This window comes from Rhodamnia argentea, chromosome 10 (genome assembly GCF_020921035.1).
Source record: "Rhodamnia argentea isolate NSW1041297 chromosome 10, ASM2092103v1, whole genome shotgun sequence".
Taxonomy (NCBI): domain Eukaryota; kingdom Viridiplantae; phylum Streptophyta; class Magnoliopsida; order Myrtales; family Myrtaceae; genus Rhodamnia; species Rhodamnia argentea.
The window spans coordinates 17,089,664-17,228,589 of NC_063159.1; the positions used below are offsets into that span (position 1 = coordinate 17,089,664).

At 41.0% G+C, this 138,926-nt stretch overlaps 15 protein-coding genes, 1 long non-coding RNA gene and 3 pseudogenes across 23 annotated transcripts; 11 read left to right on the forward strand and 8 right to left on the reverse strand.

Annotated features, from left to right (window-relative positions):
* The first annotated feature begins 3,392 nt into the window (after nt 1–3,392).
* On the forward strand, nt 3,393–4,697 carry LOC115732283 (annotated as a pseudogene).
* A 3,714-nt stretch (nt 4,698–8,411) lies between these two features.
* LOC115733434 (E3 ubiquitin-protein ligase RING1-like) lies at nt 8,412–9,916 on the forward strand. The gene is made up of 3 exons (XM_030664091.2): nt 8,412–8,676; nt 8,841–8,911; nt 9,110–9,916. Exons 1-3 carry the CDS (start codon nt 8,545–8,547, stop codon nt 9,633–9,635), a joined length of 729 nt encoding a protein of 242 aa, XP_030519951.2. The 5' UTR covers nt 8,412–8,544; the 3' UTR covers nt 9,636–9,916.
* Nucleotides 9,917–11,706: 1,790 nt separating this feature from the next.
* LOC115733427 (ATP-dependent zinc metalloprotease FTSH 2, chloroplastic) lies at nt 11,707–15,857 on the forward strand. Of its 2 annotated transcripts, XM_030664085.2 has the most exons (5): nt 11,707–11,871; nt 12,829–14,021; nt 14,089–14,402; nt 14,596–14,836; nt 15,197–15,857. In XM_030664085.2, exons 2-5 carry the CDS (start codon nt 12,840–12,842, stop codon nt 15,533–15,535), a joined length of 2,076 nt encoding a protein of 691 aa, XP_030519945.1. In that variant the 5' UTR covers nt 11,707–11,871; nt 12,829–12,839; the 3' UTR covers nt 15,536–15,857. The 2 variants fall into 2 exon arrangements, with proteins under 2 accessions (XP_030519945.1, XP_048127017.1); XM_048271060.1 differs by lacking the exon at nt 11,707–11,871 and having other exon boundaries at nt 12,806–14,021.
* A 308-nt stretch (nt 15,858–16,165) lies between these two features.
* On the forward strand, nt 16,166–19,129 carry LOC115729651 (pentatricopeptide repeat-containing protein At2g41080). Of its 2 annotated transcripts, XM_048271059.1 has the most exons (2): nt 16,166–18,383; nt 19,031–19,129. In XM_048271059.1, the coding sequence occupies exons 1-2, from the start codon at nt 16,246–16,248 to the stop codon at nt 19,086–19,088; spliced, it is 2,196 nt and encodes a 731-aa protein (XP_048127016.1). In that variant the 5' UTR covers nt 16,166–16,245; the 3' UTR covers nt 19,089–19,129. The 2 variants fall into 2 exon arrangements, with proteins under 2 accessions (XP_048127016.1, XP_030516136.2); XM_030660276.2 differs by lacking the exon at nt 19,031–19,129 and having other exon boundaries at nt 16,166–18,504.
* LOC115733417 (probable alpha,alpha-trehalose-phosphate synthase [UDP-forming] 7) lies at nt 18,936–23,998 on the reverse strand. Of its 2 annotated transcripts, none has more exons than XM_048271058.1 (4): nt 23,728–23,998; nt 20,962–22,966; nt 20,051–20,324; nt 18,936–19,933 (listed from the first exon to the last, which is right to left on the reverse strand). In XM_048271058.1, exons 2-4 carry the CDS (start codon nt 22,941–22,943, stop codon nt 19,610–19,612), a joined length of 2,580 nt encoding a protein of 859 aa, XP_048127015.1. In that variant the 5' UTR covers nt 22,944–22,966; nt 23,728–23,998; the 3' UTR covers nt 18,936–19,609. The 2 variants fall into 2 exon arrangements, with proteins under 2 accessions (XP_048127015.1, XP_048127014.1); XM_048271057.1 differs by having other exon boundaries at nt 23,731–23,997.
* A 1,559-nt stretch (nt 23,999–25,557) lies between these two features.
* LOC125312434 (60S ribosomal protein L11-1-like) lies at nt 25,558–27,994 on the reverse strand. The gene is given in 6 exon segments (XM_030664101.2): nt 25,558–25,928; nt 26,354–26,532; nt 26,534–26,550; nt 27,454–27,496; nt 27,617–27,724; nt 27,838–27,994. Coding segments are annotated over 6 exon segments (549 nt in total). The 5' UTR covers nt 27,841–27,994; the 3' UTR covers nt 25,558–25,729.
* On the reverse strand, nt 25,558–31,361 carry LOC115733445 (60S ribosomal protein L11-1). The gene is made up of 6 exons (XM_030664108.2): nt 31,221–31,361; nt 30,998–31,105; nt 30,833–30,875; nt 29,749–29,944; nt 29,111–29,309; nt 25,558–25,729 (listed from the first exon to the last, which is right to left on the reverse strand). Exons 1-5 carry the CDS (start codon nt 31,221–31,223, stop codon nt 29,111–29,113), a joined length of 549 nt encoding a protein of 182 aa, XP_030519968.1. The 5' UTR covers nt 31,224–31,361; the 3' UTR covers nt 25,558–25,729.
* On the forward strand, nt 26,557–30,314 carry LOC125312604. Its single transcript, XR_007196650.1, has 2 exons — nt 26,557–26,806; nt 30,276–30,314. It is a non-coding gene; the product is annotated as an uncharacterized LOC125312604 (long non-coding RNA).
* Nucleotides 31,362–32,327: 966 nt separating the features above from the next.
* Nucleotides 32,328–36,979, forward strand: LOC115733009 (aspartate aminotransferase, mitochondrial). The gene is given in 11 exon segments (XM_030663692.2): nt 32,328–32,655; nt 33,117–33,202; nt 34,359–34,519; nt 34,522–34,564; nt 34,677–34,782; nt 34,944–35,048; nt 35,123–35,295; nt 35,807–35,966; nt 36,277–36,372; nt 36,460–36,554; nt 36,639–36,979. Coding segments are annotated over 11 exon segments (1,272 nt in total). The 5' UTR covers nt 32,328–32,481; the 3' UTR covers nt 36,712–36,979.
* Nucleotides 36,980–40,632: 3,653 nt separating this feature from the next.
* Nucleotides 40,633–46,780, reverse strand: LOC115731335 (shaggy-related protein kinase eta). The gene is made up of 12 exons (XM_030661993.2): nt 46,580–46,780; nt 45,033–45,125; nt 44,688–44,747; nt 44,340–44,612; nt 44,140–44,214; nt 44,003–44,059; nt 43,499–43,639; nt 43,252–43,302; nt 43,081–43,176; nt 42,545–42,628; nt 42,202–42,303; nt 40,633–41,113 (listed from the first exon to the last, which is right to left on the reverse strand). The coding sequence occupies exons 1-12, from the start codon at nt 46,700–46,702 to the stop codon at nt 41,012–41,014; spliced, it is 1,257 nt and encodes a 418-aa protein (XP_030517853.1). The 5' UTR covers nt 46,703–46,780; the 3' UTR covers nt 40,633–41,011.
* Nucleotides 46,781–51,313: 4,533 nt separating this feature from the next.
* On the reverse strand, nt 51,314–54,463 carry LOC115732327 (UV-stimulated scaffold protein A homolog). Its single transcript, XM_030662965.2, has 2 exons — nt 54,044–54,463; nt 51,314–53,470 (listed from the first exon to the last, which is right to left on the reverse strand). The coding sequence occupies exons 1-2, from the start codon at nt 54,218–54,220 to the stop codon at nt 51,710–51,712; spliced, it is 1,938 nt and encodes a 645-aa protein (XP_030518825.1). The 5' UTR covers nt 54,221–54,463; the 3' UTR covers nt 51,314–51,709.
* Nucleotides 54,464–63,401: 8,938 nt separating this feature from the next.
* LOC115732720 (phospholipase A1-IIdelta) lies at nt 63,402–65,366 on the forward strand. Its single transcript, XM_030663403.2, has 2 exons — nt 63,402–63,787; nt 64,013–65,366. Exons 1-2 carry the CDS (start codon nt 63,464–63,466, stop codon nt 65,051–65,053), a joined length of 1,365 nt encoding a protein of 454 aa, XP_030519263.1. The 5' UTR covers nt 63,402–63,463; the 3' UTR covers nt 65,054–65,366.
* Nucleotides 65,367–79,597: 14,231 nt separating this feature from the next.
* On the forward strand, nt 79,598–85,553 carry LOC115729248. Its single transcript, XM_030659753.2, has 8 exons — nt 79,598–79,702; nt 79,910–79,973; nt 81,522–82,019; nt 82,978–83,054; nt 83,198–83,234; nt 84,111–84,264; nt 84,404–84,821; nt 85,128–85,553. Exons 3-8 carry the CDS (start codon nt 81,626–81,628, stop codon nt 85,347–85,349), a joined length of 1,302 nt encoding a protein of 433 aa, XP_030515613.1. The 5' UTR covers nt 79,598–79,702; nt 79,910–79,973; nt 81,522–81,625; the 3' UTR covers nt 85,350–85,553.
* Nucleotides 85,554–86,493: 940 nt separating this feature from the next.
* Nucleotides 86,494–90,238, reverse strand: LOC115729239. Of its 3 annotated transcripts, XM_048271062.1 has the most exons (4): nt 90,081–90,238; nt 88,133–89,184; nt 87,028–88,032; nt 86,494–86,530 (listed from the first exon to the last, which is right to left on the reverse strand). In XM_048271062.1, the coding sequence occupies exons 2-3, from the start codon at nt 89,156–89,158 to the stop codon at nt 87,046–87,048; spliced, it is 2,013 nt and encodes a 670-aa protein (XP_048127019.1). In that variant the 5' UTR covers nt 89,159–89,184; nt 90,081–90,238; the 3' UTR covers nt 86,494–86,530; nt 87,028–87,045. The 3 variants fall into 3 exon arrangements, with proteins under 3 accessions (XP_048127019.1, XP_048127020.1, XP_048127018.1); XM_048271063.1 differs by lacking the exon at nt 86,494–86,530 and having other exon boundaries at nt 86,700–88,032; nt 88,133–89,167; XM_048271061.1 differs by lacking the exon at nt 86,494–86,530 and having other exon boundaries at nt 86,700–88,032.
* Nucleotides 90,239–91,158: 920 nt separating this feature from the next.
* LOC115729643 lies at nt 91,159–93,035 on the reverse strand (annotated as a pseudogene).
* Nucleotides 93,036–96,050: 3,015 nt separating this feature from the next.
* Nucleotides 96,051–100,583, forward strand: LOC115729214 (annotated as a pseudogene).
* Nucleotides 100,584–105,398: 4,815 nt separating this feature from the next.
* Nucleotides 105,399–120,462, forward strand: LOC115729223 (probable serine/threonine-protein kinase SIS8). Of its 3 annotated transcripts, none has more exons than XM_030659706.2 (17): nt 105,399–105,641; nt 107,772–108,167; nt 109,513–109,716; nt 110,213–110,401; nt 110,504–110,763; nt 110,898–110,996; nt 112,075–112,164; nt 113,838–113,933; nt 115,113–115,199; nt 116,146–116,263; nt 117,216–117,516; nt 117,779–117,902; nt 117,996–118,015; nt 118,275–118,431; nt 119,086–119,374; nt 119,868–119,940; nt 120,051–120,462. In XM_030659706.2, the coding sequence occupies exons 2-17, from the start codon at nt 107,919–107,921 to the stop codon at nt 120,119–120,121; spliced, it is 2,427 nt and encodes an 808-aa protein (XP_030515566.1). In that variant the 5' UTR covers nt 105,399–105,641; nt 107,772–107,918; the 3' UTR covers nt 120,122–120,462. The 3 variants fall into 3 exon arrangements, with proteins under 3 accessions (XP_030515566.1, XP_030515575.1, XP_030515583.1); XM_030659715.2 differs by having other exon boundaries at nt 117,222–117,516; XM_030659723.2 differs by lacking the exon at nt 112,075–112,164.
* Nucleotides 120,463–121,482: 1,020 nt separating this feature from the next.
* LOC115731688 (trihelix transcription factor ASIL2-like) lies at nt 121,483–124,449 on the forward strand. The gene is made up of 2 exons (XM_030662371.2): nt 121,483–122,633; nt 124,062–124,449. The coding sequence occupies exons 1-2, from the start codon at nt 121,730–121,732 to the stop codon at nt 124,073–124,075; spliced, it is 918 nt and encodes a 305-aa protein (XP_030518231.2). The 5' UTR covers nt 121,483–121,729; the 3' UTR covers nt 124,076–124,449.
* Nucleotides 124,450–130,864: 6,415 nt separating this feature from the next.
* On the reverse strand, nt 130,865–134,883 carry LOC115731699 (protein LIGHT-DEPENDENT SHORT HYPOCOTYLS 10). Its single transcript, XM_030662378.2, has 2 exons — nt 134,226–134,883; nt 130,865–131,162 (listed from the first exon to the last, which is right to left on the reverse strand). Exon 1 carries the CDS (start codon nt 134,757–134,759, stop codon nt 134,229–134,231), a length of 531 nt encoding a protein of 176 aa, XP_030518238.1. The 5' UTR covers nt 134,760–134,883; the 3' UTR covers nt 130,865–131,162; nt 134,226–134,228.
* Nucleotides 134,884–138,926: the final 4,043 nt, after the last annotated feature.

Here is a 138,926-nt window from a genome sequence, read left to right on the forward strand (position 1 = left end):
CAATATTAAATAAGGAACAAAAAAAAATGGACAAATTTACGTGATTCGAGAGCCAACAATAAATAATGGGATCCTATGGATGGAAACATGATTTCTCTTTCCTCCTTGAGGATTAGAGTTACGATAGTTTATGCGTTTGAGTGTTTTCTATACCTAAATTAAGCCCAAATTCACTGTTTTTAGGCTTCGTTTGTTTCGCAAAAAACGTAACATTTTTGGGAATTGTTCTCTAGCAAGTCATTTTTCAAGAAAATAACAATATTTTCAGACGTTTGACTAATATCTAAAAATGAACTAGAAAATATTTTTTGTCATTTGGTATGAAAAATGATTTTCTTCCGTACACTCATTTTAATAATTTTTTTTACTTTATCTTTTCATTTTTTAAAACCTAATTTTTAATTTTTTTTCTTTATTTTCCTACTCCAGTTTTTTGTCGATCGCCGGCGAGGCTTGGCCTCACTCAAGGCCAACGACCGGCCGAAGAAGAAGTGAGTAGAAAAATATTAAAAAAAAAAAAGAGAAAAATTACAAATTTGTAAGGTTAAATAAAAATGAAAAGAAAGTAGAAAAATAAGTAAAAAGAAAGAAAATGTGAAAGAGAGGAGGAATGAAAAATAAGGAAAAGATTTTCCTCTTTTCAAAAAGAGAAAATCATTTTTCTCGATTTTTGAAGGAAGTTTTTTCATGGGTGAAAAATTTTTTTTTCTTGACTAGCTTATTTTTTGCAAATCAAAAATTGAAAAATTAGAAAAACGTTTTCTTGAAAGTTAATTTTAGTGAAATAAAGGGAGCCTAAATAATAAAATCAAGTGTCTCTCGCCACGAAATTTACCTTGTGTCTGATGCTCCTTCTTCGGAGCGTCCTCTCATTGCGGCGTGAAATTGGCGCATATATTCTCGAGTTTGAGTTCGATTTCCTAACAAAATTAACTAGAATGACAACATGGATAAATCATTAAAAGTTTCATGATTAAATTGACATAATTAAAAAATTTAACACTAAATAAGCCGCATTCCAATACGTTGAGGGATTTGTTTTACAATTTGTCCTTGAGATTAGGGTAACATATTTTTAATTAGATGTCATGCTTCGTCGACCAATTCATAAAAAGATGGAAACCATATGAATCAACCAATGACACGGTGACGTTGTACCACGCGACGTGGAGCATCAGGAGAAAAGACCCGAGAGCGTTGTGGCCTTTCCGTGGTGCTTTGCCATAGAAAGGGCAATCCAAAGGCTCGAAGTATTAACATATGTTCTCATTACTTTTAAGAAGGTCGACTTCATCAATGATATCGCTGGGATTCTCACGGATTTAAAAGTAAAAGTTCATACCATTTTCTATTTCTATTTATTTATATTTTTTTTCAAATAATTTTTCTCTTGTGAGCAAAGAAATTTTTCTTTGTATCATTTCCTCGACGCAATTGGACCATCCTGGACTTAAACCAAAAACCTCGCCCCTAAAGTTAATTATCGCACCTATGGTCTCGTAATTGTAAGAAAGTAGGTTTTTAAGCTGTGGGCCTAGCAAAATTAAGCTTACAAAGTTCATCATAATCAAGTGTGTTCTCGCAATAGTGCCACGCATTGTCTTTTTTTGACATGTACGGGATGCGCCTTCATTTTTTGTTAGAACTGATTATACCCTTCGTTTTTATCCGGAATAAGTTCGTACTAAATACGCATAAAGGATTTGATAACACGGCCGTGACCTAATTACGTAAATGGAGAAGTTTCATCACTCAAACCATCTCTAATCTCTTGATGCCCCTATGATTAATATAAGTGCGTGTTCGATTTTAGTGGACTTATGCCAAACTCGCAAAGTCTTTCAACAGGAAAGAGACCTCTTAAATTTATGAAACGCATCATCTTTTCGCAGATCTGTAGTAAAACGCCTGACTCTGACCACCTATATCGATATGGGTTATGGCATTGTCAATATCAAGGTCATGCTTTACAGGCTAAGCTCAGGATCAAGTTTGTTTTTTGGGTTCCTGTGCAACGAGCATTGTCAATATCAAGGTCGTGCTTTACAGGCTAAGCTCAGGATCAAGTTTCTTTTTTGGGCTTCCTGTGCAACGATGGCGGAGGCTGCTATTTTGGCCTGCATATTTTCCAGCAGACACGAGACATGAGTAAGATCGATCCTAATCCAGTTTGGTGGGTTCCCAAGGCACCCACGAAGGACACTGCCCAAATCCGGCTCACCCAGCAGGGCGATTTGGTTTTACTGGGAGACCATGGAGAAAAGTTGTGGTCCACAAATACCGCCGGCAAGTCAGTCGTAGGCTTAAACTTGACTGAAGTCCGAAATGTCATGCTCTAGAACAGAAATTACGCCATCGTTTGGCAGTCTTTTGATCATCCTACAGACAGTATTGTTCCTGGACAGGAGCTACGTCCCGGCATGAAGCTAACGGCCACGGATGGGAAAGGGCGGGTCTACACGTACGCCGCCGATGATCGGAGAGGTTTTGTTGCATCTGTAAGGGCAGCCTATTCTCCCCAAATTTACTACACAATGGGCGATGTAAGCAAAATGAAGAGCGACAGTGGAAAGGTTGCAGCACTTTAAAAGAATGGAACCTTCGGCAAGTTTGATTTTCAACCAACATCATCGGCTCAGTTCATCCAGCTGTGGGGTAATGGGCCTCTGAATCGCTACTATTATGATAAACAATCCTCTTCTTGGAAGACGACGGACCTTCTGGAGGATCGAATTGAAGCTTGCAACTATCCACTTGTGTGTGGTGATTATGGCATTTGTTCACGTGGCCCTCAATGTCTGTGTCCAACCGAGATGAGGCAAATTGACGAGGGGGATCAGTTTTCCGGCTGCCATCCCAGCTCGCCGATCTCTTGTGATTCACGCAATGACACTTTCGTTGCGGTTGAGAACATCACCTACTATGCTTTGTCGAGCAATTATGTTAGTGCTGGCATATCAAACACCACTGCAGACAGTTGCAAGGAAGAGTGTTTGAGGAAAGGGGTGCTCATGCACAATGGCACTATTTCGTAATGAAACGGATTTCTCTGGTGGAGACTGCTATTTATTATCAGAGCCATTTTCCCCTGAGGACGACCCTTCCGGGTACTGTTCCACCGTAGCATTTATCAAGGTCAACAACAGTTCAAACACACTGATGCCATCATCACTCGTCCAAAGAAAGAGAAGGGGACGAACTGTGTGTTAATCCGGGGGACTACTATTGGAGCAGTTTTGATATTCTTGGTAAGCGTGTTTGGGGTTTATATTTATAGAAACGTGAGAAGAAGCGAAGTCGAAGATGATGATCCAGACTTACCTAGGTTTCAGATAGCCAGATTTTCTTATGAGGACTTGAAGGCCATGATGGGAGATTTCAACATCAAGCTTGGGGAAGGAGGATTTGGCTCGGTGTATCTCAGAACTCTACCCAGCAGCACTAGGATTGCAGTCAAGCGCCTTGATGGTTTGGTTTTGGTCAAGTAAAGAAGTCATTCTCGGCCGAGGCCGGAACCATTGGCACTATCCATCATGTTAATCAGGTAAGACTAGTTGGATTTTATGCTGAAAAATCATTTCGGCTTTTGGTATATGAGGACATGGGCAATGGTTCTCTTGATAAGTGGATCTTCCATAATAATCAAGAGTCTCGACGCCTGTTGGCAAGTGAGGAGAAAGATTATCCTCGACATTGCCAAAGGACTAGCCTATCTCCATGAGGAATGCCACCAAAAAATAATTCACTTAGACATACAAACCCCAAAATATACTCTTAGATGAACATTTCAACGCGAAGCTTGCTGATTTTGGGTTGTCGAAGCTAATTGATAAGGACCAAAGCCATGTCATGACGACCATGCAAGGAACACTAGGTTACCTTGCTCCAGAGTGGTTAAGCTCTGTTATCTCAGAAAAGGTAGACGTGTATAGTTTTGCCATTGTCATGTTAGAAGTCCTAGGTGGGAGGAAAAATGTGGATCGCTCTTTGCCGAGTGATGAAGTGCGTATGTTGACCCTTTTCAAGTGCAAAGCAGAACAAGAACGACTACTGGACATTGTTGATAAGTCCAGCGGTGACATGCAACTGCACGGCCAAGAAGCTATCAAGATGATGAAAATCGCAGCATGGTGTTTGCAAGATGATAGTAGCAAGAGGCCCCCCATGTCACAAGTGGTTAAATGCTTAGAGGGCTCAGCTGATATAGAAGATGGCTTGAGATACAGCTTCTCAGTTCCTTCTGGTCACGGCAATGATAGTGTTGATGATGCTACTCGGCCATTGTCCTCACAATTATCCGGTCCTCAGTGAATAAAACTAGCTTCAGACATAAACTCCGATGCTCAGATGGGGTGACTTCTTTTGGCGTTTCTGCCATATCAAGTTTTTGTCTCGTAGTCATATTATTATCAAATAATTTTGATGAAATTCTAAGTCACAAATCAAATTGCAGTAGGCAATGCTCAATTCCATCACTCTTCCTCTTTGCGATCCAAACACAGCATGGACATCAAGGTAACCTTTCTTGTAAGATACCTTTTGTCAATCACCATACTGGTTTTTTCTGTTCATGACTACGTACGATATATGATTTTTCTTATTTCCAAACAAAGAAGCAGGTTGACACACAGCACTGTGTCCTGTTTGAAGTGTTTCTAGGCCTCATTCATATCAAAGACAGCATCTTATTACTCAGAGATGTAGGCTGCGTTTGGAAAGACTTTTGGGGAAAGTCTTTGGGAAAATGCAAATATCTTTGGGTTAAAGGAATTTGGTGAAATGCAAATACTGTTTGGTAAACTTAAATTGAAAAGTGCATTAAGATGTAACTTTGGGAAAAATGTTGTTTGGTACACTTACATTTAGAAAGTCCTTTGATGTGCCAATTTAATTTTTTCTAACTTTAATTCATTTAAAATTAGGAAAAAAGATAATGACAACAATTTTTATATTTTCACATTGAAAGTAACTTAAAAGGCACATATTAACAAATTTATAAGTTACAAAGTCAAAATATGACTACTTGCGTGCAATGATATCAAAGATCATTATAATGAATATGATCACATGAATCATGAGGATAAAAATAAGTTTATTATTACAAACTTCCTTAACTATTAATTCAACCCATAAAACACGGTCAACTGAATATTCAGAATTTTGACCAAAAAAAAAATATACCCACGGTAGAGTGTAATTTTTGTCATGTTTGCCTCCTCGTTCAACTCCTTTCCATGCAAGAAGTTTAGGAATATAATCAAGAACTTGATAAAAAAAAAAAAAAGCACGGCTCCATCAAATTACATTCATTGATAGATGAAATTGACTCCCAACATATTAACAAATGAACTTTCCCTAGACACCGAGGACACCACCATGTCTATAGAAAGAAGATCAAAACTTTCACATCTTCAAAGAAAACATCCTCCATTTGTCTCTATCGCAAGAACCAACCATCCCCACGACTGAAGACAAAGGCGGCGATTCGTGGAAGCTATCAATACGAGAACCACATCTTGCGGTCCAACGCCTTTTCCTTTGATGAACTTGACATCTTCTAGTAAAATATCAAAAGATAAAGCTGGTGGTGACAAATAAGATAAGAAACAATATCGATTCAAAATCGTACCATCCCGGAGCGGCAAGAGGGCCTAGTAAGAGACGACAAGACATTCACAAGTCATTTGACAATAAAAAAAAAAAGCAAGACATTCCAAGATAGTTTAATCTTTCCTACTTAAAACAGTGGCATGCTCAATAAGACGCAAGCTCTTGAAACAAGAACACAAGCTATCTTGACTCTCCTGTGATTAAGTGGGGCACATTGTTCGATTTTCACCCAAATAATCAACAAGACAAGCTATTTTGACCATAGGAATTATTAACTTGTCGAACACGACCACAAGCCTACATTAACTTGGCAAACTAATCAAGTGAGCATGACCATTCTTTTCACGTTGGACCGACCATACCACTTATTTTCCCAAGGTTGTCTAGAAAATCATTCACCCAACAAATGACCACCAAATTGACAAGTGACCAGCAACTGACCAACACCAATTGTCCAAAAACCTCGTGACGAAAACAAGCCGTTGGTGTTTGGGAACTCTTATATTGGAGCCCGATGTGCCTACTAAATTGATTAAGAAACTCACATACTCTGAGTACTGGGAATTGTTCGCATAATGTGCTGGATATTTGTGATGAAGAATCTTTTTGCTTTTGCCTCGTACTGGACTCGTGACCGGTTTCTCGTTTAGCATACAAGCCAACGGGTAGCTACATGATGCCAAACAGAACAATAAGATTAAATACAAAGGTTGCGCAAGCCCGGTCTGTAAGGACAGAATCGAAAATTTGGCTTTAATCTGGATGAATTTTCGGAACCGCCAATTAGTCATGAACTCAAGACTATGGGCATGAATCAACAGCACACACTAGAAACGCAAGGGTGCAAGAAAGAGGGAGACACACCGAAGTAGCGGACCATTGGCGCCTGGCCTTTCGGCATCTTGTCGAGATCTTCTGGGCTTGCGTCCCATTTCCTGCTGTTCCGACACCGCCCTGCCCATCCCGATCCATGCTCCCACGTATCTGGCTTCGATCAACACGCACCAATACCACACACACAAAAGCTTCACTCGACGCTCACGGGCGAAATGAGGAACGGTAGGGGATTATGATTGATCCGAAATCTTGCAAATTAGGGTTCAGGGGGGGGGGCTTGGGTTCGCGTTGACCTAATCCTAAGGGGCCCGAACCCGCGTCCGATGCTTGGCGATTTTGAAACCTTCGTCCCGCTGCCGTCCTGCCGCCTTGGCCCAATCGCGATCCTCTCTTCCCGCCGTCTTTGCCCCGCGAGGACGACCGAGAGGGCGCACAGGGATGCGTGCGGGCGGGCGTGGCGAGGACGGAGGCGGGCGGGGTGGCGTTTTTGGGCTTTAAGACTGCGGGGTAAAATGGGTTGCTTGTAACGGGTTGTTTGTTTTTTTAAACCACTCTGCATCCAGAATGCTGAAGCCGCACCTTGTGCCTTGGGCTTTCGCCTTTGGCTGACTTTGGCTAGGATGTTTGGAACCTTCCCCCTACTTTGCCGATGGGCTTTGGCTGTCAGCCCCTTGCTGTTACCCGTAAACTGCAAGTTTTCCTATGCCAACCCTAGTAAGCTAACACATTCTCGATTAAGCAAAATGTTCCTCTAAAAGAGAGAAAGATCCTCTCTCTAAATCAAGATGTGTGACCCATCAGATGTACCCATTAGCATTTTGAACACCATAATTTGAGTAAGAAGAAGTCTGACAGGGACGGATGTGAAACTGTTTACAAATTGGGTTGCCAGTAAAAATTGCTACAACAACCAACTTCGGAGATGAACCACATTAATAACTTCAATTCCAGAAGACAAATAGGTAAATTTGGCTAGAACAGTGTATGTAAGTTTTGCCGAAGGAAGGAATTTTACAGAGGGAAGATGATTTTGCTATCAGTTGGAGAGAGGAATGAAGAGTATCCTGAGCTTACAGAGGATGAATTACAACAACAGGATCTACATTACTAGACCGTTAGAAAAACATACAAGGCGTAGATTAAGGCACGGTATGGAGCACATTGTTACTCAGGTGATCCCATCAGACATGGTAGAAAAACTGAGCAATCTTTAACTAAGGGGAGTTGTTATATGAGCTTCTGCCTTCAGATCATACTTATGCAGACGATGACAGGAGTAACCAAGTGGAGATAAGGAAACTCATTACCTTGAGGAGAAATGAGTATATTTTGGGCAAAGCACTAGCCGAAAAGTTGCGAACTTTTCAGTGATTGAAGCTCAGAACATAATAAGGGATCCATCCGGTGAAGAACAGAATCAGTCCTAGTTTGGAATTTACGGTTTAGCAATCAGGGATACACACAGTCGAACCTGGAGATGCTACTGTCGCTCTAGTCATAGCACGTGTGACAAAGGAGACATTTTCATCATCTTCTCTAGCAAAGTGAAGACATCACAGAGATGGGAAGTCCTTTTGAGTTGAGAAAAATGCCTTACTTTCATCCATCTACAGCCAAGCCAAGGAGGGGTTTCCTGAAGAAGCCGCGGCGTCGGCGAAGTTGCTGACGCCACTAGCTTATGCCGCAAGCTCGCGAGAGTTGACGTGCGACATGGCTGGCCAGAGATTGAATCCGATTCTTCCTCCTGCTCTTTAACCTTTTCCCCCAGAAAAGACCAGGACAGATTCTTTCCTTCATATTGGCTGCATCTTCTTTATCTTCAGAGCACTAGCTACACCAGAGGAAGAAAAAAAAAAAAGCAGAGCATCAAAATGGCGGAGGCAAACAGAATCACTTCGCTCTTTTGAACCAGACCCAGACATAAAGTTGACAATGGCAAAAGCAAATACTACGTACTTATTCCCTCGAGCTTATATCCTTCGCATTCAGATACGGCTTCGAACGCAAAAAAAGCTATAAAATTTCACGCAACGCAAATGTGAAGTGAGCGACCAAAGGATCATCGGAGTCAGCCGTTCACGACGGTTGGCAGACACCATGAGTGGCAGAGCAAGTAATTTCCCTCCAGCGCCGGACCAAGAGTGGTCTCCATGGGACTACTTCTTCGACGATGCTCTTCCGAGTCCGGCTGTGCTCCCACGGGCCGTTTCGTATCGAACGACTCCACCAGTAAGTAAAATAAACTGAGGGATATACTGGCTTCACGGGCGTAGAATGTGGTGTTTCAAAGCCACACAACAAATGTTTGAGTAAATGCCCGAGAGAGGCTTGACGATGAGTGAAACAAGTTCAGGTTCGTGCTTCTCATAGTCTGTGTGTGCTGAAATATGCAGGGGCTAACACGGACTCCGTCGTTTGACCCAGAAAGAGTGATGCCACGGCCAAATCCTTCTAGTTTAGCTGGGTAAGCACACCAGGAGAATCCATGGATCATCATCTTAGCTTGGGTATCTTGGAAGTGATTATCATGATTATGATGACAACTTACATTTCCCAATACAATTTGATCATATTTTCTTTGCCGTCGTCTGTTGAGCATCAGGGACATGTGATCCTTCAGCTGTGATTTGCTCACAATTTCGAAATGTTGCTTCATACGCAGCTTCACGACACCCAGCTTGCCCTTAATGCTCCTCGAGAATGCCTACGCGAGGCCTAGAAGTATCGTCGAGCCTCCACCGAGATCTATTGGGCAACCAAACGCCCAGGTCTTGTCCGAGCAAGACTCCATGTTGACGGGCGATGAGCAGAAGAAGGTCTTAAGCAAGCTCAAGAAGGAGATTTACAACCCCCTGCCAAAGAGCTACATTAGGAGAGTGAGCTTATACTATAGGGAAAATGCTAGGAACGGTCTTGGGGATCAGAACAGGTACCCTGACGACGACGATGGCAAGCGATGCGCGATATGCTTAGACGACTTTGAGCCTAAGCAAGAGGTGATGGTCACTCCTTGCAACCATATGTTCCATGAGGACTGCATCGTGCCGTGGTTGCAGGGTCACCGCCAGTGCCCAGTCTGCCGATTTTCACTCTTGGAACAGAAGAGGCAAACTCAACCGCCAATTGCACCGGTAGCAATCCAATCCTGGGAGACAGTGTTTTATGTGCCCGAAACGTTGTTCCGGTAATAAAGATAGAGGAGAAAGCTTAGCACACTAATTTGATGTATATGAACTTATGCAGACATAAGACATAGCCCTTATGCATATTTCTTATGTATACATACGTGAGGCCCCGCCACCGTATCACGAATGGCGCCTTTATTTCCTCGCTTGGATTTATTGGTTATGGAGTTAATGAATTGCGATGGAAATGATTTCGAGCTAACGATTGATTCGAGGAGCTTGATGCTTGTAGTAGTAGGCCAAGTATTTGTCTGTCCATAAGATTTTGATTCATGCTTTCATCATCATCTTGTTTATGAATGTTGCGTTTTTTCTTCTTAAAAGGAATCACCAAAAAGTTGTAACTTGAAATTCGAGATAGTTCTGCCTTTATTTTCTGAGTGTTATTAAACGGTTGAGCAAATTTCTTCGACGAACAATTGCTTTGACAACCGGTCCTGATGTAGCTTTCCAAGATCGATTAAACTGTTGTGCTCGTCTGTTATTTTATTTTTAACCAGAACTTATGCTGCAGCAATTGATCATTTATGTAGCTTTCAACTTGTAAATTGAACATCGACGGCTCATGGTGCGAAGGCAGATCCGAAGCAGTCGGTGGCAAGGGTTTGTAGGGACGAGCACCGCATCCTCGTGGGCGGTTTCGTTGTGAAAATTCAGGCAGAGACACCCCTCATAGCCGAAACCCTAGCCATGAGAGAGGGCCTTCGATTCTTGAAGGGGTTTGAGCGAGAAAGTAGATCTGACAGAAGAAGTGCTTCTTGGAAGTGATCTGCACGAAATGAAAGTTGAGTTAATCTTTGATATAGAGGATGCCAAATGGACCCGTGGCCCAAACCCCCCCAAAACCCCCCTTGTCGAGCCCACGTATTCCGAGAACCGCCCTCAAGGGCCTCCGTTTGTAATTGTTGGAACCGCCCGAAACCGCCGGTTTTTATAATAAAAAAAAGGAAGTAGGTTTGATAAAAAAAAATTGTGTTTGGAACGAATGAACCGCAATTGCGTCTAACGTTCTACTTTGATAACTTATCAGTGGTTAATAGTTTATTGGTTTCCTTATTGGATCCGGCCCAAACTCCAAGGCTCATCCGCAATATCTTGGTGGATTGCAAAGAATTATTAGCCCAACATCTCCAGTGGGTTTCTATAGCCTATAATCCACGTGAAATTAATTCATGCATAGATTAGGTTGGGAAAGCACATCGTTTAGATTATCTTCCTCTTAATTGGCTGACTAAGTCTCCCCAATCTCTTTGGGATTTGCTTTGCTTTGATGTCATTGTTGTTAGACGTTCTGTCAGCCCTCCCATCTAATGAAACCTTTTGAATTGACAAAAAAAAAAAAAACTTGTAAATTGCACTCTGATCAAAAAATAAAAAAAAAAATAAAAATTGTACATTGCACTCTGACCCCAAAAAAAAAAAAAAAAAAGAAGAACGAAAAACTTGTACTTGCCACCACCATGAACACCTCCGAGGAAAATGTCGGTCTCCACCAATTGTGCAGCTAAAGACAAATCGAGCGTTGAACATGATACGGTGTCCATATAGGCTCCACGAGTCGTGCATGGTAAGCCGTGCACTTTCGATTGCCATCCAAGCAACAAGGTTCCAACTTCGAACCATGAGGCCCAAGTGCAGTTTCAATTTTCCTCACAAAGTCAAAGGACGAAGAGAAAAATAAAATAAAATCTTACTTTCCCATTCCTCAATCAAGAGAAAGCATAATAAATAAATAAATAAGTAAGCAATTTTATTAGGTCTATCGAATTCAATTTACGTAGCTGCTTACCACAAATTTGATCAATCCGAGTAATTGAAATTGGATGCAACAACTGAGATAACGATCTAGATGAAAATAAAAAATTGTCGTGTTTTAACGTAGAGATGGAATACGTCCATAGGTGTAACACATATATTACTGGAAATTGCACCAAAAATATTCTGATTTATTAATAAATTGGTAAAATGAAGAACCAAAAAAAAAGAAAGAGAGAGAGAGAGAGAACATCTTAGAACAAGCGAATCATCGACAAAATGAAACAAAAATCTGGGAACAAGCGGACGAGGAAGAGGAAGAAGCCACTGCGGAAGAGCCACGTATCCCGTTCTCGAACCACATCCGCTCCCTCTGAAAACCGCCCTTCCCTCCTTTTCTTTTCTTCTCTTCTCTTCTCTTCTCGGCACCGGCAGAGATCGTCTCTGATTCCTCCACTCGACCACAGAATCCTCTCTGCTCGAGGTAAGCTCTTTACTCGCTGTGCTGCTTCGATTCGTATCCTGAATTGCAACGATAGCTCGCGATACTTCGACTTCCGTGTATGATTGCCGAGTGCCGGAAGGAGCTGAGCTGAGCTGAGCTCGCGGTTCGTTTCGGTTTCACTTTGGTTCGGGACGAGCGTGATGAATTTCTATGGTTGCATATACTTAAGCAATTAGCCGTTTGCTATTTACTATCATCAAGCTATTGATCGAATTTTGAGCGTTCCGAGTTCTCAGTTGGGTTTGGATTACGCAGAAACGATTTTCAAGTACTTAATAGAGCTTTTCCTCTTCAATCATAAGCTACACCTGAATTAGGCTCAAAATTCTCTCTTCCTCGGTTCTTTTCGATTAAGAAACGTGATTCTTCTTCAGTTTTGAATTTCGTCTCTTGTTTATTTTCGTGAGATTTTGTTCAGTTTGCAAGTTGTTCTGCAAGCTTGATGCCGGAATTGAATTAAAGAATTTTTCGTTAAGCTGCTAATTTCCAGCTAAGTTAGGACTTAAATCAGTCCTGTGGATTCACTGGTAATCTGAAAGATGACTCATTTGACAAGATTCACTCTTTTTACCTTGTGCATGAGTCTTGATTTTTTTATGGAAAACCCGTCCAGTACCACAATTCTAGCTGATTTAATATTGGTGAGCAACTGGGAGTGATCTTAGATAAGTTGATTTTCTTTGTAAGTTTTATGGTTCGTATCGGTAGATTATGTTTCCCTAGGGATTGTACCACTGAATGCATATGTTGAGCTCCTCATTGCAAATCGCACTTCGAATAGTGAGATGCTTACATCACGTTAAATCTTATTTAGGATACTTGTGAGATAGGTTCTTCCTGGATGTGGTGTACTCACCAACTTAAGTATTCTACCTTTTGTTCAATTTTCACCACATTATGGTTGGTCTATTCACATTTTTCATTTCATGCAAACAGAATATAGTCCCATGGCTTCATCAATCTCGTGCCTTGTGGCTAACAGTCCAACCACCAGCGGTACTAAATCAAATTTGACCAAGGACTTCTATGGTCAGTGCATTCTCCCTTCATCTTCCCTTCCATTATGGAGAAAGGAGGCCAAAGCTGTTTTGGTGAAAGCATCTCTGGACCAGCAACATGGAGGCAGGAGGAAGTTTCTGAAGTTGCTAGGAAATATGGGACTAGCAGCACCTGCACTTTTGAGTGGCAGGGAAGCTTTGGCTGATGAGCAAGGTGTTTCTTCTTCAAGAATGTCTTACTCCAGGTTTTTGGAATATCTGGATAAGGACAGGGTGAAAAAGGTAGATTTATTTGAAAATGGGACCATAGCCATTGTTGAGGCGGTTTCTCCTGAGTTGGGTAACAGGATCCAACGAGTCCGTGTGCAGCTCCCCGGACTGAGCCAAGAGCTCCTTCAGAAGTTCAGAGAGAAGAACATTGATTTTGCAGCCCATAATGCTCAAGAGGACTCAGGCTCTTTACTATTTAACTTGATAGGAAATCTGGCCTTCCCATTGATCCTGATTGGTGGTTTATTTCTTCTATCAAGACGCTCTTCTGGAGGAATGGGCGGGCCTGGTGGGCCTGGCTTTCCTCTCGCGTTTGGTCAATCCAAAGCCAAGTTCCAGATGGAACCTAACACTGGCGTGACATTTGATGATGTTGCTGGTGTTGATGAGGCCAAGCAGGACTTCATGGAAGTGGTGGAGTTTCTAAAGAAACCTGAGAGGTTTACTGCAGTCGGGGCACGTATCCCTAAGGGTGTCCTTCTAGTTGGTCCTCCAGGAACTGGAAAAACGCTGCTTGCCAAGGCAATTGCTGGTGAAGCAGGTGTTCCATTTTTCTCCATTTCAGGTTCTGAGTTCGTTGAGATGTTTGTTGGTGTTGGGGCTTCCAGAGTTCGTGATCTTTTCAAGAAGGCCAAAGAGAATGCTCCCTGCATTGTGTTTGTTGATGAAATTGATGCTGTGGGGCGGCAGAGAGGAACTGGAATTGGAGGAGGAAATGACGAAAGGGAGCAGACCCTTAATCAGCTGTTGACAGAAATGGATGGTTTTGAAGGAAATACGGGTATCATTGTAATTGCAGCAACTAACCGTGCTGACATTCTGGACTCTGCGTTGCTTAGGCCTGGAAGATTTGACAGACAGGTTTGTATGTTTTACTCTCAGCCATTTTGTTTTGTGGTCCATATGCTTACTTATAGTATTGATGTAGGTAACTGTTGATGTTCCTGATATCCGGGGTAGAACAGAAATTTTGAAGGTGCATGGCAGCAATAAGAAGTTTGATGCAGACGTATCCCTAGATGTTATAGCTATGAGAACTCCTGGATTTAGCGGAGCGGATCTTGCCAACCTCTTGAATGAGGCTGCCATATTGGCTGGCCGTCGTGGGAAGACAGCAATCTCTCCGAAGGAGATTGATGATTCAATTGACAGGATTGTTGCTGGAATGGAAGGAACCGTGATGACAGATGGAAAGAGTAAGAGTTTGGTGGCATACCATGAAGTTGGTCATGCCATTTGCGGGTGAGTGAGAATGACAGCAACTAATCCTTTTTCTGATTCTTCCCATCTTTTGTTGGGCAAATTTTTTGCATGAGTATCTCCTGTTCGTGATATTGAATATTTCAGTGCGCATCTGATTTTCGTTTGTGTAGATTGCTGAAATATTGTTTTTCAGCCCGTTTGGCTAACATCTTTGCTCTCTCTTTCTTTTCAGTACTTTGACCCCAGGGCATGATGCAGTTCAAAAGGTCACCCTCGTACCACGGGGTCAGGCCCGAGGTCTTACCTGGTTCATTCCTTCTGACGACCCTACCTTGATCTCTAAGCAGCAACTCTTTGCAAGAATTGTTGGTGGATTGGGTGGCAGAGCAGCTGAGGAAGTGATATTTGGGGAGCCTGAGGTTACTACAGGTGCAGCGGGAGATTTGCAGCAAATCACTGGCTTGGCAAAACAGGTGATTTGAGCAACTCGCCATTTCATTTGCACTTCTCTTTGTAATGCCAATAAATATCCAAGTTATTCCTTTGAAGTTTTAATAAAATAACAATTTCTGAAGGGTCAAGGGGACTGGCCTTCTAATTTAGTCCGTAAAATTATAAGTTGCTCGAAATTCCCTTACGCATTAAAGCAGAAGACTATGCCCACTTACTTGTGAGGACCTTCCATTTAGGTTATTTTCACAAAGTTTTCATGCTCTGATTACTGTCAAACTACAACTTCAAGATACCTTTATCGGTAGTTCTTCCCTCCCTTAAAAGTTAAAATGCTCAGTTAGTTGAAAGTGACATTGAACTGGTATTTAATTCATATGCAGATGGTGACCACATTCGGCATGTCTGAAATTGGCCCATGGTCACTCATGGACTCATCACAGAGTGGTGATGTCATCATGAGGATGATGGCCAGGAATTCAATGTCAGAAAAGCTTGCAGAAGACATTGATGCTGCCGTGAAGAGACTTTCAGATGGTGCATATGAAATTGCTCTGAGTCACATAAGGAATAACCGGGAGGCCATAGACAAGATTGTGGAAGTCCTCCTCGAGAAAGAAACAATGTCCGGGGATGAGTTCCGTGCTATCCTCTCAGAGTTTGTCGAAATTCCTGTTGAGAACCGGGTTCCTCCTTCAGTTCCATCTCCTGTCTCTGTGTAAAGTAGCATAAGTCAGTCTCCAGCCTGTGCATCCCTCAACTACACTTGGTCATACATCTTCAACTAATTAGTGCATGGAGCGCGACCTTGGCGCTTAAGCCAGAATTGCACTATTCTGCTGTCCCGGACAACAGAAGATTCATACGCTGAGCTGTTGTTATCTGTTAAGAACACCTGTATACTTTAGCTTCAGATATGAACAGCTTACATGTGATATAGGAATAGGATTCCATGAACCACTGTATACGGCATGTATTTTTCTCATCTGGTTAGGTGGAGCTGTTTCGAAAAAATGCAGTGAACTGTCTGAATGATGCTGCGCATCTCTTGTGAAAGTTGATTTGAGTCTCTCTTGGCAATGCCTCAGTAACGAGGCAGGAACAGTTACTTACACTGAGGTTCTTTACTTGATTTGCTCGTGGACTCTTAGCAAGATCCCAGAAGCTTGTCATGTTGACATAATCTTTACAATGAGGATGGCACAACCTTGTTCCAAGGGGTCCTTCGGCTTCAGACTTAGCGTTTTCTTTCACAATATATATGTTCAATGGATTGATTTTACCGAGATATGGTTAAGAAGTGTTTCCATACTAGTACATAACGAGGTCCCTATGACTCTACGAGGGTCGTGCCGTTCCATGTCTCAACACCTGTGACCGCGGACAATTTTAAGTACTCCGACCGAAACGCCGTCGAGTTGAACACATTTAGATGTCAGGAGCCCATAAGAAAAGCGCGCTGAAAGCGGAGCACTCGACCAACCGAACGATTCTTGTACTTCCTGCGACCGGACGTACATTGGACAGAAACTTAGGTGGCTCCTCGATGCCACCAAAATGTATGGGAAAATTCTTTAGCTCGTTTCCCTTCTCACTAGACGTCACGAGAGTCCCAAGCTCGCGCTTTTTGTCGTCGAACGCTTTCGAGCTCACAAACTGCGCTCCATCAGCTGCGGAGTTCGTGGCTCTTTGCTCGAGCGGACGCGTTAAAGAAGCCTTCCAGAACTTCAAATCGGAAATATGGTCCGACCCCCGTTTGTTTTCCCACCTCCTCCAGGCTTGTATACCCAGAAAATCGCTTCCTTTAGGACGACAGCTTCATTCTTTGGTGATCACTTCTGGGTGCTCGGACAGGTTCGTGTCCAATCATTTGCTGAATATGTACTCCAAGTGCGGAGAGTTGCAAACTGCTCTGATGTTGTTCGATCACATTCCTTGGGCGAATATCATGTCGCGTAACATTCTAATTAACGGGTACTTGAATATTGGTGATTTGGAGGGTGCCCGGAAAGTGTTCGAGCAAATGCCTCAGCGAAATGTGGCCACTTGGAATGCCATGGTGACTGGTCTTATAAAATTTGAGTATAATGAGGACGGGTTGGGTTTTTTCAAAGAGATGTATGAGGAGGCTTTTTTGCCTGATGAGTACGCTTTGGGGAGTGTTCTCAGGGGCTGTGCTAGTTTGAGAGCTCTGCATGCCGGGCAGCAGATCCATGCTTGCGCAGTGAAAAGTGGGTTTGAACTCAATTTGGTAGTTGGGAGCTCATTGGCTCATATGTACATGAAGTGCGGAAGCTTGGAAGAAGGCGAAGGGGTAATCAGCTCGATGCCAATTTGCAATGTGGTTGCTTGGAATACTCTTATTGCAGGGAAAGCCCAACATGGGTCACCTGAGGGAGTTTTAGATCAGTACAACATGATGAGAATCGCAGCTGTGAAACCCGATAGGATCACTTATGTGAGTGTGATTACCGCATGTTCAGATATGGCAACGCTAGGCCAGGGTCAACAAATTCACGCAGAAGTGATCAAAGCTGGGGCTATTTCAGTAGTTAGCATTGTAAGTTCTTTGATTAGCATGTATTCAAAGTGTGGATGCTTAGAGGATTCTTTTAAGGCTTTCACAGAGCGCGTGGATGCGGAGGCAGATGGCATACTTTGGAGCTCGATGATTGCAGCATATGGGTTTCACGGGCGAGGCGAGAGAGCGATTGGGTTGTTTAAACAAATGGAGATTGAAGGAGTAGAGGTAACTGATGTAACATATCTGAGTTTGCTGTATGCTTGCAGTCATCGTGGCTTGAAGGATGAGGGGCTTAAGTTTTTCGACTCTATGGTGGAGAAGCATGGGGTGAATCCCCGGTTGGAACATTATACATGCATGGTTGATCTCCTGGGACGTTCAGGTTGTCTGAAGGAAGCGGAGGTGATGATTAGATCCATGCCGTTGAAAGCAGATGCCATAATATGGAAAACTTTGTTATCTGCATGCAAAATCCACAAGAATGCAGACATGGCGAGAAGAGCTGCAGAGGAAGTTCTTAAGATTGATCCGCAGGATTCAGCTTCTTACGTGCTCCTTTCGAACTTACATGCCTATGCTAAGAGATGGCAAGATGTTTCTGAGGTCAGAAAATCCATGAGAGAGAAGCAAGTGAAGAAGGAACCGGGGGTGAGTTGGGTGGAGCTCCAGAATCAAGTTCATCAGTTCGTGATGGGTGACAAATCCCATCAATACTCGAAGGAGATAAATGCTTATCTGAAAGAGCTCACCGTGGAGATGAAGTTGCGCGGTTATGTACCCGATATGGGCGCAGTCTTGCAAGATATGGATGATGAGGATAAAGAGTATAGCTTGGCACACCATAGTGAGAAGTTGGCTATTGCCTTCGCACTGATGAATACTGCTACAGATGCACCAATCAGAGTGATGAAAAACTTGCGGGTCTGCAGTGACTGTCACGTCGCAATAAAGTACATATCGGAGATTAAAAACCGAGAAATTATCGTCCGGGATGTGAGTAGATTTCATCACTTTAAGAATGGCCAATGCTCATGTGGAGATTACTGGTAGAACATCATTTTTGTTTATTCTTTCATTTCTCGGAGAGATTCTTAATTTGCGGATAGGTTACTCATTATTCAGTCGTCCGTCACAATTTCAACTCGTGATTGTATCAGTTATTCAAGGGAAGTCCGCCCTCTCGTGATCAAATGCATTTCTCAAACAGAAAACTTTGTCTGGGATATATGGAATATGATCTACAAAAATCAGTTCAAATTTCTGAAACCAAACAAGTCTGCCATGCCTCGGATTCAGAAGAATCTTAGATTGTCAGATAGAATAAGTCGGTAAATGATCCTAATTCATGATAATTTACTGTAATAGACTGTTATACGAAACTTCCATTTGCAAGGCATGTAATTGGAATGATCTTATTTGACACAGTTTGTGCAGCCTCATATGCATATGTTTAAGCCTATATAGCTTATATGAGTCAACAGAAAACTAAACGGGTATATAAAGAGCCGAATGGTTCTTTACAATATAATGGGAACAGATATGTCTTATAAGATACAATGAGAATAAGATTATACAAAAATACGTAAGATTCTCTTTTATGAAGGTTATTGTGGCATAAGAAGTACTCAAATTTTAGAATTGAGATTGTGAACAGAAGGCGCGACCCATGTGAGGTCTATGGTTATTCACCTAGGACTCAAGATAGGTACCTGAGGCGCCACTCAGAGAGCACACTGCCTGCCCTGTCGTGACCACCACTCTCGCCAAGGTGCTCAAACTGGAGGAGATGGCCACCACTCTCGCAGAGAGCTCCTCAAGGCACCAGCTGAACCTCGGTGATTCATCGGTCTATCTCGACTGCATTGAGGATCGGTTTCTAGAGGAATTGTGATGATCAGAGTGATGGAAAAGCTAAGCAGCAAGGGGCCGAGCATGGAGTAGCTATCAGCCTATCATTACCTGCGGTAGTTCCCCCATTGCAGGTCACAAGGAAGTAAAAGAGTTTGGTGGATCTGAGAACATGATGATATAGTCCTTGTCTCAGATCTACCCAAGTTCATGGACGCGCAGTTCTCTTGTAATTTGCCTTTGATTCGAGTAACCGAGTCCAATCTCTCGCAAATTTTTCATCTTTCGCTGTATTCCTCTTACAAAGGACAAGAAGAAAATTTATTTGTCCTGGTTTTCATCTTGCAGGGGGAAAGAATCAGATCAGCTACAAATGGGGAAAGGCAAAAAAACTATGGCAAAAACAATGGAAGATCCCACGAGTTCAATGAGGACTATCCAATTCCTCCTCTTCTTCTTCTTCTTGGGTAGGCAAAGAATCAGAAGCTTCGGCAAGAGACTCTAGCATGTTCCTCACTTCAGACGTGTCATCTAAGTAATACCTGGCTTTGCTAGGCTTTTGACCCACCGTGCAAGCAAACACCGCGGTGTTGGAGGAAAGAATATCTCTTGACACCACATTGCCGATCATTTCAAACATATCCTCGTCTGATCGATCATCTCCGATGCACAAGACAAAGTCGGCCTGTTTTCCATTCTCGGCCATAGCTGTGAATACCTTTTCAGCTACAGCACCCTTAGTAGCTCCCTGAAAATCAAAGGAGGAGAAAGACATAAGATAAATCATCACTCGTGCTCATCAGTTGACGGTCTGTTGGCAGCAAGGACAATTGGAACAGAAACACGACTATGAAATCTAGTCGACCTGTGGCTTGACTTCCACTATGAAATGTCCACTTTTCACGGACACCGGCTCGTTTGCTAGAACACTCTCGAGATGGTCTAACATTTCCTTGCCTTGAGAGGATCCAAATCCCAGGTCCGCATCTCGGTATTGCCATACCAAAGCGCTTTCTTTGGCTTCAATTGAAGAACCATCAGTGGCTTCTGTATATTGCTGCATCACAGGTTCAGTTATGTGCATCCACCCAAAATCTGAGTTTTGACCACAGACTTCCCACTCTTCTTTTTGTGACCACCTAGGATGCAACAGATCAACAATTTGAGAAAAAAAGAACTAATGGTTTAACACATTGAAAGGAAAACGAAAGAAAGTGATAGGAGGCAAGGGGAATAGGAACTTAAGGAAGAGCCCAGTTCCCATATGCTTTCAGTGGCAAAAAGAAGTGTTCATCCTGCATTTCAACATTCAAACTTGAAACAAAGAACTACTTAAGAAGTTTCCGAGCAGATCAACAGCGCTAGGAGTTTCATGTATGCATTCGTACCTTCCTTTTATAGGTCACTAATACTCCTAACGGTTCAACCCTCCTCATTCATCACGCAATGAAGGATCATGATAAGGAGGCATAGGTAATTCAACGACAAAGCGCAGTTGCCAATGGGTAAATATGGCATGTTAAGTGACCAAAAACAGCATTTCTGGTTTATACTTCACATCCATCAAGTTCTTTTGCACTTCCTTAGTGTGAAGTTGCGTCCTGGACTCGTGCATTGGAAGCAAAAGATAAAACTATATACAAGTGTTTATGCAGGTCGATGCACTGGCATAAGCATGTACAGAAGACAAGAATGAGGACATAAGTTTCTTCATGTAAATCGGTAAAAATTTGAGAGGAGAAAGGACACAGCAGGAGGAAGGTCATAGGAACATACCTCAAGAAATACCCATGTTCTGCTGCAATACCGAGCTTTTCGCAAGGCGAGAACCAATTGCTCAAGATTTCCTTGGTTCTTCCACTCACAATGAAGACTGTATTCTTAGGGTCAGCACACAGTGTATTCAAAGTTGATACAACTTCTTCAGTCGGAGAGTTCATAATAGAGCTCTGTGCCTTAACTGTGCCATCATAATCTAACAATATGGCCCTTGCTTTTGACCGGTTGTAAGCTGACAGTATCGTAGCTATCGAGAGCTTTCTGAAATTAGGATCAAGTGCCACAACTCTGAACCCGAAGCCAAAGCCAATTCCCCAGCATCTTTTCCTGAAATGTTCAGCACATATCCGCCCCATGTCTTGCAAAAAGCTATGGGACCAGTAAGCCACATCATGCTTACTAACATACCGATAATGCTTCTCATGTCGCAACTGCTTTTCAGAGTCATTTGCTGCAATGGCCTCATTCATAGCCTCCGCAGTGGCTTCGACATTCCATGGATTGACACGAATTGCCCCACTGAGCGACGGAGAGCAACCGATAAATTCAGATATTACCAGCATACTCTTTTTAGGCCCTTCTAAACTTAAAAACGACTCTGCATCAGACAATCCTTGTCTACAAGCGACATACTCATAAGGAGTGAGGTTCATTCCATCCCTTAAAGCTGTGACAACGACACACTCAGCAATGCTATAGTAAGCAACCTTTTCACTCGCTAGAACAGGCCTATCGATGAAGATGATCGGCTGATAACCTGGTTGGCCATACTCCTCGTTTATCCTCTTGCAATTTTTTTGTATTTCAGCCATTACTTGATCTATGTTTATTCCTCTCCCTCTTGCAGGATTAACAATCTGGATCAAAACAGCCTTTCCCTTCCACTTTGGATGTTGCTTGAGCATCTGCTCCATCGCTAAGATTTTCAAGTCAACGCCTTTAAAAATGTCCAGGTCATCAACGCCAAGCAAAACCGTTTTCCCATTGAACTTCTGTCTCAGCTCCTCTACCCTATACTCCTCTTCTGCTTGCTTCATCAATGATTCGATACGACGCATATGAACGCCAACTGGCATAATCTTGATCCCAATAGTCCTCCCATAATACTCCAGTCCTATGTAACCTCTCTTTGATTGGTACTCTAAACCTAACATCCTACTGCAACAAGAAAGAAAATGTCGAGCATAATCGAAGGTGTGAAACCCAATCACATCGGAGTTGAGTAAAGCCTTCAGTATCTCATCCCTCACGGGGAGTGTCCGATAGATCTCGGACGAGGGGAACGGGCTGTGAAGGAAAAACCCCATCCTTACGCGGTTGAATCGCCTTCTCAAGAATGTTGGCAGCACCATCAAATGGTAGTCATGTATCCAGATGTAATCATCATCAGGATTTAACACCTCAACCACTTTTTGGGCGAACAACTTATTCGCAGAAATGTAAGCTTCCCATGAAGACCGATCAAAATGGCCGCCATGTTCTGCTGTGAAGGGCAACATGTAGTGAAAGAGTGGCCACAACTGCCTCTTGCAGAAGCCATCATAGAATTTTGAGTGCATATCAGATGGAAGAAACGCGGGGACACATTTGAATTTTTCCAACAGTGTCTGAGAAACATCGTCCTGCTCACTTGGATCGACACCGACTTTCAACAAACCGACATAGAAAACCTCCATATCATCTGCAAAACCATGCTTAAGCTGCAGGAGCAAAGAATCCTCATTCCAACTAAAGCTCCATCCGGTGTTATCTGGCCTTCGCGTCGCTTTCAGCGGAAGTTGGTTACCTACTATAATCATCCGATCAGAAGAAACAGAAGAGGGGTTTTCAGACGTCACGCTATATGCTTGATCGTCATCAAGCTCCGCAATATTCCCAGGAACTGTCATTATCCGTGGAAACCGCTTCTTTTCACTCCCCATCACGGGGAAATTCCCCGTAGCTAAATCCACAAGGTTGGTATAAGACCGCGACATCATCTTGTCACCCTTTTATGAAGCAGCTGATGATAAGAAAGAAAATGTCCGATCAGAAGTTGGGTGAATGCAAAACAAAATGATCGAAAGCCAAATCTTTTTCACCTGATTTGCGAGACAGATGGACACTGAAACACTCACAATAGACAAAATGTGCCAAACATCATTTAAGTGCATAGCTAAATTTGGCAACCAAAACAGTAACTCTTAAATCATCTCACAGAAGTGCTTACTGAACATCTGCCAGAGTGACAAAAGCTTCGACAAACCAAGATGCCAAGAAGCTACCAACAAGAACCAAAAATGGGCGATTGAAGAACTTCTCGCTTACATCAATACAAACAAGAAATCGCGGCATTGCTCAAAACCAATCCACTAAATTGATAAACAGCAATGCGGGCTCGACGTTATCCATTCTAAAAACCCCGGGTCGGCCTACAGGAAGATCAAGAACAAGCCAGCGAATGACCCCTGTTCATCAAGTTCAGATCCATGGGGATGCAAAACCACGATTTGGAGATCAAAAATCTCTCCGTATAAAATCTATAACAACGTCTATACCACAATAGAAACAAGCGCGATGGTGTAAGCGACACAATCATCCACCTCACACATTGCATCTTACAGTGACAAAAACGCATAAAGAAGAACGGCCCACTTGCCCAGAAATAGAATTTCTCGCTGATCCATTGATCATCATGCAAAACATAACCACCCGCAAAAGGAAAATTTCTGAGCGAAAAAAAAAAAACAAGGAAGGAGTAAATGGAAATTCACACACACACCACACCTCTGTTCCCGAAGCCCAGGCGAGGACCGGATCTTTTTCTCACAATGTAAGGGTCCTCGGAAATCAAGAATGTCGAATGTAATATGATCCGAGCTCGCGAAACGAGGAAAATCTAGGGCTTTATCTCCCGAAGTGTACGTGGTGTTTTTCTGTTCTCCTGTGAAAAGAACGCCGAAGAAGAAGAAGAAGAAGGAGAACGAGAAGGAGATGAATCTTTCACTGATTCTCAGATGCTAAAGTTTTGGAGATAATGAGGCGGGTCAAAATTTTATACAACGGTAAATGATATCTCGAAAGAAAACAAGAACTGGGAACGTGGCAGAGCGCGTGTTAAAGTCACATGACACGCACGCGCTCCCGTCAACTCCCCCTGACGACTGGGATCCTTTTTCCAGCACGTGATGGAATTGATCTTTGGAGAACAGCATCGCTCACGCGCCCGTGCGGGCGACTCACGGTGGGGATTGATTGTTTATTGATGACCGGCCCGTCGCTTTATAATTGTTTCCTCTGCTCCTCACCGAGAAATGGATAAGGCTTTCCTGGAGAGAGCCGACTTTTCGGGGAATGCCAGGTTGGGGGGCACGTGCGGCGAAACAGCACGTGCCGCACGCGAGAGCGACACGTGGAGGGGCGCGTGGGAACTGCACTGGGCGGGGCCAATGGGGTGCGCGCTGAGTGGGACTGGCGGTTGTGGGGAGCCAACCAGGCCGTCGTTGACCCGGGGACCGAAAATCGGCGGGACTTTGTTGCGCCATTATGTAAAGAAAAGCAGCTTTTGCCAAGAACCGAGTAGTCTCCGTCACAAATTTCATCAAATTTTTCACCAAATAATCATCAGCAATGTACACGTTCCTGAATTAAATAGGGAAGTAATTTATTTCGCGATAATCAACAAATCAATATTGAACTCTCAGTCAGCCCGATAAAATTCTTGCTAGAATTTATTTCCGAATTTTAGCGTGAAGTTAACAATCTGCCCATGAATGACGAAAAAATTAAACTTTTCATCATGGATGTATGTATAATTGTAGAGAAAATTCCAAATAAATATATGAAATGCTCTCATTTTCTCAAATAAGAGTTTAAAGTGAATCTTATTAAAAGAAGGATATGAAATGCTTTCATTATTTCAAAGAAATGTTTGATCAAAGGCATTTTTCTCGTTTACCTTTTTTAACTTTTTTTCCTCTTTTTTTCTTTTTTTCCTATTTATTTTTTTACTTTTTTCCTTTTTTTCACCCCTTCTCATCGCCGGCCACCGAGAAGGAGGGGAAAACAAAAAAAGCAAAAAGAAAGAAAAAAAGGACAAAAACAATAAAAAGGAAAAATGCCCTTGATCAAGCTCTTCTTTGAAACAAGGCAATTTGAGCTCTTATTTTCTTAGACCCTTATTTGAAACAAAATCTACTCCATATCCTTATTAAAAAAAAAAATGAAAGTACTTCGAATTTTCATTTGAAATTTTCCGTGTAGACTGGTCTAACTATTATAAGAGCTGGACCCCTAATCTTCTTATGGCCATATATTGTATCCACTCCATAGTTAGCGCCAGCTACATTAATAAGTTGGGATTCGTTCACTTCATCGAAAGGGATTGCTCACATTGATCGAGTAAATTATTGTTAACATAAAACTTGCTTGGCGTGCTAGGAAATAACTTGATTTATCAAGTAAATGAGCGTCAATACAAAACTAGTAGAGTGCGGTTTGGTTAGTTAATCGTAGAATAGAAATCAGTCGACTTAGGGTCCCAACGCACAGATAGTTCGTTCAGCCTTTCTTATCCAAAGCCAAAGGTTGCAGCTTTTCGCAAAGAGACCCACTGACCATCGAAACCGAGCATGAAACAATGAAAGAGGTGGCACAAAAACATGTTCTTCATAAGCAAAACTGATGCATAGAAACATCTATTCCTGAGAAAAAAGGGAGACAAGATACTAATTCGGGACTTGAACAAATGAAGGGAGAGCAAGCAGACTTCTTAGAATCTAAGAGCCTAGCCGGTGATATTCTGGGATTTGTTAAGGATAACACCTTCATATTTAACCTGGAACCACTTCATGGAATCCTCCTTGGTGACCCTGTGCTGGATCCCGACACGAGACTTGCACCTCCGACGACGGCCGACTCTGTAACCAGGTCGTTCCAGCACAACATAGAAATCCATTCCATAAATACCAGTCGAAGGGTCATACCTAGGAAAGAAGGAAACAGGGTTGTTCAGCAAGCAAGGCATAGATTATTATGGAAAGTTAAAGAACTGAAAGCAAGAGTTCGAACCAGAAATCCTGATATAAAAGAAACTATTGATGCCTTCCTTGGCATTTTATTTAGAAAATTAGAGAGGTAAATTTATGATCGACGAAGTGAAGCATGCTGAGAGTGCTCAACAGACTGAATGAACTGACCAGCTGCCTGCAGACTCAAATCAACTGTTGAGTCGAGGCTAGTACAAGGACAACTCAGGAGATAGAAGCCTCATGCAAACTCTAGCTTACTTTCTCATAAAATGTGTTTTACACGTCCTTGTATGAGTGCATAATGGGTGTTTGTGCAGCACTTCAAAGGATGTTGAGGATGAAGATTCCCAATCAATATTAGGGGGGTTTGACTGACTTACTTAATACCAAGATCAATGTGCTCCTGGATACCAAAACCAAAGCAACCAGTGTCACTAAAGTTCCTTCGCAGGAGCTCATATTCCTTCACCTTCAAACCACTCTCCAGAAGCTGCATTGCTTTTTCACCCCTCACAGTGACATAACATGCGATCTTCTCATTACGCCTGATTCCAAAAGAAGCGAACAGTGTACCTAGCTACAAAATAAACATTGGATAACAGAAAATGTACATTAGATGACACCAAGGAAAAGTCCAGATAATCGACAAAACATTTCATAAGGTCCTAACAAAGGACCAGCAGCTTACTACATGCAATGCGTACTAATTTCATATATGGCATGCATTCATCAAAATGGGCATTTGGGGAAAAAACAGAGCATTGCAAATTTAGGTAATACTGTGCTAGCACTCTCAAAAACAGTGGTCGGAAAGTAATAACACCAATAACAGTGTAATGGAGTAATCTGCACGAGTTTAGGACCGGCATTGCAGTTCAAGTAATCTCCATTCCATCATATGCATCAGCACTTTCCTAAACTCTCAGGTGAAGACTTTCTGAGTAAATTAACATGTATTATCACGCCGAATATTTATAACCATGCCACATCTGCATTACATCACCTATCAGGGACAAAATCCACTGCACCAGTGCGTGGGAACCAATTCCTAATTCTCTACTTCAGAACCTTAGCTATTAACTAATCTCAAAAGAAGCAAAATGTGAACTTTCTCTCTTTCCACAGATTCTCAAATAAAAATAATAAGGGACACGCTTTAGATACAAGGACTTTAACAAATGCTCTCCTCGCCCAACTTCAAGTGAGTCAAAGTAAAACCGACCCGACTTTTCCTAATTGGTCAAGGGCATTTTCAGCTAGCGTCCACCCACCAAATATCTATACTTAGAAAAGCTCTTGATACATCCTCCCAAAGTCAATATTTAGCTCAAAATAAGTAAAGCGGAAAAATTCAATACATTTACCCTTAACCAAGGACACAGAAAATAAAGCTCCATTGGACCCGGATTTTCCTAATTCCTACAACCGCAATAAGATACACAAAAACAGATTCGAATGCGAACTGGGATATAGGAACAACCTTTGGAGAAAACAGGGGTCTGACCGCTGAGCTGCTCCAACACCTAATCGCATCAAGTGACGAAACCCCAATCAGCAACGGATGAATTCAGGATACAATGCAACCAAACAGCAACAGACAGACAGATCAAGTTCGCTCGGGTGTGCGCGAATGAGACAAGTACCTTGGCGGCTCTGGTGAGGCGATCTCCGCTCTCGCCGACGGAGATGTTGAGGACGAGCTTCTGGACCTTGATTTCCCTCATGGGGTTGGAGAGCTTCTTCTCCGACGCCTGCTCCGGATTCGCATTTTCGAGGAACGCGGTGACAGCCAAAAACTCGTTGACATCAACCAGACATCTAGAAACGAACGTTTAAACTTGGATTGAGAAGGACAGAGACTCACCATTGGAACGTCACCCCGCGGCGGCAAACGAAAGGGAAAGGGGGAGGAGGAGAGTGTGTGTCCGAGAATGGCCAAGAACCCTAATTAGGCTCTTCTAGGGTTTTTAATAAAAGGACTGTCTTGCAGAGTTCGATGTCTAAGTGGGCTTCTAGTATTCTATGACCATTTTTTGGCCCATACTTGTTTTTCCATTGGCCCATGAAAACTGTCCGAAGATCTTCCACGATAAAAATGCAAACGACGAGTGCTGGACGTGTTAGCAATTCTACTTGACCTGATCCGAACCATTAACGTCCTTATTTTCACCTTAATGTCGAGTTTCAATTATGCATCAATCAGTGGATTAAGTTTGCACTTGAAAGCAAGTTAAAGTGCTCGAACTAAATTTGATTCCCAAACGTCCTCCGGATCTTTCTCTTCATACCCTACTCAAACCACCTTATATATTTGGGGTGCTAGATACTCAAAGAGATGCTGGTACAAAGGGTTCACCGGAGGATTCGTGTCTCAGCAATCTTAATTTAAGCCCTGTCGGCTTTAGGTATTTTGAAGACATCGGCGTGAAAGGCTTAATTTAAGTGTACTTGGTTGCCAATTATCCTGTTCTGGAGTGACCGGCCTCGATACTATTGTAGACTCCCTTAGAAAAGCTCACAAGGCTCGTACACCTTTTTGGCCATGTTGTATCCACTCCACAGTATGCGCCAGCTACTTTAATGGGGAGGAAGTTGGGATCCATTCACTCCACCAGAAGAAATTGCTCGCAATTATCAAGTAAATGTTCGCTAACACGAAACTTGCTTCGCTTGTAAGGAAAAAGCTTAACTTACCAAGTGAGTGAGTGTCTAATATGAAACTTGTTGGCGGGGTTCGGTTGTAAGATTGTCCAATAAAGATTGGTCGGATTAGGGTACGGCACATTGGCAGAGAACGGAACTTTTTTTCTTGTTTTTGGTCCAAGCTGATAACGGAACTTTCTTTCTTTCCTTTTTTTTGTCAAAGAGAGCGGAACCTTTCTTTTTTTTTTTTTTTTTTGGGGGGAAAGAGAACAGAACTTTGGACACCCGAAATACTAGCAGTTCATGACGCAAATGTAGTTCGGTCTTTTTTCCAAAGCTACAGGTTCTAGTTTTGCCAAAAGAGATCCGAAGAGGACTACAACCGAAATGTGCAAGAAACAATAAAAGAGGTAGCACAAAAACACGTCTTTCCAAGCAAAATCGATACATAAAAACATCTGTTCCCGAGCAAAAATTGGAGACGATCCAAGAGCCTAGCCAGTAATATTCTGGGACTTGTTAAGGATGACACCTTCGTATTTAACCTGGAACCACTTCATGGAATCCTCCTTGGTGACCCTGTGCTGGATCCCGACACGAGACTTGCACCTCCGACGACGGCCGACTCTGTAACCAGGTCGTTCCAACACAACATAGAAATCCATTCCATAAATACCAGTCGAAGGGTCATACCTAGGAAAGAAGGAAACACGGTTGTTCAGCAAGCAAGGCATGAAATAAATTATGATGGGAAGTTGGAGACTTGGAAAGCAAGTGCTGGACCAGTAATCCCGATATAAAAGCAGCTATTGATGCTTTCCTTGGCATTTTATTTAGAGAAAGTACAGGGATAAATTAATGCCCGACCAAGTGAAGAATGCAGAGAGTAGTCAACAGACTAAATGAACTGAGCGGCCACCGGCAAACTCAAATTTGACTATTCTATAGTACAACTCAGGAGATGGAAGCCTCATCCAAACTCTAATTTACTCTTATGTAATGTGTTTTAACTCCTAGAGTAAGTGCATATTGAGATGGTGATCGAGCACTATGCAGTGCTTCAGAGTATGACGAAAGACGAAACTTTTCCCAAGAATTCCTAATCGAAATTAGGTGGGTTGGATTGACTTACTTAATACCAAGATCAATGTGCTCCTGGATACCAAAACCGAAGCAGCCGGTGTCACTGAAGTTCCTTCGCAGCAACTCATATTCCTTCACCTTCAAACCACTCTCCAGAAGCTGCATTGCTTTTTCACCCCTGACCGTTACATAACACGCGATCTTCTCGTTACGCCTGATTCCAAAAGAACGAACGGTGTACCTAGCTATAGCATAAAACATCAGATAACAGGAGATGTACATTAGGTGGCAGATGAATACTCCACATAATAAACAACGCACTTGATAAGGTCCCAATAAAGGACAAGTCGAATGCATACTAATTTCTTGAATGGCATGCATGCATTAACATGTGCATATGAGGGAAAAACAGAGCATCAAAAGTTCAGTTAATAATGTCCTTGCACTTCAAAAAACACAGTTGTCAGATGACCGGCTCTGAATCCCAAGTAAGAGAGACGACACCAATAACATGTGTAACAGAGCACTCTGAAGGTGTCAGGACCGCCATTGCAGTTCAAGTGGTCTCCATTTCAGCACATGCATCAGCTTTTTTCTAACCTCTCAAGCACCATCGAAGACTTTCTGAGTAAATTAACATCTATTATCAAGCCCAATACCTATAACTATCCCCTGCATTACCACTGCTTGGGAAGCAGTTCCAAATTCTCTACACTTCAGACCCTAATAGCTACTAACTGATGTCAAAGTCACGAGCAAAATCGAGATTTTCTCTCTCTTTCCAGCAAGTTTCAAAACCAAGAAAAACTAGGGTACACCTTCTAGATAAAAGGACTTTAACAAATGTTCTCCTCCCCCAACTTTGAGTGAGTCAAAGTGAAAAGGACCCGACTTTCCTAATTAATCGAGAGCATTTTCAGCTCGCATCCACCCACCCAATTTCTATAGTTAGAAAAACTCTTGCTACATGCGTCCCAAAGTCAGTATTCTTCTCAAAATAAATCAAGTGGACAAACTCAATCCATTAACGGAGGACGCAGAAAATAAACTCCTAATGGACTCGGATTTTCCTAATACCTACAATCGAGAGTGGACACAAGCAAACAACTGACGGACCGGGATAAAGGACCAACCTTTGGAGAAGACTGGGGTCTGACCGCTGAGCTGCTCCAACACCTGCGCGCATCGAGCGGCGAAACCCGAATCAGCAACGTACCAAATCAGGATAACGATCTAACGAAACAGCAACAGACGTACAGAGCATATCGCTTCAATGAGCGCGAACGCAAACAATTTACCTTGGCGGCTCTGGTGAGGCGATCTCCGCTCTCGCCGACGGAGATGTTGAGGACGAGCTTCTGGACTTTGATTTCCCTCATGGGGTTCGACAGCTTCTTCTCCGACGCCTGCTCCGATTCGGCATTTTCGCGGAACGCAAGGAAAGACAAAAAAAGATTTTCAAATCAACAAGACATCTAAAGATGAGTGTGAAAACAAGGATTGAGAAGGAGAGAGACTCACCATTGGAACGTCACACGACGGCGGCAGGGCAGCGGCGGAGGAGAGGAGGCGGTGGGAGGTGAGCGTTTGAGAAGAGGGCAAGAACCCTAGTTCGGCTCTCGTGGGGATTTTAAGCGAGGGCTTCTGTGGACTTCAATGCTACAAAGTGGGCTACGATGACCATTTACAGGCCCATATCTTCCTTTCACTTTGGCCCAAAAAATTAAGGATTCCGTTATTTTCGTAAAAAAATGAACGATTTAGAAAGGATCTTCTTAAATATCGCTTGTATCGTTAATAAAAATTAATAAATAAAAATATTAGATATTTATATTATAGAGAATAAAAATATTTTTAATTTATTAATTATTTCAAGTGATGTGGACGAATTTCTTTAAAAAATTATTTTTCAATTTATCTATTTTTTGCGAAATAAAAGGAGCCTTAGTGAATTTTCTATGATCGGATCTTAAGAAAATAATGAGGTGATTTTCATTTTCACTAAACGTTTCCTTTTATTTCATGTTTCATTCACAATTATGTTCTTCTCTCTCTATTTTTATATGTCTCTACCTCTCGCAATTTCTTTTTTTTTTTTTTTGGTACTTTTTATTTGCAATACATCCTTAAAATGATCATTTTATTTTGGGATAAACGCATTGAAAATCCTAAAAATTATCATAAAAGAACAATCAATACCTAAAACTTTCAAAATGTACATTTAAAATCTGAAATTCATTACGAAATCCTAAGACTTTCAAAAAATACAACCAATAAAAAAACTTGATTTCATTAATTTCATGAAAGTTTTAGGACTTAATTACATTTTTTAATAAATTTTAGGATTTAATTATATTTTTTTTTATCAATTTTATGACTTAACTATGCTTTTGTAATAAATTTGAGAACTTTTAGCGCGCTTGTCCTTTTTTTTTTTTTAACATGTGTGGCCCACCAACGGTGCAGTTTTTTGTTTTTTTGGTCGGAATGCGACCAAAGAGTTGGGTGTGTAATAAAGGAGGAGGACTCTCCAAATCACAAAAGAATTAATAGATTAATAAAAACAACGAAAGAAATCCAAAATCCGGTTTTGATGAATAAAGAAAAGCGTCTGAACAGATATAAGAGACGCCGTGAGGCAACGTCAAGTGGCAACTGCAAGATCAAAGTCACACACTTCGAGGCTCGCTCGGAATTAACGTCGCGCGGTCGGATTCGCTGCATCCCGAGCTCTTCCTTTCCTTCCGTTTTCCTCTGTCGCTTCTTGCTCGATCACTCCCCCATGGCGGTTCGGGCCGGTGTGTCCAGTCGGATCCTGAGCCGGAGCTCCGTGCTCGGGGCGCGATCCATGTCGTCGTGGTGGCGGAGCGTGGAGCCGGCGCCGAAGGACCCGATCCTCGGGGTCACCGAGGCTTTCCTCGCCGACCCCAGCCCCGACAAAGTCAACGTCGGCGTTGTAAGCAAAGCTCTCCAATGCTCCCTCGTTTTCTTGTTCTTGGTTTTCCTTTATACCTCGTCTCGTTTGATTTCTGTTCCTGTGCAAGGTCTGTACTCCGGTACCTTCTTTTGGCTTGTATTTGTGGATGATGGGATTAACTTGCATGTGTAAGAGAACTGAGAAAATAAAATAAAATATTCTTGAAAGTCTGATAATTTCTTGCTCAGCAACAAGGAAAAAAAAAGTTCTTGTTAAAATCTTTTTTTTTTTAACTTTGGCGCTGCCTTAGTAGTTTAGTTAGTTGCTGGCGCAGCCAAAATAGGCTTTCTGGTGCTTGATTCGGCTTTATTTTTATTCGAACTTGCTGAGCTTAGGTGTTCCGGCTTCTTAGGAGCTGAAATTGCGTGCCTCAATTTTTTTTTCCCTTATGATTTGGTGCTACGCCCGCTTCACCTGTGTTGGATGGTATGATTGTGAAGGGTGCTTATCGCGATGATAATGGGAAGCCAGTTGTTCTTGAGTGCGTTAGAGAAGCGGAGAGGAGAATTGCTGGGAACCTGAACATGTGAGTTCGTTTATTCCAGCCCTTGTATTATAGGACGGCTTAATTCAGGTTGACTTATGTTATTGGACCATAGTAAAATTTTCGCTCAACGTTGTCAGTATGTGCGCTTGTTTCTATGGTGCAAATGTGGAAGGGACATTTTCAGCATGTTGCAGCATTATTATGGTGGTCCATCAAGCTCACCTTTACTTTATTCTGCCACTGACCACCTTGATTGCTTTCCTGTGGTCTTAATCCTTATTGTGGGGAACCATTTTGGTGTTGGTATTTGAAGATAGCCTTACTTTTCAACTTTTGCCACTTGGTCCGGATTCCTGCTCTAAACTATGTACTTTACTGGATCGTGTATTTAATGATAAAGTAATTATCACTGTGTTGATGCTGATTAAAGGACACTGGTGCAAGTGATCGAAGCAAACAACAATAGAAAGTTGACATAACTAGGTCGCTTTTTCTCGCAAAAGTTGTGGCCACTGCCATTCCAGTGGGTGACTGATGCTGATGAAATATTTTTGTAGTAAGATACTTTTTAGCTTTACCTTGTTACCATTTTGAAAGATATCTTTCTTTTCGGCTGGACCCTTGTGAAACAGATTGCTTTCCATATTTAAAATTCAACTGCTCATAGTTCCACAAGCTACATGAAGAGTTCATTCATCGAAGTGTCAGGATATAGTTTCTGTTCGTAATATCTTACCATATAATTCTAATTTGACAAAAATTATTCTCTGTGAGTGCTAGTAATAAGTTTCAGAGAAAGATGAAAAGAAGATTCAAGTTTAAATAAATAGTGGTGCTTGCCTCTCATTGATCGAGTTGAACTAGTCACATTGCGAAGAACGGCAGCTTGTTGTGTTAGTTTTGATGGATTTGATGTATATGTGATATCATGGAGACAAATTTTTTTTAAGGTGGTTGTTTGCTGGGAGTTAGTCTTTTAGACCATTTTCTCTCTCTTTTTGAATTAGAAGCAAGATTTGAAGGAATTTAAGTCAGAACTCCTAAGTCTGCTTAAATATTAATTTCCCTCAATGAATTGTCTTTGTTTTTCATACAATTGAGTAATCGCAGTAGACTGCACAAACTTACTTGTGGGATTTTTCATTTATTAGATAAGATGAACTCAAGGAGTGGCTGGTCTAATTTTTCTGGACAGGGAATACCTTCCGATGGGTGGCAGTGTGAAGATGGTGGAGGAAACATTGAAGTTGGCATATGGTGAGGACTCCGAGCTCATCAAAGACAAAAGAATAGCAGCAGTGCAAGCTCTTTCTGGGACGGGTGCATGCCGCCTTTTTGCAGACTTCCAGAAGCGTTTTGTCCTGATTCCCAGATTTATATACCTGTGCCTACCTGGGCTAAGTGAGCTGCCTCCCTCCCTTCCTTGCATGCACATGCACGCACATCTATTTTTACGTTTCAAGTTGTGAATTACGCTATGACTAATGTAAGCCTTGGTTGTTATTGTAATCAGCCACCATAACATCTGGAGAGATGCCCATGTCCCCCAGAGGACTTATCATTACTATCACCCTGAATCTAAGGGTTTAGATTTTGCGGCACTAATGGATGACATCAAGGTGGGTTTTGGCACATTTTGACTCTCAAACTGTATTCTTCCAATGATGATAGCTCCTTTGTCTCTTGTTGATGTTTTTTCATGGGTATGCTCTTTTTGTCTAATATTCTTGTTGCTGACACTGGGTACCTGTTCTCTGGGGTTGCAATGGGCAATCACTAGAATGCACCGAATGGTTCCTTCTTTCTACTTCATGCATGTGCTCATAACCCTACTGGGGTGGATCCTTCAGAGGACCAGTGGAGAGAGATTTCTTATCAATTTAAGGTATAATTTCAGGAAATGCTGACTAAAAACATTCAGCAGTTAGTTCTGTGACTGAAATATGACATAATTTTCAGGTGAAAGGTCATTTTCCTTTCTTTGACATGGCATATCAAGGATTTGCTAGTGGTGACCCAGAAAGGGATGCAAAGGCCATCAGGATCTTTCTTGAGGATGGTCTTGCAATTGGAATTGCTCAATCTTATGCAAAGAACATGGGACTGTATGGTCAGAGAGTGGGTTGCCTCAGGTAATTATTTTGTTTAATACTGAGTTTGAGGAAGAATTATTCTTAGCTGTTGTACTATTTGCTTGGGATATTTTGACAATACTTGGGTATTGGGGATGGAAGTTTTGTGCTTGCCATGAAGTTTTAGGGCCAATTATTAAAAGGAACTCTTCTTTTCGACCAAAAAAAACTGAATCATATTTTCACTGGGACCTTTGCAGATCCCTCTGAGGCAGAGGGAGGAAATGTTTTTAAGATATGAGATAATGCTTTGTGCTAGATGAAAAGATGGACATGCATTCTCTTTCCTATCATATCTTCCTCAAATTTATCATGGGCACAAAGCTAATGGAGTTCTCTTCAGTCTCCTTTTCAAAATTTTGATAAAAATGTGAATATAGTCGAAAAGATCTTCCCACAAAAATTGTAAGAGCAAGCATCCTAAAGACAAGTGATAAGTCGAAACTGAATTGCCACTCATTCTGGAGTGAATAGAAACTCATGCTTTATCTGCTTATTTGCGGTTATTCAGTGTCCTTTGTGAAGATCAAAAACAAGCGATAGCTGTGAAAAGTCAGTTGCAGCAGCTTGCCAGACCCATGTACAGTAATCCACCTGTGTATGGTGCCCTAATAGTATCAACTATTCTTGGCGATCCAGGTTTGAAGAGTTTATGGCTTAAGGAAGTTAAGGTAGTCTTTTTTCTAACCCATTTGGGATAAATTATTACCAATTTTGGCTTAGCTCCTTCCTTGAGAATCCAACAAAGCAGCAGTCATTTTTATTGTATTTAGTAGCATTGGATTGGAGCTTTACTGATTGGAAGAACAAAGAATTATGGTGCAAAGCTTGTTCTGTTGGCTTTCCTAGTTGGTTGGAGATTTCCTTTTGTTTTAGCTGCTCCTCTCATGTCCTGAGAATCTGTTGGATATAGAAGTGCCATGAGAAATTAGTATGAACATTAATCAGAAGTAAATTGACATTGATCTTGTAACTGTTCAGGTAATGGCTGACCGAATCATCGGGATGCGCACTGCCTTGCGAGAAAACCTTGAAAAGCTTGGGTCGCCATTATCATGGAAGCACATCACCGAACAGGTATAGTCCAATTTCGTTCCATTGGCAAGCTTTTTAGCATCAGTTACGCACAATTTCCTGTTCTTGACGGTATGTTCTCCCAAACAGATCGGTATGTTCTGCTACAGTGGGATGAGTCCAGAGCAGGTAGATCGGTTGACGAAAGAATTTCACATTTACATGACTCGGAATGGCCGTATAAGGTAAACAACTCGACCACAAACATTTTCGGCGGAATTGCCTTTTTTGGTAGATCGTCTCCCCTCACACATGAATCTTTTTTACAGTATGGCAGGTGTAACCACTGCCAACGTTGGATATTTGGCAAATGCCATCAATGAGGTCACAATATCTTCTTAGTACCTAATCGAGGGTGTGTCAGTCCTTGAATAATGCGACTCTCCATATACATTTTCCCTTACCTAGTTTACTGTCATCGTGAGTGTTGTGAGATTTTCTTTTGGTTCCATCTTGTTGTAGTTAGGAAGATGGGCAATAACAGGCGCAGGATTTAGAGCGCCCCTGTTGTTTTTGACTAATGCCATTTTTTCCCCGTGAGAATTGGGGGATGCAACTTTGACAGTTACACAGCAGAACTATTAAATAAAACTCTTTATTTATACTGATATTTCCAACTATTTCTGGGAATGCTGCTTCCAAGGTTTTGTTACATCCGGCTTCAGAGGTCCAAGCTGTATGCTTAAAGCATGTTTTTTCCTGGTGTGAAAGCGTAAGTGGTACAGTCTTGGCAAATGATTCTATCTACTTCATGCTGTAACTTTGTGTTGGGCAGAATTATTTCTGGGTTTGGTGGATTTTGAGCCTGTGATTAGGGAAGTCGATGTCAGCTGATGTCATGTGTTCAATCTTCCTGGGACAAGTTCTTTCATCCCCCCCACTAGTCATCAAGACATTACATCGCATTACCTTATTCGTCGATCGATGCTTTGTATGCAGCTTTCGGTCCTCTCTCTCTTCATGCTGGTCTCCTAAATTTCTTAATTCTCAATGTTTTTCTTTTGTTTAAAGTTTTGAAGAAAGTGACCACATTAATCTCTCTTGGGTCCGAATCTGTTTCCTACTCCTTTGTAGAACATCTCCCCATGGAGAATCCTACTCTGATCTTGTCAATGTTCGTTTAAGTGACTTTGTTGTTTGTCGGAAGATCCACCTATGTTGTTCCCTAATCCAATGAAACCTGCAAGAACTGTTTGGTGGTCAGCCTCACATCTGAGGAAGCGGTTCATCCACTGAGTAACTAGCCCATCTTCTCCAATGATAATTAGATCTGAATTGCAATGCACATATATAGCGAATCACAACCTGGTTCTTAATATTATCATTAGAAACCTCAATCCACATGCTCCAATGTCATTTCTCATCTTCGGCTAACGTCATCAAACAACTTTTAATTAATATCATTGAGAGATAATTTCCTCCGGTTTGATGTGCGATTTAGTTTATTGGAACGACTTGTTATGATCCCCACCGGTCTCCACCCGATTCATTTCCATATCACATGCCTAACTGAAAGGATCCTATCCTCGGTAATTATCAATTCGGCAAACATAATTAGTTGTAGAATCGAATCCAATCACACACTACAAGCTAAATGCGAACAACGATAAAAGCATAAGTGGATTCTACCCAACCACACACTACCAGCTAAATGCGAGCACAATAAAAGCATAAAATGAATGACTATGCTAACTAAACCAACCATGATGAGAAGGATTAACCACTTGCATTGTAATCACGCGTTTGATCCATTGAACTCTAAAATTTCAGATCTCTCATTGTCTTCTTATTTATCTCTCTCTTAAATGAAAGGAAGAATTAGTAAAGAAGACCGATGGAACTTAATAAACTTAATTTCGGAGGCACTCAAAGTGCATATTTTTTTTTTTTTTCAGAAATGTGGCATTCGAGTGATAAAAGAAAATATTATGGCACTTACTTATGGTACTCAAGTGATACATGAGCGCCGTACAAAAGCGATAGCATTTGTGATATCCTTTTGTCTACATTCTAAAGATGAAAATGAAGAGAGCCAGAGCAAATAGGGAGAGGTTTCGGTCACGCGGGCACAGATAAAAATGGTTTTCGAGTATTGCTTTTTGCCTACCGAGATGAACATGGTAAACAGAGGGCAGGAGTGACCTGAGTCACGGCAAAAAAAAAAAAAAAAACGTTGGGAGGCTCCGTTAGAGATATGTCACGCATGTTTGTATAAAGCGATGATATCAACGACAGAAATGATTAAGGAATAAAGCGACAAGGCGACGTGGTCGCTCAAAGGGGAGATTAATTCTCCATTTTGATTACAAACAGAAGGCCTCGGCCTCCATTCTAACGAGATATCACCATCACCACAAAAGGGAAAAGCACATGACACGTTCCCGACAGAACAAGCGAAGAGCATTGTTGTTTTTTCACGGGAGGAACTAATAAAACTTTTCTTGGAAATGCTTTGCTCCAGCTTTTGTTGCATTATTAGGCTGCAGAGGTCCATGCTGTATGCTAAAGCATTTTTTTTTTTTATTTTTTGCGGGTGTGAAAGCTTACGTTGTGAAGTCTTGGCAAATGATTCTGTCTCCTTCATGTCCTAAGCCTGTTAACTTTGTGTTGGGCAGTTGTTCCCTGGTTTGGTGGATTTGAGACCCTGACATGGCAATGTCGGCCGACGTCGTCTGCCTTAATTTTCTTGAGACGAAGTTCTTTCATCCTCCACTAATTATCAAGAAGCTACTTCTGCAAAGCCTGTTGTGGATCCTGCTTAGTAGTTTGTTCAGTAAGGGGACGCCGTGGTAACACTTCTAAAAATAAATTTCTGCTCTAAAAATGCTTTTGAAGTAAAAATTCATTTAGTATAAATTTTTACTTCTAAAAGAACTTTATTTATAAAAAAATTTTTCCTCAATTTGAGAAGTTCACAAAAATTATTTCTCAACTCGAGAAGCATTTCGCCTCATCCTCTTTTCATTAAGCCCTTATCCTTTTTTCAATCATGCCTGCAGCCGACCTTCATCCCCGCCCACCGCCGTCCCTTGCCGCCAACCGCCCATAGCCACCCACCGCCCCCGGTTGCCAAGCGCCAACCACCGCCAACCATGGATCTCTCCTAGCCATTGCCCATCGCAAGCCGCGACCACCACCGACCATCACCCATCACGGACCTCTGTCAACCGCCACCACTTGCCGATCAACCCTTACCGCTAACCACCACGGACCCCCGCCAGCCGCGACCCGGCGCCAAGCGCCACCCACCACCAATAGCCAACCACCGCCGCCGCCGACCTCCGTCAGCCGTCGCCCATGACCGCCACCAATCGCCAACCACCGACCGTCGCCCCACCCACCACCATTGTCCACCACCGCCAGCCGTTAACTACCGCAAAGTTGTTATCTCCAACCGCCGGAGTAAAAACAAATATTAATTTTTTTTATTTTAACAAGTAAATAATATTTTTTAATAATAAAAACTATTTTTTAAAGAAATTTAAAAGTTTAAAATGAAATAGAAATTTTTCAACTGCCAACAATAATTTTTCATAAAATATTTTGTGTTAATAATATTTCGAAAGTAAAATTTTTCAATCGTTACCAAACGAATTTATCTAATCATGAATCAAATTCTAGAATAGAAGTAGAAAAACCAACTTCTGACCAAAAATTAATTTCTGAAACAGAAGTGTAACCATGCACCCTTACATGCTGAACTTTCTATCCTTTTGGGGGAAAATCTAAATTAAAATGCTGAGAGTGTGGTTTATACCCTCGAAACATATGACCGCAACTCCATTGACCTTAATCTACGCTTCAATCAAATCAAGTCCGACTAAAACTCTGATGTTTTAATTTTAAACAATCAAATGGCTAACTCGAGCAATATATGTTGGCAATGGCCATCTGAGATTGAGACCAACAATATTCAGCTTGCATCCTCGAGCAACACCGTTTCCAAGATCGATACTGAATCGAGGTCGACAATCAGTCAAGAATCACCAAAGCTTGTGCAACATCGCCAGTGGTTATATTCAACTCATCTCCAGCTTCACTCTGTGATTAATCTCCTCCCTGTAAATATAATTTTACAGAAGGGATAGCAATGGTGCATCTATCAGCTAACAATCCGCTCTTGATGGGGTGGATAGATCAGCGATCTATCCTCTATGTACAGAGAGAAGAGACATCGAAATCCAAGAAAGAAGACAATGAAACAAACTTGGACCGAGATCTCGATGCCCCTCGGTAGTTAATGACAGTACCCTGTCACAAGCAGGAAACAAACGCCATATTCTTCTTCGTCATATTAAAAAAAGAAGCCATACTAACTGAAATGAGCTACTTAAAACTCCTTCTTGGGTCTGGAAAGCCCCTACATAACTAGACATAAATAGCGTCACATTTTTATACTCCTAAGGTTTCTAGAGTTTAGGATCAAAACGATGTACATCCAAAGAAATACTATCTTTCTTTGCTAGATTGACATGAGAAGACGGTCAACCACTTTCCATGTTAAAAGCTGAGATATCACCAGTTCCACGTCTTGCAGGGCGAGAAAAGCTGATTGCAGGGCTGATACAGCAGAACACATAGATGGTCCTCGATTATGTTCACTTCCATCAAGTACTAGATGATCGACTCCTTGTTTCACATTCTACGCTTGTGAGTTAGCTGGATGAGGGAAATTGAGAATATTCTGCTTCCTCACATGCTCTGGTATCAGCCTGTTAATCAATTCGGGTGAAGCCCCAGCCAACTGTAGACACATTCAGATCAATCTTAGTTTCCACAAAAGAAAAAAAATAAGTTTGTCAACTAGCCGACAGGAGGTAACAGTGTTGAAAGATGATTTGAATATGGTAATATAAAAAGTCTTAAATCGCAAAATATGAACCACAAACAAGACAAACGCAATGCAGCTAACACAACAGTTCATTCTAATTTTATGGACCAGGCAAGACATTTTTTTTTTTTTATGGTCAAAAGCCAAGACAGTTAATAGGCCATTTAAATCAAATTGGCCTTTGACTTAAGGGAACTAGCTGGCAAACCATGCATGTCATGTAGTCATGAGTTGTGTATGAGCAACGTGGACCTATTAATAGGGCCAACCAATACCAGTCGCATATACATGGATGTTTTCACAACATGATATTCAGTGCACAGCCATGATATGAAAATCAGCCCATTAGAGAAAATGCACTAACAGCTCAAATTTTAGCAAACCTGATATTCGTTACCAGTCAAGACTATATAAAGACCAGGATGAGAGGCCAAAAACAGTAACTGAGCTGGTATAAATCCACCAAGGCCAAGCAGATAGTGCCCGCAAAAAAATGATGACATGACTTATCATGGAAGAGGCATAGAGACTATTGATATTGGATGCCCAGAGAAAATCTAAGATATACATTCTGCCTCATGATTCTGGGACATTGCATCGTGGATGTCCCAATTCATACACGGATATAGGTCTCCCAAACAGTGACTCTTGGAGGTACATAGAATTCTATTAACCCCAATTCACATTTAATTTGTCATTAGTAGTTCACAAATGAATGCAACCATTTGCCTCTTTGTCCCTTCTGGTGAAGCAGCAGCTGACAGAACATATGGTTCATGATGCTTCAGTGATTGATGATTGTTTAGAAAGTAAGAAGATGAGGAGGGAGAGGAGCTCTATTTCCATCCAATTTGAGAGACCAAAACAATGATTGGCCCCGCACAGAAAAAGTGCAATGAAATGCAGCTTTACTCTCATAAACAGGAATTGTGAAAAGCCAAGATTTTGTGTATCCATGTATCTCATGTAGACTAAGAAAATAGAAAAGGCCGATTGCATACTTCTTGTTTAAAGTTGAATAGAGGCGGCAAAGGGCGACCATTAGGAAGCCGCGTATTTGGCTCACGCAACTCATCAAAGAAAGGATGGGCACATGCTTCCAGCTGCAGAGCAATCAAGGAGAAATCAGTGATAACATGGTGACAGAAGAGATAAAGACTTCAATTAATACATTTAAGACCATAAATTGACAGTTCATCTGACAGAAAGAAGAATACACCACTACAAACAACATAATATAGATTTGCAGTTAATATGTCGGACATTTACATTCTGTTAATGCAGAGAGTCCTCAGACCATGGTCGCAATATATCCAATACAAAGATCAGAATAAGTTCACTTACGGCAGTACAGCGAAGACTTGGTGAATACTGAAGCAGTCGTGATGCAAGGTCAATCGCTTCAGGAGGCATCCTCTTGTTAAATACCTAAAAGGAAACATCACGAATATTTATTAAACAAAATCCACAACGCCGATACTATCAAAAAATTTAAATCTATGCTAGCCAGGCAGAGAGGGCACCCCATCTCAGACATCAGAAAATACCCCACATGCAAAATATCACCAGTCATCTTAAGGATGAACATTAAGTATCTGATCTTCAAATGGGGGGAACTGTGTTTCCTTCAGTAGAGGATTATGATGTCCCATTTCAACAGCATTACTACCATCAGATGCCATCTAAGGCATCTTTCGCCCTTTATTAGCTCCAAATAGACTAAAGCAAAACAGAATGCATACGTGACTATAGATGCAACTCAGTCACCACCAAAATTAGCAAGACATTCTAGACAACACTGTTTGAACCAAAATTATGTCACAAAATCAGAGGCTGACAGAATAACATTTTTACGGTACTTATATGGAATGAAAAATAACCTTGTGCCAAGGATGAGCCTTGATTTGGGGAAATCTGAAGTCTGTGTAGTTTGGATTCATGCATCGAATTTCTTCTCGAGTGGGTGTACCGAGGACCTGAAACATTACATCAAATATATGGTCAAATAGCACCAGAGAGACTATCTAATCAGTATTAATGGAGAGACTCACCTTGATAATCTCTACAAGTTGGTCCACCGCATTTTCTCCAGGAAATAATGGCTACAAAACAAAAGATGTTTTAGAAAGAAATAAATAGCAGTTAAGTTACAATACATATATATATCCCCAAAAATGACAAGTAGGCCAAAACCCCACCCCCAAAAAAATTAAATAAATAAAAATCAAGCAGTGACTTTCAGCAGCAAATATGAAGCTGACATAGATTACTTATAACTTTGCACCAAACATGACTAACCTGACCAAGGAGAAGCTCGGCAAGAACACAACCCGCTGACCAAATGTCAATTGATGTGGTGTATTCTGTTGCACCAAATATAAGCTCCGGAGCCCGATAGTAACGAGAGCATATGTATGCTATATTAGCTTCGCCCTTAACCTGATGGAATCTTAAAACTCTTAAAATGATGCATAAACCGCAAGATTCAATGTAACTATTGCAATCAATGTTTGCCTATTGAAGTTAATAAACTGACCAGTAAATAGGCAATTTTAGAATAACATGCCATTCTTGTAAGGGGTGACCCGAGACAAGAAAAATGCATCCCAAAGCGATGGATAATATGCATTTTCAATGGAAAGCCAAATGCACGTCTTGTCATGTAAGACTGAAGAACTATTGCTAACTATATGATATGCAATAGAGATCAAGAAGACCAGTGGGTGAAAAAAGTATAGAAAAGCTCATGCAAGAAAGCTGAATAAGTCGAGAATAGAGAAAATAGAAAGGAAAAGTAATTACAAGAACTTTTGCACTCCCAAAATCACAAAGCTTGACTTGGTGGGTCACAGTATCAACCTGCAAGGTATCAATAACAATGATGTCCCGACAAATACTATAGTTTTTCGAAAGATGAGAAAGCTTATGCTGCAGCATACCAGAAGGTTTTGTGGCTTCACATCCCTGTGACAAACTCCTGGAACATTATGAATGTACGCTAGCCCTCGAAATATCTGTCAAGAAGTTTCTGTTAAATATCACTGAAAAAGGAAAGATTTCAAATTTATGCCAAACAAGGAAAAACAGTCCCTAATTTCCAAATTTACCCAAAAAAAAAAAAAGAGACAACAGTCCATACTTGATATGTATAGAGTTTCACATAAAGAAGCGGCATCCTCTGGTTCATACTGCTGTAATGCTTCAGAACCCGATACATATTATCGGGCACGTACTCCATGACCAAATTCAGAAACAACTCATCCCTACTAGTAGTAGAAAAGAAGCAATGTTTCAATGAAACGACATTTGGGTGATCCATTAAACGCATTAACTGCAGCTCTCGATTTTTATAGCGTCTATCCTGCAAAACCTTCTTTATGGCAACCATTTCTCCATTTTCCAAGCACTTTGCCTGAGAAGAGTGATAGCATATCAGTAAGGTTGAAACAACAAGTTGGTATTTGATTTAAGGAACCCAACAATGTACCTGGAAAACTACTCCGAAAGATCCAGTGCCAACAACACGTTCTGCCTTATAGCTGATGGTCTACAAGAAGCATTGAAGGATGACACATCAGTTTTGGAGGACAACATGATACTTGACGACTAATTGAAACAAATCCCAACTCTGATGTGAATCTTCTTGAGTAAGTAGGTACGACCTCTCAGAGGCAAACCATGAAATATTAGTTGGACTGCATTTTACTCAGCTTTAATAGGACATGAAACTCAATGCCTCTTTAAGATAGCTGTAGCTTACTTCAATGGCAAGAAGAATGCAAAGACTACATCTAGATACATCCAGTGTTATGGAAAATACAGCTATTGTTACCTGCTTGGGTTCACCATTTTTCCCACCGATTGTGGTTGAAATAATCTGACCAGTGACGGCATCGTTATTCTCAATAATAGCGGGTGACGCTTCCTGTAGTGAGAAATGGCATGCAGGGTTAAAAAAGAAATTTGAAGACTCCCAATAAATTCGAGTAACGGACTAAAATTACGCTGGTGAAGCAGTTATTATGAACAAAGTCAGTCTCACTGAATTTTGACTTTAGTACAGCGTCAATCTTCAGCAGTCATAACACTAGCATTATAGATTCTAACAGATCCATCAATGTACAAAAGAACAAGTGCACGGAGGACATGAATACATGTAAGCAACACGTGTTCTGCAGAAAGCATGAAAAGATATTATATCATCATCTGAGTCAACGAGTTTCCATAATCTCGCCCGATTTTGAGTTGACATTCAATGAAGGATCACTTACATTCAAACAAAAAACGACAAGCTCATTCAAAGACCAAAACCAATTTGCATGAGACTCTTTTCTCTTTATCGGTAGCAACAACAAATCTACCGCCATGGGGTAAGAAAAACTGGAATGACAAGGAGTTGCAGGGGTGAGGCTGAGTAAAATGAGTTAGAAGATTTCAAATTTAAGAGTTCAAGAAGCAATTTTGTATAGTAATATCTCCTGACACCTCAAACTACACACAAAAAGACTGAATCAAGCTAATCTTTAAGCCAAAGCAATGAAAAGAAAGCACCCTGAGAACAAAACAGAAAACAAAAGCCGGTCACATGATAACCTTTAATAAGTTAATTGAGATCAAAAGTGGGAATTCTCTGACGTTCCTCAAGACAAATGGCAGAAAAATAAATTGAGTCAACGTTAGGGAATCTTAAGCAGATTTAAGTATGTACAGAATTTTGAAAAAGAGGTTACAAGAATAAATCACTTCTGCCAAACCCTAATTCTGGACACCAAAAATGCTAGTGAAGTGAAAACATTCACATCTGCAAAAATTGAGATTGCCAAGTCCATAGCACCTAGCAAGTGAGAAAATGAGAACTCAGCTGAACAGAGCTTCCACCAACTAATTTTGCTCATGGTCATCCTTTTTATTCCTTTTCTTCATCTCTCAATCACAACCAAACACGACCTAGGAAAGAACTCTAAATCATTTTAACTTCCCCTTACGTTTTCCCAAGAGCTAAAGAAAACTGAATGCGCCCAAAAAAGCAGGCTGGACCGGCAGATCGGATCTTCATCATGAAGACCAAGGTCCACGAATGAACACATTAAGAAGACGAGACGTCGAGAGACCTAGAACGCACACAGACTGAACCACCGCCCACAGTGAAGTTTCAGAAAGTCCCAGACAAGCGAGCTCAGATCTCCGGCGAAGAGGACCAAAACCCTATAAACGCGAAGATCACTCAAAATTTGAGCAGCAAGCCAAGGCTCTGAGCTGATTCGTCCAAGATCATGACCTCAGAAACCGCCGCACACAACCAGTCACTATAAGCTGAACCGCGTGCCCAACGAGAGAGCGCGAGAGAGAGAGAGAGAGAGATGAGATGAGAAGAGAGACCTTATCGGTGTCCATTGGATCATGTTGCCGTGAGGCGAGCTTCAGAGGGTCGTTCTCCGCCTGAGGTGGCGGTGGTTGATGTTGGTGGTGGAGGTGGTGCGGCCCCAAGGGCAGGGAAGCCATGTGAGAACAACGCACAGACACCCACTCTCTCTCTCTCTCTCTCTCTAATCAGATTTTCTCTCTCTTCTGTCTCGATGAGGAATACGGGTGAGTGAGTGAGTGAGAGAGAGAAAGAGAGGGTTAGAAACTTAGACCCACGCCAAAGTTTTAAGAGAGTGACGACAACGCTCCAATCATTTTGATTAATTTTAATTAATCAAAATTATTATTATTATTATTATTTCCATTTTTTTTTTTTTGGGGGTCGGAGGTTGTAATCTTTCTTATCTACCTGTCGGGAAATGTAAACTCATCGTCCACATGGAACCTCATGCCACTCAAAATGAGCGCATAAAAAATGTAAATGGGCCCGAAAACAATAACATGTCCTTAAAAAAAAAAAAATTAAACATTTTTTTTTTATTTTATAATTTTTGTAAAGCAGAATAAATAATAATATATAAGAGTCTTGTTAGCGAATTTTCGCAGGGCTCTGGAAAAAAAAAATGACAAAGCATATCGACGAATTTTGAAAATTGAGCGATAACTATGGAGTATTCCCCTATAGTGATTATGATAAACTTTCCCTATATGTTTACGTAAAAGTGCCGATTTCCTTCCTCTCTACATGGAACCGACGTGTCTCGAGCATGCGATAGTAACCGAACTAATACAAAGAAATTTGAACATGTTGAGTGACTTGCTCGTTATTGAAAAAGCTTCCGATGCGCATTGTTTCTCTGTCGCCCGATGGTTATATAACCGGTTGATAGATATCCTTTTCTTTTTCTCTTGTGTTAATTGCGGACACATCAATAGTAAGTTACGTAACTAAAACAAGGATGAGGAGACGGAGGCGAAGGCGCGGGAGGAGAAGGTGAGTCGACTAGAAGGACAAGTAAAACCCAAAATGACCCTTAACACATTACCATGTGAAAATTTGCTTACCTAGCCTTTTGGTAATATTGCAAAAAAAAAAAAAAATTCATAAACCTATTGCGATTGTGTAAATTTAGTCCTAAATCTTTTTTTTTTTTTTGCCTCCTAAACCTTTTACATTTTTGTCAATTCAGTCCATCAAGCCAAATTTTATTGGCTGATGCAAACATGAAAATTTTTGACAATATATTTTCGAAATTTTTATTTATTTTTAATTTTTTTATTTTTTTATTGTTTTTTTCTTCTTCTTCTTCCTCCAGTTGACCGGAGCGAGGGCCGTTGAAGCCTAGCTCAACCAGCAACGGCGAAGTTGATCGATTAAAGTTGGCCGGATTGACTAAATTGATAAAAAATAAAAATAATAAAAACCGAATTGCCACAATTGTAACAGGTTGAGAATTTTTTCGGTAATTTTCTCCCAACTCTTTTGCAACCTACAAAAGTCCACGTTCCAATCTCAGCCGAAATCAAGACTCGCAAGAGTTATTACATAAGAACAGTCCAAATCTATTGTAGTGATCGTACCACGGTGCCCCCTTATTCAGGTGCTTGTTGGGCACTCTCTGAAGTTCCACCATCAATCTCAGCGATCTCCATGACCAATTTGAACGAGTTGGAGTCAATCCATGTGGAACCGACAACAACCTCCATCCTAAATTGCATTGTCTACCTGAGAATCTCATGATGAAATATCATCGTGAAACCGAAGGTTCGCGTGCTTAAAATCAATCTCATATGAACTTTTTAGACAAGACAAAGAGGGAGTGGAATCTAGGGGGGGTGGGAGTGACAAGGAATTACTTTCAGCTTTTAGCTTTCAGCTTTCAACTTTCAAAACAATGGTGTCTTCCAACTTGGACTGAGGCCTACCCAACTTTGGGACAGCATCCCACACCCCCATCTTGTGGAATCAGACTGGTGAGTTTGGGGTCTTTCTGTGGAATGGTGATCTTGATTGCACATTCAGAGAGGGAGACAAGGGCATCGCTATGCTATCCTGAAATCGCACAAAGCCCCTTATTGCGCCGTCTTTAACTGAAGACGACATAGGTGATGGCGTGGAATATAGAAACGCATAAAGTAGTTCTCATTCGCAGTATTTTGTGAGGACATACTTGTATAGGCTAGATCCAACGATCAACGGATCGTTCGAATCGTCGAATTACATGAGAATCAAGTCGGAAATTCCACTAAATTTATTTATCAGTCGGTTTATCTAAAATTCGGACAAGTATCCTATGGTCTTGTGAAGACACGCCGAAGTTAAAATTTCTTATGCTCAATTGAATTATCTTTATGGTTTCGTGTCTTCGATCGAACTAATAAAAGCCTCTTCTCTTTTCGAACCAATAAGAAGGAGTTTTCCTTGACCAAACTCTTAATTTCATGTCCCTCCTCTGAATTTTGTTTTCCCCCAAAAGTAGGTGATATGAATTGAATGAACCCAATCTCAGCAAAAGAAGTCCAAGTTCTCTTGCCTTAAACCCCACTAAATGTAAGGAAGGATCCTTTTTTTCCTTTTGTGGCCAATTGATGGCAGTGACCCTCCGCATAGACCCCACTTTGAAAGCAAATTTCTTCTTGGATCATTCTTGAGCCATGATAGAAGTTGACCTCGGAGTAACTTTGCAATCTTGGTCCTACCAAGTACCATCATTGAGGTCGATGCTCTGATCATTATCCACAAAGAGGATAGACAATAAATTTTCAATTTTTGCTAATCACAAAAGTATAAACCCATGTCCTGAAATTACATCAGGTTTCTATCTTCAGGGGGGGCATGAATGATAAGGCTGCCCCTGTGGCCGACGCAGTTTTTCTCTTTAAAGAAATCGACCTGTTGAGCTATTGAGAGCTTCTGGTCCTCATTGCGTGGGCCGGCTTGCCCCAGCGATCAGTCTTATCCCCCCTGGAAGGAAAATTGAAGGTCAAAGTACAGAAATCTAGTGGACCAAAAGCGAAATTGGCCCTTCATACCTGACTCAAGAACAGGGAAAAAAGAAGAAAAAGAAGTTCGTCTCACCATGCAGAGCAACTGAAACTCTGGAGTTGCATGAACAGAGCTTGCAAAAGTCTAAATGGAGTTCTTGGAGCCTATCAGTGAGAGTGGTGGGTCCAAATCCATGCATTTTCTTATGGAATTACTGTGTTTTGTCCTCTTGTGCACAGTCCTAGTTTGGCCATTTCTGGTTCGTACCCACCCTTTTTTTTCCCCCAAACCCAGAAAAGGAAGGGAAAGAGAGAATTCTTGTGATTGAAAAGGATAAGCATCATCAGCATTGTTTCAAGAGAAGCATGGCAACTAGACCAAAGTAAGTGTGCTGAGGGCTCCGGGAGAAATATAATAAGAGTTAAGTAGGTTAAAGGTGATTTTGGCCCAACGACAAAGTAGGTTAAGGAAGATCTATGCGTTAATGCAGCATCCACAAACCCAACAAAATCATTCTTTGATGCACTTGCTCAATAGGAAACAAAGATTCCCAGTTAAATCACGAGAAGCGCGAAAGCGAATTATTACTCCTAAAAATGCAAGGATTAAGGATCAACAGCTCCGGCAAAAACCAAAAAAGGCCAAAAGATCACCCCCATCAAAACTAACTGCGGAGGATACACACACAATTCGAGAATCGACCGGCTCATGTGCAGGCTTTTACAGATTTGTTCCAGTCAAATTTCGGAAGGGCATAATTGAAATGGACCAGAGAAATTCCTGCTTGAGAAGGAGAGAACGGATCAGCATCCTATCTTAGGACCTGTGACCATATAGTTAATCAGTCTCATGTCAAAGCCACAGGTTCTCTGCCCCTTTGGGTATGGAGCGACACACATTACTTCTCTTATGCGAATGATATCTCATCCTCAGTGAGGCAAAAAAGGTGAGGAGTAGATATCTGATTCTTACAAACTTCTCTTTGGGTTGCTCTCCTGCTTTCGGTGTCTGTTAGCGAAGACAGTGCCATGTAACAGAATGACTAATCTTCTTCCACAGGATGAGACAGTCTCTCGTCAAGCACTTCCTATCCCGTTCTATCCAATCCTCGAGAACATGAAATTCAGTCAGCCTTCCTGTCCTGTCCTATCCTTCACCTGTAGCACATGAAGTGTTTCAACCATCCCCATGGTTTGCCTGCGTTGAGGAATCCTACATCTTACCTCCGAGTTCCAGCACAAGTGAACTACTTCATTGATCAGGGTTCAAATCATCAAATCGTCCATTTCTTAAAGTAATTACCTAGAAAGATAAATGAATTCTTTTGCTCCAGCAGTGGTACAGAGGTATCAAAATCTAAGAGATTAAGATTCTTTTCACTTTTTCCCCATGTGGGAGTTACAATTAAATCCGGCCGCATCGAAGAGCTATCATGTGGTACTGCTGCATCCATAAGCTGTTTTTATTTTGCAGGAGGGAGCAGAGGACGGTTTCTTTCACGGTGATGGATGCAGAAATGACAGTCATTATCTATGAGAGCTTAACAATTTCTCTATGTTCGTCAAGGAGATATCAAACAGACTCTGCTATGAAGAAAAAAATCTTACTTTCCTTCTCCAACAATGATATGCACGATTGAGGTACCATTTTCCTGGTCTAGTTAGCAAAGAAACCATCCCAACACAAGCACTGCAATGGTATGACATAATCATAGTTTGCACCACGAAAATGTGAGTTTGGCCAAGTACAATGAAAACAAGAATATTTCAGACTGCATAGTGAACATGTGCACTGCTACATATGAGATGCATGGTTATTAACATGTGAATGCAAGAGTCCACTAACAGTATTCCCAACCGTACATGTCATAATTCAATCGCTCGATAAACAAAGACCATGTTAAGGGGAACGTACAATCTATTTTCTTATTGATATTTCCTGAGTGTCAAGAATACAAGAGTTAAGCAAAGAATTGTTCCTTGAGTCTAATTCCTAATTCTCAGCTAAACTGAAAGAAATATGAGAAGCAATCATCTCTGATATGCCTACAAGCTGTACTATAGACATGCGAAGTTTACGGTCTTCATCTATACAATGAAAGTCACTACTGTAGCCACACACTTCCTGTGAAGCAAACTTGTTAAGGGAAAAACATTCATCTACCACTGGTTTGGGAAAGCCTCTCTGTAACATGAACCTTCATCTGACCTCAGTTGCCTGACTGTTGCATCTGTTGCCCGGGCATTCAGAAGTCTCTGAGACAATCTATCTTTCGTCGTTACTTTTTTGCGCAGCATGGCCGCGAGTGTTTCTTTCTTATTTCTGGATGATGGTTTATCAGTACCAGTACTGTCAATGTCTTCCGCAATAGCTGCAGACCTTGAAGTGGAAGACAATGCAGCTTCACGAAGAACTGATTCATTGTGTTCACGAACTTTAGCTAGCTTGGCACGTTTCAATGATTGCTTGTCATTTATTCTCTTCTCTATTTCTTCTCTATCTCGAGTCCTGACATTCTTCACAGCTTGTTTTGCCAACTCCTTCACTACATGAGTCTCCGCACCACAAGTTCTACCATCTGCAGAGACATTCTGGTCGAGTGGATGACCAGCACCATCGCGAGGAATAATGGGTCCATGGAAGGGGCAAACTTTTAAATCTCTTCTCTGACACAGGCCCCCTCTGCTTAAAGGAGCATGGCATGGTTTAATATTTACTTGCTCTTCTTTGTAGACAGTTGCCTGAACATTGAACTCTGCAATTTTTTCTGCTGGAATAACAGCATCATAGTCTACCCGACCCCAATGGCTTTCCAGATCCAATCCCCTCTGATTAGCCAGAACACCACTATTCGAACCCCAGTTGTTCAAGTAAGGGCCCCATCTCATCACTGGAGCTTCTAACAAGAGCTTAGTCCTCGAAGTATTTGTTTCACCATCTGATTCATTGGAGGCCTTACTGCCACCAGATTCTCCAATACTGCATCCAGCAGTCATGCTTTTCAACCCCCTTGTTGATGGAACAGATGGATTTTCATATTGGTTCCTCAGTGTTGTTAAAGACCCATTATCACTTGGTTCAATCTTTCCCTCTTCCCAGATATCTTCTTCCTCTTCTAGGTCATGCTTTGCAGTAGTTGGTAAAGCAGAAACTAGTTCTTCGCATTTCCTCTTTACTAACTGAATCTGATTTTGAATGTTGATTAACTCCTTCAAAGTCGAATCTCTCAGCCTGTTATCTGTCACGTCAACTCTAACAACAACAGTGATCCATTCTTGTACAGAAACTAAATGCCTTGTCACTAGAAGTCTGTAAAGCTCCCTCAACGCATCAAACAAAACTTTGTTATCCACATCCTCATGAACCTTTTCTGCTTCTTTCAATGACGCAAGACGTAGCTGCAGGATTTCACGAGAACGAAACTCATCACCATCTTCATCATCAAGGGGGACAAGTGGCACTGGCTCCTCCTTAGTACTAACTATATCCAGACATTCTCCAATCTCATTCACCGTGGCTTGTATTTCTTCCTTTATCAAGGGAAAACTTTCCTTGAGAGTTTCGAATTTTTTGTGTAAAATTTCTTGAGTTCTAATCTCCCTTTCCCTTCTCTCCTGTTGAATCCTAGCTGCACTTCCCTGTATATCAGGGAACTGCAATCTAAGGTTGTTTTTGCAGTAATCAAATCCTAATCTAAGCTGTCTGTAATGAACACCAAAAGAAGCATTCCACTTCTCCAAAAACTCAATGGCCTTGGAATGCAGTCGAGATGCGACTGCTGGAGGTGCTGGTAGCGGCATATTCTTCCGGAAGCCCATGCTGAAGCTTAACAACTGATCCAAGTTCTCGACGATAAGGGTTCTGAACAGCTTTGATCGCATAAAGAGCTCATCAATTATAAGCAGCGACATGTACCGCACCTGAGAAATATCAAACATGAGAACACAATCGACAGAAGACATAAATCTAAGACTAAAAAGAAGAAAAAACGACCCCCAATAAACCAACTTGATTGAGTGTGCCATCAAAGAAGCATTATGCACACAAAAGTTCTGTCGCATCACATATACTTTCAAATTGATCCCACAATGTGCACTGTAACCCCACAACGTGACTATAAACACTTTAGTCCCAAGCACCGAAATAAATTTAACATAATCAACCATTAAACAGTCCAACACTTTTTGATGATTAAGACCGGAAACCACGTACTAACCAGGATATCAACCTTCCTTATTGCCATATTGAAACTCTCCAGGCAATTACGGACACCAACCATATCTCAAGGACTTCCACTAAACCAGGAACCAGCCAGTATTCTTTTTGCCGAAAGGAAACAACTGATTGAATTCCCAAACCGGCAAGTAATACGCCGAAAACCCCTACTTACGTCGCCTTATCCTATCACTATCCCGCACAGCCACAAAACGCAGCACAGCATTAGTATCGAAATCGAAATTGAAATCGAAGCCAATTGGCGATATCTCGCGAACCTGAGAGTGGTTTCGCTTCATGAGGGACATGAGGGTTTGCGCGGCGATCCGTAGCTCCGAATCGGAGTACCGGACGACGGACTTGATGGCCTTGAGGAGGCGAGGGTCGACCTCCGAGGCGGTCGTGTTGGTCGCCTTCTCGATCAACTGCCTCACCCTGCCTTCCTCCTCTTCCATCGTCCCAGAATCGGTCGACTGGTGCCTCGATTTCTACCAAACGAGGGACTGGCAAAGGCCAATTCCGATCGAACCTGAGCTGATCACGACCTCATACGTTGAAGTCGAAGAACTGCGATTAGGGAAAAGGGGACACCATGCGGGATGCGAGCTTGAATTTGCAGAGCAGTCTTTCGAAATTGCAAATGCTTCGGATCGAAGGCGGAGGCTACCGCGGATAAGTCAAGACACGGAGACAAACACGAAGGTCGGTTTGCTTCGTTAGAAAAACACAATCTTCATAAACATTTGAAATCTCTCGTGTTGCATTATTATACTTCTCATAAATTTCACTTTTGATTCGTAAATAAGGGTAAGAAATAGGGTTAATACCATGAAAAGTTCCAGGCTGGTACATTAATTATAAATTTACCTCAAATTACTTTTTTTATCACGAAAAACCTCAAACTTATATAGTTGTGACAAATTTATCCCCAAGTATTTTTTTTCCACCAAAAATCCCGAATCAGTACACTTGTGATAAATTTACCCTAAACTAATTTTTTAGACCATGAAAAACCCCAAACCGATACACTCGTGATAAATTCACCATCCGTTAAATTGGATTAATATCACGAAAAATCTAAAATTGATACATTGGTAACAAATACAAGGTAAAAATCTCAAAATGGTATACCCGTGAATTGCTACGTGTCATCCAACTCAGCAATTTGACGTTTAAATTTAAGTAAAACTAACGGAAGGTAAATTTGTTACATATGTATCGGTCTAGGGTAAATTTGCCATAAGTGTACCGGTTTGGGGATTTTTGTAGTCAAAAAAATAGTTTTTAGTGAATTTGTCACGGATGTATCGGTTTTGGGGCTTTTCGTAGTATTAACCCAAAATAATATGAAAAAGAATAGTTTGAATCTTATTATATCAGTACCTTGTCGATAATTTGCCAACATCTTCACTAGATTAATAACTCGTTTTCACAATTTATAAATTGTCAACTTTCATCGTCTTTTTACCGACTGTTATTTGCCTTTCTTACAATAACTTAAATATACCAACTTTCAGATGAATGTACTAATCTTTATTGGAGTGACTCACCAACTTCTTTCTAATTAAATTATTAACTAGTTTTGTGATACCAACTCTTATTGGAGTTAGTTACCAATATATATTTCTAGCAAGGGAAAAAGCCACCAAAAACCCTAAACTATGTTCGTTGTGACACATTTACCCCAAACTTTTCTTTGTGACACAAAAAGCCCTAAATTTGTATGCATGTAACACATTTACCCCAAACTTGTGCTCGTGTGACACATTTACCCCAAACTTTTTATTGTGACACTAAAAACTCCAAACTCATAGTCATGTGACACATTTATCCCAAATTTTGAGGTAAATGTGTCACATAGATAAAAGTTTAAGATTTTTGATATCACAAAAAAATATTTTGGGGTAAATATGTCATGCGGGTACAAGTTTAGGGTTTTCGATGTCATAAGAAAAAGTTTAGGGTAAATGTGTCGCATGAGTAAAAGTTTGGGGTTTTTGATGTCACAAAAAAAAGTTTAGAGTAAATGTGTCACAGTTGACATAGTTAAGGGTTTTTGGTGATTTTTTCCCTTCTACCAAAGAATGACTTCCTTTGTCATGTACAAACATTCATTCACATTTCCTACCAATGCCACTTATATGAAATTCAACTTGCATTTAGACAACTTGTCAACTAGTTTTTTTGTCACCAACTCGCGTTAAATTACTTATTACGAATATTTATTTATTTTTTCTTAAATTTACTTACTATTCTATTGAATTGCCACATTTATTTGATTATCTGTCAACTTCTTGAATTTACCTACTCTTTTTAGAAATTAACAACCTCAGTTAGAGTGACAAAATCAACTTTTTTCTGATTCAATAACCAACTAATTGTGTGTTACCAAATCCTATTTGAATTAGTTAATAATGTTTACTTAGTTATTTTTAAATATCGACTTCTTATGTCAGACAAAAAAAGCTTCACTTATATTTTATTTATCTTTAAATACACTATCATTATTTGTGTGACTTATAACTTTTCCCAATTAAACCACTTACTAATTTTGATTGCCGAATCTCATTCGAGTTGTTTCCAACCATTTCTCTCTCTTTTTTTCGTGGACTTTTTTACCATTCTATTAATTTTTCACTTTCGATTGTCTTGCTTACCTACCTTTTGAATTTACCAACCATTTGGAGAATTTAACAATCTTAACTAGAGCGATTACCAACTTTTTTTCCCATTCAAGTTGCGAACTAGTTTTGCATTTCAACTTTTATTTGAGTTGGTTTAAAAATTTTATTTGGTTTTTGTTTATAAGTTCCTTAATTCTCTCATCTCAAATAAAAATAAATATTTTCTTATGTTTTACCAACTTTTATCTTTTAACTTTCTTCACGACACCACTTTACATATATAATAGTAAGTAAATTCGAAAAGTTCGTAAGTTAGACAAACAAAAGTTGGCAAGATAGTATGCAAATTGCTAATTTAAAAACTCTAGAATAGAGTAGGTAACGTCACAAATACATTTACCGGCACCCAAAAAAAAAAAAATTCATGGACGACGTAGCATTAAAATGATGGAGCTATTATAACATAACAACACTAGGAGGTATCCAGAATAAAGCAGGAACAAATTATGGACGTAACGTAACGTAGCGGCTAAAGATATGGATTTGCCCTAATTCGCTTATCTACAATAAATTGAACTGCAAGGTGTTAATTTTATGAACTGAAGAGTATTTTCGAAATTCAAGTTCAAGCTCAGACCCGAGTCCGAGCTTAGCTCAAGTTTAGACTTGTAGAAATTAACGACCAATAAAGTCAAAGCTTGAAATCATGAAAAACTTACCTAGTCAAGCTCAAACTAGTGCTGGGAATCACGTGCAAGACTCATCAACCACTAGATTCAACTCAAGATTCATTAGAAGCTCGTTTAGATTCGAGCTCAGACTCAAATTCGATTCCGGTCGGCCTCGACTTGATTCAACTACACTTCTGCAACCAAATGCCTAATGTAGCAACATATTTTTATGCCCTCAGGAACGACGAATGTTTCTTTTTATTTACCATGGATTGCGTTGATGCCCCCGCATAGTTAATGAATTATTACATCTTGCACCAAACAAAGCAGACCCTTCACCCAACAAAAGTGAAGTTGGATTAGGTTGACCCACAATGCAGCCGGCGAAAAAAAGCACCCACAAACATTGATGTCTCCCCAAAAAGAAAGACCAAATCACCACCCCTAGCTTTCTGAAATAGGATTTAAATTGGAGAGATTGACAAGATCGCTCTCGCCAAAAGAATAAAGATGAACTCGGATTCGTACCAGGTCCTCATCCATTATCGAATGTCCGGGTTGTTGCCGCGGGAAGTTCATCGGTTAAACACCACCCGGAGCCTACTAGCACGCTCTGCCAACGTGCTAGAAGTCTAGATCCAGTTAATCCAAAGAGAAGAACAAGCACCCTTCTTCAATCTCATTCGATCGTGCGAAACGGACTACATGCATTAAACAAGAATATGCGTGGATTAAACAAAGCAAATGCCCCGAAAGGAAAGGTAAAAAAAGGGAGGAATCTCAATTCACACGGGACAACCACTGAACCCGAAAGGAAATGCAGCTCAGCAGCCACGAAAGAGGGAAAACGAAGGGGGAAAGAGGATGAAAGCAAGGCATTGAAGAAAGGTTGCCATTCTCTACACTAAATTAAGGATAAGAAGTAATAAAATCACATCCATCTGGATAAGGTGATTTTATAAGTGGGCATTTATTCTCCTTTTCATTATTAACGTTTAACGTCAATAATTTTGCATACCAAATAAAATATTTTGTAAGTTGGACGTACAAAATGCCGCTTTGAAAGTTTAAACTCCAAGCTTTCCTAAATAAATGTATGCTAAAATAATTTAGGAAAGAATAGCTTTAAATTTTACTATATCGGTAACTTCTCGGTAGTGCGCAAACATTCTTATGAGATTAATAACTTATTTTTACCGTTTATAGATTGTCAATTCTTATTTGAGTTACTTACCAATATCAACAAAATCTGCATTATTAACTCTTACTTGAGTTAGTTAATAATGTTCATTTAGTCATTTTTAAATATTAGCTTCTCTTAAGTCTGGCAAAAAAAAAAAAGATTTGCGTATTATTTTATTTATCTTTAAATTTAATGGCTTTCATTTCAAATTATCAATCATTATTTGTGCGACATATAATTTTTCCCAATTAAACTAACAACTAACTTTAGTTATCGACTCTCGTTCGAGTTGCTTACAATTGTCCATCTTATGTTTTCATAAAAGTTTCCCACTTTCAATTGTCTTGCTTACCTACTTTTTGAATTGACCAACCAAATGGAGAATTCAAAAATCTTAACTAGAGCAATTATCAACTTTTTTTTCCCAATCGAGTTACTAAACTAGTTTTGCATTACAACTCTTATTTGAGTTGGTTTTCAACGTTTATGTGGTTTTTGTGTGTAAGTTTCTAAATTCTTTTAACTCTAATGAACAACTATACTTATGTTTCACCAACTTTTATTTTACAACTTCTTTCACCACGTCACTTATAATGTCATGCAAGAGTTAGTAGATACGACAGGTTAATAAGACATCCAGACAAATGATAGTAAGATAATCCCAACTTGCTAATTTACAAACATTAGATTAGAGTAGGTGAAGTCACAAACATGATGATACCTAAAAAAAAAAGTCAATAAACTTATAGAGATCACCGACCAATAAAGTCGAGCTCGAACTCAGTAAAAACTTATCCAGTCAAGGTTAAGCTAATGTCTGGCGAATCACGTGCACGACTCATCAGCCGCTAGATTCGATTTGAGGTTCATGAAAAATTTATCTAGATTTGAGCTCGGACTCAAATCCAAGCCCTACGCATTCGCCACTAGATTCAACTTGAGGTTCGTGAAAAACTTATCTCAATTTAAGCTCATATTCAAATCCGAGCCCTACACATTCGAGTCAATCGAGTGACGATTCGACTAGATTGATTACACCCGGGTAATTTGTCTTGAAGTAATTTGTTTTGGGCCCTATTGCCTCCGCCTCAACTACCGCTACCTAACGCCAAATCTAGCAACAGGATTTTTTATTCACTCAGGCATGACGAATATTTTTTTAATTTACTATGAATTGCATAGGCGCCCCAACATTTTTAATGAATTCTTACATCTTACACCGAACAGAATTGACCGTTGACCCAACCGAAGCGAGGTTGGATTAGGTTGATCAAAAACGCAGCCGGGGAAAAAGAGCGACCCACGTCACCAAAAGCATAAGATACGAACTCGAGCTCGAGTTCGTAATACGATGACATCTACTGTAAAAAGAAAATTGACTTAAATAGTTTTTGAATTTTTAGCTCAATATGTAATTTGATACCTGAATTTTCAATTTATTTAATATGATTTTTAAACTTTACCTCAATGTGCAATGTCGTACTTGAACTTCTAAATTGTTTAATATTATACTTTTGGTACATATTCAATTTAGTTATTTGAAGGATAATATTGAACATTTTTATATGATTTAGGGACTAAATTGAATATGTACGAAAAGTTTAGAGAGCACATTGAGCAAATAAAAAATACATGGATCACTTTTCACATTGGATCAAAGTTAAAGGATCGTTATATCATTATACTATTCTGGAATGATCGGGTGTAAATCATGGAGAGGCAATCGATTAATCACCACCCGGAGCCTACCTGCACGCTCTACCGACCCGCTAGAAGTCCAAACACGATCAATCGGAAGGGAAGAATGAGCACCACTACTTCAAGCTCATTCGATCGCTCGACCTCACTGTTGTAGATATTGGAAAGGAAAATATTGTGAGGATGGATCATATGCATTACACGAGAATAGGCTCTATTGCACCCCGGGTAATACTATATGAAAAGTTGATCTTGAACTCATGGAGAAACATATCTAGTTGAGCTCGAATCTAAATAAGTTTCTTGGGAACCTAAAGTTAAATCTATACTCGATCATTCGTGTCGGGTCAGATTCGACTTGCTTCGATTACACCCAAGTAATTTCTTTAGGGCCCTGTTGGCTCCCTCAGCCACCGCAATCTAATGCCAAATCTAGTTACAGATTTTTTATGCACTCAGTCAGGACGAATATATATATTGTTTTATTTATCATGAATTGCATTGACGCCCCCACATTTTAACGAATTATTACATCTTATGCCAAACAAAACAGACCCTTGGACCAACCAAAGCGAACTTGGATTAGGTTGACCATAAACGCAGCTGGGGGAGAAAAAGCACCCACATCACCCAAAGCATTAGGCCCGAGGATAATGAATCGATCAGATCGGAAACTGCTAGGACGGACCGAACTAGTGGGTTTGATCCAGTTTCGAGAAAGCTTCTGTACGGTTCTCGGGCTACCCACAGCAATTTTTTGCGTGTCCGACACGCGCCGGACATGTCCCGACACGCTCGGACACGCAGTCAATGCGTGTCCGAACTTCGACATGCAGTCAACAAAACGGACACTATTTGAGCAAAAACGTCACCGACCTTCTGTCTATCTCTCGTCGCCACCTCTCCTCTTTGTAATGTGAAGCAATGGGTCGGTACCCGTTGAGGTGGGTCGGTACCCGTTGAGGTGATGGTCAGGGTGGGCGGACGGAACCTGGGGATTGGATTGAAAAAGGGAGACGAAGGGAAGAATGGGAAATGTTGGATAGAGCAAATAGGTCAGATGTTACCTTGACCTGGTACGGGGCGGAGCAAACGGGCAGATCCTGATCCATCGTCGAGGTAGAGTGTGGTTATTTGCCTAGACTTCTTCTTCTTGAGAGAGAGAGAGACCGCGCTTAGGGTTTCTGAGAGAAGCCAAAGAGCGAAGAAGACAGGGCTTTCTGGTCTGGCGAGGACGACGAAGGAGGACTTCGGCTGTTGGGAGAAAAAGAAAACTGCCGTAACGTGTCAGTTGTTGAACACTCTTCCCGTCCACTTCGGTCCTCGCACACGCCCGCGCACGCGCCTTTCCTCCGCACTTTTCCCATCCCTCCTTATGTCCTCACTAGTTGCCCACTTTCCGAGCAACACTTCCGTGAATAGGATTCACGCGAGCCCAACGAATCTCGACCGGGAGATGGCGTGGGTCCCATTACCCTGTCGACGGATGAGATTGGGGTGGGCTCGCGTGTGAACGAAGCACGGTACAATCTCTTTCCCACTCTCTTGCCTCCCTCTTTCCGAATTCAAGTCACGTGGAAAAACATCATCTGGGGAAGACAGAAGGGAGAAGAAACAGAGCATTGAATCCCAATCCCACCGTGGAAATTGCCAACCAGAGGCCGACAGATCTTGACCGTCGAATCACATTATTTTCGGCAGGACAACACTTAAATGTCTACTCGAAATGCAGTTGGTGTTTTAAAATTCGAAATATTGATATTAATAAATAGTGAATCGTTATTTTCAGTGTAAATTCATTCTAGTGCTCTTTTTATTCTTTACTTATTTATAAAATCATACACATGATAAATATAAAAATATACATTTAATATACAACGTGTCTCGGGGTGTTGAAATTTTCTATTTTTTGAGAAATCAAGTGTCGATGTGTCATGTCGTGTCGGTGCTACATAGATTCTCGGTTTTTAAAATTGGAACCGGCGATCGAGTGGTCCAATTTCCTATTCCAGGAGGGAACCGGACCGATGGACTGCTCGTCCGCACCGATCATTTTGTTTTATTTTAAAAAATACAATACTAAATGGTCTAAATCTATGCTAAAAGAGAACAACTTCAAATGCATTAATAGGTTGGGAGACAATTCATCTGCCGACATCTGTTTATATTTCGATTGTTGATCAAATCAAACTATAGGTTGTCTTTGGTAGACATAATCTGTTTGCAGAGAGCCACAGAGCATGTAATTGACAAAATTTGAACCAGCATCGTTGGCAAGTAAGTTGTTGAACTCAATCAGCGGCTTTCGACCCTCCTGATATTTGTCTCCAACTGCATCTTGAGGCATCAACAAGGTCCGATTCCCTGTTCTTGACGGGAACTGGATCGGATCGAGAATCGATGACCTCTAAAAAGCATAAGAGACGAACTCGGGTTCGTAATAGGTTGACGTCTATTATGGAAAGGAAAATGACACAAATAACTTATAAACTTTAGCTCGATGCGCAATATGGTCCATAAAATTTTAATATGTTTAATATGGTTATTGAATTTTAACTCAATATGCAATGTCGTCTTCGAAATTTTAAATTGTTCAATATCGTAAATGAATATTTTGTGTATGTTCAATTTAGTCTTCGAATTATATGAAAAAGTTTAATATCGCCCTTGAACTTGAATTCAAAAACTAAATTATATATGTATAAAAAAATTCATATACGACTTTGAACAAATTAAAAATGCATGAGCCACCTTATACATTTGATCAAAATTCATGGACTCATTTATATTATTATTTCCTGTAATGGAATAATCGGGCATTGACCACCCCGCACAACCCGTATGCTATACCGACGTGCCCGAAGCCCAAACGAGGCTAATCCGAAGGAAAGAACGAGCATTGCCGCTCCGAGCGCGTTGGATCGCGCGACCTCGCTTGTGCAGATGTCGGCAAATAAAACATTATGAGGTTGGATCATATGCATAAAACGAGAATAGAAAAAAAAAAAGGAAAGAAATCCCAATTCACGTGGGACAACCATCGAACCCGAAAGGAAAATGCAGCTCAGCAGCCACAAAAGTGGAAAAAAAAAAAAACCTGAAAGCGGAGGAATAGTGAATACGAGCATTCGAGAAGGGTCTTCCCTTTTCCTACACTAAAGGAAAACCAAGCTGTCAACATTTCCATCCTTGCCGACCTAAAAAAAAAAAAAAAACACCTCGATCCTGACGACGAGACCCAAACGCCGTCCAACGGCGGACGACCGAGTTAGCGGAACGGAAGCATCCCAAGCAGTGTCCCGTTGGCTTCCTAAGCAGAGTCCCATTAACCCAACGAGACGTTGCCGCAGGTTTGACCGAGATGCCAAATTCCTGTTTTGCCCCTTGGTGGGGTCGTCCCCGGCGCAATAAAGAGGGGAGCACCACAGGGTTCGCTGCCATTCGTTGTCCGTCCAATTCCAATCTAATCCCGACCTAAATCTCCATCACTTTCCCTTGGCATTACTCCCCCCGCCACTTACAATGCACCACCTTAAGAGCCTTCTCCACCACCACCGCGACCATCACCACGAGCACCAGCAGAAGGCCGGAATGACCACCATGGCGGAGGCCGGGGAGCGAGACCCGCCGACGTGGGCGGAGCTGCTGGGGAGCCACGACTGGGAGGGCCTGCTGGCGCCGCTCGACCTGGGGCTCCGGAGGCTGATCCTCCGCTGCGGCGACTTCATACAGGTCACCTACGACACCTTCATCAACGACCAGAACTCCAAGTACTGCGGCTGCAGCCGCTACGGCAAGGCCAACTTGTTCCAGAAGGTCATGATGGAGAACGGATCCGATTACGAGGTACAGCAATTTCATACCGAAATTTCCTAATTACAAATGCTGGATGTGATTTGGCACGAGGATTACGACGAAATTGTGATTTCACGAATTCGATTACCTCTTTTATGGTCTTAAGCTTTCGATTCGTCGGATGTTATGTTGGATTGTTGATCGGTCTGATTATGAATCAGAGTCTAGTCCAGTATTTGGCAGTAATGGAATAGTATTGCGTTCCGCAAAGAGCAGGTCGTGTCCTTCCTCTATGGAACGGCGCGGATCAGCAGCAAGGAGAACTTCCTGTTCCACTCGCAGTCGCGGGAAGCGTGGGACCGCGAGTCCAACTGGATCGGCTACATCGCCGTGACCACCGACGAGGTCAGTAAGCAGCTGGGCCGCCGCGAAATCTACGTCGCGTGGCGAGGCACGACACGGAACTACGAGTGGATCAACGTCATGGGTGCGAAGCGCAAGTCCATCGAGGCGCTCCTCAGCACGAACAACGACGGCGGCAGACATGAGCTCGGGGAAGAGGAGGCCAAGTACAACTCTAGCAGCAGCGATGACGACGAGAAAGACGACGACCGTGACGACAACGAAGTCCCGAAAGTCATGCTGGGTTGGTACACCATCTACACGACCGACGACCCGAGGTCGCCCTTCACCAAGCTGAGCGCGAGGACGCAGCTCTTGACCAAGATCAACGAGCTGCGAGAAAAGTACCGGGGCGAAAATCTGAGCGTCACCTTCACTGGCCACAGCCTCGGCGCAAGCCTGTCCATCTTGGCCGCATTCGACATCGTCGAGAATGGGGTCCGGGACATCCCTGTCTCGGCCTTCGTCTTCGGGTTGCCCCAGGTTGGGAACAAGGCGTTTGCCGAGCGGTGCAAGAATTACCCGAATCTCAAGTTCCTGCACGTGAGGAACACCATAGACCTCATCCCCCACTACCCGAGCAAGCTCCTGGGGTACGTGGACACGGGGATCGAGCTCGAGATCGACACGAGGAAGTCGCCGTGCCTGAAGGACTCGAAGAACCCGAGCGACTGGCACAACCTGCAGGCGATGCTGCACATAGTGGCGGGCTGGAACGGCAAGGACGGGGAGTTCGAGCTCAAGGTGAAAAGGAGCTTGGCCTTAGTCAACAAGTCGTGCGACATGTTGAAGGACGAGTGCTTGGTGCCCCCATCGTGGTGGGTGGAGAAGAACAAGGGAATGGTGTTGGACGAGGACGGCGAGTGGGTGATGGGGTCGCTGGCCGACAAGGACCTGCCCGTCCCCGAGTATTGACCGGCTGCCGGCGGCCGTGGGTCCGGGATTGTTATTTAATTCCTTCCATGTCTTGAAAAGTTGTTCACCGTCCATGTCGCTGGTGTCCTTGTCCTCCGGACATTCACTCCTCTTGATGTGTCGTGTGTCTGTTTGGGTGTGGATTAAACTGGTGATTTTGCTGTGCAGGAGAGATCTACGGGACTTGTCGTTTTTTATTTAGTTAAGGACGGTTCTCCGTCTCCGTGGGATGATGCGACCGCTTCATGTGCAAGGTTTGATTAGTTTGCTAGACCTTGTTGAAATTTTAACTTACAAGATGAAGGATCTCTTGAAAGGAGTTGACGTACAAGGCACATTTGGTGAACATTGTCTCGGCTCCGATACAGAGATCGAAGGGATTGTCTTTTGGCACATGTCTTTGTATCCATAATATACTAGTTTATATAGCACATGTCCAGGCTATGATAGTGGGACCAAAAATTGTGTAGTATACACATAATAATGAACAATTATGGTATTACGGTGATGCGACATGTGGAACGGGCATCCTCGACCACTTGTCCGAATTTCAAGTGTGGGCCGGTAACGTTAAAGACGTCAGCAATGTTGCGAGAACTTGATATTCGAGATAACACGAGCGGCAAATCATGAGGGGCTCACTAAAGAAGAATTGGAAATGAGGATCAATGCCGCTTTTAGCGAAACTACTTGTGCATGTAATTAAGCATCGTCTCTTATTAAGTGAACGGTAAGCATACACATTTGAAAATCCCAATCTATGGTTAGCAACTGTGAGGGTGAGGTTCGCTTCGAGAATAAAATAATGCAGGTTTCCGACATTAGTGTTGGCCCATGGCCAGTTAGGGTGGGAAAATTGTATTAAGTGTTCACACCGTGTTTTTTTTTTTTTTTTGGTCGTAAAACAGGTTTCACACCGTGTTGAATCGTCCATAAAGCAAGCTCGAGACAAAGTTTGGAGCACAATGTTTTCCAAGTTAAACCCGACAACGTCAAATAACCCGAGAAATTAAACTAGTTCAATATTTTCAAGTTGGAAACTGGAGAGAGAGAGCTGACGCCACACGAAAGAAGGTTCTTCAAGAGGTCGTCAGCCAGGTCACGCCTGACGTAAAATCAAATTAAGGAGGAGGGGCAGAAACATAAGAGAAATGGCGTGATGATGTGGATGGTCCTTAATCTTTTCCTCGAAGAAATTATCAAAATAGTGTTAAACCTAATGTAGTTGTGTCAATTCAGTCTTAAATATTGTTTTTGGTTAATTAAGTCCTAAACATGGCGTTGACGTGAAGCAATTCTTAATAATATTTTACTAATTCTTTTTTTTTTTTTTTTTTGCCTTCCTTATTCCTTTGACCACTCGTCGAGATCGACCTCGCTAACCTCTGGTGAAGCTCACTCGCCGGCCTGCGGCAAGGCACGACCTCACAATCGCCGAGTGAGCCCCGGCGGAGCCAAGCAAGGTCCGATGACCGGTTGGAGGAAGAAGGAAGGGAAGGAAAAAAGAGAAAGGAAAGAAAGAAAATAACTAAAAAATAAATAAATAAATTCAAAAGAATATTAAAATATTTTAAAAAATTATTCACATCAGTGCTTGCGACAACACCATACCAGCGACTTTCGACAACAGTGGTCGGATGATTGAATTGACGTAAATACTAAAGGTTTATGATTCAATAGGTAAAAAAAAAAGGAGGTTCAAAATTGAATTGACTCGATTATAATAAATTTAAGATGTTTTTTAGTGATTCTCTTTTTTTTTTTATAATATTCAATATTCAATTACCGATTATTTTTTCGTTCTATTTAATGTCTAAACTTTTAAAAATTCGCTCCACGCGGTCATTCCGTCAAATGCGCGGTCACATCACATGCACTTTTTGAACGTGACCTACCGCATCAACCTGTATTGGACCCAAATAATAAAATGGGCCGTTGTTTTCACAAGTCAGCAAATTATTATTTTTCTTTCTGTTTCTCCTTTCTTTCTTTTTGAGCCACAGTAACGAGAGAGATATGACTAGAAAGTTAGGTGGACGGACGGTAAGATCACAAATCTGAAGGTTAAGGATGCGCATGACAATATTTTTAGTTTAAAAGTCAACTTCTAATCAGAAGTTTATTTATTTTTATTTTTTTTCAGAAGCAAAAGTTGATTTTTCTATTTCTACTTTGGAAAGTTTATTTTTTATTAGAGATATTCGTTTGGCAACAGCTAAAAATTTCTACTTTTGAAATATTATTAACACAAAATTTTCTATGAAAAATTATTATCGGTAGTCGAAAAATTATTAAAAATATTACTTACTTTTTAAAAATAAAATATTATTATTTATTTTTTACTCCGAAGGCCGAAGACGGTGACTCGGCGGCGACGGTAGGTGAGAAAATGGTCGACGGTTGGCTGGTGGGGGCGGTGACCGGTAGTGGGCTGTGGGCGACGGTCGTGCGTTGGGGCAGAGGTCGGTTGCGGCGGTGGTCGCGGGCGGCTGTTAGCGATTGGCAGTGGTCGCGGGCAATGATAGGTGCGGCTGGCAGAGGTCAATGGTGGGCGGTAGTTGTCGTGTTCACCGGTTCAACGCCTGCCTAATTCTAGGCGGAAATTCCCGTGTTACCTAAGTTGGGAATTGTCCATGTACCAACGATATGGTACTTTAAGAAGGACTTAGTTTGATTGAAGCTTTAGAAATTCAATTGCTAGATTGAACAAAAAGAAGACAAATAATTGAGGGATTATATTAAACAATAAAGAAGAGTTCATAGATCACATGTATATTATTCAAACTAAATGCGATACTAGTAACAAATTACCCACAATTACCTTTCATTAACAAGGGGAGTAATTAAGATTTAAAGGGCAATTTTGTGCATGGACGTGCTCCAGTAATCGCCTTGATTTGGGTGCGTGGGCACTAGAGACTGCAAACTTTGGTTATCTGCTTGTAACTCGTCGTTTAAGACTTTCGCGAGTCGAGGGCCCTGATTGCCCTTGTTTGGGTGGTGATCTTACTTGTTTCCGTTGATTTTGGGTTTTTGGGTATAGTCTCTCTCTCCAAAATTAGAAAAGGTAAATTGATTCCGATGTGAAAAATCAAGGCAATCAGATAAGTGGACTGGACTGTCTGTGGATGAACTGTCTGCATCTATTTTGAGTTTGAAGTTTTTTAATGCTCAAAATTTTATTGCACAGTAGCTGCTCTTACACAGGATTCCGGGACTGGATCGCGGGGCTACAATGCGGGCCTGTTAGCGGCGCTTTGGATTGCAGAATTAGATAGAGTTACCGATGAAGAACACAGCTAGATGGGATGCTAGAGAAGGCGATATTGGCGTGGAGTGACTTGTGGGTTTTATTTGGTGCGGCTGCGGCTGCTGGTGGAGGCATCATGCCTTATTATATGCAGACGCTTTTCAAATTCTGCAAGGCATCATTTTCGCCCGTTGGACCCGTCTCAGATGAAGCTCTCGAAAGAGTTCTTGCTGGGCCACGTAAGAAAAGACATTGTTTTCCTCTTAACTTATGCACTCATTATGAGCCAAATAATGGATAGACAGACCCTTCTTACTTTTCTTTCAGCTGAAGATTTCCTCACTGGCCAAATTTAGATGTTGATATGCACTACTGTACTATGGCAATTGTTATTTCACGGAAACGAACTATCAGAACTTACTTCACGAGCATTGCAGAATGTCTAATCTGAATTGGAGGGAATCAATATCTAACATGCTTGCAGTCTAGATCAGCCGAGTTTTGTTCTGTACTAAGCTGGTCAAGTCCACCGTTTTTACCTTATCAACCCGTGCCATCCACCCTGGGGAAGAAGTTGAGCACGAATATCTGGAGCATTCAACAATGTGGGTCTGTAACTTCTGTCTTTTGGGATTCTAGGGAAGGTCTACTAGGAGTGGGAATACTGGAGGGACACAGCGTATGCGACTCTGTCCCAAGTGAAATTTGCGAGACCATGTCGTCTTGTAAATATTAAATCTCATTCATGCCCCATTTTCTGGCTTTCACTTCATTGCGAAACTTCTGACGATGAGATTGCAAGAAAAGAGCACATGTATTGAAGCTTTGGCAATCTCGGAAGATATAGTCTTTCATCTGACTGTCAGGAAAGCTCCATCATGGATCCTTTAGTGGCGCCTTTGTCTGAATGTATTACTTTGTAAGCGGATATCTGCTAAGAATTTCCATTAGTGGGTCTCTCGAAAACTTGATATCCGATGCATTTCTTAGGGGCAGTGGTGAGTATGGTTCTGTCATCTTTTGGATCCCTGTCCTTTCTTCCTTTATTGTTTGTTAGACTCAATTATGATCTGTGTTCTCGTATGAACCCTTATAAGCAGTCTTGTTTGGTGGAGATGTAGCCGCTACTGTCTGGTGCAGATTGGAATCTTTACCATCCTCAATCGTCCCGGAATGACTGCTCAGCAAGCTTGTCTAGGAGGCTATGGCGGTTAGACCTCTCGTCTTTCCGTTTCGGTCTTGATGATTTACTCAAGGGAATATTTGGAAGTAATTTGTTCATCTTTGGGAGACAAGTGGCACAGAATGCATAGGAACAAACCTACGAAAATGGGAGGATTCGGTTACAGGCATTGAACAGTGATGAGTACAACCGTGAAGTAATTCTCTCTTTCTAGCTGGATCTCTTTTTTCTGTCCTTGGGTAGAAAATGGAATTCGGTCTGTGTTAATAGAATGCGTATTTTGAGTATGGACGAAGAGAGTTCCATGAGAGGCCATTGCATAGGTCGGATAAGTTGACAGACATCCCGTGGCGGAAATGGATGTGAGTAGCGACCCTTCGTTTTACATCAAACTCCGCCGCTAAGCAGCAGCGCGAGGATTCTTATGCAATCGCTTCACTAATTTGTCATGCCCTCCTTTTTCTTTAATGATCTCCCCATCAAGGGAACCCTTCATCATTTTTCGAACTTCGGAACAGGAGCCTTTTGCTAACACTCATCATTGTAGTTGATTCTGCAGCAAGACCTGAGAAGCTTGTCAAAGATGCTGAGATGGCCACGCCACATCCAACAACCATCCTTTAAACCACAGGCGGAGCCGACATCCGCTGTTTTGTTGGACAATGGCCTCCAATGTGACTCGGTTAGAACAATTCCGCGCCCCTGACAACTCTGATTCGAAGAACGGCAAAGGTCCTGTCGTTAGTATATGACACTTCTTCATGCAGTGTACCACAAGTTTTCATTGAGTTTTCTTGCATCTTACTGGGAAACGTAGAGGCAAATGCTGTGTGGCTATGGATACCCTGTCAATAACCAATAGTCCAGCCACTTGAAATGAAATGGTGCGTATATCTGTAAAAGCAATGTGCTCTGATTTTCTGACCTCAGTTTCTAGGAGGGAACAGCCAACTATTTAGGTTGGAGCAAATCATGTCCAACTGGCGACTTACGGTCAATGGCAATGTCAATTTATGTTTGGTGTCTTCATGAGAGATTCCTAATCCGAGGCCCAGTTGATTTCTTCAGCCCATGGCAGAAGTTTCAAATGGGTGGGTCGGATCCGATTGGGTTTGCATTGAGTTAAATACGGTCCGATCCATATTGATCTATTTAATCCGTTTTAACTCATTTTTATGTAGTACAAATCTAACGACCTACACCCGATCCAATCAGTACCCGACTCGACTCATATTACTAAAACACTTCCATATTTAATTTAATTTAGCAAACCTAATGAATTATTTAAAAAAATATATTACAAAAACATTGTGGACAATTTGTATAATTTCAAAAATTAAACAAAAAATAAAAAAAATAAGATAGTTAGCTAACAACCCATTTAAAACACATTTAAGACCCATTAAATTGTTAGTGACCCATTTATGACTCATACTATTAAATATGGGTTAGATTATTGGTTTTTGACCCATTTTACCACCTCCAGCCCACGGAGGAAAGTCTAAGCCTTGCTCTTTAGCACATCATTTTCCAAATTGCAAGTTTCCACATCCACATTCGGTCTACTCCAATCTGTGACAAAGCTTTCGCTAGGCATGTCGCAACTTCTTAACACCATAAAACCTTTTTCGCTATATCATGGTTAATGTGAGGATGGGGGAATTGTGGATCGACAAATCCAATGATTAAGAGTTAATGCTACATTGAGCTTATTCATGCCGTGTTCTCACGAGAACTTTTCGCCCCATTTCACGAAAAAGAAAAAAAGGATCTATTTAGAAGTGACCCATTGGAATTTTCGTGTTAGCTGCAATGGTCCTACTCTTTTGTTCCGCCTGGACAGAATGAATTGTGAACGAGGTTGTTGTAGTCCATCACGGTAGTGGAAATTGAGACGATCGTTATAGCACTGCCTTGGCTTTAGCTAGGACTAATTGACGCTCACTTCCGCAGAGCACAACGCGATGGGTCAGGCTTTCGTACGTGTGATGATCAACTTTCTTTCGAAATTAGATAGGATGGGATCCATCTGCCGCCTTCGGAGGGTAAGGATTGAGGTTATCCACAACGGCTCCGCTCCTTATGTGGACTGCGTTACGTTCTCTAGCCCGTGAGTATCCGAGATGGCTTATGGTTCTGGAGGGAAGGGAATCTGTGTGGAGACCGTCTGATGAGACACTATGCTTGACTTAGTGAATGGATCTTCTTGTCGATTCCGGTGTTGTTCCTTAGCTTTTGTGCTATTTCCTGGAGCTGTTTAAGGGCTAGCATGAAATCCATTCAATTTCTTTGTTTCTATTCCAAACCTATCTCCAGAATAGGTTTGGAATAGAAATTTGTTTGGTAACGTAATTCTATTTTTCTATTTTTGAAACAAATTTCTGTTTCGGAAATAGATTTGAGGAGAAATAAGAAATAATTTTTTTTTACTTTTCAGAGAAATAGAAATAAAAATTTGCTATTTTTCTATATCCGCCAATCGCCAACGGCCGCCGCCACCCGCCGACGGCCGCCACCACCCGCTTCCGATGACCTCTTCCCACCACCCCGGCCACCACCACCGGCCACGGCCGCCACCGCCGCCACCTTCAATCGCCGCCCGCCGCCACCACCACCGCCCGTCGCCACCCACCCCGGGCAACCACCGCCGGCAACCACCACCCACCACCGGCCGCCACCGGCAACCTCCACCACCACCACCGCCCACCGTCGGCGGCCATCGCCGCCGGCGACCACCGCCAGCCACCACAACAGACCACCACCGCCATCGCCACCGCCACCGCCCACCTACCGGCCGAACTTCTATTTCGGAATCGGAAATTTTATGTTTTTATCAAACACATTTTTTGGTTCAAAAACTCATTCAGAAACAAAAATAGAAAAAATCATTTCTAGCCAGAAATCTATTTCTAAAACAGAATGATTTTCATTCACCCCTAAGTCTCTTTTTTGGGGCTATTTTTGGGGTTGTTGATCTCTTGTCCGTATGGGGTTGAGCCTTGTGCTGGGGATTTTGGCTGAAGAAAGGAAGGATAAGTGAGGGTCTGACTCCTTGTTCTTCTCTAAGCTGGTCCAGCATGGATCTTGCCATTGTTATTCTCAGAAACTGGATTTAGGACAACATTTTCCTCCTCGCATGAAGTGAAGGAGGAGATTTTTTGAAAACGCTAAAGGGTTGATTATGCAAATGGGTTTTGGACCCCGAAGACAAACAAACCCCACATCGGGTGATTCAAAGGAAGAGAACCGTAAAGGTTCCCGCCAGCATGATAGCATGATGGTATAACGATGGAATGTAAGACATAAGATCAGAGGTAGGTTCCGTCATGATTGCTATATAATTTTTGTCATTCATAATACCTGCGATTGAGATTGCACCGTTATGCTGTCACAGCTTCTCAAATTCCTTAAAAAATGGCACCAAAATCCCATTATCTGTTCAGCTCTAAAAAAATCCCTCCATCCCTCCGGAAAACATGGACATGTGACCTTACAACGCATACATATTCTCTCTCTCTCTCTTTGGGTTGCAGTTGCAGAGACCGAGTGAGATCGCATATGCTGCCTATGTTTGCGGCGGCTCTTTTGCCAACACGGCCATTAGTGCACCAGAGAGACAGAGAGAGAGAGAGAGGAGGTCTAGATCTTTGAACCGCATTTCAGTGAATCCAACCACTCCAAATATCATAATCATGACCTTTTACATGAATATTCTCAAACTCTCTCACTCTCTCTCCCTCTCATCGAGCTCTTGAAATCTGCAAATCTACATACCAAATACCTTTTAAGTCACCTTAAACATTTCATGGGTTTAGTCTCCAATCTCCATGATTATAATTAACCTCTCTCTCTCTCTAGGGTTTACGTTGCGCCTGTGGGGATTTTTAACACCATATTCCATTGTGGGGGTTGGGCTCTTAATTTACTGTTTCCTTCTGATAGCTCGCTCGCGAAGAACACATGCGCACACATGCTCAATCCCGATATGATCTTCATAGTTATTTACCAAGGTGGTAAATAAGTCATCCCCCTTTTCGGCCTTTATAGATTTAGCCATGGAGCTATCATACTTGGATTGCTTTTACTTATGCATGCATTCTCTTAATCATTGCATCTAACACTAAGTCATAAACATGTAGCTATGGGATTGCTTTCATCTATTCATGTGGAGATACGCAAGAAGTGGGGTTTAGGCTCCATTTGTTTCGCAGAAAACAACTTTCAGAAAATATTTTCCGGATTTTTCAGCGTTCGATTCGCGAAAAATAAACGAGTCAAGGAAAACATTTTCATCATCTTTCCTTCTTCACTCCTTTGCATTCTTTTTTTTTAAGTAATTTTTATTTTTTTTTTATCTTTTTAAATAATTTTTTTTTATTTTTTCTTTATTTAAAATTATTTTATAATTTTTTCTTTTTTTCCCCTCTTCAGCCGGTCGCTGGTCATGGCAACCAACCACAGGCTAAACTCGGCCTCGCTCGAGGTCGGCAAGGTGAGGTAGGCCCCGACCTCCCCTGTGGCCAATCGCCGGCAATCGGCCAAAGAAGAAGGGAAAATAAACAAAATAATTAAAAAATTAAAAGAAAAGAGGAAAGAGAAAAAATAATTACCAACTTGAAATTTTTTTATAAATATTAAAAAACACTCATAGAGGAAATTGGTTTTCCTTACCGAACGGCGGAAAGTATTTTTCAATTCATTTTCGGGTTTCAATCGAACACCCAAAAATGATTTTCTAAAAAACATTTACCAGAAACACTTCATTTTTCACAAAATAACCGAAACCTTTATGTAACTTGTTCTTTTGTAGCAGATCTGATATCTGCCGTTGCTAACATAAAACAAAGCATATTCCTATGCGTGAGTGTATTCAATGCACACGTGACATCGATTTGATGCAAGTGAAGTGGATACGTAAACATCAATAGATCTCAATAGATCGAACTTCTTTGTCGTCAAAAAATTTTCCAATGAAAATAGATCACTGCTGCCCCTACAACTCAATTGGTATGTGCATGAGAAATCAGTTTGTGGAATGATTGCTCCTGTATCTATTCTTAAACTAAGACATACTTAAACACCATATTCACATATGCCGAAACCATATAACAAGAAGTAAAAGAAACAAAAATAAGATGATCGAACCATTTCTTCTGACTCTTTTTCAAATTCGATAAATGTTGGTTGATCACGTATTTCATTACAGTTTTATGGTTTAAAGCATCATTTCCTATTTGATCCATTTCATGTGCCTCAATTGGAATGAGTCAACAGAGTTATTTAGTCCCAAATGACACGTCCTTGAGTCTCTTTCTTTCCTACAATAGACGCTCCTTAATTAAATGAAAACCATGTGCGCCTCTGCAGTGTTCATAGCGTGCATGGATCCATTTTCATTATGCTCTAATCATAAGAATTAGGAAGGACACCTAATCATTTTCACAACAATCTCTGCATCCGAAGCAATTGAAAGTGATTGGGCAACCCCCACCACTTTGTGAGGAATATTTGCGCCTTGATAGGACCCCCCGAAAACTCCCATGCCTATTCAATTTTCTTGGCGTGGAGCAATGAGTTTTGACTGATTTTCAAACCCTAGCATGGCGTGTAAGCGTTGTGAAATCTTTGGACAAATGGCATTCTCTCGATTAGTTTTGGGGTTTGTATACGTGCGCACGTATTCCTTCAAATTTGGTGAGTGGTGATTCTGTGGAAGAGGATGTGTACACTATTCTGCATGAGGAAACCTACTCTACCATCTTACTTCTTTTGTTTAAATTATAGGGTTCAATCATGTGGAACCACCAATCCTACTTAGGTGGCTCTCAAGGAAACTTGCTACGATTTATTTTTTTCTGTTTGGCACTGCAATATTAGCTGCGATTAATACTCTTATGCAACGATAGAAGATAATCACATTTAGATACACGAATCACAGATTCATAAAGTTAAAAAATTGACGCACCTTGTTTCGGATCCATCGTTCTTGATGCGGAATTGCGACGATTCGACGATTCGATGCTCAAGAGCTTCTCCTCTATGAACCCCCTTTATCACTGGCTTCAATGAGACGGCTCCTCACGTGTCGCTTCCGACGACTCTTGATGTGAGGTTATGTGGACATTAGGGTTTAGAGGAGGGACTTGAGCTCTATTTATAGAGATTGAAATCTTATCTCCTCATTATAGATAAGGTTTATCTCAGCCCATACTATCCAGTCTCATATCTAACTAGGATTAGGAAATATTTTATCTATCTTTATTAGACCAATTAATAATTACAATAACAATTAATAAAGCCCACATTGAATATTAAAAATATATTCTAACATGCAATTCTTGTAAGTTCTTCAATTAAATAAGAAAGACATTCGTTTGATATTGTTGGGTTGCAGTTTCTTCATTTAGGGTTTAGTTCAATCGATTTACCCAACTTAGGAGGATGTCGTATCAACACCAACAACTTTCAAAGGCTGAAATTTATCTCAATTCTTTTCTTTTGCATGTCTTTTCCTCCAACTCTGGTGACGCATTGTTGTCATTGTGTATCGAGATCTTTTTCTGGAGATGGGTGAGAATTCGGAACCTCGGATCACATATTGTCAAGTGTGCCCATTGCCTCGAGGAGGTAAATTGAAGATGGCCATCGGGCCATCAATTGACCGAATGGACTCAATTGAGAAAATGTAAAAATGTCGAGAATTCAATTGGCAAACTTGAAAGGTTTAGGACTGGATTGGCCAAAGTGCTACAAGTTTAGGACTTTTTAGACCATTTTCCCATTTACGGTTAACAGCCCTCTTTACTTCGTGTATGACCTAAAGTCTTTATTTGAACAATATGTCTTTATAGCCATCTTGCTAAATAAAAAGAAAAGACATACATAGCTCCTTCGTCCCCTTGTCAATAAACTAAATGTTCCTACTCAGAACTCGAACTGCACGCACATAACAATGGAATTTTTACTTCGATTCATTAGCTTAAAGCGTTCCCTATTTCCTAAATCGAGGTTAAATTCTAGATGCTTGAACAGATTGAATTGCAACTTGCAACAGTCACAGGGTGGGACCAACTGGTTCCTGCTGGCCCTGGGTTTAAATAATAAAATATATATGGCTGAACAACCCCATCGTCTATAGTAACAGTGAATGAATGAAGAGTGGATGATGCAGATTATATAATTTAAGACTAAGGTAAGGCTTCACTGTCCGGCTTTAATATACAAGGAGGGGACTAATTCTGAGAAAGATTCTTGGTCGCTGGTGCAACGTCATGGATTAGTGAAAATGTCAACCCCCATGCACAAGTAAAGACAGGACATGCAAGATATTATAATGGTACGTACGATCATTACTAATTTTCTTATTTTCTTAACCACACAAGACCCCATATATTTACTTTAACCCTTCGAATATTTGTCTTCACCTCCTCGCTAGAATCTCTCTCTCTCTCTCAAGACTTTTTGGTGACATATATTAATATGGGGTCACAGATCTCAAGTCAATTTTGAGTGTCTTGTAGCTAAACCTAATCCTTGAACATGATTCCTCATGGGGACTGCTTCTCTTCCCTAAGAGAGAGAGGAAAAAAAAAAATTTGGCCTTTCATGCATGGGGACAAGTATTCAAATTCTCTCTGAAACGCCTTGGAAAGTAAATCCTTGGAAGCTAGGAAAACAGGATGGTCAAAGTGGACAAAACCTCCTCCTAGACTTTATAACTTGTGGGAATTGAAAATTTCATCTTCGTGCGCTCTCTTCCACTTTCCACCTTTTCACTGTTCTAACTGTAATTGTCCCCTTGCTTTTGTACCACATCGAATCTGAAAAGGAACCTTAATGAGGAGTTGCCAAGGTAAAGAGGTAAGTGATTATCCCGCACTTCAAAAGTTTAATCAAATATTAACACGCGATGTACCCTTCACAAAGAAAGCTAATAAATTGACGAGAGGAAACATGCAAATCCGAAATGAGTGGGTAGATGAATGGTCGCGAATTGCCAAGTGAAAATGGGAGCTCCCCTTTGTGAAGCCAGAAATGAGAATCGAGTAAAACATCCGATGTTAAGTGTTTATGTTTATGCAACTGCATCTTCAACCAAGAGTAGCTATTGCTTGGAAGAAATCGAAAATTTTTGTTGCGTTGTGTCCAGAGACGGCGCAAGATAAAGGATTGTATTAGGGGGCAACAAGAAATTCTTTCTTGGTGTGACTGTATAACACTAACGCAAGAGCCCTTGGCCTTAATTAGTCTCCTAGTAGCAAGAACTTGGTGGAGTTAAATCATTGCGGCAAGATGCCTACGTACATCGAGTTTGTTCTCAAGTTGGAATAATTTTTTTTTTTTTTGATGACCCGGGGAACCCCCGCACGGCCGGCAGCCGGGGGGTAAACCCTGGGGGCAACACGTGCTAGCCACCACACACGTGCCACTCAAGTTGGAATATTGGGGTCAACATTCATCAAGAATTTCCAAAAGAATCCCAGTACCAATGCTTCATGCAAATTGAATACTATGTTTGGTAGGGGTTTACCTAACCTGATAAATCTTACATGCTACTTCGGGTGTTCATTAATGAATCAATCATGGAAGAAAAAATAGAAAAAATAGAAGATGTCTGCCCCTTGAGTTAGCTATGCAGCTCCTTAGAATTTAAAGCTGGTCATGAAAGGGCCATCTAATGATGAAGAGATGCCACAAGGGTTGATAATGGCATGTGAACTGCCATTGTCAAAATAAAAGCTTACCATAAGTTGCGAAAGCAACAAGTTCATTTCTCAAAACTGTATTATGCGCACGCTAAGGGTGCACCAAATCACAAGAAAAGATCATCGAGAACTGATCGTGGGATTAAGAAAGTAGGTGGTTGTTGAGAGAATGACAGACTAATCAATCTAACTACAAAAGCAAATGGATATGGACCATATCTTGAATTTATCGTAGATTACTGCATGATGGTGGATTAATTGAAACATGGGAAATGGTCGTTTAGGTTTATAATTCCATTCTAATTTGAAATATATCATTTTATTTTCAGGGTTACGATTGTCATAACTTACACAACAATATCGATTATGTGAAGGCATAGGTTATGATGGTGGTTTTTTCGTGATAACTATCTAGACCGGGAAGCGAAAGCACCTTTTTGGTTAGGGAAATGATACATCATGTAACTATGTTTTCTAATAATATCTTAGCTGAATTACAACACACACACATCTTCTTGATTTCTATAGAGACATTTTCCCTATATAAACTGCCTCTGAATCCTTTCATTGGAACATCAGATTATTCCTAAAAATGCATTTACAGATTACAACTGGTAAAGCATTGAACCTCCTCTTAGGAAATTCATTGCAAGGCCGGTCACAAAGCAAAACGCTACTACCCGTGGCTTACATTTTGAAGGCATATAAATTCTCTTCATTTTGCACTGTCTTTTCATTAACTAGTAAAATCCAAAATATATCATAATCCTATGTACAGGACATTGCCCAAGCTTTTACATTTGGGTGTTTGTACGTTTGGCTAACCAACAAAACTGGGACCTTAACGAGGTTAACTTATATGGTTTTAATTGCAAAGAACAAGAAATAAAGTACAAGAAAAGAGTGCCGGATATGAAACAGGAAAAAAAAAAAAGGAAATTTTTGTTAGAAATGTAGGTCGGATGGAGCTCGACATCCGAGGGTTGCATGCAGTTCTTTAAGATCGTTGCATGTGTGCACGGTTTTTTTTTTTTTTTTAATCTTTTTGAACTTCGATCTACTAAAAATGATACTTTATTCCCTCCTCAGTTTTTAGAATAAGGTGAAAAGAGTCAACCAATAAAGGTCATCACGGATGGGTAGGCAGAGAGAGAGAGAGAGAGAGGCCGAGCTGTCAAAGGAGGAACAAGAACGAGAAAGGGTTCGAGAAGTCACATGAGTTTCGACTGTCTTGCACAGGTACACAGCAGATAGATGGAGGAGAGGAGAGAGTTGTTGGTTGTAAATGTAATTGTCAAATTAAAAAGGGAGAGAGAGAGAGAAGGAGCTTTCCGACAATAGTCTTCGTCCATTAGTAAATTTATGTAGCTAACGTGAGCTGCATATATTTAAAAGTGTGGACCTCGCTCAGGGAATATTTGAAATGCTGAGGAACTTGCGGAAAACCCTCGAATTTCTATACAGACACTCTCCCTCTCTCTCATCTCATCTCTCCACTCACCAACGCAAGTGTAAATCTCTCTCTCTCTCTCTCTCTCTCTCTCTCTGAGCTCGAGTGTGCGTTCTTGCAGAATTCTGGGTGTTTCTTTTTTGGTTTTGGATGTGTTCGGATCGTCTTTGCAAGCCAAGTTTGAATTCAGGGTTTCTTCACTTTTTGTTAGTCGTGTTGTTATGTCAGCTGTTCTAATCCCCATCTTCTTTCTCTCTCTCTCGTGCAGGGTCTCCTGGCCAGCTTGATTTGGATCCGCATGTTGCTTGGATCGAACTCGAGTGATTTTGTGGGTAAGTCCCAAGAAAGCTTCGTGATCTCTGATCCTGATCTCTCTCTCTCTCTCTCTGCGAGTAGATTTTTTTCCTCATATTCTCTACTCTCTCAGACTTCAACAGCTACTTCTCATTCTTACCTAACTGATTCACACTTATAAATGAAGGACAGCTATTTCATAATGAAGTTATCCTTTCACTAATGAGATAATTGACATTAGATGGGTTCTTAGGTATCCGATCATCGTGATATTTCGCATTTTATCATGAATGTGAGAGTATCGGGGAAGTCGATTGAGCTTTGTAATAGCACTACCTACTCAGCAATTTACTACTCAACCAAATTATGTTCTTGGCTTGTCCCAAAAAGGATTATCCAAGAATTCATATCCCAAAGTTGCCGACATTGAGGATTCCTAAATTTTGATTGGCGCATTTTCTCCCATTTGGCCAATTCTTAATGCTGATTATATCGATTTTTGTCAAGCTTTTGACTAAATTGAAATGTTAATTACGACATCCTTCTTATATTAGAAAGAAAAGAGGTCTTTTAGTTACCATTCAAATGCCAAAATGAGCGTGCCCAAAATGGTTAGCTGTAAGCAAACAGTTGATTTAGTTGGTAGAAGTCATCCTTGCTTAGTAACTGTATATTGCTTCTGGTCTCACTAATCCCTCTCTTAACTCATGTTAGCAAAGAAAAGGCGTTGATCAAATTTTTGTTTTTCCCCTGGTTTTCCGAAAGTGTCCTTGTAAAGTCAAGTACTTCAAATTATGATCTTGATGCTCATCATATAAGCAGTTTCCTTCCTATACCTTTTCATATCTACTGGTCAGATTACTCCAAGGGGTTAGCTCACACAGCAAGTCCAGCCTATGTACCTTGGAACCAAGGCCTTAACTCTGTGTGTGTTTGGTGTGTGTGTGTGTGTGTGTGTGTGTGTGTGAGAGAGAGAGAGAGAGAGAGAGAGAGGACCATTGAGATATGTGCTAAACTGAGCTATTCATTAAAGTAGTACTATTAGCTGATCATGGACACATAAACCCATGATAAGGCTGTAACTAATGAGCTACAAAGTAACTGAAATAACATTAGGAGGGAAGATAGTAGCAAGAATTGATCTTATAATCGTCTGTCTAACATTTTCATAGCACGAGTAATTCTCGAGATCCCGACATAAATATGTCCTCTTTCATGCTAAATAAACACTTCCTTGTAGATGACTAGATGTATCTCGATCTCAAGACTGCTTGTGCAAAAGAGAAATTCACTGTGGCCGGTATAAAAGTGTTGGCCCCTTTAAGTTCTTGAACTGTGAGGTTTTAAGGGCAATGGGTACAATGTAGAGCAATGTCATCGGTACGTTATGGGATTATCGATTGGTAGTTTGAGCTCCTCCTTATTGGCAAGTGAATGCACTTGAATGACCCTAGGGTCATCTAGCTCATCGAACTTAAAATCTCTGTACTATTTTCGAATTTTGAGTGCATTATCTCTATCGTTCATGCCCCGTCTCTTGCTATTTATTGAACATATTCACTTAATATACCTGTCTCTTTCAACAGGTCAATAGCTGGCGCCGGAAGCTAGGGTTCCAGCTAGACCTTGATCCTCTACCATAAACACTTACATACATACGTCCACGTACTTATCAAACGGGTGTCTAACTATGACTGACGATAGGCTTGAGATATCAGATGAAGACAAGAGTGATGGAGGATTCAGTGATGCTCAGTACAAAACCAACTCTTCAACGGACAGTTGTGACCAGAAATGCTTGTCGTTTGACTTGAATGAAGCTGCAGATATAGAGAATGATGGGAGTGGTCTCAGTGCTGATGAGGATGCGGACTCTTTGTCCAAGGATGAAAATAATCTCGACGAGGCGGCATCACCAAAGGTTGATTCTTCGTGCTGTAATAACAACAACACGAGCAACGAAGGAAAAGAGAGAACGGCGACAGTTCGGCAATACGTTCGGTCCAAAATGCCGAGGCTTCGCTGGACTCCAGAACTCCACCTTTCTTTTGTGCACGCAGTTGAAAGGCTAGGAGGCCAAGAAAGTGAGTTTCGTTTATTTTGCTTGCATTTTCTTGAACGAGTGGTTTTGAAACTTTTCGTTGAAACTTTTCGTGGGAGATGAACCCTATGGCTATGGGTCATCTTCTTGCGTGCAACACAATTCTTGAATATAAAACCCTAAAATTTGGAAATACGAGTCCTATATGGGGAAAGAAGGGAACGTGTATAGGAAAAAGGAAGAGCAAATGGAGGCTAGGGTTCACCTAGCTGGGACAAAGGGAAAGAACTCCACTAATAAGAGAACAATTTTTCAGATGCATTGACCTACTTTGATTACCAGTAAGTTCTTCAGGTTTTAATTGTGCGGTTCTTCAGTGTAAAAACATTTAGAACAGCTAGGACTGTCACCCTACGCTAGAAAGGTTGCCACAGAAAAAATAGAACTTTAAATGAAGAAGATAGTTATTAATCACTAATTTAGCGGATAAAATCATTTTACTATTTTTGACGGGATAGAGCTAATCATGGTCATGAAAAAAATGCAAGCCCAAAATTTTTCTGTTTTTCCTAGTATTCTAGTTGAGGTTTCATTGCTTCTTGAAGTTAGTGTTTACAATTTACCCTATTAATTAGGAGCTTTAGACAATCGGTTAAGGTTAAATAAGGTCAAATAAATTTCTTTAAGGATCTTCTAAACACGTACATCTCCGAAAGAAGAAGAGGAACCGAAGTAGTAAGAGAATTGCCCGCAAAGTGAACTAGATTTTGCGTCCATGAAAACTGCCAACAGTTGGACTTATTTTTCCTTTTCATTTTTAAAGAATTATTTAAGTGTCTCAATACAAAGTGAACTTTTAAATACGGTCAAATCAATCGTGACTAAAACAACACAAAGGGCACACAAACCCTAGCAACTACATGGGAAACTGTCTCATTGCTATGTCCGAGGGGCCTGATTTGTATTTTTTTTTTCCTCCCTCTCTGTGCTGATGGGAACAGAAGCAACTCCGAAATTGGTGCTTCAGCTGATGAACGTGAGAGGACTCAGCATTGCCCATGTAAAGAGTCACTTGCAGGTACCGCAAGAGTAGAACATGGACAGAGAAGCTATGTCATCTTCTTAATCCGTGCCCTAAAATAAGTCATTTTGCATCATCTTGCTTTTCGACTATATTGTCGATGTTTTAACTTTCTGAATCCTGCAACTTTTTTATTTCAGATGTACCGAAGTAAGAAGCTTGACGAATCTGGGCAAGGTAAACTTGGAACCTCACTTGATTAGCAATTTAATTTCTGCAACATAAATTGCATTGTCATGAGTATCATTCTCTTCCAAATTTGGTCAATCAAAATTTCCTCTCGCTCTCTCTCTCAAAATACCTGTGGTCGGGTCGTGCTTTATGTTGCGAACTAAGCTGGTATTTCCCTTTCATTTACTGTATTTGAATGTTCTAGTCATTACTTGAATCTTTGTTGTATTGTAATGACATCGACCTGTCAGATGCTAGTAAGTCTTAAACGGTACAATTTAGTAGTCATTAAATCGATAGCTTAGGGTTTACTTTGAAACTTGTAGAAGATGCATTTGAAGCACAAACCATAGTTTAGAAGATTTTGAATTGATGTTCAATCAAGTTCATGAACTTTATAAGAATATCGACAACATGGGTCGACGTGAGTCTGGTTATCTAGGTAGAAATTAGGATTCAACCTGAAAAAGGCCCATCTCTTGCTTATAGTGAAGTGGCACAGATTAAAGATCGATTTCCTTTGGATGTGATCTTGTTTATGGATCTGAGAAATAACATCATCAAATCCCTTAAGGCAATCTTCACCTTCTGCTTCATTCCAACTATCAAAACATAGCACTCTTGACTTAATATTCAGCAAATATGTTCACAGAATGTACTAAACATGAAAGACTCTGTGTTCATGACTTGATTAACTTTTTTCTTAACATCCGCCAATGATTTTGTTAATCAGCTTTTGGTTCAGTTTAAGTAGTAGGCGTTCTCGAGATCGCATCTACCTTAATCTGCTCCTATCTGTCATTCATAGTTTGCATTCCCACTGATCTTTTAAGTAGAGTAAATGATCATACGCTCTCTTACATCCTTCTATCGTATAAGCAGTTCTATCCCTAACAAGACAAGGAAGAGATCATCACCAGCTTCTCGAAATCTATGGAAGACTCAGTGCTCACGAGAGCTACCGAAAAGACAGTCGAAGCCCCTTTCTCTCGCCATTTTTTAAGCACGCACTGGACTTCAAAGCAAACTCCGCTAGGTACATACTCATCAAAACCCTTCGCATCACATAGTTCTAAGCATCTACTTGCCACTTACTTTGCATTGCTTAGAATTGCTTATCATTGCTAGCAAATCGAACTAACATCTTCGTTTCTTCTTGCTTTTCCTTTCTCCAGATATGCCCAACCGTGGGCTAATTTGGCTGACCAAATGACGATCCCTACACTACTTACAAGTTCAGCTGCGGCGTTTCAGAACAGGCACAAGTTGGATGGTTCAACAACATCGTTGTTCAGCGTGAAAGCCGATGGGTTGTCGAGAGATAATATGAGGGGACTCATGAGACCAAGCAGGTTTCTCGAGGAGAAGAAATGGCCTCCACGAGAATTCATCGGGAGCCCTGTCACTAGAACAAGGAGTTGCTCAAACATTTATCTGGACGACGCTTATAATAGTAATACTGCACAGCCTTCATCAATGTGGAGCACCATGAACAAGTTCAACCGCACCAATTCATGCACTTACACGCACACATCATCATCAGCTGGTGATATTGTTGGTGAATCTCAGCTACAACCCTCGGCTCGGCTTGAGGTAATAATTCGTTATACTTGCTAATTTTCTAATGCTTGTCATGTGTGAAATGCGCAAATGTTTATCATCCTAATCACAAGCAGTGAAAAGGATGCACAATTAAGGAGAGTAATTTCCTCCTTCATTGTGTTCTTTCAAAATTTTCGATGGGTGCTTCCTAGTCTCCTCCTGTGATAAAGTTAAGCCTTGAAGAGTTCTTTCTTTTTTTTCCTCAAGAATATTGAATTGTGCCTTGTTTCGGTAATTTACATATCGTAGATTGATTGATAACATACTGATCGATGTGGTTTCCGAGTCATTGAACAGTTCCGGAGATTGCAAGAGAGAAGAATGCAGCTCAGCAGCGAAGATGCGAGTCCGAGTTTGGAAAAAGCGAAAGAGAAGAAATGGCTACCTGATCTAAAGTTGAGTCTTAGCCACGACGAGTTTGTCAGAAATTTCGACGAACTAAGGAAGAAAGAAGCAGATACGACTCTCTCGCTCTCTTTGGCCTCCCAGTGTTCATCGAGTCAACAAAAAGTACTGTGAAGAAGAATTAAGAGTATTCATGTGTAATCTGTGAAGAAAAGCGAATTGATCGCGTTCATGCTTTAGGCTGCTTTTGGGTTGAGTACTCAGGATCTGACCATGTCAGTGAGCAGAGGAGTGAGATCTTGTATAGTACTCGAACTCAATGGCCAAAATATTGAAGAGTTTCATTACATGCAATGTTTGAGTTTGACGTTGTGTTAAATCACAGCATGTTTTACATTGCTTCTTGTCCCTCCAGTTGACTTAATAGGATAATCTAATGTCTGTGGTGTAATTTATCCAATTCCTAGAGCTTAAGTGAATTTTGCGGGGTTTCGAGGTACTTGACAACATTCCTGGGCTTAAACATGTTTATCGCTCGTGCATAAACGGATTCATCCATTCATGGCAAGAACGCTCTACAAGTCAGTATCCTTCGGACAGCCATGGTTCTGATCTTAGATAATCCAAGCTCACTAAGGAAAAAGATATATGCTCTGCATCAGTATCAGTTAATGAGCCAATCTAGAAGGTAAACTAACCAAGCGCTGGTAGTAGTTTTGTAATGTCCACGTCAATTTTCTTCAGGTTTGCCGAAAGCTAGAATTACCAAACTGTACTCCAAGCATTTGAAACCCTAACCATATAAAGTTTTAAGACACTAAAACCGAATAATGCAAGGACTAAGACCACTCAATGGTTTAAAAGATTGCTACTACGAGGTAGGAATTTGGATTTCGGTATGAAAAGATCTCCGGGCTAACAAAAAGAATAAGTGATACTGTGTAAGTAGTGCAACGCAAGGTAAATGATAGGTATGCTAGAGGAATAAAGCTTGTAACGCGAGTAACATAAGTTTGAATAAAGGGGCAGTGCCTATCACCGCCTTGCAACCAAAGAAACTTTTCTCTAAACTTATTAAGCTTTGCCTTAGAAGAATGACTGTAGACAATTTCTGAAAATTGCGATGCTTTAGTACTTACAAACAATCAGCCTGGACAATTCCAGGTAGCTATTCTTTGAGTTAGGGACAAAGAAAATTGGTTTCCGTCCAACAGGCTGAAGTCCTACTTGCGCTAGTTGTTGTAAGAATGTGATTCTCTCCAGGCAACCAGTGTTCGGTTGTACAAGGTGGGCATCAAGCTTTATATATACCAAGATGGACGGCGAACTCTGTGGATGGTTTTGCAGGAAGGAGTCTGCAGGATGACCCCAACACCGTAAGAGAAATTTTGTGGATTGGCCTGAAACTCTTCTCACTTCACCGAACCAAGCACAAACAAATATTGCTAAATGAACCAGGCAGTACGTTCTGCTCTATTTCTAATCCAAGAATGAAAAACGGCAACTTTGGAGAAGAAAATGACTATTAAGTTACTCTTTGAAACATGCATTGCAGGGAAAGCAAACATATCATGTCGACCATATTGTTCGATTATAGTAAACTGAACATGGAAATCACAAATAGTTTCATAGAACAGAGCAACTAACTTGAGGGATAAGTCAGAGCAGGACATGAGCCGGAATAGGTCTTCAACAAGTGAAACCACACGGAACAATGCATTCATGAAATTTAGAAGAGGTCGATGTTAACGTTGCCGCACAAGCTCCAGCAATCCCTGATGATAGAATGAACACTACATGAATAAGAAAATGCATAAAGGTAAAGCGTGCAAACAGTGACCGAAGTGCCAACCGAATGCCCTCTGAGAAGTTAAATGCCCCTCATTTGATCAGGCGTTTTGACGGTTGTTTCCCACTTGGAACTAATATTGCAAAAGTTGGAAGCTTTTGACCCGTCAGGATCAAGCAAACCTAGGGAAAATCGAGTAGGCAAGTTCCTAGAGGATGTAAATGGCAAGGTCCGGGTTAGCCAAGACTCTGATGGGCACTGTGGCAATGGCAGGGGAACATGGAGATCTGAACCAATGTCATAAGAATTTGTATGGTCACCAGATCTCGAAGAAAATTGGCTTCCTAGATCACTCTTCCCGTCACCACAGACTTCATAGGTCATTTTCGTGTCACTGCTCCGTCTGGGCCTGTTGACATCAATTTGCATATCCTCATTGAATCTATCGTGAGGAAATAGTGAAATGCAATCGGTCGACTTCCTGCTTTCATGCTCCAATGTCTCCCTTTCATCTAAAGCATTCGAATACTCGTCTTCATGGGCTGAAAAGTCAACAGAAGGAGCTTCTTGTAGCTTATAGTTCATTACATCAGCTGCAAATTCATCTCGCTTGAAGTCAGGTTTTCCTGTTTTATTGGAGGATCTCGTGTTTGCATCACGAGATCTTATATGTACACGGTCAACATACAAAGTCTTCTCAATGAAGGGAGCTGTGAAGCCTGTATTTCCTGCATTATCCTCGCTAATCAGGAATTCTTGAAAGCTGGGGAGTGCTTTTCCTGGAGGGATGCAGTCATCCACCCTTGAGTTCTCAGTTGAACTAGAATTTCCAAACAAAAATCTCTCTTCTTGAAGAATTGGATGAGATGATTCAGTCTTGGAGTGTACACTGCTGACTCCTTGAAATTTCCTGCTCTCGAATGACCGATCTGGTCTTGGAGATTCTCTTCCACAAGTGATTTTGTTGATTGGGCTTGATCTGCTCTTCAGCACAAGCTTATCATCTTGAATCCCAGGCATTTGATGTCGATTGACATATCTTCGATTGCTTACTACGTTACAAGCATGCTGCAATGGAGAAGACAGCCAACATCAAACGAGCATTTTGAGGAGTAGAGTCTATATGAAAAATTTCAAAGTGAAAAAGCCAAAAATGGTCCACTTATACCTCACTGCTTTTATCATTGTTAGAAGCATTATGTGAAGGCTTCGTTTGCACCGTACGGGCCAATGAAACATGTCCAGCAGCCCGTGTCTTGGCACTTGGCACTGGGTTTAAGAGACAAAATGTCTTCAAGCAAAAGCGAGGAAGCATCCCACAGGCTTTGAAAGATGACTTTTTGGGTTCATCATATTCGCTGTCGTCGTCGTCGTCGTCACCTCGGCTATCCACACCAATTAATTCAGGGGCATAATGGGATATCGCAGTTGGCCGATAATGCTGTTCTCGCTGCTGCTTAACGACATTTATAGCCCGCTCGACAAATTTTGGTTGCTCTCTCTTCAAAGGTTGTTTCCTAGTAGGACGTGGAGGCGTTTCCGCAGCCATTGCTTGCGCTGCAGGCAAGAAACGATCCATCATGAAATCCTGCATTTCTGGATTTGTCGAGAATTTCCCAGATACTCCAATGTTTGGACCATCCAACCCGCTTACACCACTGAGACTACAGTTCAAAAAGAATGATTCAGTCCTAGAAAGAGTATCCCGTGCGTCGACATAGACCTCATCCCCTTCCTCCGAAACAGGAGACACCTCCTCAACACCCTTCTTGGATCCCTCGCATGCCACTGCTTCTCCTCCTTTGGATGCATCATTTGGGAGGACATTTACTCTTTGGGATCGGAAATTGCGGTTACTGCTACAGACTTTGTCCAAGGACTGCTCTTTAACATTCATAGGTCTGCCTGATGAAAGCTTGGGGCTGGCGGGAGGTGGTCTGAGAGTTTGGATCTGCATGGCGCGCTCATGTTTGGGCCTCCCGGGGCTCCGTTCCCATGTAAACGGCACCGTTCCTGGTCTACTTATTGGACCTGACTTTAGCTCTGATCTGTACGCAGGAGGAAGGGGAGGGAGTTTGGCCAGAGGATCACGCCTTATGCGTTGATCTTTAGCTCCTCCATAAAAAGTCGGCGTCGATGGGAACCGCCTTGTAGAAAGGAGCGGCTGGTCGTAATTCAGTTGCCTATCTTCCATGACAATTTCCTATTCAGACATAGTTCCTGCAAAAGAGTTGATATGGAAATGAATGTCAAAGAGCTCATTGAAGCCGCGAAATCAGACAAGCGATGAATTAAAAAGAAGAAGAAAAAGGAACCGGAGACAGATGCGAAAACTGAGGAAATGAAATATTCGGAAGTTAACCCTTTTATGTTTCTCCCGCAATCGGTACACTTAAACGATTAACCGCACACTACGACCACCTAATGTCTAAATACATGTTAATATTCCAGAAGCTCAATCACAGCTGTGTTCTTGGACCAAAAAAGAAAAAAATCACAGCTGTGTTCAGATTTGAGGGGAAGAGAACAAATTCATAACCACAGCGAGCAGTCTACAGCAGGAGATGAATCCAGTCATGTCTGTCTTCTTCACTCAGCATATCAAGGTTCCTAGAAAATACTGAATGGACTCTGCATCCGTTCTTACTCTCGACCCGTGTGTCTTTTTACCATAGGCACATACAAACGGTGTATGGTTTCACTCAGTACAACAGGGTCCCAACCGATTCCATTTCATGATCTTGTTCCGAGCGAATTCCATAACAGGATGGATAAAGGAAAAAATCTCAACTCTTTTCCCAAAAACACCGACTCCAGTATGAGCTGAGGATACAATCAAACGGAAACGAAAAAAAAAAAAAATCACTTTTTACGTCCACCCCATTTGAATACAGAACCCTGTTCAGCAAAATCTTCATCCAATGCGACCAGCACTTTCTTCTACATTCCCACAAACGGAAAAGGGGAAAAGAACAGCGCGAGACGTTGCCACGACAAACTCGACTCCACAGACGAAGTGAAGAAGTAAAGGAACAGACTTACAGTCATCATCCCACCTGCGACTGCACATGAGAACCAAAACCTGCTACGAAGCAACACGCGGAAAAGGAAAATACCCGTTGCGAGATGGCGACCTGGAAGAGATGAAGTCCAATTTATCGCGTCCGGACAAGATGCATCAAATGAAGGAATATGATGAGAGAGATGAACAGTGACAGTATTAATATTGGAGGTGGCAGCTTCCGCCTGCTTCGTTGCCTTTGGTGGAAGAATGAGCGAATAAATAAACAATTTAGAGATCTGAACGGGGAGAAATATAGAAATGACAATAAATAAAGAAAGAAGGTGAACGGAGGAGAGATCACGTTCTCGTTCCGTCGGTCACGGGTTTAGGATCACGTGACGGGCGAATGTCAACAGATTGGCGATTGGACAAACTAGAATTGAACAGCTAATCAGGCCCTGTCCGAGTCAACGCAGAATTAATTAGCATTCAGATTGATTGGATTGAGTCCCCCTTTAAGTATAGGCCTCGTCCTTCACCCTTACACGGTTCAATTGGTTCGACCGGTCAAACGAGTCGATTTGGTATAGGGCGAAGATAAATTCGGTACCTTCATAACGAAACCAAAAGGTCAATACTTTGCCTAACCCATTTGGTATCGCGCCTCGTCCGGGTTAGTTCGAGCACGGTGGCGACCAACTTTCTGAAGCTATTTTCAGGAAAAGGCAAAGCGTTTGTGAATAAGGTTTGCTAGCGTTAATGAGTGGGAAGTCGTCGGAACGATTGGTAAGGAGTTTACTTCACGTCCGGGGAGATCCATGGGACCATCCTCCATAGTATTTTTCCAAGTCCGACTTGGCTCGATCCGACACGGCACGAACGATGCCCTTGGTTTTCATCGGTGAGACCACTTGTCTACAAGGAATATGCGATCGTAAACCGATCTAGAGACCTGGTGTTCGATCGAGCTTTTTAAATCGACCGGTCTAGTCTAATATTCAAAAACTAATTAAGCACGAATTATGCATGGATGCCGCGTCGTGAAACGTGCTCGAAATAAACTAATGGGCGGAAGCCCTTCGAAAGAGGTGCAAGAAATTATAAATTTGGAGCTCGCTTTTCATGATAGAAATCAATAGAAAAAAAAAATTAAGGAGATGAAGACACAAAAACGAACCGAAGCTTCTAATTCAGCACTTTTCAGTGAGATCGACGTCTTCCGCGGCGCGATTGAGATTCCGTCGCGCCCGGCGTCCTTGTTGCGCGGCAGACGAAAGCTTGTAGACTATATAGACCATCGAGGAAGTTTCAAGTGAGAAATTCAAAATGTGAGCGAAATGTCCTATGGGCTTGATAGGCTGGGCCTCCGTCATGTCGATGTCCTCGGGCCTCAGCCCGTCGGGCGGGCTCCAGTGAAAGCGATGGAAGAGCCAGGCCAGGGCCATCAGGACAAGAGTCGCCCCGAGCGGCGCCCCGGGGCACTTCCTCTTGCCCACGCTGAAGGGCAGGATCTTGAAGTCGGGCCCGTGGCTTATCTTGACCTGGCTCCTGTCCTCCGGCCAGTGCCTCTCGGGCCTGAACTCCTCAACATCTCCCCGAACGTCGGGGTTCCGGCCCAGCCCATGGGTGTTGACGAAGACCCTCGTCTTGGCGGGGATGTGATAGCCGTTGAGGGTGGTGTCCTTCACGGACTCGTGCGGGATGAGGAACGGGCCCGCTGGGTGCATCCAGAAGGTCTCTCGCACCACGCAGCGCAGGTAATTGAGGTGCACCAGGTCGGGTTCCGGCACCATCCGCTCGCGCCCCACGATCGAATTGAGCTCGTCCTGGACCTTGCTTGGACTCGCGGATGTCTTATCACCTCCGCCATGGCCCATTCGTTGGTCACGGCCGAGGTATCCGTGGCAGCCTCTATCGTATCCTGCAGCTCCATTATTTACTAATAAGGAAGGAAATTCATTCTGTTTATGTGACATTGGACACTAAAAGAGGGAGACCTGAACGAGAGCATTGATGTCCACATCGTCCAGGTGGTCTCTTCCATCCTCGTCGGGCAAAGACAGAAGAACGTCTACGAAGTCCATGTCGGAATCGCCAGCGAGTCCCTACATTTTCGCCTCTCCGGCTCTCCCGTGTTCTTCGATGATCTTGGTGTGGAAGTCATCAACTCTCTTCTCCACCTCCTCCATCTTCTTCTCGCAACCATGGGGATCGATCCACCTCCAGAACGGCAAGAAGTCCCCAGGATAGATCGCCCCCAGGAGCCAAAACAGCTGGTGGTTTATGAACTCCGTGGCTTCTTGGGGGCCTGATGATACGGCCCCGAAGTACTGCTTCCCTAGCGGCAACCTCGTCATGCTGTTCGTGGAGAATCCGCCCAGCACTTCCCTCATGTCGATCCCAGCCCCGGAAAGCCCGTAAACATGCCGGACCAGGTGCTGGGCCTCGTGGGCCCTATGCTTTGTGAACGCCTCCAGGCACTTCGTGGTCAATAAGTGCTCCATGCAGATCCTCCTCGTCCGCTTCCAATGCGGGGCCAGTGGGACCAAGGCCACATCGCGGCAATTGTAGGCGAGATGGACAGCAGCGAGGGTGCAGGGCCAGGAGGCAAACACCTTGTCCTGCTTCAGGAGGATCAAGCGGGTGACGGAGGGGTCGGAGCTGGTGATGGCATTGACGCTGCCGAGGTGGAGGTGGATGAGCAGGCCGTACTTCCGGCACAAAGAGGCTAGGTTCCTGTGAGGGAGGCGACCTAACTAGAGGAGGTTGCCGACAATGGCCATCTCGGCCGGCGTGCCCGGAGGCAAATTCTTGGGTCTCAAGATGGAGCGGCAGAGGAGCACGATGCAGGCCAATAGGATCAAGCGCCATTGGGTTAGCAAAAATAGGGCGTATTAGATAATTGGTCAAATGTAGATGAATTGGGGCATCATCTTATCTTAGGTTAAGTATTAAATGGGGATTAAGATACGTGTCTTTGTGCTCGTATGGATGTTGATTTGATTAAAGATGAGATAAGCAGGAGGAGATCAAGTAGGGTTTCTTTCTTTCATCACCTTCTTGGCATGGTCGCAAGTTGGTGAGGCGTGCTAAATATGGATCGTTTAAAATGTGAACTGCATGTCTTACCAACTCAGGATAAAATTCGTGGAGATCCAACTAAAAGAATATCCCAAAATATTCATATTGATACTTAATAAAGAAAAGCTTCGCATTTTATGATATTGATTACACATAATACGAGAATGGTCAATACCTCGAAAGCTGAAAATTTATCTCATTTGATTTCATGATCTTTGCCTTTTGACATAAATCGCATGACAAATAAAGACAGCCGAATATTATTGGTGTTAATGAGAACCGTGGATCCCGAATTCCTCGCCTTTCGAAAATTATTATTTGGATAATTCCTCTGATAATTCTCTATCAATTACGAAGCCAATTGGATTAATAGAGCTCGTGCTCATGCTAAAATGCACGTAAGCATTCTGTGTGGGTCGAGTGTTCGCCAACTCCCTTTTACCTTAAGCGTGACGTTTCTTTCACCGAACATTTAAATACGATGCATAACAACTCGGTCCATTTCATGCCGTCACACCCTAAAAGAAATGCTCAAGATAAATCTGTGAGGTGGTAATCATTTTAGGGTGGATGTCAATTTATAAAACACTTAGGCCGCCTTGTCCCATAAAATGGGAGATTCAGAAATGTTACAAAATCATTCACATAAATAATCGAACTCCTTTCGAGAAAAACAAAATAAAATAATGTTCATAGAATTCCTCATTAGTTTTGGTTTGTATCCCCCGACGGTATCTGCTTTATTCGAGGTGTGGCCCCATTTCCTCCATCGTAGACACTTGCCAAGAGTCACGCACTGTCCAAGCCTTCTAAAATCAATGATCATGCCCTGACCCTGTCGAGTTGGATACATGTCCAGCCCGTCCAAGAGCGACAATTGTACCGTGAGGAACCTACTTCGGTACCCTTTGTAAACAACACAATCCGGTTCAAGTGCAAGTGGGCGATACCTAATTTCTCAAAAAATAGAGAATTCCGACACGTTGAGATATATTGTATTTAGCTGTAAATTTTTATATATACATGATAATAATAAAAAATCAGCGGTGAGTTTCTTATTCTTCTGTTAGAGATTTACGATTAATTTTTTTTTACTGGCTGGATTTATTAATTTTGGGGTGGTTGGATACATGACACCCCTAATTTATTGAGAATGCTTAAAATTAATTCCGTGCGTGTCGAAATGACATATAGAGATGCTGAATTCGTGTGTCGTTAGCGTGTCCGGAGTGCTAACCACAAGTTGGTTGTTTATTGAAGAGTGTCGGATACGACACGGAGGCCCTAGAGATTATTTGTTAACTTGTGAGCCACTTCACACCACCTCTCGAATTGGGAAAATTTCAAAAAAGTACCCGAAGTCTTCTCGTTTTCTCAAATAAGGGCTCCAAGTGAACTATGTTTCAAATAAGGGCTTGAAGTGATATAGTATGTTTCAAATAAAGACCTGAAGTGACCATAGTGTTTCAAAAAAGGGTTTGGCCTAAAGGATATTTTCGTCATTTCCCATTTTGGATTTTTTTCATTTTTTCCCTATTTTTTCCTTTTTCTGCTTTTTAAAAGTAAAAAAAAACAAAGGAGCGAGGAAGATACGGGTGGGCGGGGGCTACCCTCCCGCCTCTGTGTGTTTTTTTTCTTTTAATTTTTTTTGCTAATTTTTAAGGAAACATAAAGAAAATATTCTAATAAAAAAGAAAAAAAATCAAATAAGCAAAAAGATGAAAAAATGCCCTTAAAATAGACCTTTTTTTTTTAAATTTTATGGCCATTTCGGGCCCTTATTTGAAATAATATTCACTTTAGACCCTTAATTGAGAAAATAATATCACTTTGGGCCTTTATTTGAAACATGGTTCACTTGGGACCCCATTTGAGAAAATGAGAGGACTTCGGACCCTTATTTGAAATTTTCCCTTTCAAATTTAAAGTGAGACGTCTTTAAAAACAATACGGTAGTTCGCGAGGACTTAAGGAAATTAGTGGAGTTGTTAGAAAATGGAAATTATGTTGGATTTCTATCCATGTGTGAGGGCAGCGAGTTGATTTCATTCGAGACCGGTTCTAGTCAATTCAATATACCACTTTGACCTAAATAAATATTTTGATGCTCATTAAAAAAGAAACGGAATCGATTCTGAAAATATTTTTTCTGAAAATAATAGCTTAAAATAATTAGTCAACATGAATATTTATTGAGTAATTTTTTTACAAAACAAGATTTAAGAATGATTTAATTGAATGTTTGATAACAGGCGGGTTCCATGACCTAGCGGTCGGGACACTGGACTCCGAATTTTAGAATTTATGAATTTTTTTTGGGTCTGGGAATTTATGAATTGATAAAGTCTACAATGCATCCATGATATACGAAGAAGCAAGAAAAATATGTTCCTTTTGAAAATTCAAATTCACTGTGGTTTTCTTACCCTCTATTATTTGCTAGATGGATATTGGCTCGCTTTTTCAGAGAAAACCCATAACTTCTATAAAATAAAATTTGATGGGTTAATATTACCTCCAAGTTGCCTTCAATTAGGTAAATCCTATTTTACATTGAGATAGGTACGGTAATTTAACAAATTAGTGGATTGTTATTTTCATTTATAATGTGCCATTATAATCCAATAGGGAAATTAGTATGTGAATTGGAGCCTTAGAAGAAAACCTCGAATCGGTCCTTATGCACTTCTTAATCACGATGAAATAGCTTGTCTCTTGGACAACACTTTCTTATCGCAAGATACACAAGATAGACATCTGGGGAAAATTAGCTGTTATGATGGGCCGATAAATTTGTAACCTATACAAATTACTCTCTAAACTGCATGATGCCTGCGGCTAAGGTTTTTGTTCATTAATTCACTTTTAATCTAATGCAATTTGGGCCCATGAAGGTGCAGCCCAAGTACCATGGGTCGGGTCGGGTCAGCCCTGTCCAGGTTTGCGCTAAAATTCAAAATAAATAAAGAAAAGCCCAACTTTCCCTCTTTTTCTCCTCCTGCTCAAGCTGTAGCTACCCATGGAGTGGAATCAGGGGACGCTTCAATTCCTCTCCCAATGCTTCCTCCACACCCTCTCCCCGGCCCCCGGCCCCCTGACGCCAGGCCGAGTCCTCCCTCTCCGACGCTTCCGAACGCCCCAACTACGCCCTCGCCGTCCTCCGGCTCGTGGCTGAGTCCTTCGTCGACGAGCAGATCCGCCAGGCCGCCGCGGTCAACTTCAAGAACCATCTCCGCACTCGCTGGGCCCCGTCTCCCCCCGATTCCCACGCTCCCGCCCTTCCTCACCTCCGATCCCCAACTCTGAGAAGGAGCAAATCAAGGCCCTCATTGTCCCTCTGATGCTGTCCTCGTCGGCCCGAATCCAGAGCCAGCTCAGCGAAGCCCTAGCCGTGATCAGCAAGCACGATTTCCCCGAGCTGTGGCCTGCCTTGCTCCCTCATCTTGTGTGCAATCTCCAGAAGGCTTCGCAGGCCTCTGACTATGCCTCCATCAACGGGATTCTTGGTACCGCCAATTCTATTTTCGAGAAGTTCCTTTACCAGTACAAAACCTATGATTTGTTGTTCGATTTGATATATTGCTTGGATAATTTTGCTGCGCCTTTGTTGGAGATATTCCTGAGGACTGCTAAGCTAATCGGCGAAACTTCGTCTTCTGGTCAAGCTGTAAACTTGCATCCTTTATTCGAGTCTCAGCTGTTGTGCTGTCGGATTTTCTATTCTCTTAATGTGCAAGAGTTGCCGGAATTCTTTGAGGATCATATGGGAGAGTGGATGGATTAGTTCCAAAAGTACCTTACTGCTGGATATCCTCCACTTGAGAGCATTGGCCCTGACGGGCTCGCGCTTGTGGACGAGCTTAGAGCTGCTGTGTGTGAGAATATTAGTTTTTATATGGAGAAGAATGAGGACGAGTTCCAAGGTTATTTGGATAAGTTTGCATCTGCTGTTTGGAGTTTATTTGGGGACGTGACTCAGTCCTCTAGTTGTGATAGGTTAGCCATTACGGCGATTAAGTTTTTGACGACTGTTAGGACGAGTGTGCACCATAAGTTGTTTGAAGGTGAGGGCGTGATTCAGCAGATATGTCAGAGCATTGTGATCCCTAGTGTGCGTTTGAGGGAGGAAGATGAGGAACTCTTTGAGATGAATTATGTTGAGTTCATTAGGAGGGACATGGAAGGTAGTGATCTTGATACTAGGAGAAGGATTGCATGCGAACTTCTGAAAGGGATTGCTACATATCATAAGGCAGATGTTACTGCCATTGTGTCTGCTCAGATACCAAAGCTTCTGAGCTCATTTGCTGCAAACCCAGCTGCCGACTGGAAGGACAAAGATTGTGCCATATACTTGGTTGTTTCACTGGTGACAAAGAAGGCTGGGGGTAATGCTGTTTCTACTGATGTCATTGACGTTGAGAGCTTCTTCATGTCTGTTATAGTTCCAGAGTTGCAGAGTCAGAATGTGAACGAGTTTCCCATGCTAAAGGCAGGCGCTCTTAAGTTCTTAACGTTGTTTCGGAGTCAGATACCAAAGGGCATTACCTTGCTGTTGTTTCCTTATGTGGTTAGGAATCTTAGTTCGGAGCCCAATTTAGTTCACTCTTGTGCTGTGAGCTGCATTGAAAAGCTTTTGCTTGTTAGGGATGATGGTGGGAAAGCAAGATACACCTCTGCAGATATCAGCCCCTTTTTTATGGATACAATTAACAACCTTTTCATGGCTTTGCGATTTCCCGAATCTGAGGAGAACCCGTACATTATGAAATGTATCATGCGAGTCCACGGGGTTGCCGACATCTCCCAAGGGATCATCGCTACACATTTTATCGTTGGATTGACCTCCATTCTGAATGAAGTTTGTAAAAACCCAAAAAATCCAGGTTTTAACCATTATTTGTTTGAGTCAGTGGCCGTTCTTGTCAGGAGGGCTTGTGAGAAGGATGCCTTTTTAATATCATCTTTTGAAGGAAGCCTCTTTCCCAGTCTCCATATGATATTGGCCGATGATGTTACTGAGTTCTTCCCCTACGCATTTCAGCTGTTGACTCAGCTTGTTGAATTGAACAGACCACCCATTCCAGCTAATTACATGCCAATTTTTGAGATTCTGTTGTCACCTGATCTTTGGAATAGAGGTCCAAATGTCCCTGCACTTGTGCGTCTGCTTCAGGCATTTCTTCAAAAGTCACTGCACAAACTCAGTCAGGGAGGTAGGCTACGCCAGGTGCTTGACATATTCAACAAACTAGTCCTGTCCACAAGCACAGAGGAACGGGGCTTCTTTGTCCTCAACACTGTTATTGAGAATCTAGATTATAGTTTGATTGCACCCTACATCCCCCACATCTGGGATGCCTTGTTTACACGACTCCAGAATAGACGGACTATGAAGTTTGTGAAGTCTCTTTTGATATTTATGTCACTGTTTCTGGTCAAGCATGGTCCCTCTAACCTTGTCGACTCAATTTTGGAGCAGATTTGGATACCAAATCTGAAGTTAATTGTTGGGAATGTTGAACGTAAGTTAACTGCGGTTGCTTTGACGAGGCTGCTCTGTGAAAGTCCACTTCTTTTTAGATGCAGCAGCTAGTAGACACTGGGGGAAGATGCTGGACAGCATTATGACCTTGCTTTCACGCCCTGAGGAGGATATGCTTGTGGAAGAGCCAGATGCTCCAGATGTAGCTGAAAATGTCGGTTATACTGCCACTTTTGTCAATCTCCACAATGCTGGAAGGAAGGAAGAGGACCCTTTGAAGGATATAAGGGAACCAAGAGAATTTTTGGTGACTTCTCTGGCAAGACTGTCTGCCCTGTCTCCTGGGAAGTATCCTCAGATCATCAGTGAGAATCTTGATCCAGCAAACCAGAATGCATTACTTCAGCTCTGCAGCACTTATAACTGCCTTATTGTTCGAGAAGGTACTAACAGACTTTGCAAGTCTGTGTCTCTACTATTTCTTTCATTTCACTATGCAAAACGCATGTCTGTGTTTTCCCGTTGGGAGTGTCTTGCAACTCACAGAACATCAATGCATTAGAATTGACAACTGATTATTCAGATTAAAATGGACTTTGTGTGTGTTTATTTGTATTTTGGAAGACCTTATGTCGTAGTAACTTTTTGGAGCATATTTCATTGTTCATTTTTAGCAATAAGTTGGAAAACGCGAAACCATTTCCGGAGTTGCTTTGGGAGTATAAGTCGGATAACCGTTATTTTGTACAGTTTCATATTCTGCTTTTGGCCCTCACTTTTTCTTAATCAAGCTGACGAGATTAAGTGACCCAACTAGTCATTTTTTAAGTTATGGAATAGTTTGGTGATGAGATTTTTCTATTACACACTTTTGTATAGTTTCCCTCGCATACTCTACATGGTGTAACGTCTAATGACACATCTAAGGAAACTTTATCGATTTTAGGTAAGCATGTGTATATCATCTGTACTTCTGTAGTCCCCTTGCGTGTCTGAACTGTCACTGTGGATATGTCACCTCACCTCTATATGATTGCGGGTGCTTTAACTCGGATGCATGGATCAGTCAACTTACTATTTTGTGGCTTGGTGCCATTTCAAAAGCTTATTTAAGGACATTGTATCTGCGTATTCAGGAGATTCTTCTATTAATTATATAATATCCCATGCTTATGTTGGTTGTGGGAGACACAATGTGCATGTCCATAGAGGACTCTTCTTGATGCTTGCGTTTAATATTTGTTTCCTTTGCGGTTGCCCCTGTTACGTTTTGAGTTTTTTGATAACTGATGTATGACTTGTTGACCTGATACTTATGCGATGAGGTCTGACCGATGAGTTTTATAGCAAAAACCTTGGTAGTTAAAAACTTGAATACTGGTTGCTGATCCTCCTTGTTTTAGGGTTATTTTATCTAAAAAGTCCAGACTCTTTGCAGTTGCTGAACAATAACACCACGCATTTGTTGATTCTCTGTTCTGTGAAAGACAGTTTCATTGTATATCTACACATGTCAAAACCCTAGGAACAATAGAGTCCATAGATATTTTATTTCAGATTGGAATTGACGAACAACCAAAAACAATACTAGTGTTTATTAGTATTGAATAGAAATCGAAATGGGGAGTGGCCAAGTGGTAAGGCAACGGGTTTTGGTCCTGCTATTCGGAGGTTCGAATCCTTCCGTCCCAGGGAATACTTATTCTATTTATAGGGTCACGAGGTCTTCTCATCATCAGTATCTTTGCAGATATGAGGGCTCATTTGGTGGTTCTTTTTGCAAGTTGCATGCTGCTTAAAGTTGTGAGCAAATGGAACTCCGACTTCCAAGTGGTGCGGTTATCTGGTTCGGGGATGGGGTTTTACGGACTGTTTTACATGATAATCACATCGAAGCTTTACACAGTTTTGAGTCCTACAGCTTTTTGGTCATAGTTTGGAAATTTTTTATTTCAGGTTGTATAAATCTTTATTTCGTTGTTAATTATCCCTTAGTCTTGCTTAAAAATGCGGCAGTGACTCTAAATCCTGTTCAACTTTCCCCGAGTCTTGATTAAAATGTGGATGTGACTTCAACCCTGGTGTCAAGATCATTAGTCGTATCATAAACTATTTGCCTCCTTTTCGTTTGGTTCTTTTTTTTATCTTCAATTTGCTAAAAGATGGTCACTTGTTTGTGGGATTTGTCATCTTGTCCATCACAAAATTAGCATCTTTCTGAGTGAAGCTTGATCAACCTAGCGTCCTTGGGATGGGCTACTTGACCCATGGACTCATGGCAGAAACTTCTTTTTCCTCCTCGTGACCTCAAAATGCATTCGAGAATAAATCTAGCAGCTGGTTATATGAGTACAGGCCTATGTGTACATCTACAACATTAACTGCACATCCGCCAAAGGCGGGGAAAACTCCATTGATTTGAGAAACTACTAAATGACCAGAGAAATGTACACATTGGCAAAACTAATTCCGTGGCAACCGATCTTGCTCATGTATGCAAACACTCTTTCACAAACCAGCAGAGAAGGCTTCGGCTTCACGCAACCATGTGCATTGTCTAAAAAGGAGGCAATAACCACCCGACGGTCCATCCCACAAGCAATGCTCAAACCTAATGCCACGGTGAGCGCATACTTAGTAATGTCTAGCCACATTGGTTCCCCGTTTTCCCTGTCTAGTATTGGCATTCTTACGAGGTTTCGGCCGCACTATCATACCTTTTGCGAGGCATCCAAGGATGGGATGGCAGGGACAGGTGTGACAATTGGCTGATCAGTGCTCTCATAGCCAACGAGTGCCAAATGCTCGTGCTGCGCTAAAAAATAGACTTGATCTTTCAGTAAAATCTCAAGAGCGGAAGTGTCCTATTAATTTTGTTTTTGGTGGTCAAATAAAATAAGACTGTTTTCCGTGGTGGAAAAACATTCCTAAAGTAGGATGTTTTCAGGCCAGGACCGAAATGAATCGGATCCGGCCCGGGAAAAAAAATGCCGGGGCCAATCTTTCTTTTGAGGGAAAAAAAAAATAAAGTGTACAAATGAAAATCACAATTTTTATTTTCTAATTCGATTTTTTAATAGGTATTTTGAGACATCCGGCGGCGAGAATTGTGACATTAGTATTATCGATCTCGTGAGTCACGACGCCTGTGATTTGATTAAGAACGCGTACCTTTCGGTTGCTCGTGTTGAACCGAAGTGGGACTACCAAAACGTAGGTTGCCCACCTTTTGCCACTTGGCAACGTTGGCTAGGGTCAAATTCCAGTTACTTAGCCGACCCTGCAGACGCATCCGGTACTCTCACCCAAAACAGAAGATTTTGATTTGGCTGGAAAAATATCGAAAAAGCCCTAGATTTATTACATTGATAAATTTTTTCATTGGATCAATTTAGTCCTATGCCATTTCACGTTGTTATCAATTCAGTTTATTTGACAAATTTAGGCTAAAAATCGCTAGTAGGGATATCGACAATCTTATGTGGTACGGACGATGATGGGGGGATTTTTTTTTTTGTTGAATTTTTTCTTTCTTTTTTTCCCCTTTCTCTTTTTGCCATGACTGGTGAGGGTCAGCCTTCTTGAGCTACGCATAGAGGAGGGCAAGCACTGCGTCGCCTAGGCCACGGTGGCTTTGTCGGGCGTCGGTTGGGCTTACTCGGTCTTTGCCTTTTGCTAGAAAATATATATTGTACTCGATCTTTTCCCTTTTGTCACCCCATTGCAATTATGGTTCAGAATCAATATCATCGACCCTTGCCCCTCGCCCGGGTGAAGCCCGGCACAATCGCCATGGCCTAGGCGGGGGGTCGGCCTCGACAAATCTGATAAGGGAGGCCTCGTCGGTGCTTGCCCTCGCCGACCACGGCACAAAGAAAAGGGAAAGAAAAAAAAGAAACAAATAAAAACAAAAAAATAAGTAATTATAAAAAAAAATTTCACGTCGGCGCAGCTCGTGCCACACATGATTGCCAACATTCACATAAATTATTTTCGACCTAAACCGGTCGGACAGGCTAAATTGGTAGTAATGTGAAACTGTTTAGGATTAAATTGGTTTAATTGAAATGTCTATGATTGAATTGATATCCACAAAATAGATTTAAGACTTTTTTATTACTTTTTCCTTGATTTAGTACCGGCGGCAGAGCCAAGTTAACGGCCGGATTTAGGCAGCTCTTGTCCGAACGTCGCTACGATCGTTGCTGTAAAGACCCGCTGGGGTTTTTTTTTTTGTTCGCACTGTCTCTACGAAAACAAAGCCTGAAGTCATTCGATCGCACTTGTCTTTTTCTTATTGGATTGGGGGACGATTGGTAGGAGACGAGACGAAGATGCCTTTTCCTCAAAGCTTTGACCAATCCAAAGTGGGAGGGGGAGTCGTGTTTTGGACTGCACCGATCCCAGTTGTTTGGAATATTTATAAGATGGTGAGTAATGGGCGTGTCACGTTTGACTCAGATCCAAATCCAATTGGGGATCAATTCGCAATTAAGTCTCTGCCTCGATTTTTTTTTTTTCCAATGGGGTTGATCTGATTCAGATCCGGTCATGGCATAAGTCACAGAAGTCGCATCTCATCTTACAATGGTATGCGGGTTCGGGCCATTATCGATCCGCGGCACTCGAAAACCAATTCGGAGATTACGTGCATAGATCTAGTCGAATAAGAGTTAGCACACCGGCGTGATAATGCCGAATTGTTTTTACTAGATTGCCGTCGACCTGAGCATGATGAGAAACTTCTCATAAGTCGGGACTCTTATCTCCGTCTTTGCGCCTAGTGGTGTGATTATCAAACGGGCTCTTCGTCTATTGGTCCGTAGCAGGACGTGAAGCATCCTGGAGCCGCGAACGATGTTTGTCGTGCGGAACGAGTGGATGAACTATCTGTTATCCATATTGTTCCTTGGGTCCTATATTATGATTCAATTACTATTGCTCGTCTTTATGATTCTTAATTTGAGTTTTTGGCCAGAATTTGTTAATTAAAGAACATAAATAAGAAATAATACCTAAGCCGGGCATAGCCCGTTATTGGCACCAACCATGCCCGATTCGCGGGGAAAATTTCTAATGAGGACGCAAAGTGTTATCGTTTTCTCAAATGAGGTCATGGAGTGGATATTATTTCAAATAAAAAATATGAAGTGTTCTCATTTTTTAAAATAAATGTTTGAAATGGACATTGTTTTAAATAAGAGCATGAAGGACCCGACTCACCGATTGGTTAAGAGAATTTCAGCATTTATTTTATTAAAATTTTTTCTTTGTTTTTTCCTTTTTCTATTTTTTTAAAAACTAAAAAAGGTAAATAATAATAATAATAAAGAAACTCGAGTGAGAGGATCGCCTTCCGGCCTATGGCCACCGCCCCCACCATCAAGGTGCTAGCGAATGTATCGGCAGTCTTGCCCACACGAGGGAGGGCAGCTCTCTCGCCTGTTTTTCCTTTTTAACTCCTTTTTGATTTATAATTTATTTAACTAAAAATTTAGTTAAAATGGTATTTTGACGAAAATGTCCTTAATCGGCCGGAATATTTATCCGGCCAAGAAGGTTAGGCCTTTATTTACAACGGTCATAGTTACTTCATGGCTTTATTTGGAACTGTCACGCCACTTCAAACATTTATTTGAAACAAGAATCACTTCAAATCCTTATTTGGAAAAAAAAAATGATGACACTTAAAATCTTTATTGGAAAATTTCCTTAAATCTGCCTACCTGAAGCAAAAATGTTCCGATAGAAACGATCCTCGGCACCAGCCATCAACGCCGAATCTCAAAGCCAAGCACTGTCGTCTGGCCACGAGGCCCACGACCCGTGGCCATTGCGAATGACAGTCGCCAAAAGATAAAAATAAATGCTCCCCCCACGTGCAAAGGGATCGGGAGAGTTTTCACTGGGAAGAAGCCAAGCGCGCACAGCGGGACTCGGAGTTGGTCCACCACTCCCCGGAGTACGAAAACACCGTACTGCATCAAAACAGTGGAAACAAAAACACGCCGAACTCTGTTTTTCGTTCTGGCTGTGGTTGGCCGTCCGCGTTCGTTCGGTCAATAAACGAAGCAAAGAAAAATTGGAAACTTTTCAGCTCATTCCGATCCATCGATCGACCGTGCGTGCGTTGCATGACGCGCCAAAGGACGCCAAGTCCGTCGTAGTTGAACCAAAACCCCCGTATCTTTTTCGGTGTTATGCAAATCGGATTCAGATGCCGATACATACCCAGATTTTATTCTACGAGATTTGTATCAGAAACTATGGTCGTATTTTTATAATACGAGATAAAAGAAGTGTACCCTCAGCCCTCGGGTCGACGTGGATGATAACTTTCTCATTAAAAATGAATTCATTTGTATACGGACATACGCTATGTTAGCTCATTAAAACAAATTTCCATCTGAATGTAATCTGCACCGGTTTTTTATTTGTACATAATCTTCGTTAGGCTAATTTTTAGCTTATCAAAATAAATATATTCCCCCCCTGGAAAAAAAGAAAAAAGGAAAATAATTGCGGGGGAGCGAGTGTTTCTTTTTTTTTTTTTTTTGGGTAGGTTTCACGCGGAATGAAAGGGCGAGTCAGTTGGTCGAAGCCAACCTTTGCCAGCTGGCTGTCGGGGAGTGGCCCCAGATCTCCCACGCTTTGCACGTGACTCTCTCTCTCTCTATCTCTAGACCTGCAAAAAGAGAGGGAGAAGAAAAAGAAAAGCCCATCACTTTTTCGCTTCTTCATCCACCATTTTTATCATTATCATTCATTAAGCCCAAAAATCCAGTCCATCTCTCTCTCTCTCCCTCCCTTTCTCCCTCAGTCTTGCCTCGTTTCCATCTCTCTTTTTAATTGCGCGCACACACGCTCTCTCTCTCTCTCTACAGAGGCCGAACCTGACCTTAGCATCTCTCTCCAATATAATATCGATACGGACGTTGCGTGACCTCCCTGTTCCATCTCCATCTCAGCTCCTAGCTCCCTCCCGCTTCTCTTCGGCGCCAATTCCGGAAGATTGCTCCATGTAGTGCGCGATGCGTCCGTGAGGATTCAAATGGTACTGGTCGGTGCACGGCTTCCCGGGACTGCGAACGCGTGGATCTGCTGGCGGTAAGTCCTCTCCCCTAGCTCCTCCGTTGTCGGTGATTTCCTTCGTCGTCGTCGTCGTCGCGGTGCGCCCTCGATCTCGCCTGTTGTTAGATTGCTGTGGTTTTTTCCCGGCTGCTCGAGCTGGTCTCTGCTCGGAGTCCGTCAATGCGATCGGCTTGGTGCGAATTCGAATGGAGAATTCTCGTCCTGACGGATTGGGCATTGTGCGGGGAAATGCGAGCGTAGGATGTTCTGCTGCTGGAGATTTTAGTCTGATTGGGCTTCCCTAGGACTGATGTCGCGGAACGACGCGAATGTGATTCGAAGAGGAGGAGACTTTTAGCTTGTCAGTTAAGCATTCCGATGGATGTGCTGAACTCAAATTTTATTTCAATGCGGCGTGATATCCTTGCTGTGGCGATTACTCGATGTCCCTCGGAGAGATAATTAGTCTCGTAGGTCAGCAATCTAGTAGCCGTGATCCTGGAAGTGAAACTCTGATTCATGCTACCTTTGTTATAGATACTCTAGCTACGGGGAAATCGTGAATGTGCTTTTGGTCGTTGAAATCTATTGTCAGCTTCTGGCGGATGCATTGCCAGTTCCATGTCGTTTGTATGTAACCAAACATCTCCCCCTTACATTTTCCTGTATGTCCTAAAAATGGAATGTCTGTTGTCGGTGGATGCTCAAATTTAGTAGCCTGAAGATGCTATGGTGGATGTGTCAGTTCGTCAGTGTCAGGCTGATAATCCAATCCTTTTGTTTGATGTTTATAGCAATCTTTGACAGTCAAAGTTTTTCCAATGCTTCTTGAAACACGATAGATTCAAAATAGTTTGGAGTGTTTGCACTTTATCACCATCCACCATGCTTGTTGCATATTTTCAGCTTAAAGTTCTTATGGATGCTCTTTACTGATGGTTATTTAAAACCAACCTTTGACAGTAAATTTCTTCATCATATTTAGTTAGATGTGTATTGGTGCCACAGCCATATGATCAATAACTACGTTGCGCATTTATGTTCCGTAAATACTGGCATTGGTTTTATTTGCTGTTTGGTGACTGAACTAGACCATTTGTTTTTCACCAACATCGCAAATCATCATGGAGAGTTGGTATCAGTGAGAGAAAGCTAACTTAACTGGTGAACTAACTAATAAATCTACACAACATGTCTCACCTGCAAAGTCTGCAGCCTTGTGTATCTTGTTTTGCATTTATTGTAGGAATAGTCCATTCACTACACCCTTTGGATGATGTTTAGAGTTGATTGATATTCTAAGAATTTCTGTTGTAGGGGCTCTGAGGCCTTTGATCATTTACCCTTTTTTAGACAAAATGTTTTACTTTATTTGGCAACTTAAAGATCGGGATGGAAGAAAGGCATTTACTGTATTGGTTTTACTCCACTGCTAAGTCTTAATGAGTTAAGCAAACACGTACTCGACCATCGTTCTTTTTGCTTGACATTTGTCCATCTCTTGATTTTCAACGACAGAAAATGAGATGTATTTCTCAAAGAAAGTAACATGATTCCTTTCTGGCGTCGTTATCATAAGACTTTCATTCTACTGCTTTTTGGTCGTGCCTAGATTTGATGTTTAAAGTGCAAACTGACATTTTTGAAGGAATTTGAGTTTAATCTACAGAGTCATTTTTGTGGGTATACCATTATAAGTACATACATGAATTTGGACTTTCTAACTTATGGATGAAAGAGGCTTAGGGATTGACACAACTTATTTCTGTGTACATTGAGAGAATGTCAAGGAAACTGACTGGGGTATACAACTCTTCACTAGATGCATAAAAAGGATGATGGTGAAGGTAGGGCTCAAACTTGATTTTACTTTACTAGATTTACTCTAAACTGTTCGAATAATATCAGATGGTGATATTGGTCTTGGTGATTCAATATTTGCAATTTTCTAAGAGACACACATGGCAGAGCCCTTAGATCAAGCCCAGCAAACCGGACTATTTAGCCTATTTGGCATGAAGCTAATGATATTACTTTTGCTTGGGATTTTGCTACCTTTTGTTGCTGTTTTCTGCTTGTAGTAATTATGCTCACTTTAGTGTGGAACTCCATTGCTTCTCTAGATTTGAGGTGTCCGATATTATATTTTCTTTGTCTATCTGTCAGGTCATATGGCCCCCAGCTCACTGAAGTTGGACCTGAAGATATGTATGAATCACTTTTGTGCTGTCTGAGAAGTACATTTAGCTGAAAAGCTTTTTCCATGGGGTAAGAAGTGGGCGAAATGCTTTTGCATGTCAGAATTTTGAGGACATGGCAGAGACACGAGATGAGGCAGGGCCATCTGAGCAAGGGACTCCGACTGCTCCATGGTGGCCTTCAGATTTTATGGAGAAGTTTGCATCTGTTTCCTTGGGTTCTCAAGAAGAAAGTTTAAGTAACAAAGAATCCCCTAGGAATGCTGAGCAAGATGCATTGTCTCCTCAGACAGCCTCCCAAATTCTTTGGAGCACTGGAATGCTTTCTGACCCGATTCCCAATGGATTTTATTCTGTCATTCCTGTAAGAACTAAGTTTGATATTGTTTGCAGTAGCTAATGGCCATCTGGTCTGAACTAGGGCTCGTCATATGTTTTTTGTTTTATTCCCTGCTACTTGTGATTATGCTTAGGCGCAGTTTTTCAAGCTTGATCTTATATGGTTGGTGTAGCTAATGGCCTGTGTTCGCACAATTATTTGACATGTCCTAACATTTGTTTGTGTTATACAATAGTGACACACCGATTGCTTACACTTTGACTTATTGTACGTGTTTACACTTCTTTCAGAAGTAATTGTGATTCAGTTGCCATTTGTTGCATCATGAATGGTTGGACTTAAAACTAGAAAGTGATTAATTTGCAGCACGCTTGGTTCTAAATACAGTCATCTTTAACTTTCAAATGCTTTTGTTAGATTGGAATTTGGAAAGACACATGGAACCATAAGATTTACAAAAAGGTCTAGTACATCATACGAGCACTGTGAACTTAAGTCTTTGAGATCCTACAAATCAGTCAGATCTGAAGCTGCGACTTTACGTTATAATGCAAACCTCCTCTAAGATACTCTCCAAGTTCTTGCTTTTGCTTGGTTAAAGTTAGTGAAAAGTGTATTGCTACATTTCTCGGTATTTTCTGGGAGCATCTCTGCTCCAGCTTTTTCCTCTTTTAATTAGAAGAGCATAATTTTTTGGATTAACAGGATTGAAGCATAGTTAATGACTCTTCATACTGCCTATTGTCTTTTAATGTTTATCTGGTACCCCTCTGCTGCTTTAATTTTACTTTGTTAGTTTCAGCCTTTGCAATGGTTAGGGCCAAGTGAAGTTTCAGTTTCATTTCTACCCTCAATATAATGTTTCAGATGATTTTGGTAAACACGAGCTTAAGCATATTAAAAGGATTTCAACCAAATTATGTACAAAATTTGCAAAAATTAGTGGAAAACTTTAGCTCAATCTTCCAGATTTGGTGTGAAAATCATCCTCTAACTGCATCCAGTGCAAATAATCAAGTATTACATACCTCCACTAAAGAGTTCACTTAATATGAGATTTATTGTTCATGCAAGAGGATTAATATAAAATGCTTCAGAGTTCACTGAATATGAGCTTTATTGTTCATGCAAGAGGATTAATATAAAATGCTTCATTTCTGACTAAGAAAAATGTACGATGCTTCATTTATTGGTTTTACCTCAAGAAGATTACTGTGTTCCAAACAGTTTCGGAAATTTTGCGATGCTTTTTGATGTACTTTTATCTTGGTTTGTTTCCATGAAGTTTGCCAGATTCATATGACTCCTTGTGGAACCTTAAGTTTTTGTTTTGATATGGTGTAAACTTTGATCTTGGAACTTTGAGCAGGAGAAACGGCTCAAAGAGCATTTTGATACCATTCCGACACTGGAAGAGCTTCATGCGCTGGGTGCAGAAGGCGTCAGAGCTGATGCCATTCTGGTAGACTTTAAAAAGGACAGAAAGCTGACTATGCTGAAGCAGCTGATGCTAACTCTAGTTAAGGGAGCAAATTCAAATCCTGCTGCAACAATTAAGAAGATTGCTGGACTGGTGTGCACTTTTCACAGCTGGTGATTTATTATGTGAAATACATTAGACATCCCTCCTCCCCAGCTCATACCATGCGTTGTTCCTCTCCCTGTCCTTCTCCCTCTGTCCCCCCTCCTCCTTTCCAACATGATGGAATCCCTGTGATTGCTTTGTACAGGGTTTGTGGCAGAATACCTGCATCATATTTGGATCTGTCAATACTGTCTTACATGGGTAAACAATTGAAACAAGAAAACACAATACACGTGCACATACCCGTTTAAGATTTTCTGGCTGTCCAACCTGAACGGAGTTTATCATTCTGATGTTATGTTGGCCACAATAGCTTGAGTATCATATAGTCATGTAGCTTTATGTCTTATTTATCTTGTTATGTAATAAGTTGTCGCAGTTGCACTTTGAAACATGCACATACACCCTCTCTTGTTGAGGTCACTCGTTGTTATTGCAGAGAAAAATTATAGTTGGTTGGCCACTGATGCTATTGCCTGAACAGGTTTCTGATGTTTATAAAAGGCCAAATGCGGAGAGTCCTGCAAAAGCTGCACTAGAGGAGAGCTCCCACATGTTTGAGAATCGTGTTGTCCAGATGTTGGGCCAAATAAAGCATGGTTCATGTCGTCCTCGAGCTATTTTGTTTAAGGTTCTTGCAGATACAGTAGGTCTTGAAAGTAGGCTCATGGTGGTAAGTTTCCACTTGGAAATATGCTTTGTTTCTAAATTTTATGATCGATGCAGAATTACTAGTTTTCAACTTGCTAACCTGGTTCTTGAATTCCTTTCTCAGGGTTTACCAATTGAGGGGGGCGTTGAGTGTGTTGACTCGTATAAGCACATGTCTGTGATGGTTACATTGAATTCGGTGGAACTGCTTGTAGATCTTATGCGATTTCCGGGCCAACTGATTCCCCGTTCGACTAAGGCCATCTTTATGACCCATATTTCTGCAGCAGGGGAAAGTGATTCTGCAGAAAATGATTCCTGTGATTCACCGCTTGAACCAAATAGCCCCCTCTATGGATATTCTGAGAAGGTGGATCCTGAAAGGTTAGTGTTTTGTATTTAGTTTACTGAACAAGAAATTGGTACCGAAAACTTCTATTGCCTGCCTGTGTAAGGTCATCATAAATATGCTTCATGGAAATCATTTTTTCCTTCTAACTTACCAATTCATATGATAGTGCTGACAAAGATGAAAGATTGCAATTCCATCGAAGATTAGAGGCCTCGAATATTTCTGGTCGGTCCTTGAGAGATCTGATGATCGACAGGAAGTTGAGGTGAACATCTCTCTCTCTCTCTCTCTCTCTCTCTCCCACACACACACCCACACACACTCGCACAAAAGTAAAGTGTTGTACAAGTTGAATCAATGTAGTTTCTGCCTTGACACCATGCTCGCCCCTTAAAAATTGACTCGACTATAACTCGATTTAGTATGACTTTCTGTCCTCTTGCTTGACTAGAAAAGGAACCCAAGATAGTCAGGTTGGACTCAACTTGACTCATATTCTCTGAATTTGTTTGATAAGTATAATTAGGAACACCAAGAGGCGCCTCTTGTCTTTGAACTAGAAGCTAGAAAAGAATCGAAAAAGTTCAAAAGTGACTCAGTGTTGAAAGAGCTGCCACAACAATGCCAAAAACAATATGGTGGAAGACCAACTTTCTTGTATTACAGCTGTGGACCTTTCGTCATTTTGAAAAACGCTGCCTACTACTTTCCTTTGATGTATGTCAAAAACTAAGCAGGGGATTGGAAACAAACAAGCTTTTCCTGTCTTTACACCAATTCAGCCCAGACCAAGTTAAGAGTTCCTCTCCGACAGACCCTGCAACAACCCATCTAATCTGGAAAAGTGACAAAACCATATTCTCAAGTCTTAAAAATTCCAGGTGTCAAAGGAGTAGATGAGAAACAGATTCTGATTGTGCTAATGTTCAAATTTCACAAACAGCAATCAAATCAAGAGAGGGATCAAGTACTAATTCCCTGCCGCGCCCCTTTCATGTTCAAACAAAATATGAAGCACCATAAAAGTCAAGATGACCCAGTGGCATACATTGTAGTCGACAACGAGTTGGAATTTGTCATCCTGAACAAAAGATTTTCCAGTCCAATGATCGCATATTGAGATTGATAATAATAATAAAAAAACTACTTAATAACATTCTGTTGTGAGTACCACCAACCAAAATATCTCCAAAACAATAATATTCAAAATTTGATTTCTATATTCAAACTGTGTAATCATGACGAGTAGTTGGATCCACTTACATCCCTGGACTGTGCAACTGTTGAACTGCCAAAGTATAATTGTTGAGATTTATCAAATCCTTTTTCTTTGTTCCTCTCAGCTTATCACAGAGTGAACCAAACATTGCGAACACATTTTGGAGACGTAGTCGGAGAAAGGTTGTTGCTGAGCAAAGGACTGCTAGTTCAAGGTTTTAAGTTGCTTATTTATACATATCTTGGTCATGTGTTCATAAATTCATTCTGGTTGCGTTGAGGATATATCCTATGGTACTTAATTCCCATAGAAATTGCTCACGAAAAATTACAATGACTTAACTTCTGGAGTTGTCTTTGTGTATTCTGGGCATTCTTGTTGTCTGAAGTTATGCCACTCTGAGAGTTTCAGATAAATCAGAATATTTCATGTAGTACATAGATATTAGGAAAGATGGGGCTTGAGATGGCCTCGTGCTCAGCTTGTTGGGGGCTCATGTGTGCCATTGATCTCTGTGTGTGGTTCCCCTATTTTACTTTGCTTATTTATACATATCTTGGCTAGCTGTTGATAAATCTCATTTTAATTGCATTGAGAATATAGCATACGGTACTTCCCAAAGAAATTGCTTGGGAATAATTAGAATGTCTTAACTCGCGGAATTGTCCTTGTGAATTCTGGACATTCTTCTTGTTTTAAATTATGCTTTTCTGGGAGTTTCAGATAAATGGGAGTATTTCACAAAGTACATAAATATTAGGAAGGATGTAGGTTAAGATGGCTTTCTGCACAGCCTGGTAGGGTGTCAAGTGTACCATTGATCTCTGTCTATGGTTCCCCTATTGTTCCATTTCTCTTCTGCACAAGATTGTGTCAATTGTACCATTGACGACAGAGATTAGACTCTGCTTTTGCATGTGCATTCCTGAGCGGGGTGAGTTGGGGTAGATAGGGGAAGAAAAAGAAGTATGGCATAGTGATCTGAGTGCTGACCAAGCTAAATTGAAAATATAGGTTTGCAGGCTTTTGAATGGGCTCTAGCTTGAACCAAGCCAGCTCCTGTGAAGTTAGTTGCAAATTATTTCTTCTATGTGTTCTAGTTTGCATATATGTACATGTCAGTATATGTGAAAAAAATTAGTGCTACTTGAATTGTTCTCTTTTTCATATTTTACTTGGTCACAAGTCATCTCTAATCTTTCAAGTGCAAAGAATCACAAAATGGCATAAACTAAGTTCCACACATTTTTATCCTTTTTCTCCATGGCTCTAATTTACTCTGCTTGTCTATCTTACGCAACTTTGCGTTTAAGCAATCTGACTGTACAGACTCTAGAGCTGTTAGATGGTTCAGTGTATTTGCATTTCACCTGCCAATATCGAAGGACTTTCTCTGTCTATTTGTAAACTATCATATTTTCTTTTTCTTTGTTACTTGGAAGCTTACAATGGATATTTAATCTGGTGGGATTGGGATTATTTAATTACAATCGAGTACAAATTCCGGACTCACCCGAAAGCCAAGAAATTTGAGATCTCAATTCTCTCTCTACCAGTTTCAATTAGGACAGAAGATTAGTGCGGTCAATTTTGTTTTATGAAAAACTAAAGTTCTAGAATTTGGGACAGGTTTCACGATTGGAAATACAAAATGCAAACTATGAAATTGCGGTAAAGTTATGATGACACAAAACCGAGGGATAAGTGCACCTACCTTTTTGTCGGATGTTGACTGGTCAAGGGTGATCGTCTCTGGTCATTGATAGTTTGGTCGAGCAATTTTTCTTTCCCCAATAGTAGGTCACCTGAATATTATGCGTGAGGATAACTACTAAAATTCTTTGCACAGAGTATTATATGTATTTTACACTATTTTTGTTTTTCCAGCCCAGAGCATCCTTCTCTTCGAATTCGTGGACGGTCAATGCTAAGTGGTGATAGGAAGTTACATAGAGATTTTGTCAATGAAGCAACTTCATCAAGGTTATTATGTTCAGTAGTCATCTTTTTCTTTTGCATTTTATGTGAGTAAGGAACTATTACCTTGGTATGCATATTCGCTTGAAGCTCCTAAAGGATCTTAGGCATTGGAGAGCACAATAAAATCTTTTTGCTTGAGTTTCTACCTTTTGTTGGTTCTATTCTTTTGGTGTTACTGATGGTGTCTATAGTTTCCGGTACTTGGGCTTTGATGTGATTGTTAATATTTGTATTTGCACAACAATAGGTGCTAACCGTGATTGTTTCTTATGCTCTCTTCTTTGCCTGACATCATGGTATAGAAATTCGTGAGCTGGATTGCATACAAATTATTAAATTTGCCCTAATACATAGTTTAGAAGATACATAGTTGTTGGAACTTTGTTCTTTGATAGATTTCATTTGGATTTATAAAGTAAGTAGCGTTTTTTATATTCAAAATGAAACAGGAAAGAAAGAAAGAGGATAACTCCATGGTCAGCACCCCTGTATGATTGGTTATATTTCCTGATTTTCTTTATATATGGGGGATGCATTAAATTCTTTGAAGTTGTATCTTTTCGTGGAAAAAACGGATTGTCGTTCAGATCATCCATTCTCTTTGGAATAACCAGTTAAGTTGTCCAAATCTTGGCTTGCCAATTGGAGAGAAGGATTTCGACCAAAAAAAAAATGGAGAGAAGGATGAAGTATGAATTTATAATAGCTAACAGCTTACCATTAATTACAGCAGCTAATTGCATTCTTCTATTGCTAGTTGCATTTTAGCTCTAAATTGGTTATGCTTAAATGGTACATTTAGTGTATCTTTCTGTAATATTAAGTACTGGTTTCATTAACTATTGGCCTACTTCCTTGTAATTTCACATTTGTCATTTCTGCTTTCACTAGACTAGTTATACATGATGTTGAGGTTATGGTCCAATTTTGGATCTTGTGTCCGATCTTTGTGACATATTAAATACATTTTGGCTGACTCCCGTGGTATGTGAAAATTTGCTGAGCTGCCTAATTCAGAAAGCAAGTTGAATGACTTTGTTACCAGGACAGATTTCAGTGTTTGACTCTGTATGTGTGCTTCGGTTAATGAGTCAACTTCTGAATCAGAACCCAACTGCCCTCCATGAATTGCTTAGGTCTTTACTTTAATATCAACTTATCAAAAATCGAAATATACTGCAGGTCAGAAGGTGCATCCACTTCAGAAGCTCGAAGGATAAGAAGAAGAAGCATAAGCATCACCCCAGAGATTGGCGATGATATTGTGAGGTTGGTGCTTACTTCGTTCTTTTTTTGTTCCAGGACTACTGTGTTCACGTGAATCAACATCATGGGAAGAAAAAATCTATCTTTTGCTCATTTGTTAAACTACTTCAATGCGGTTATGCTAGCAAAGGAAAAAAGAGAAAAGGTAGGTTTTTCCTTCTTATTTCGGGAGGAAACGGTGGCCTTTCTTGTGTATTCCTACTAGAACTAGTTCTTGGCATTTTCTTTCCCAAAGTATTAGCTAATCTAAGTTCAAATCATGACAAATGTACTAGAAACAATATCATCCGACACTCTCATCCGTACAATGTAACATGTAAACTGCAAAAGCTCGTGCGAAGACAGAGACTTTGCATGATTTGAGGATTTCAGTAGTTATGTGCTTAGAGAAGCATGAAGTTCATGCCACAGCCAAGGAATGTGCTTAGAGAAGCAACGGAAGTTGGAATACGAAGTTCATGCACAGCCTAGGAATGTGCTTCTGTCAATACATATGTTTTATTCTGGATTCTGGAATATTTTCTCCTTATCTTGTGTTGTGAAACATTTTGCAAGTATGAAGTTAATAACCATTGACCTCTTCGGTTGTAGAGAGATAAAGGGTTGAGAGACCCTCTTTCCTCTTAGGCTCGGAGCCAATTGAACTTTTGGCTTTTTGTGAAGTTTAGTCTCTCTATGTAGTTCAATAATAGCATCCAGAGATTTAGAATTTTGAAATTGCAGACAGGCATGTATTTCCCATAAAGTTCTGACGTAATACAATCTAGATTAGTGCCTTAACTGGTAGATGGTCACAAAGACGAAGAATCATAGGCACCTTATTATTAGGTTGTTGATTATTTGCCAATTCTATAGCTTAATCAACGTTCTAAGGACTGGTTGTACTTGTTTTTGTTAATTCTTAAGTTGGTATCTTCCCATTTCTCAGCACATACAGATAATAATGCAGGGCTGTGCGGGCAATGAATGAGACATTGAAGCAAAACCGACTACTGAGAGAGCAAGGGAATGATAGGTCATTCTCTTTTACTTCAGATGAAAGAAATAGCAAAGATCTACAGAAAGACGTACGGTTTCCATAAACCGTCTGCTATCATATCCTCATCTGTCTTGTTGTGATTTTGTTTTCTTGGGGTGGCCGCATCAATATTCGCATTGTCCATATATTATTTTCTAGCTCCAATGAATGGAAGAAGAAAATCGTAGTCATGATTTTATCAAGAAGGAGCTGCAAATTTTTGCTTTGTGTCATTTCTAAATTTTTCATTGTTACTTATGCTGTGCGATTTTTCTTTCATGTGCTTGCTTGAAGCTGAATCTTTTCTGTGAACAAGCTGCATATGTTTTGTGCTTCTCTCATTGTTGTAGTTTCTAGTGCTTAGGTCAGGCATGTGTCTCTGGCTATGAAAGTTTGTTTCCTTTAAGACAATGAAGAGTGTTTGGTTGTTTCAACACTTTAGTCTGACTTCCTATGTCAATCATATAACTCTCATCTCTTCTAAAATATACTCATCTTGGCTTTGATTAACTTGATATATTTTTGTGCACAATCTTTTCTTTCGTACATTCTCACAATGCACAACTGGTATAATTTTGGGTTTCCATCTGAAATTATTGCTGATGTGGTTTTACATTCTTGGTTTACAACATTCTTGTCATTTCCTATGCATTTAGCATTTTGCTGGCTATCAAGTGTGGTGTAGTGACTACTAAGAAAATTGTGTTGTACAATAAATGAGCAGTGGATTGACCACTCGCATGGACTACTGTTTCAATTGCCATATCCGCATGGAATTGATGACTGCCATTGCATTGCATCGACATGCTGATCGCAGACCACATTTACAGTGACATGCTCATTCTAGTTACACCCTCTACATTCCCGGTAGAGATTTTTGAACTGTTCTGCATTGCTGTGTGGAATGCATATGAAAGGAATAATTAACTTTTTTGTTGGTTTTATACTGGACTGTTAATCTTAATTGTGAGCAAAATGTGATTTTTATTTTTTTGTTCTAGCCTCAGGCATCAAGTTTCCATTTTGATGCTCATGATGAAGTCTCTGGTGGAATATCTCCGATGTATGATCGGGAGAATATAAGTTCTCAGAAGGCTATATCGTTGCCCTCATCTCCTCATGAGTTCAGAGGTGAATCCTCTGAGAGAAGCCTTGTAGTGAACTATCCATGCGACAATGAATTGTTTTCGACGTGGAATAAAGTTCTGGAATCTCAAATGTTCAATAACCAACCTTTACTTCCTTACCAAGAGTGGAATATCGCTTTTTCAGAATTGACCGTTGGGACTCGTGTTGGGATAGGTAAGCCTGTATCATATCTTTCTCTGCTTTTTTGTTATCTTTTTAATCTTTTTCTCTTTATCTTTGCACTTACTCTGTGCTCTACAATGTTTGAAATGATTCTGAGGAGATTTATGATTGTTCCTCGTTTTTATGGTGCCATTACACATTCACAATTTTGGTTCCGAATGTGTACATTACGTACTCTGGTCAAAATTGTTAGCTCATTGAATTCTAAAATCTCCGGATAATTTGAATGTGAAATAGTTTCGTCTAAGTGTAGGGTTCTTTGGGGAAGTTTTCCGTGGCTTATGGAATGGGACAGACGTTGCTATTAAGGTTTTCCTAGAGCAAGATCTTACTGCTGAAAACATGGAAGACTTCTGCAACGAGATTTCCATTCTAAGGTTTGTGACACTGACCTGTTGATTATATTATCCACAACGTGTATCTATCTGACTTTATGTGCTTGTTCTATGCCTACATGGATCACCATTCAGCCGTCTTCGACATCCTAATGGTAATATTCTTTACTTGCTTGCTTGTCCTTGCGCTTGCATGTTTGCACTGGTTTCATTTCCTCCATATAAGGAGAATAGACGGTATAGGGAGCATATGCAGAGTGGGGGTTATGTATATGGAGCATCGATCAAGTATCACACTTAGAATATTTACTGCTCTACACTGTCCACTATTCACATTGCTAATGGAAGCTCAAATTTTTTTACCAATCTTTGTCTAATATCCAGCAAATAAAGCAACCTATTTTTTCCTTGCAGTGATACTATTTTTGGGGGCGTGCACGAGGCCTCCACATCTTTCTATGGTAACCGAGTACATGGAGATGGGCTCCTTGTACTATTTGATCCATTTGAGTGGTCAGAAAAAGAAGCTTAGTTGGAGGCGGAGACTTAAAATGATACGTGATATATGCAGGTTTGTGCGATTCCTCAACCTCAAAGATTTCCTTTATGTCGTCTTCTTTGAGTAAATTATATTACATTGCATTCGAGTAATCCCTGTTATGGCATAAAAATTATTGGGCTCTGTAAAACTCAAGGGGCATATTCTTGTTATACCTATGTCCAACTTAGGGAGACAAGATGCTACATCTTGCAATGAAAAGATATGTCTTGCCTTTAAGTTCTTGGCATTAGAACTTCTTGAGTTTAGACAAATATCTTCAAGCAGAGCGGCATCAAGAGTCTTGTCATTTTTTTCCAATCAACTTGATGGGGATGCACTTGGTTCCACTCATTAAAGTAAGGAATGCCAATGAAGGTTATTATTGAGTTAACTCCATGGACTCAGCAAAAAAAAAAAAAAAATTTACTTGAACTCAAATCTTCTATCAATGTCAAATGATTTTAATGGAACAAGCAATCATGTTGTTCTCAAGATAATTTGAAACAGTTAAATAACTTGATGTTTATCATGTAACTTTGTATTTAGGTTTTTATGGAAGATTAAGCGCTGGGAAATCAAACGAACAGAACTCAATCCAGACTTTACTTGTGTTATTCTACTTTTCTTGGTTGCTGCTTAATTCTTTCATTTTTGTTGGTGTTGATGTGTGTACACTGGAAGCAGGGGGTTGATGTGCATTCACCGGATGAAGATAGTACATCGTGACTTAAAAAGTGCTAATTGTCTTGTTAATAAGCATTGGACCGTGAAGATATGCGACTTTGGCCTATCAAGGATGATGATAAACTCACCCATGAGAGACTCTTCATCTGCTGGAACACCAGAATGGATGGCTCCTGAGCTTATACGCAATGAACCCTTCACCGAGAAATGTGATATCTTCAGCCTGGGGGTGATAATGTGGGAGCTCTGCACTTTAAATAGACCATGGGATGGTGTGCCACCAGAGAGGGTGAGTAGGCTGTTCTGACTTTACTACCGCATGATATGTTTTGAGTTTCCAACCCATCTGAAAGATTAACTTTTGCACACATGACTCGGTTTGCTATAGCCGAATATAATGTTGAGAGTTTTATCAAGTGGAACTGGCATTGGGGCACACAAATACTTGTGCATTTGAAAAGGAGATGATGAGGAGAAAGTGGGATTAGTTGTCATTGAAAAAGAAAGGGAAAATGGACTCACTACATGAGTGAAGAAGTGTTGCCTAAGATAAGCGTTTATTGGAATTACAGTAAATGCCTCCATTTCAAGTGCTATTGCTTAATGGATTCGATTTTGCCTCAAAGAATAGCGCCAGCAATATTTGATAAATTGAAACAGACTCAAATACCTACTTGTTTCTGTTTTTGTATTGCACATATTGACCATACTGTATTTAGGTTTTGTCTTTGGCTTCTGTAATCTGGGATGTGCGGTATAATGTGGGTCCTTCGTGCTGTCAGGTGGTATATGCAGTAGCTAATGAAGGATCCAGGTTGGATATACCTGAAGGTCCTCTCGGAAGGCTAATCACAGGTCCTCCTTGGTCCACACTCCAATTTTGAACTAACTTAAGAGCTCCACGTTGGTTCACACTCTGAGTTGCATTTTGCAAAGTCTGATCTTCAGTTGACGTGCCCTTGCAGATTGCTGGGCGGAACCGCAAGAAAGGCCTAGCTGTGAGGAGATTCTCTCCCGGTTGCTTGACTGCGAGTGATCTTACTGCTACTGGAATTCATGGGTTTGTGTATAGAAAGTCTGGAAGAGTTTTGACGCTGTCTGTTTCGGCTTTGACCTTGTAATCTGTAGAATGATTTTGCAAAATGAGAGCATAGAACGTCAAAGAGTTGATTGTCCAGATCTTTTTTGTGGTCCATTGTTTCATCATATGTGAGTGGAAAATTTCGGCTCTTAATTGATTTTGGGCCAGGTTTGGCCGAGGTAGTCAAATTTGTAAGGGAAAATTGACTAGAATCAGCTGGAAAAAGAGTGAAACAGGCGTGAATTTGTTCAACTGAAAGTAGTTGACACTTGACAGGAGATCAGAGACTTGGCTAATCTTAGTTTATTAATTTCCAGACGACATTATCTTAATCATATCGATTCATATAACTTGCGAATTGTTTCTCTTCTGTTTAAAATGGCCTGTTGAAAAAGATGAAAAAAAAAAAAACGGCGGCACTTAATATGTACGAAAATTTTTCAAACGATCTTTTTAATGTTACAATTTTGGAAAACCAATTACTTGAGTGACTTTGAAAAATCTGATGTGGTTGGCCGTCGGAATCACTTTCATGGACGCTTGTAAAAAGTTTTCACTAAAATTACCGTTAGTAAAGTTTTGTCGTCAATTTGAGAGTCTATAAACTTTTGCTCTTACAAGTTTTAAATTAGAATTTTATGAAACGGAAGGCGAATATTACAACTTTGTCACTGCTTCTCTTTGTTTTGTTAGACTCAAAAGTAAAATCATAGAACAAACATTCTCTCCACATAATATTATTTTACAAGCACAAAGATTTATGTGTTTTCGTTAAAAAAAAAAAGGGAAGTAAGTAATTTTTTTTTATCTGGTCTTGTCACTTTGCATTTCTTTCTTCTCTAAATATTGCTCTGCTTTGAGATTCAACAGCAAAGCTTAGTCTTGTGGAAAGGGACTTACTTATCTTTGATTAACAATGAGGATCAATGCTAGGGAAAGTTTGGAAATCAATTTAACCTCAATTACCTTTATTGTTCTTAAGGGCAATTTAGGGTTAGAATTTTTAAGAAGCATTCATTTAAATAGCTCTGACGAGCTACTTCAATTTTTCAGGATCAAAATTTTCCGTTACTAGAGTTATTTAAGTGATCGCTTTGTAAAAGTCGTGACACTTAAACGATCGTCTGAAAAAACTAGAGAGGGATTAATGCAAAGTGGACAATCGAGTAATGGTTTTTTTTTTAATGGAAACTGGAGAGGGATTAATTTAATGCAACGGGGGAGTGAGACGGTGAGCGAGGCCAGGCGAAGAACGGGATCGACTCAATTACAAAGGGTGGGGAGGACGGACGAAAGCCCAATCTATCGAGCACAGCCCATGAATACAAAAAGCTCACACTTCACCACCGTCGTCGGCTCAGACCGCCCTCCGGCTCCCCCCACGCTGCACCTCTCCGAACCAGCCGGCTCCCCTCTGATTCAACACTTGGGCTCGTTTCAAAAATATAATCTTTATCTTCCCCACCCCGCCACTGAGTCGCACCACACCATCGTTCCCCCCCTCTCCTCCTCTCTTGTCCTCATCATAACCTCAGAGACCCTCGCCGTCGTTTCCTCCCCCCCATGGAGCCCCCCAACGGGACTCCCCCGCCGTCCCCTTCCCCTCCCCCGCCGCCCCGCCCCTCCGCCACCCCCCTCCCTCCCCTCCGCGAGGACTGCTGGACCGAGGGCTCCACCTTCGCCCTCATCGAGGCCTGGGGCGACCGCTACCGAGCCCTCGACCGCGGCAACTTCTCCCAGCAGGACTGGCAGGACGTCGCCGACTCCGTCAACTCCCGCCCCGGCGCCCCCTCCTCCGGCAAGCCCCGCCGCACCGGCGTCCAGTGCAAGAACCGCATCGACACGCTCAAGAAGAAGTTCAAGCTCGAGAAGGCTAGGGTTTCGGATCCCCGCGACGGCCCCGGCGGCGGCTACCTCAGCCCCTGGCCTTTCTTCGCCGGCCTCGACGCCCTGATCGGATCCAACTTCCCGCCGAGGAAGCCCTCGCGGTCGCCGACGCCCCCGCCGGCATCCCGATCGAGGCCGAAGCGAGGGGCCTCTCAGCCGGCTCGGAGCATGCTGCCGGCGGTGACCGTGCCGGTGCGCCCCCGGAGCCACAACCGGACGAAGCGCGCGCCGGCGAGGTCCCCCGCCGGCGGATCGTTTTTCCGGCCTGCCTTCTCGGCGGCGGACGAGGAAGTTGCCGAGGGGGAGGGATCGGAGCGGTCCAGCTCGAGGACGAAATTGAGGTCCGGGAAGGGGAGCGTGGAGAGGAGGGAGAGAGGGTACGCGGAGTTAGCTGAGGCGATAGAGAGGTTGGGGCAGATATACGAGAGAGTGGAGAGGAAGAAGGCGAGGGAGATGATAGAGCTGGAGAAGCAGAGGATGCAGTTCGCCAAGGACTTGGAGCAGCAGAGGATGCGGTGGTTCTTGGAGACGCAGATTCACCTCCAAAAGATCAAGAAACTGAAGCAGACTCCAATCGACGGTAATGGGCTTTGATTTTCCGGCTATATCGCCGTGATTAATCTTTGGTTTTCCGGCTGGAAGACTATTTTGCTCTGTTTTCTCTCGTAATTATTCATCAACTTCGCAGTTACTAGGAAGATTATACGTCCTTTGAGACATTGCTATTGTTGCTTACGGTATGTGCCGATACAAGTCAGGGAGACGGAACAATTTTGTTGTTATTGCTATGTTGTTGTCTTGTGGGAGAAGTGGTGATGTCAATTACATGTGTGAACTGTGAAGTTGGTTCACCATGTTTGGGCTGGGATGGGCCGTGGAGTTAAGAGTGCTCTGTCACTGTGACACCTTGTGGCTTTGAGGGTGGGCAAAAGCCTAGAGACTCTGTAGTGGCCACTTGCGCGGGTCTCTTTGCAGAGTTTCTTTCACATGAAAGGAGCCTTCCTGTGTGAGCCTCACATAGAAGATAGAGAGCAGTTTTATTTTAGACGATGCCTATGGACTTCTCTCTGATAGTGGAGAGGAAAAGTGCAGATCTTGCGCGATCTGATATCGGATCCGTATGCAAGTGCCTGGGATGTGGAGATTCAGATCATGGGACCGCTGAAGAGAATTCTTCGGTCGATGTTTACATGCCCCTAAGTTAGTCATGCCATACTTTCCACGGTTGGTCGGGTTTTCTGAGCGAGAAGTACGTTGATGCCTTCATTTTTCCTATCGGTAACCAGATACTTAAAGGGGAACGGGTGGATATATTCTTCCTGAGTTAGACGCGTATAAAAGCTAATTCGCATTGCATCTAGCCGTTTTCTTCTGAGCTCCTTGGATTCTGCTCGTGTTTAAGCTCTTGCATTCCTATGATGTTCTCTGGTTCTCTGAGATGCTACATGGGCCAACTCCATAGCAAACCATCCCAGGCTGTTCAGCACTTTTTGTTTGATGCTTATATCGGCACTTGATGCTTTATGGTTATTTCATTAGAATCTGAAGTCTTTGTATGGATAGCTCAATTGAGACTTGCATCTATGATATAAACCTGTAGAAGCATATGACTTTTCAAATGTTGCTGTGGGCATAGATATGCAAAAATCGTGAATGAAGTATTTTTTTTTTAAATTAATTTCGTGCATGTATTTCACTTTTATATCCAATTTTTTCGCTGCAGTGATCAAAAAGACTTTCTTTTTGGATGCACAGGTGATCATAATTTCATGTGCTTTGGAATTGAGGGGAAATTGTCAAATTTCACTCGAACATCCTTTGAGTCTATAAGTTAGAAATATTAAACTCTACAAATTTATATATCAAGGGGTCAGAAAACATGTTTCTGTTACTGTGCTCTTCAAAATTTTGTTGGCTTTCAAGTTTCGACCTTTTCGTGTCTTGTATTGCAAGATTTCTGCAATAATTTGCTAAGAATGCTGAGTGAGTGTGATCTTCTTTGTTTCAGAGAGTTATTTGTAGATGGTCATGTCTGGGAGAGTCTGCAAGTCCCAGCTCCAAACATGGTATCGGCTTTCCTACCTGCAAAAATGTTCCGGTCGTCTCTTAAGTGAGAGTTATCAGAAAGGTACTCTTCGACGAAGCTCAGGAAGAAGTTTGGTTGCTTTTTGTATTTTGTTGGTTAGGCCAGTTAGTTTAACGTTTCTCTGTGGGCAAGAAGTGCTAGAATTTACAGATAATAGGTTGGATTGACCATGTTTATATTATATCCCAGATGTAAATTTCTCCTTTTTCTTGAGAAGCTTGCACAGGACTTCCATGCTGGAGGTGATCTAGGCCCGATTGTTCAATGCTTGAACTTCTTAAGTTATTGGTATATTCGAGGTAATTGAGAATGAACCCTTGGTATGTTGCTTCATCAAACGACTTACCCCTTCGACTCATTATAAAAAGACGACCCAAGATAATATACCGTCTCTCTCTCTCTCTCTCTCTCTCCAAAGAAGTAATTCGACAGTTCAAAAGAAGCGTGATTGATGGTGCTCCTAAACTATAGTACTCGTGTAGATTTCTAAAGTTCAAGCACATCATGCCCATACAGGAAGAAGATCAAGATCTTGGTTCACATGCGCAAAGTAAGAGAGTATTCTTACGGAACGTTATGCTGGTACCCCGATGGAATGAATATGTGCTAAATCACTTCGTTAATCAATTACGCAAATCAATCTTATTTAGCGCCTTTACTGGATAAAATTGGTTAGTTTGTCGGTGAGACAAGACATGATGCAATGTGGACAGGTGGGCCTAAATAAAAATTTCCTTAATCTTTCGGCATTTAACAATAATCGGATAAGTACATTGAATGTCCGAAAACTTGTCATGAATGTTCAATTTTGAGTCCTAAAACTTATAAGTACAATGAAGTTCTACAACTTGTCAAATTGGTGCGATTAAGTCATTTAGTTAACTTCATCCAACTTGGCTAACGAAGAATCTTGACATACCTTTTTTGCTATTTCCTCTCTCCTATGTGGCGTTGATGTAATTTTTTTTTGGTTAAAACATGGAAAAACAAGGCCAAAATGATGTCGTTTTCATCTAAATTTGATTTTTAAATCTATATATTAATTAAATTATATTAAAAATAAACTAATTTTTTTAAAGGGGAAGCCAGGAGAGGGCGAGTAAGGGCCTCGTCATTGCAGCCCCACCATCGCAAGAAAGGGCCAGCAAAGGTGCACGAGGAGCGGTGGGCTAGCGACCTTGGCCAATCGCAAGTGAGGGCCGCCGCCCCACCCTCACAAGTGGCAGCCTTCGACAAGATCGAGGTGAGGGTAAACGACCCGGGCGAGGGCGGACGACCCCGGGTCAAGGTCTTTTGCCCTCGCCCGGATCTTTCCAAAGGGTCATGAACCTTGCCCAAGGTTCAACCCTCCCTTGCGGTCGACCGGGGTCGCCGGCCACCGGCGGGGCTTGGCAACCTTGGCACTTGCTGCACCATCACCGGCCTTTTTGACTATGGTAGGCCCTCGCTCTCTTTTGGCTTGCTCCTTTTTTTTTATTTAGTTTATTTTTAATCTAATTTAATTAATAATCAAATTTGAAAATCATATGAAATAAAACGACATTGTTTTGGCCTTTCTTGTCATGCTTTAGCCTTTTCGGTGTCAAGTAAGTGAGAGAAAATATTTAAAAAATCACGATAGTGTTTTCGTTAATCAAGTTGGACAGAGCTAACGAAAAAAATTAATTACACAAATTTGACAAGTTTTAGAACTTGATTACACTTTTTCAAAATTTAGGACTCAATTAAAATATTATGTTGATGCATTTTTCCCAAAAGTAGCAAACCCAAAATTTATTCACTTTCCTTTTTTTTTTCTTGTATATCTATGTCGGATTGTGTTGTCATAATTAGAACATGCTTTTTAAAAAAAAATTAAGTGGGTATTACCATGTAAAAAATTTCCAATTCATGTTGTCGATTAAATTTAATGACTGATTGCGTGAGTATGAATAACTTTAACAAGGTCACATCTATATACTTACGTTTTTGTTGTGCATACCGCTAGCAAATATCTATGAACTTACAATTGGCGAAGGCTGTGACCCTCATCGCGGTTGGTGAGGACTCGTAGCCCTGGCTCATTGGTCGGCGAAGGTCGCCGGTGGCCTACTGAAGGCCCTAACAAAGGAAAAGAAAAGAAAAAGATAGGGAAAAAAAATGAAAAAGTTTGTCCACTTCAGAAAAATTTTCGGGCAAAATTGGCCGAATGGACTGAAATGACACAAATTCAAAATGTTTAGGACTCAATAAAGAAAAAGGTTTATGATTGAATTGACACAATTATAATAGGTTTGAGATTGTTTTGGTAATTTTGCTTTGTTTTTTCTTTCTTATAGTGGGCTATGGGATAACAAGATGAAACCTAAAAAGATCTTTTTAAAGCCTTTAATATCCTTAAAAAACCTTTAACTTTAACTCTTGTCTCGGTTCTACTTTTTATCTCATAAAAAGCCTCAATTTGATATCTGGTCTAGATTCCACCAATAAATAACCCTCAACTTTAGGTCATGTCTCAATTTTATCATGAACCTTTTTTTTGTTCTACGAAAAACTCCCAAGGTAAAAATTTTACTTTCTAATAAAAACCCTCAAACTTTTAGTTGAGTCACAAATTTGCCCCCATTAACCCTGTGTTCAAAAATTCTCGTTGACAATTGAGAATTGAAAAATTCTCAAGCACGAACTGTTTGTGCGTCTCGAGCGCGAACTTCCCGACCGTGAGAGATGGAACATTCTCAAGCATGAGAGATCGAAGACCGACTTGGATATTTTGATGGAGGGTTAGTAGAGGCAGATTTAGAAATTACGTAAAATTTGGTAATCTTTTATGAGAGACAAAGTAAAAAGCTCAACCTAAAGCTGAGATTTTTTATAAGACAAAAATAAGCTTAGGCTACAATTGGTATTTGATCTAAAATTGAGGGTTTTTTTATAAGAGAAAAAATGCACAAGGTAGAATTGAGATTGGACTTAAAGTATAGGATTTTTTATGGGACAAAAAAGTTTAGGGTAGAATTAGGAGTGCAAATAAAGTTTGAGGTTTTTTATTGAACAAAAGGTAAAATTAGGACAAGACATAAAGTTTGGATATTTTTTTAGGGTAACAGTTACATTCCCCAATGCAAAATTTCGAAAGATGATTTAAATTAAATCAAAGCTTTGTATTAAATGATTTTGAAAGGACAGTCAAAGTTTATTAATTATGGATTGACAAAAATTATTATTAGATGTGGAAGTTCTATGAAAAATATTAAGGTGTCTCAATGTGCATTTTTTTTATACTTCATTGAATGTAATTTCTTTTTTATACCCCGATAGTTTCTTATAAGCTCCGCGTAGGAGGGTCTCACTACGGTAAAGAAAAAAAAAAACTCACAAATTCTCTAATATAAAAAATAAAGAGACTTGAATTTGTTTTTCAAGACTAATAAAATAATAAATAACATATTCGCCACAAGAGGGAACCTTGACGTAGAAAGACGAAAAATGAGTAAGTTGCGGAGAAGCATAAGAAGGGGCTAATTTTTTTTTACCTTATAAACAACACCAAGTTTTGGTCCTAAATAAGACCTTAAAAGGTTTCGTCTGAATTTTGAGACATAAAAATTCGAGGGTATTCCAGAGATGAAGGCAAGAAAAATATTTTCTCTCAATTTGGGGGTGGTGGTGGAGAGGGAAGACTCTACGTCATCTTCGAATGGCTATTGCCGAGTAGGCTCGTATAGTGGTGACCCGAGCCTGCGGTGAGTCATTGGAGTTTCGCCTCCTATGTTGTCGGCGTGTGTGTACTAGCTTGACATAGAAAGATAGAAAAATGGGCAAGTTACGAATAAACTAAGAAGGGGCTAATTTTTTTTTTTTACCTTATAAACGACACCAAGTTTTGGCCCTAAATAAGACCTTAAAAGGTTTCGTCTGAACTTTGAGACATAAAAATTCGAGGTTATTAATGAAATGAAGGAAAGAAAAATATTTTCTCTCAAGTTGGGGGGTGGTGGAGAAAGAAAATTCTACGTTGTTTTCGGATGGCTACTATCGGGTAGGTAGATATAATAATGACCTGCGTCTAGGGTGAGTCATTGGAGTTCGACTCTTACGTTATCGGCTTGTGCTTTGCACAATATTTGTCAACTAGCTTGAAATAGAAAAACAAAAAAATGGGTAAGCTGCAGACAAGCATAAGAAGGGGATATATATATATATATATAGAGACACATACACACAACACCAAGTTTAAATTTGAAGTAAATAACTAAATCAAAGAAAACTGTGCTAAATTGAAAATATAATTTATACGACTTTTGGTTCGATTTCCACGTGGAAAAGAGTGGTAAAATGTTATCCACGTGGCTTGGATAGGAGATTCTTTTTTGGTCAGAGGATAGCAAACTTCAATGAGCATACTTTACATACACGAAGTCTCTCTTCATCCAATAACTCATTAATCTTCAGTGGACATTTCTAAAATGGTAGAGAGGCACGCTTATGCATTCTTCATTCCGCATATCAGATTGTTTCTAATAGATTTTACCATTCTTGATGTTGCTTATATACGAGATTTCAAGGTCCTGTAGTTTTTCTCGACCTAAGAATTTAAATTTTTTTTATGTTGAACCCTCTAATAAAGAAAATGCATATTTCAATATTTTAAGTTGAACTTTCCAGAATGGCATAGAAGCGAGCTTTTGCATTCTTCATGCCACGTATAAGGAAAGTTATTCAAAAAATTCTAAACATATTGTGCGGCGGTCAATTCAGTCATAGATATTTCAATTGTGCGACTTTAGTTCTAAATCTTTTGATTACTTGCCAATTCATTCATAAACCTGCCAATTGTACAACTTCAGTCATAAACCTTTTTTTTTTTTTAATATTTGCCAATTTAGTTATAAATTTTTTGATGAATTACCAACGTAGTACTTCCGGATAGTTTGATTGAAAATCACCGATGTAGCATGGCTAGCTTTGCCGTGATTTTTTTTTTTAATTTTATAAAAACAATTCATGAACTTTTAAGTAATTTTCATTGGTTTTTTTTTTAATGTTTTCCTTCAAAGTGCTGGCGAGGCCGCCGATAACCGGTCGAGGGCCGACAACCTCTATTAGCCAGTGGGTAAGGACTGCGAAGCCCTCGCGGGCTGTGGGTGAGGGTCGCAGCCTCGCTGTGGCCTGTGAGGGCCTGATCAAGGGCTCACAACAACCTTGCCGGCCACAGCAAGGGCTCGTGAGGTGGCCCTCCCTCGGTGGTTGGCAGTGGTCGCCGATCCTCGTCTAGTGGCCAATGTAGATCGCCAACCCCGTGAAGAAAAAAATGAAAAGAAAAGAAAAATAATAATCACATTTCATTATTTTTTTAAAAATTAAAAATTATCCACGTCAGCTCCAGTTGTGCCACATAAGATGGCAAACGCTGATTGGATCGCCACGTTATCGATTTTCGAAAAAAAATTAGCCGAATGAATTTAATGGTAATCCGTTAAAAGGTTTAGGACTAAATTGACGAATGTTAAATAAGTTTAGGACAAAATTGGCACAAATGAAAGTTTTACGAACGAATCGATAAATTGTCGAAATGTTTAAGACTAAATTGACACAATGAAAAAAATTTATAACTGAATTGACTAATGTACAATAGGTTTAGGATTTTCAAGATAGTTTTCCCGCCACACACAAGTTTGACTCTCATGTAACTTTCTTTTCGTTTTGAGATTCGGAACTTATTGGTTCTTCATTTCACATCTAATTTGATTCTAATGTGATTTAACCCTTTTTAGTTATAATGCACATTGCTTATATATGAGACATCTCCCTCTATCTGTCTCTCTCCTTCTTGGGGCTTGATTTGAGCCACGAGGTTGGGGCCACAACCTCCATAATCCATATATATATTTGTAAATGACTTGCTAATTTCGATAAATAGTTACTATTACACAACTTTAATCTCGGCTGCTAACTTGTACTCTTTAACCAAATTATAAGACTCGAACTGTATTTATCCGTGTTGTTTCTTAAAGAAGACATCTATAAGTCGGTGGGTTTTCCAGAGTCGTTCCTCTTCTTTCATTCTTTCTTTCTCGACAAGTAGGTTATCTTTGTTTTCTGTGGGAGGACTGGTGCTACTATAAGATCTAAACCAGATTTTTCATAAATTTGTCATTTTTATGTGGAGAGGCTACTTTCATTCCAAATCCTCAAAGACAACCTCTTCCTTCTTTTTCTATTTTCTGCCATACGATTGAGCATATATCTAAACATGCGTACGTGCACTATGGAGAGAGAGAGAGTTTGCAACAATGTCAAGGGGTTCAACTCGTAAGCTACGATAAACATCTGAACAATATGGACATGCCCGATGGATTCATAACGAGAATAGGAAGAGGCCTCAAGTTGATGTTTGGAGGGAGTAACTTCAAGTCTTGGATCAATATCGGCCACACATTAATCCTTGCTATGATCATCCTGAATGCATGACTTGTAGATATCTCGATTAAGTTAGAACCGCGACGTCTAGGACTATTGCTGTGATCTCCTCATGCATGAACATATGTCCGAGCTATTACCTGGTCAAAGATATCTGTCACACGGGCATAACTAGTTTGCTGCTGTCAACTATCTACCCTAATTTCGACAGTTTGGGCTTTTATGAATCTACAAAGTAACATGGCGAAAAAAGCAAGAAGATATATGATTGGTGCAGTTCTGTAGAAGTAATTTACATAAGCAATCAAATTGCAAAATGAGGAGAAGACGAGCAAGGCAGAGATGATATATATGGATTTCAGCGACGAGTCGAAGTACACAAAAAGAAAAGACTACCTGAAGCACAAGCATATACTAACAAGAGTTGCTTGCTGTGACATATTAATAGTGCTCGAGAACGTGAAGCAAAAAATAAGGAGGCTTTTAAGCGCACCAGCAGCCCCAGGTGGTTATTTACATCATCAAATTGCATTGGCTCTCTACCAGGAGGCAAAAGCGGTGTGGGAAACCGCAAAAACCTGCCATTTTCTACCATTTCTTCTGATTATTATTAGCATGAGCCTGCATTAAAAGTTGAGCACCCCATATCAGAAAGTAAATACATCCAGAATGACTCTCCTAGGTATAGAATAATGTCGGAATGATTTGTTTTCCTTTTGGCACCAATAGGGTTTCATCTGGGTTGGCAAAAGTATATAGCAGGAATAGAAAGCACACAATGGTGGCCACAGGAATTCGGAAATTAGCTGTGTGAAAGTGGAACATTACCTGGTAGTTTAGTGTTATTTGACAACTAACTAAGAACTTAAATCAGGCTTGTTTTGGTGTAGCATTTGTGTCTTTTTCTTGAAAGAAGATTATTAACTACAATTAAGGATGAAGCATTTCAATTCCTCTGCCAAAACCAAAAGGTTGAAACAGCAATCATAGACTCATAGTTCTATGTTTGTGAGTTAAGTACTTAAACTAACTGATTTAATGTGGAAAGAAAATATCAAAATCCTACCTAGATTATATCAAGAATCATCAATCAGCCAGGTGCTAGATCCTCATCAAATCATGATGTTACTGAGCCTCTCCCGTGTCAGTGTAATATATTATTGACAAGGTTAATAAAAGAAGAAAAATCTATACAGACACATTCTTGAAATAGCCCTGCATAAACAGAATCACCTATTCGTTGAAACATTAGAGTACCGTTAGACACGTACAACCTATTGTAAGACAGCTCAGGTCAGTATAAAATGTTAGATCCGGAAGTATTAAGGATTGTGTAGCATCGGTGTTCTATACTAGCAGTTCAAAACTGCATTTGGGATTTACTTCTTCAATTCAACTATATATTCTGAAATTTAAAGAAATAGCAACTAATAGTGGGGACGAAACTCAAATGAACACAGTTGAAAAACTTCGGTAGTAGTATGTTAGGACAGGTTTCTGGAAAAAAAAAACGTCTCATAAGCAGGTAATTGCATAGTTTACAGAAAATGATGTCATTGCAAGAAGATCATTTCCACGACTGAAGGTCGGTGGCTAATGATGAATGATCGCGAAGTCCCTTTTTAAGTTTTTCTGTGTTTTTCGTTCTCTTGGCTCACATGTCACTAAACAAGCAGACAATTTAAGCTCTTTCACAAGCTTGAACAACTCCTTGTGGAGAGAGAGAGAGATGGATTTATGCATAACATGTTGTCTGAGCAGATTTTTCTTGTCCAGAAACTGTTACATTGAAGAGTTCAGGAACTTAACTCCTACCCTCCAAAAGCATCAACCCTCTTTCAGATTCGTTTCTGTAATTCTTAGCTGTTGGAGTCTTGTCTAAGAAGGCATGGCTCGGTTGATTTCAAGGCCTAAGTTCAAAGATTCATGGGACACCAAAATCCCTTAAGCCAAGCACTAATTCCTGATTAGGCTGTTTTTTAGATGGCCTATCTAGAAGATTTCTTCTGTTGTCTACCTCTAATATCTGATGAGCGTTTCTCATAAGTAATGAATTTTTTTCTAATCAAAAAAGGGGAAAGCATTAGCTCTCTATTAGGTTTGTTTGAATCTTCAATTAAGATGAGAGTTAATGGTCATTGCCATTCACTTGCCAAGGATTGGTCCTTGATGTTTTGTCATAGGATATCAAGATCCCAATTAAAATAGACCTTACGACTTCTTGATAGTGTTGCAAGTCTCAATGGGGTTAGAGATTTCATAGACTTCTGACCAAAAACCACCTTTTTCTTCTTCTCCAATTTCTTACTGAAATTAGCAATATACCGGGGGAATTTATAGAACTTTTAGGTGAGAGTTGAAAGAAGTGGGAAATGAAAGTAACTGCGTATCTACGAAGGAAACTTTCTTTTGCAGTTGGAAGAACGCGTGGAGTACATTGAGCGATGAGAGACACTTGATGGAGAAAATGATGGTCATAGAAAAATGTAATCGGACACAAAGATCATTCGATAATCAACCCAAAAGGGTTTAACTTCAACAAACACATTATATCTATGTGAATCCCACAAATTCAAGGCACTTTGTCATAAAAACAGTTCAGCTCCCTTGACAAAAATAGCCACAAGTTGTGTTATGGCAAGAAAGTAGACATGGTGAAGGCATAATACCCAAAATTAGGTGGATAAATGATACGGAGAAGATAACTGTTTGAATGAAATAATTTCTTTCTCTATGCTTCTTTCTAGATACGAGGAAAAGAGACAATACACAAGAAGGAAATGTCGGCTGGACAGTTGTTAATAAACAGCAACAAAATCTTTATGCTATGTCGTAGATTTATGGAATTTGAGACTGGCAATGATGGCATCTGCCACAAAGATTTTTTATATGAGGAAAAACCATTTTCGTGGGCGGTAAAATATTGATGAAGGATGCCTATATGAAACCTTAAACTTTGTTTAATCATTTCTTTCCACTGATTTGATCATTGTAAATCATGTCAACTTGGAAAAGCGTTCTATGAAGATTCACCGCCCATTCGGGGGGCACCAAAATCTTCAATGTCTTAATAGACCCAAATTTAGGGGAAAAAGTTATTCAAGGAGCCAATATAAAATATATTGATGTACCATGAACACTGTTCTTTGCATGACAGGTGATTATACAACCATTAAAATTTGACAGGTATTTGAAGGAGGAGATTGAAAAGAAGCTTCCTTAGATGTTTTTTCCATTAGCTCTCTGCTGTTCTCGAATCTCAGTGAATTTATGACATAATGACGATGATGGGTCTCAGCATGCTCACAGCTTCACGGAAATTCAAGAAAATATTCCTGAAGTTGTACAATGAAACTAGGGTTAAGGGGGTGTGTACAGAAAGAGCAGCATTGATCCAGATTTTAGATGTTTGACCATTTGCAGGAATCAACTCTCTCTCTTGCTTAATTTCTTCTTCAACTCGCAACTTCATTGATTGATCTATTGACTCTCCTCCTCGGAGACGTATCAATGTTATAACACGGTAAAAACATCAAGTACCAAGTGAATGCTTGATGCTTCACAACAGAGTTCAACGCCAATCTATGAAGCTAGAATCGATGTCGACAGTTACAAACTATGAAGAAGGAAGATGTGTGTGTGCTCTTCGAAGTGTAAGGGAAGCCAAATAAATGAGATTATTACCGCTTAACCTTGGAAATGCATGGCCGAACTTGATCCATCGCCGCCCTTATCTTGAGTCGAAGTGGCCTTCTTCTTCTTCTTGTATGGAATTCCTCTTGCCTTGGCTTGGCACTCCCTCACCTCCCTAAGGTACACCCTAATTGCACCGCTAGCAAAAGGGTTCGTCTCCGGGGACCCGCCATTCTCCTCGTAGGCAGCCCGGAGCCTCCCGATCAGGGCATCCAAGCTGCCCCAAGCTTGGCGGAGGGGGCATGTGCACGGCGCGGGGGGCTCGGGCTGCCCGTAGAACATGCACCCTTGCAAGTGGACCTTGGTCTTCCCGAATTGATCGAGGTACCGGAGGAACTCAAGAACATGGTTGCAATTGCACTGCGAGAGCGGGACTGGTGGCCTCTGGTTCCGCAGGTAATGGCCGAACGTGTTCCAATCTCGCCGCTTCTGGGATTCATATCGGCTCGGTGTCGCCGGCTGCTGGTCGCTAGGAGATCTGGATGACCCCAACTCGGCTGTCTCCTTTCCTCTTTCACTTGACATCTCTCTGGAAGAAGATGGGGTGAAATCTTTTCGGACTTGTTTTGATTAATATGGCACCATTTTGAGGGTAAAGCAACAGGAGGATTTTGGAGTGGAGGAAGAAGACGATCACATCATGGGGCCTAATTGCTTAGACATTAGCATATGGGCCACATGAAGCTGCTTTCTCTACTTCGTTGATATTTCGAATTTTACAGCTTTGTTTATTAATATAGTAGTACTGATGTTTACTTTACATTCCTCGGGTGAAATGAAATTCAATTTCACATTATCTGTCAACATAAGCTCTGTCATTTAATAAACCTAGATGTAACCATGACCTAAAGATTTTGAGTCCGTACACGCGCAAACGTCGCTCATTATGATGAATGAGTAAATAAAATATCATTGATCCTAACCTAGAAACTTTCACGCGTATGAAACCTCCATATCAATAAGAGCTGTTTTCAAACATGCAATAGTGGACGAATTCCCTAGTTTGTAATTTATAAAAGGGTATCGGCACGCGAAAGCCTAATAACCTAAAACTTTCGTGCGCCAATTCTTGTGCAAAAGAATACGAACTGTCCTCTTCCATAAAATTATTCTAGTAGAAAGAGCAGCCTTAGTAGTCCAGGATTGGACTCCTTTTAAGTCATTGGTGGAATCCCTGAAAGCGAATAGTACAAATTTGACTTTTTCTAAATGGAAAAGATGTGAATGAATGAGATCTACCCTTGAAGATTTCATGTCGCTATTGTGCTTGTCCTTTTCAGACATATAAACCTGAATGTACATTTGTAGAAGCTCTAGAAAACAAAAGACTTGCTAGATGTACTCAGAAAACTTAGCCCTGGAGAGATTCCAAGTCCAGTTGCTTGTCAAGATTTTGGAAGCAGAGCTCATGCATAAACAAATACGACACTGGAGAGGTCACATTACTGAACAATATAAATAAGGACTTTCCCTTTTGTTTTTGGAACTTGAAAAGAGAAGGGAAAACTTAAAAAAAAGGAAAAAGTATAGCAGGAGTGTCAATATTTATGTACGACGCTTACTTTAGTGCTAATATTTTTTTTGAATCACTTAAGTGCCAATTTTTTTTTTTAAAACGATTATTTCAGTGCCAACTTCGTTGAGCATTGCCGGAAAGCATATGTGGCGTCTACGTGGCTCGCCGGAGCATCATAGTCAGCAAAAAAAATAAAAATCAATAAAAATCAATAAAAAAAATCCACATAATATTAAAAAATAAAAATAAATTAAAAAACTGAAAATAAGCTAAAACCACTTCGTACCTTTACACGCATGATATTACATCCCACGACAAATAATCGTTTGAGTTCATTTATCAAAATGTCATTTCTTTTCCAAAATATTCACCTCGTTTTTTTATTTTATTTTATGAATAATTAACCACCTTAATCAATTTCCAAGTCCCGATTCAATAGTAGCGGCCTTGCTCCGCTCCGCTCGTGCTCTCTCCCACCTTGTTGTCGGGGATGAGGAAGACCACAACAACCTCAAATCCTAGGCCGTCACAACTTCGGTGACCTCAATCCGTGATGAACCGAGAGATTAAGAAATTTGATTTACGGGATGAGTGTTTGATTAGGGTCTTCCGGAAATGGTTGATGGAAGGGTTTTAATGGACGTGTATGAGTGAAAAACGTAGTTGGCATAGAAGAAGCTTAGAGAAATTGTCCAATCAATCTCAATGTCAACTCAGTCCTAAACTTTATATTTTTATACCAGTTTAGTCCTAAACATTTGCATGAAATTCCAATGTCGTCCCTTCGGCTATTTTTTGCCAGAAATAGGCGACGTGCCTTGTGCAACACAAGATAACCGATGATGAATAAACTGTCATGGTAGTGATTGTCGGGCGACAATTGATCGAACTACATTGTCATTTCACACAAAGGTTAAAGACTAAACTGGCAAACTTGAAAAGTTTATAATTGAATTGACACCGATTGGATAATTTTTTTGAAGAAGCTTACCATCAAGGCTTAAAGGATCACAACGTCGGTTAAGGATAAAAAACTTAAATTCACCGCTTGGGCGTAAAGGAATACACCACCAGCCGAGGAGAAAAACATTTTTGATTTACCACCAAAGGATTTGGATAAAGAAATATTCAAAATGCAAGTATGATCTACTCATACAAATGAGATTGGACATTCATATACAAAGGGACTCTAGGAAGCAAATTTGACTCTTTGAACTCTACAAAACCATAATGTCTATTGGACCAATCTTATAATTATTACTCTAGAAACTCACAATGGACTTAAGACTCATAAAAACTAGGTTGTGAAATTGACAATACAATTAAGACACATAATAAGGGGGACTTGACCCTCCAAATTCGTCCACCGGTCTTGGAAATCAATTGATAGTCATGGGAATTGACCAACAGCTACTTGGTAGTGATCACAACCGTGAAATCGACAACTAATCTTGCGAGTAAACAACTAACCCTATAGGATCGATAACTTCAACCTTGGACCTATCGAATCATGTTGTGACTGAAATTTTTCTTTGCTTGCATGAGTAATGATTGGGGTTGGATCAATCGATGGAAATTATGTCATGCTTAATAGTTGTTCCATAGGACGTGATGCTCCCACAACATAGTCCCATGAACAATCCTTTGCGGGATTCTTTTTCACAGCAAACCATGAAGACTCCTCCCCAAATTTAATGAGACTTAGCCTCAAATTTGATAGGCCTTCATTTTGAAATAAGAAGAAAGGTCTCCTACATTGAGAGTTGTTGATGTTGGGATGCACGCGTGAGTTATATTAGAGAAGTTTCACATCGGATAATTGATGTGGTGTGGAATAGTTAATATATCCAAGTTGGTCTGTAATTCATTTGCTTAAACTTTTGAGTGAAGGTGTGTCCTACTAGATATGCTGACAGGCTCGAACTTGGGCTCCCTTTTAGCCGGCTCCTCGGGTGAAAGTATCGACTTCTGCTGCGTGCTCCTAACAAATGGTATCAAAGTAGATGATTGATTGGTGGGTCTCTAATCTGTTCCGGTATTTGGTGAATATAGCAAGGAAGAAATCTCATGATCGACACTTATTTCGGGTGAAAAATAATTGCTAACACGATTGATCCGGCGAGAAAAGACTATGGATAGTTGGTCCGGTAACGCAATATAGAGACCATGGGTGATGCAATCCCAAGTTAGCAGTTGATTTTGGTTGGTTGTGGTGTATAGTTGCGGGTGCATTACAATCACATGGAGATTTAAGGTTGGTGGGGGTTGTGGTGTAGTAATGCGGACCCAATGGGCGTTGATGGAGATTCAAGTTGAGATATGTTGCTGTAGAACGATACTTGAATTAATGGCGAGTAGACCTAACACTGGAGCTCACTTGTGAAGGAAAAATTATTAGGATGCATATGTGAGTTGAGTTAGAGATGTCCCGTATTGGATAATTGATATTATGTGGAGCAATTAATATATCCAAGTTGGTCCATAACTCATTGGCTTAAGTTATTGAGTGAATGTGTATTTAACTAGATATGTTAACGGGCTCGGACTTGGGGTCTCTCTTGGTGATCTATCGGGGTGAAGGTGTTCGACTTCGCTACACCCTCCTAACCTGTTAAGACATCATATTCTCCAGGAAGATCAACCTTGTTTGCATTGCCACTTGTTCTCTCGAGTCTAGGCATGAGCTGGTTCTTTCATCAAGATGGAAACCTCTTCTTCATCAAGATGGCATTCCTTAAGTGTATCCACACATTTCATATTTTTTTTTAGTTTTCTTTTTGTAAGATTCATTTTCCTCTCCGATCTTGGATTGAATCTATTCATGAAGCTTCTTCAAAACATGAGCTCTCTTTCATCTTCATGGTTCAATGGAGAGTGGATGGAATGTGAATCAAGTTGATAGGCATGAGAGGATTGTTCTATACACGACTTCAAAAGGTGATCGACCCGTGGTGTAACTTGACAGTCGATTATAAGCTTTAAATCTCAATCCTTCAAAGTCTTACTCACCAAACTTGAAAGGAGGGTGAGGGTAAGGTTAATTAATTGAGTTTAGTCATCCGTTTGTGGATGACAAGTGGTGATGAAGATGAAACTAGTTTGAAGCATCCTCCAAAAAGGTCATTCAAAAGTAACTCACAAACTTGGAATCATTGTCTAACACAATGGCCTTAGAC

Bases quoted from the DNA above. Each gene is read 5' to 3' on its own strand.
- LOC115733434 (XM_030664091.2), top strand. From the start codon at position 8,545: ATGAGTGGCAGAGCAAGTAATTTCCCTCCAGCGCCGGACCAAGAGTGG. The intron at 8,677-8,840 runs GTAAGTAAAATA...TGAAATATGCAG, and splicing joins CGTATCGAACGACTCCACCA to GGGCTAACACGGACTCCGTC. The intron at 8,912-9,109 runs GTAAGCACACCA...CTTCATACGCAG, and splicing joins AATCCTTCTAGTTTAGCTGG to CTTCACGACACCCAGCTTGC.
- LOC115733427 (XM_048271060.1), top strand. From the start codon at position 12,819: ATGCAAACAGAATATAGTCCCATGGCTTCATCAATCTCGTGCCTTGTG. The intron at 14,403-14,595 runs GTGAGTGAGAAT...CTTTCTTTTCAG, and splicing joins GTTGGTCATGCCATTTGCGG to TACTTTGACCCCAGGGCATG. The intron at 14,837-15,196 runs GTGATTTGAGCA...ATTCATATGCAG, and splicing joins TCACTGGCTTGGCAAAACAG to ATGGTGACCACATTCGGCAT.
- LOC115729651 (XM_048271059.1), top strand. From the start codon at position 16,246: ATGTCAGGAGCCCATAAGAAAAGCGCGCTGAAAGCGGAGCACTCGACC. The intron at 18,384-19,030 runs GTAGAACATCAT...TTATTCACCTAG, and splicing joins TGCTCATGTGGAGATTACTG to GACTCAAGATAGGTACCTGA.
- LOC115733417 (XM_048271058.1), bottom strand. From the start codon at position 22,943: ATGATGTCGCGGTCTTATACCAACCTTGTGGATTTAGCTACGGGGAAT. The intron at 20,325-20,961 runs GTATGTTCCTAT...GTTGCATCCTAG, and splicing joins GAACATGGGTATTTCTTGAG to GTGGTCACAAAAAGAAGAGT. The intron at 19,934-20,050 runs GTCGACTAGATT...TTTGATTTTCAG, and splicing joins TAGTGGAAGTCAAGCCACAG to GGAGCTACTAAGGGTGCTGT.
- LOC115733445 (XM_030664108.2), bottom strand. The intron at 29,945-30,832 runs GTTGGTCCTTTA...TTTATGCTATAG, and splicing joins GACCCCAGTCTTCTCCAAAG to CTAGGTACACCGTTCGTTCT. The intron at 29,310-29,748 runs GTAAGTCAATCC...CTTCTTTCCTAG, and splicing joins CACATTGATCTTGGTATTAA to GTATGACCCTTCGACTGGTA.
- LOC115731335 (XM_030661993.2), bottom strand. From the start codon at position 46,702: ATGGCTTCCCTGCCCTTGGGGCCGCACCACCTCCACCACCAACATCAA. The intron at 43,640-44,002 runs GTAATTACTTTT...AGATTCCATCAG, and splicing joins TTGGGAGTGCAAAAGTTCTT to GTTAAGGGCGAAGCTAATAT. The intron at 41,114-42,201 runs GTATGCAATCGG...ATGTGTCTACAG, and splicing joins TATTCAACTTTAAACAAGAA to TTGGCTGGGGCTTCACCCGA.
- LOC115732327 (XM_030662965.2), bottom strand. From the start codon at position 54,220: ATGGAAGAGGAGGAAGGCAGGGTGAGGCAGTTGATCGAGAAGGCGACC. The intron at 53,471-54,043 runs GTTCGCGAGATA...GATATTTCTCAG, and splicing joins TGAAGCGAAACCACTCTCAG to GTGCGGTACATGTCGCTGCT.
- LOC115732720 (XM_030663403.2), top strand. From the start codon at position 63,464: ATGCACCACCTTAAGAGCCTTCTCCACCACCACCGCGACCATCACCAC. The intron at 63,788-64,012 runs GTACAGCAATTT...CGCAAAGAGCAG, and splicing joins AGAACGGATCCGATTACGAG to GTCGTGTCCTTCCTCTATGG.
- LOC115729248 (XM_030659753.2), top strand. From the start codon at position 81,626: ATGACTGACGATAGGCTTGAGATATCAGATGAAGACAAGAGTGATGGA. The intron at 82,020-82,977 runs GTGAGTTTCGTT...TGATGGGAACAG, and splicing joins AAGGCTAGGAGGCCAAGAAA to AAGCAACTCCGAAATTGGTG. The intron at 84,265-84,403 runs GTACATACTCAT...TCCTTTCTCCAG, and splicing joins TTCAAAGCAAACTCCGCTAG to ATATGCCCAACCGTGGGCTA.
- LOC115729239 (XM_048271062.1), bottom strand. From the start codon at position 89,158: ATGGAAGATAGGCAACTGAATTACGACCAGCCGCTCCTTTCTACAAGG. The intron at 88,033-88,132 runs GTATAAGTGGAC...TCTCCATTGCAG, and splicing joins ACAATGATAAAAGCAGTGAG to CATGCTTGTAACGTAGTAAG.
- LOC115729223 (XM_030659706.2), top strand. From the start codon at position 107,919: ATGGCAGAGACACGAGATGAGGCAGGGCCATCTGAGCAAGGGACTCCG. The intron at 109,717-110,212 runs GTGTGCACTTTT...TTGCCTGAACAG, and splicing joins TTAAGAAGATTGCTGGACTG to GTTTCTGATGTTTATAAAAG. The intron at 119,941-120,050 runs GTCCTCCTTGGT...GTGCCCTTGCAG, and splicing joins TCTCGGAAGGCTAATCACAG to ATTGCTGGGCGGAACCGCAA.
- LOC115731688 (XM_030662371.2), top strand. From the start codon at position 121,730: ATGGAGCCCCCCAACGGGACTCCCCCGCCGTCCCCTTCCCCTCCCCCG.
- LOC115731699 (XM_030662378.2), bottom strand. From the start codon at position 134,759: ATGTCAAGTGAAAGAGGAAAGGAGACAGCCGAGTTGGGGTCATCCAGA.